At 42.7% G+C, this 144,179-nt stretch overlaps 4 protein-coding genes across 8 annotated transcripts; 2 read left to right on the plus strand and 2 right to left on the minus strand.

Moving 5' to 3' along the window:
* Positions 1-5,975: 5,975 nt before the first annotated feature.
* cep76 (centrosomal protein 76) lies at positions 5,976-32,549 on the minus strand. Of its 3 annotated transcripts, none has more exons than XM_080471840.1 (13): positions 32,507-32,549; positions 24,696-24,851; positions 24,503-24,584; positions 24,202-24,420; positions 23,933-24,118; positions 21,176-21,273; positions 20,965-21,093; positions 17,358-17,546; positions 12,320-12,486; positions 8,607-8,766; positions 8,168-8,341; positions 6,886-7,103; positions 5,976-6,236 (listed from the first exon to the last, which is right to left on the minus strand). In XM_080471840.1, the coding sequence occupies exons 2-13, from the start codon at positions 24,849-24,851 to the stop codon at positions 6,098-6,100; spliced, it is 1,917 nt and encodes a 638-aa protein (XP_080327966.1). In that variant the 5' UTR covers positions 32,507-32,549; the 3' UTR covers positions 5,976-6,097. The 3 variants fall into 3 exon arrangements, with proteins under 3 accessions (XP_080327966.1, XP_080327965.1, XP_080327964.1); XM_080471839.1 differs by lacking the exon at positions 32,507-32,549 and adding an exon at positions 26,507-26,742; XM_080471838.1 differs by lacking the exon at positions 32,507-32,549 and adding an exon at positions 26,507-26,736 and having other exon boundaries at positions 24,196-24,420.
* ptpn2a (protein tyrosine phosphatase non-receptor type 2a) lies at positions 29,175-49,007 on the minus strand. Of its 2 annotated transcripts, none has more exons than XM_080471842.1 (9): positions 48,735-49,007; positions 43,986-44,076; positions 43,789-43,889; positions 43,593-43,691; positions 41,402-41,539; positions 38,857-39,066; positions 37,475-37,639; positions 35,429-35,613; positions 29,175-32,759 (listed from the first exon to the last, which is right to left on the minus strand). In XM_080471842.1, the coding sequence occupies exons 1-9, from the start codon at positions 48,789-48,791 to the stop codon at positions 32,567-32,569; spliced, it is 1,239 nt and encodes a 412-aa protein (XP_080327968.1). In that variant the 5' UTR covers positions 48,792-49,007; the 3' UTR covers positions 29,175-32,566. The 2 variants fall into 2 exon arrangements, with proteins under 2 accessions (XP_080327968.1, XP_080327967.1); XM_080471841.1 differs by having other exon boundaries at positions 35,429-35,616; positions 48,735-48,989.
* A 6,823-nt stretch (positions 49,008-55,830) lies between these two features.
* Positions 55,831-64,573, plus strand: seh1l (SEH1-like). 2 transcript variants are annotated; one of them, XM_080471669.1, is made up of 9 exons: positions 55,831-56,054; positions 56,413-56,463; positions 57,872-58,018; positions 59,970-60,181; positions 60,253-60,351; positions 60,434-60,574; positions 60,669-60,823; positions 61,705-61,858; positions 64,041-64,573. In XM_080471669.1, the coding sequence occupies exons 1-9, from the start codon at positions 55,944-55,946 to the stop codon at positions 64,123-64,125; spliced, it is 1,155 nt and encodes a 384-aa protein (XP_080327795.1). In that variant the 5' UTR covers positions 55,831-55,943; the 3' UTR covers positions 64,126-64,573. The 2 variants fall into 2 exon arrangements, with proteins under 2 accessions (XP_080327795.1, XP_080327794.1); XM_080471668.1 differs by having other exon boundaries at positions 64,321-64,573.
* A 6,474-nt stretch (positions 64,574-71,047) lies between these two features.
* cep192 (centrosomal protein 192) lies at positions 71,048-116,427 on the plus strand. Its single transcript, XM_080471569.1, has 52 exons — positions 71,048-71,257; positions 71,634-71,853; positions 73,139-73,234; positions 74,129-74,286; positions 74,640-74,701; positions 75,731-75,869; positions 75,974-76,086; positions 76,808-76,891; positions 76,984-77,136; positions 77,219-77,369; positions 77,450-77,667; positions 77,795-77,902; positions 78,239-78,385; positions 78,455-78,728; positions 78,816-78,965; positions 80,204-80,268; positions 81,624-81,872; positions 82,844-82,985; positions 83,127-83,209; positions 83,284-83,553; positions 84,965-85,649; positions 86,291-86,408; positions 86,576-86,729; positions 87,371-87,974; positions 88,143-88,262; positions 88,336-88,484; positions 90,120-90,350; positions 91,073-91,198; positions 91,419-91,553; positions 91,636-91,699; positions 91,783-91,922; positions 92,633-92,725; positions 92,968-93,086; positions 94,714-94,911; positions 95,362-95,452; positions 96,770-96,949; positions 97,027-97,287; positions 99,360-99,481; positions 99,888-99,997; positions 102,403-102,547; positions 103,388-103,478; positions 103,591-103,669; positions 105,292-105,415; positions 106,808-106,913; positions 107,464-107,683; positions 107,789-107,865; positions 108,211-108,306; positions 109,986-110,105; positions 110,941-111,053; positions 112,406-112,532; positions 112,887-112,945; positions 115,480-116,427. Exons 2-52 carry the CDS (start codon positions 71,681-71,683, stop codon positions 115,610-115,612), a joined length of 8,025 nt encoding a protein of 2,674 aa, XP_080327695.1. The 5' UTR covers positions 71,048-71,257; positions 71,634-71,680; the 3' UTR covers positions 115,613-116,427.
* The last annotated feature ends 27,752 nt before the right edge of the window (positions 116,428-144,179 follow it).

Below are 144,179 nucleotides of genomic sequence, written 5' to 3' on the forward strand. Positions count from 1 at the left end.
AAACAAAAAATTGAATAGAAAGAAATTATTGGTTTTATGTAGAAAAGCACCGATGCCACTATTTTGAAAGGGCGAGTACGCCTAATAATCTTTAGCTACCTGCTGATACTGAAAACTAAAATGCTTCTTAAAAGCCATTCATCTTAATTCATACTCTGTCGTCATGAAAACGGGGCCTAAAGCCCAGAAACAAAAATAAAAAACAGAAGTATTCTGGGTGAGGAAACAGTTTAAACCACTGCACCACTGCATGTCCCGCACTGCACCGAATCATTTCCCATCGCAGTCGTGAGCGAAGAGCGAATAATGAAGTTGAAAATATGGATGAAAAACAACTTCATGATTAAAAGCAAAAAGAAAAGTTTGCCTGTAAACATTTTTACTTGTCAAACTTAATTTTTGATGCAACCTAGCCGGGAACTCAGACGACTACCAGGGATTCACATTTCACAAGAGTGAGAGCTTTCACATGACCACATAATACAACTCGTCAATGTTGAGGTAACTCGTATAAAAATCATATATTATACACACTAATACCCAGTTATATAAGCAAACACATGTTTGGAATGAAAATAGTAGTCAGAATTATTCATGCATTTCTTGAAAACACATTTAGAATTGTTTTTGTTGTGGGGTTGTTTTTTTATATAGCTGACCATCTTATAAAGTTACTCCAATGAAGTATAAATGCAAGAAAACAACATTCTTCATTCCGCAATAAAAGGAAATGAGCAAAATGAAAGCAGCAAGTCAAAACTGTCCCTCATGTTTGAGAATGACAAAAAAAACTCTTCTTTTTAAATTTTACGGTAATTTTAATGTCTTTTATGATCCTTTAACGATCACACTTACTTTGCACTGTAGCAACCAATAATGAATTAACTTTACCCGTTATAAATGTATTACAGCAATAATGTGATCATTTACACTATTTGAGCCAATATACCATAACAACATTTTGTCAATAATTTAATAAATTATTACATTATCGAGGAAGCATTAAAATAATTTGAAAATGCAATAACTCACAAATAAACCAGCATTTTCTGAAAATCAAAGTTTTTGTTTTCTTATTACTTATGAAATTATTGCTTAGTTAAAATAGATATTGTGGATTACATTTTCCTCATATTGATTTATTCAGTGGTAAATAGATTTCACTCATAAAGCACTTTTCAACTGCTTGATCAGCCCCAAAGCGATTTACATTGTTAATCACATTCACACGTTCTCACACACACACACATGCAGGCGGCCGCCATGTGAGGCGCTCAGCCCTTTGGGGCAGTTTGGGGTTCAGCGTTCTGCCCAGGGACATTTTGACATGTGGACAGGTGGAGATGTGGAATTGAACCTGCAACATTCCAAGTGGGAGACGATCGCTCTACTAAATTACATGTTTTTAGACATTTTTACACAAGTTATTAGATTATTGGATTCGTCACAGTGAAGATGGTCTGAGTGGCGTTTTAACTTCAGGGGCCACATTCAGCCCAGGTTTTTATTTGTTGAGGCGCAGAGTACACGTAGTGACAACGTCTATATTTTCACAAAATCGATTACTACAGAAAATGACGAAGCTCAACTTAAAGGGCAATTTTACAGAAACATACAGTGAAATGCCCCCATAAACTTCTCCCAGAACTGTTGCATTATGGGTGTTTTTAAAAACTCCCGCTGAGGCTAATGCTAGTTTTCTAGCTTTCATGGCAACAGAACCAATATCTCAGCTTTCTTAAGAAATTTGTTTAAAAAGAAATCAATGTTTTCTTTGATATTTTTACAATTTACTCGGTGGTTTGGGCGGATTGGAGCCTCTTTCGGCCCGGTTTTGACCCACAAGCCTGATGTTTGAACGTCCATTACTACACTCTTGGCTGCTATATTCCCAATAATTTGTTTTGAAGTTTGAATTTGTCTAAATGTCATTGTCGTTACATTAATTTAAAATAAATGGGTATTTTAGGTGAGATCTGCTAGTTTCATTCCGAGTTTACTCATATCTTCCCAGGTGTAGTGGAGCCGTGATGGAGGTTTGATGGAGGTTTGATGGAGGTTTGATGGAGGTTTGCGTGGTGAAGTGCAGCAGTGGATGAACGTTGAAACGAACCGACTCAGTCGCACCGCACGTTTCTTCCACAGCGCGCTGCTGCCGCGGCTGCCAGGCATAATAAACAGTAATGTGCTAAAAATGGCTGCAAGCCACAATATATTTCTCCCAATCAACACCATTACAACGCCTGATGATGCAGTTATTGACAATACTTGTGGAGTGCAGGTGAATTTTCTCATTATCGGCTGCGGTGCCTCCTCGGAAGAGGAAGATGACTGGAAGGAGACGTGTGAAAAAACAAAGTGTGTGCGGCGACTCGGGGGGGGGGGGGGGGGGGGGGGGGGGGGTGGGGGGTGGAGGGGGTCTGCGCCCTGCTGCAACTTTCTTCAACTCAAAGCGTTTGTTTGTTTTACAACTATTAATTACCAACAACACACTTTTATTAATTTCTCATATTGAATTTGTGGTTTTGTTTATTATGAGAAAGTTCAATTGCACTTGAGTGTGAAGTGAAGCGGGTTTTGGAGCGGCGGCGGCGGATTGGAGGGTCTCGCCGGCTCGTCAGCAGGCTGGAGGTGTGACTGATGACTTAGGCTCGGTTTTAGAAAGCAGCTTCCCCTTCTCTTTGCTTCCTGTCTCTCTCCCGTCCCACAGGACCCATTAGTCAATTACACCTGAGTGCTGCTGTTTAATATGGACTGAAGACATACCTGAGCTCACTTCCTGTGGACCGCGAGTGGAGAGGAGGTGTTTGCGTGTGCGACATTCACAGTGGAAAGGAAAAGGAGGGAGGAATTATTCATTAGCTCTCCGTTTCGCTCTTTCTGCCTCCCTCCTGATCCTCCTTGTTCAACAACTCTGGGCCACAAGCAGAATTGCAAATTAGCTCTCGGGGAAAATGGAATTAATTGGCTCGTCCTCGCAGGCTTCCCGTCAAAGTTTGGGGCCTCTGACGTGTCGGCGGTCCCCCTCCGAAGCGAGCCCGTGCTCCACAACAACACGTCTACTTTCAAATCAGCGGCTCGCTGCAATCCGGGAGAAACTTCTGGAGTTCCACTTACCAAACAGTAACTCTCAACACACATCACACCTCACCTCACTGTGATTTCAGATCACAAGTCAAGCCTGTGGGTTTAATGCACGCTGAAGATCCTGAACAACCGTATTTAACAGTCCTTTTTTTATGCTTATTTTCTTTAATGCTTCACTGCATTGACTAGATTAGATCAATTTGATGTGAATAATAAAGAATAATATGATAAAGCAGATTAAACAGAGATAAAGGACTGTAAATGATGTACAGCATGGCTTCATGTGGGTGGAAACCAGATATTCTCATACTGCAAAACACTGACAGCCACGTAAAAGAAAACACTAGATCTTCTGCAGCCGAGTCGATTCTGATCAAAATACAAGTATAAAATTAACCTTATAAAGATATTTCTTCTAAAACCAGAATAACTCTGTGTTATTAGAGTTCGTAGAGTCAAACATCAGGCCCGTGGGCCAAAACCGGCCTGCAAGAGGCTCCAATCCGGCCGCCAAAGCACCCAGCAAAATTTCAAAGAAAACATTGATTGTTATTTTAACAACTTTCTTAAGAGTGGTGGACACAACACAACACTGAGACCCGAGCAGAGATATCTGTGACGCTGCCATGACAGACAGCTGCCTCGTCGTTATCGAACTCTCCTCAAAGCCAGGCTGTCGGGGGGGGGTTTGTAAAAACACCCATAATGCAACAGCCGTAGGAGATGTTTTTTGATTTCACTGTATTTCGCACCACAAGGTTTCATTAAATTTGGCTTCATGTTGAGATTATAGGTATTTTCTGTGTTAAGAGTTTGTTCAAATATAGACATTGTCATCATGTATACTCTGTGCCACAACAAATAAAAAAATGTTAAGTTTAAATTTAAAGGTTATTATGGCACTAGATTACCGGTCCGGCACACCCCAGATGAAATGAATGTGCTCCTGATCTAAAATATGTTTGACAGCCTTCTACAGTTCATCACAGCTGGATATTATTTATAAAGTTATACAACCCATCAAGTATATAACTTATTGTTGAGGTCTGTTTCCTCCTCTCACACAAGCTGTAGTTTAAGGTCACTGGTTGGAGGCTCGAAGCTGCAGCCATCTGAAGTGTCAATGATTGTCTTACTACCCCATCTAGTGGTGAAACTATATAGTGCAGATAATTCGATGTCACGTTTACTGCAAACAGTTAAGTTGAAAAAGCAAAGCTGAGCTGTAAAACCTCTTTCTTTGTAACTCTGAGAAGGTTCTCCAGCTACAGGAAGCTGCTCTTCATCATCGTACAATCCAGGATGACAACTCATTAAAATGTGGATGAATGCATTGACTTCAATCACACACACACACACACACACACACACACACACACACACACACACACACACACACACACACACACAAACACACGAACACGTACGCACACATTACGATTTGGATCACAATCTATTGTTGAGGAAAATATATTAAAATCATCTAAAAGTGTTTCACTGCAGGATTCTCAGAAGTCTTTGGCATTACTCTGACGAGCAAATCACAGAACAAGTTTCTCTCCACCGGTCCAACAGTCAGGTTAGCCTGACTGGGAGGGGGTTCTGGGTTGGATGAGGGGGAGGGGGTTCTGAGGGGGAGGGAGTTCTGGGTTGGATGAGGGGGAGGGGGTTCTGAGGGGGAGGGAGTTCTGGGTTGGATGAGGGGGAGGAGGTTCTGGGTTGGATGAGGGGGAGGGAGTTCTGGGTTGGATGAGGGGGAGGAGGTTCTGGGTTGGATGAGGGGGAGGGAGTTCTGGGTTGGATGAGGGGGAGGAGGTTCTGGGTTGGATGAGGGGGAGGAAGTTCTGGGTTGGATGAGGGGGAGGAGGTTCTGAGGGGGAGGGAGTTCTGGGTTGGATGAGGGGGAGGAGGTTATGGGTTGGATGAGGGGGAGGGTGCTCTGGGTTGGATGAGGGGGAGGGAGTTCTGGGTTGGATGAGGGGGAGGAGGTTATGGGTTGGATGAGGGGGGCGACTCCAGAGTCGCTGCTCCGTTGGTCAGAGAGGAGAACCGGTTCAGTGTGTCTGGATGGATGCTGTGGATGGATGCTGTGGATGGATGCTGTGGATGGATGCTGTAACTGTGGCGGTGCCTTCGTAGCCTGTCAGAGTCACATTCCTCTGCAGTTGTTGCAGGTAAAGTGCTCCTGGATTCGCTGTTGGTTTTTTGCACTTGGTCTTACTGATGCCTCCTCTGCTGGTCCTGATCTGAGGAGACCCTCAGTTCACCAGTGAACCATGACGTCAAAACACTGATTTCCACTGGTCGAATATCCACTCCTTGTGTTTCTTGGCCTAAACAAATAGTAGTGGTTTCCTACTATTGCTATTGGAACACAAAGTCTCCTCTGAACAGTTGATGTAGAAATGTTTTCTGCTACTAGAACTCTGTGTGGCAGTACTCTGGGCTCCCATCTGAGCTGCTGTCGACTTGAGATTTCTTTTGTGTACGTTCAGGGTGATCGTTGAAAATAGAAAGGCAGCAAGCCCCAAAACCTATGTTGCTAGTTTCCCCAATGACTTCATGTAACATTGTCATATTTATATGACAATCTGTGCAGTTGCACTACCTTAATATTTGCATTTACATAATTCCACCAGAGACTTTTCTCAAAAAAGTGAGTTTTCTGGCTCGTGAAACCAAACGGCGCCGACTTGGCAGTGATCGGTATCAGCCTGTGATGGCCTAAGGTTTCGGCTCGCTGGAAATATTAGTGAAAAAAGCGTAGTGAAAAACATTCTATCTACACACGGTTACACTTAGAAATAATTAGACTTCATACAGCTCAAAATAAATAAAAAATATCACAAATGTAATTTAAATGATTTCTGCTTTTTTTTTATTTTGTTCATTGTTTGTGTCTAAAACAATAAAGAAAAAAAACGATAAAGTGAACAAAAGTTGTTTTATTAGTAAAAAAAGAATAAATATTGTCAAAGTGAACCGGCAAAGAGTTGAATGTGTGTGAGGATCAAAGCACGGAGCGGTATTTACACGCAAACATCAGCCACACCGCACACACGTCTTCAGGACACACACACACCCGAACACGCACCGCCAGCCTCACGTGGTCGCCACGGCAACAGATGATCTCCTCACAGAACGGAGACCTGAGGAGAAAAATCAAGAGTCACTTTATTTTAAACATTTAAACGTCAAGATTCACTTTTCTGTTAAATAAAACATCCGACCACATCAAAAATCTATGGAAATCATTGAAAATCTGATCAAATCAAATTAGCATTGTAATTATTTTAAATATGGTCTTTGTTGAAAAACATTTAAAAAATAAAAAGGAAATAAATGATCCGTGTATTTCATTAAATCAACTATGAACAAAAATGAAGATTGACATATTTCAGTTTATACGCGACAAAATTACAACGTTTCCATTTTTTTTAGATGTAGTTTGATTACAATGATAACTTGAAAGTGTAAAAATACATTATAGAACAAAGTAGTACAGATTGTAGTCATTTTCTGTAGTAAACCAAAGAAAAACTTAAAGATTTAAAGGTTATTATGGCACTATTTTACCTGTGCGGCCCACCCTGTCATAAGCTGCCCACTCCCTCCCCTAAGAGACATTTACTCTGATAAAGTAAAAGAGCTGAAAGGAGATAAACTCTAAACCCTCTTGAAACTTAACACACCTCCACCCACTGTTCAATCACACCCACACATCCCATCAAGTCATTCACCATACGGGTCAGCACATGCTGTGGAACCAGAGTTTGACCTCTGACCCCCTGTGGTTACCTTAAGCAGGCGGAGAAGGCTCTGCGGGCGTGGCGGTGCAGGAAGTGGATGGGGAAGCCTTTGAAAGTGTGTCCGTCCGGCACGGCTCTCCTCACCGCGTCCTGGAACTCCTCGTTCCCGCAGGAGACGCCGGTGCTGCGCTCCAGCTCGTAGGACGACAGGGCCGAGGACAGCAGGTAGGACAGGTGGTCGTCCCACATCGTGAACAGGTCCAGGTCCTGGGGGGTGGGGGGGGGGATCAGTCCACAGGACAACATGTCAAGGTTTAGTCACCGTTTTGAAAATAAAAGTTTGTCACATTTTTGATTTTTGATATTTTTGATGACATAGTACGGTGACTGTATTTATTTTTTTGCTATATACCCATTTATTTTCCTTTTCTCTCGACTGCAAATGTTTCAAAAACAATTAATTCACCCTTAGTTTTTTATTTCATTTAATTTTTTTTCTCCTTTCTCTTTTCTTGCAAATGTGCAATGTGGTACACATTTTTGGGGATTATTTGTGAAATTTTTTAAAAAGAAATAAAAACTGCTGCTATTTTATTCTGTGGTGATCACACAGTTTTAACAGAAGTAGTGGAAACAACAATGAGAAGCACCAGAGTCTCCAAATGACATACAAACTGTTCTGTGGGTGGATTTGTGAATGAAATGAGCATTTAGGATTGCAGATATTGTGCAGCCAGTGAAGAGAAACACTGAGGCAAACAGGATTTTACATTTGTCAAATAAAGCACAAATGTAAATAGAGAACTTTCTTTTTTCTACATTTAATTGTATTTTCACCAAAATCAACTGTTAATAACAACATAATGTTAAAAATGTGTATTTTTCTGTAAAGATTTCTAATTGTTCATCTTTCTATTCAAATATATTAATACATTTGTGTCTCTCTTTGCAGTAAATCAAAACAGAACATCTGGAATTATGTTTGTTTACAGAGGAATTATGATCAAATTGAACTGGTCCTGCCACTCAACATCACAATGATCCCTGAACTAAAATGACTTTGGGAGATAATAAGTCATTATTCAAAGACGAAAGCAGAGAAACACATCAGCTCCTGTTCAAATGAGTGAGTAAATACAAAAGTCTGAATTACTGGATATGATCAGTGTGCAACAGATCAAGTTTTACGTGAGAGTTTCTCTCAGTTTTTCCCTCTTTTTCTCCATTATTGGTTCTATCCTTTCTCTTCTTTGAGATGATTCCACAGCGTGTGGAGCTGTTTCAGTGTAACCAGTGACAGGAGCTTGGCCAGTTGAGCTCAGCTGCTTTACCTTCCGGTGCTCGGACACCAGGTAGCGCAGCTCCAGCTCCAGCTGGTTGCTGGCTGCGGCAGCATCCAGGGAGGGGGCGCAGAGCGGGGGCACCGGGGGCAGCGAGGTGGTGGAGCCGGGGGCGCACACCGACTTCAGGGCCTCTTCGCTCATGGCTTTCCATCGGGACGGATTCTGGAGGGAGAAGAAAGCTCCTGGCTCAAGCTCTCATTTCAGACTTCTTCCTTTTCCACTGCAGTGGTGGGGTCGTCACAGCAAGAAGACCCCCGATCAGACCTGAGTCTCCTCCACAGTCCCAAAACATTCATCTGAGGTGGACTGATTAGTTTGGATGGATAGTACGGATGCATTCACTCTTAAGTGGAACAAAGGGCTCCCATTAAAACGGGCCAGACTGGATCAGGTGCCGCCGGGAGCCGTGGGGAGCGTCAGCTTGTACCTGGAAGTCAAAGACGCTCAGCTCCACGGCGTCGGAGGGCTGACAGTTGGCCAGGAAGCTCCGGTGGTTGAAGACGCAGCCCACGGTGCGGTAGGGGGACGAGGGTCTGGGCTGGGGGGCCAGGGGCGGAGCGTCGGGGTCTATGGCCCGGTGCAGGTACCTGAGCACCCAGCGTGGACGGAAAGAGTCATTAAACTACTGCGTACATATCAGTTGAATACATTCAAATAAAAAGATGAGCTGTTTAAATATAAAGGGTTTTATTTATGTTAGAGAAAAAAGATTTTATTCATAATAAACTTTTGGGTGAAATTTTAGGGACGACAGCGGAAATCTGTTGGGTGGGAGTGTGTGTGTGTGTGTGTGTGTGTGCGTGCGTGCGTGCGTGCATGAGTAATTATACACCAATACCTCGGAGGCGAGTAACAAAGTATTAGTACATGGATACTGTACTCAGGATGTATTTCTATTCTAGAAGAATCTTTCCTGTTCTCTCCACGTGAAGACAAACATCTAAACTTCCTCACCTGCCGACTCCTGGATCTTCATGAAGGAAACTGTGTAGCTGCCTGCCAAGCTACAGATCAGATCAACCTCAGAGTGAGGGTTTAAAGAAATCAGCATTATGTTTGTTTCTACCTCGTCAAAATAGTGTCAAAGTAGTATGGATCTCAAGTTCTTGTTTTTATTTTGTGGTTGATGGTTGTTTATTCACGGCACATTTTGCTGACTCACAAAGCAAATTCTAATATTTATATATATATACACACACACACACACACACACGCAGTGCAATGGCTGCTGTTGTATTTTGTTGCTTTTCTTGAACAAGTGGCCCCCTAGAGGTTTGGGCCAGCACTGCGTCAGTGACAACTGGACAACCAAGAGTCCAGACTCTTGGTTGTGAAGGAAAAAAAATCTCTCCTGGAAAATGAAAGGCAGTCTATGGGAGGGAAATAGCAGTTGTTCCATACACGTGTGTCGGAGCCATTTTATGTTTTATTGTTTGTTTATTCATGTTTCCGTGTTCACCTGTAAACTGTGTTTATGAGAAGGTTTTATGTTTGTCCACTAGGTGGAGCTGGGGCAAGGTGCAGGTTATAAAGCCTCCAGGTAATTGATGTCGATGTGCAGGAGGTGGAGAGCAAAGAGTTTCTAGAAAGTGTCAGGGAGGCAGGTCAGGGTGAGTGGCAGAGTCTGAGGAAAAGGTAATTTGGTTGTTGGTTATATGGAATTCAGTATTGGGCTGAATAGTTAATGTGTTGAAAACTGACTATCAATAAATGGATTGGTATATCCAACGACTAAACTGCGCCTTGGATTTATCGGTTCACCTGAACGCGTTGAAGCCAGTGACCCGTCGTCACCAGAGCGGCTCTTTAAATAGGTTAAGGTGGCGCTATAAAGGGCATTTGTAGAGAGAACGGCTCATGTTACAGACAACAGTGGCTCCTTACCTGAAGCAGAAGACCTGGAGTTATGATTTGATGTAATATGTTATAAGACTGAGTGACAATTGTGGCCGTACCATTTTTGCACCTTTAATGTACATAAACAGTCATATTCCTTTTAGTGTTTCAGTAATTTTCAAAGCACTTTGAGTTGAACTTTACTTGAAAGTTGCTAAATAACAAAAAATCAAGACAATTCCTTTTTTAAATATACATTTACAAACACTTGTTTAAACTTGTGATACATAGAGTATTTTATTCTTATTGTTCAGGTCAATGTGAAAATATATTTTTTTAAAGAACTAAATCTGACTTTTGCATTTAACGTAGTTTTGAAAAGATTTTTCCTAAGGATGGACCGAAACCGATACCAGTATTGAGTAAATTAAGTTCTGCCAAAATATCAAGAAGAGACGAAAGACAGTTGGTACAACACCAGCAACTTAGTCAGCAGAGACGTTTGGACCAGCAGAGTTAGAACGATGTCGCTTATTAGTTTAACAGTTAAACTGTAACTGCTCAGTGGATCCAGTAGCGCTGAGCCGTGCGACATGCTACATGCTACATGCTAAAGCGTTTCGGGGCTCATACTCCAGAGATGCTACATGCTACATGGTAAAGCGTTTCGGGGCTCATACACCAGAGATGCTACATGCTACATGCTAAAGCGTTTCGGGACTCATATACTAGAGATGCTACATGCTAGATGCTAAAGCGTTTCAGGGCTCATACACCAGAGATGCTACATGGTAAAGCGTTTCGGGGCTCACACACCAGAGATGCTACATGCTACATGCTAAAGCGTTTCGGGGCTCACACACCAGAGATGCTACATGCTAAACGTGATTACATTATGACGGACACATTGATTCACAGCGATCGGTCCCTCAGTCTACAGTGCACACATCTCAGTGTGTAGATAGACGCTACACACTGCAACACATGCAGCAGTATACTGGAGCCCTCAAGGTGGGTCACGACAATGCCTTTGCGTATTGTTTATGTATGTAGTACTATGAATTAGGCTGCATGGCATTTAATAAGTACTCATATAGGTGCTTCGTATTGGCAGATAGCTAAATGTTGGTACTTGTTCTCGACCTTTACAAAAAAAATTAAAAATAAAGAGTTTTTACACTCCACCATTCATCACTGAAACATGAAACAAATCTTTGGCTTCAGCTGATGTGGAGCATTTAACAGATCTTCAAAAAACAGTGATCCTTTCACAGTCATACCCATGTTAACTTTAGATAAATAAAAAAGTACTTGCTTATCTTTTCAGTATTCTGTGGAAACATCGTGTCTCTTCCAAATCGGCCTTCGGCTTCATGGTGAGGATGGTTGTTAAAAAAAAACAACATAATGGAATCAATTTGTTCTTGGCTGTGAGCCCGGCCTTCAAATTTCATGGAAATCCATTTATGGGATTCTGGGATATTCACAAAAACTGTGGAACTATGAAAACACAAAAGGTCAGAGCTTCAGTCAGAGAGGGTTCGACTGTGTTACAAGAAGATTCACGGTTCATAGAAGGCTCTGAGACAACACTTCTTCTGAAATACATCTACAATAACCAGATTAGTGATGCACAACAACCACTTTTTTTAAGGGTGAGTACAAGTACAAGTACTAACCTTTAACTACTTGCCGATACAGACCACTGATACTATGCTATAGTACTTATTAAATGTCATAACGCCTAATTCATACTTCATACGCAAACAATATGGAAAGGCTATGCTTTGCTATGAAGCACTTTCGTACTGTCTCTGCGTTGAGGCTCCATTATAGTACTGCGTCTACAATGTGTGTGTAGCGCCTACCTACGCTCGCTGTTAATGAGCGTATCAGTTATACTTCATGTCTGGCATGTAGCATCTCTGGTGTGTGAGCCTCGAAACTCTTTAGCATGTAGCATCAAACTACATGCTATTTCATCGCACCAGAACTGTCTTTCTCCTCCTCTTGATATTTCAACATAGTTTATAGTCATTCTCATTAACATTAAGAATCTCCGTGTGTACCCTCTCTTATTACCGACGAATGACATCACGTAATACTCGCCGGGTGGTATTGTCGATCTATATGAGCACGAGTACTCGTAACCAGTATCGGTACCGATACTTGTCACTAGTATCGGTACCGATACCTGATACTATCGGTGCATCGCTAAATGAAATTCAGACAAATCGATATGTTCACACGTTGTGGACTGAGAAGCGACAGAAGGTTTGACCTTTAGAGAAGACGGTTTCTGACCTGTGTGCCGTCAGGCTCTCCCAGAACGTGATGCTGCCGTCGGTCCCGCGGGTCAGGACCCAGGCGTGCGGCGCCCCTTTGGCTTTGGTGCCCACGCACACGTACGCGTCGAGGCCGAAGCCCAGCAGGAGGCTGCACAGCAGGGTGGCGTGGTCCTCACAGTCCCCCTGAGGAAGACACACACATTTCATGCCTCTTCAGACTTACAGGGTCACAAGCAAGACTTTAAAAAAATTAAAAAAAAACAGCAGTGCAGCCTGTAGTGAGTTCAGGATCATGAGCTGAAGTTTCTGATGACTACAGCCCAGATTCATGTCTTTATTCTCCAAGATGAACAATTTATCTGCAGTTTTTAATTTTTGTTGGAGGCTCAGTACAACAAACCACCACATGACAGGAAATCAAAACGTTCTGTTTTAACTCAAAACTACAAAAAGATTACAACTTTATTCCAGCTTTATTCCACTGCATCAAAACTTTTGATGATCATTTACTCATTCTTAAATTTTTGTCCTTCAACTATTTGATTAAAGCAAAAAAGGATTTTACATTTATTTTCTTTTGAAAGGGGGGGGGGGTTTACAAATCAAAAACAATATTTAGATCGGATTTAAGACAATTGACCACTTTAAATACATTTTCAACAATTCACCAGCTCTTTCTCCAAATATTATATATTCAATCTTGTATAGTAACTTTAATGAGTTAGACGATCTCATAAAAACTCAAAAAGTCTTTTCCCAAACTATTTGGTTATTCAAAGATAAAATAGTACTTTGAAGCTATACTCTCCAAAATACCTATTTTTAGTCATCTCCATTTGAATTCAACAACAATTTGCACTAATCCTAAATTCATACACATCTTTTGGTGCAACAACTTTATTTTCATTTTAAGTATTTCAACATTTACATTTATTGTCTTCTCTACTCAACCTAATCTTTTGAAAAGATCAATTTAACCTAAATAAACTACAAATTGTTTCTTCTTTTTCCTTATAATTAATCTCTGCAATCTTGAAATGATTCAACTTTATTAACATCGGACATCATGACTGTATATTTATATTCTGTAGAGTTGATGATTTGTACAACTGCATAATCCATCAACAAGCGTTATGCTCTAAAATGCTCAACATGAAGGAGATCACGGATGTGGCAACGAAGATCGCCTGTTCTATTCTCGCCAGATCTCTTCAAAGACGGTTATTCCGTGTGCATCTGGAGACGGCTGACTGCGACCACTCTGAGTTGTTGCTGCACACTGACGTGAGGTGGCCTAGTCCAGGGAAATTCCTGCAACGATTTTGAGAGCTCTGTCCGGAGATTGAGGAGTTTATTTCGTGTAGTTGGACATGCGAAATACAAGCAACTTAATGATGGTCAGTGGCTGTTAGACTTGACATTTTTAATCGATCTGACTAACATGTTGAATGACCTTAATCTAGAGCGGCAAGGAAAAGACAACAAGGTGATCAATAAGATCAGCTCAGTCAATGCTTTCAAACATCTCTCCTCAATGCTGCAGCGCCATTTGGCAAAGTTCCAGAACCTGGCGTCAGAGCTGGAGATGCACGAGAAGGCCTGTGTGCAACTTGACAGTGCACGCTACACAGAGCAGATTGACAATCGTCTGTCAGACTTTGACAAACGCTTTCAAGACTTTTCTTTGCCGGAGCGAGTCGCTACATTCAGGTGCTTTCTTTTTCAGGAAGATGCTGAGGCTGATTCACTCGCATCACAAATTGTAAAACTGTTTCACCTGAACTCTTCTGGAGTGGAAGATGAGATTCTGACACTACAAGCCGACATTGAGCTGAAGTCCAGCGCTCATGGACAGTTCTGGAATTTACTCACAGAGGAAAAGTACCCCAACGTGAGGAAATGTGCCGCATTATTCGGCTCCACTTATTTATGTGAGTCAGCCTTTTCCCACACGAAGATCATTAAGTCAAAGTGCCGTTCCACCACGACTGATGATCACTTGGAAGTGTGCTTGACGCTGGATGTCAGCAGCTACTGTCCGGTCTATGCATCCCTGGCTGATTCCAATAAAATTGTCTTTATGTTGAGACTGTAGTCCTTTTCTATACTAATTGTTTGGTTTTCTGAAAATATAGACAATTTCATCAGGTATACTCTGAAGCACAACAAAGAAAGACTTCAATGTTTAAATGTTATTATGGCACTATTTGACTAGTCAGGCCCAAGCTGAACCTGAATGTGGCCCCTGAACTGAAATGTGTTTGACATCTCTGTTTTAGGTTTTATTTATAGTGTAATGTGGCCCAACCCTGATATTCTGCTCTCATGTTGATCGGATCTGCTTTTATACAATGTAATTTAGGTATTTTGAAATGGGATACAGCATGGAAACAAATCAGATATGTGACAATGCAACATCCATGTAACTGGGCTGATTTATTGCGTCTCTAAAGTCATCAAATCTGCAACCATCCAGCTTATTTTGTCTGATAGTGAACATGCAGTAAAGAAATGAGAAGCATGGAGGCGATCCAACGGAAGAAGAATCAGCACGGTGAGTTGAAGAGGTCACGTGAATTCTGGAGGAAAGCATTGCAGCATGCGTAAGACACAATTATGGTTTGGTGAACTTCTCATGCATCGAACATCTGTCATCATCCATTTTCTGGCTTTGCAATTAGCACTGAGCATCAAGACTTCCAGGGTAAATGCTGCCGTAGTTTTATGTGTCTGACGTATGTTTCTTCACAATCAGACAGATCTGAACAGAGGATGTTCACGGCAATCCTCACACCAGCTTGGTCCAATTCATTCTGTCACTGGGACTTGAAAAGACCCCAATATCCTGTCCTGGCTGCACCCATAGCCTTTAAACACACGCACACGCACACACACACACACACACACACACAAGTAAAGGAAATGGGCTGCACAGTCATCAGATTGTATGTGAAAGTGAGCAACTGTCATTCCTCCCGTACGGCTGTTCCTGTAAAGAAGCCTGTGCTGATCTGAGTCAGAATGATAGATGTTCCCCAGAAGTGCTAATCTGGACGGAACAGGCTGGGGACTGATGAGGCTAAATTAATTTTCCCCGGAATGAAAGTAATAAATCACAGCTGACAAGGGCCACTTTGTGAGAGTTTGTGTTGTGTCTGTCTTGCCAGAAGACGCAGGGGAACATTCATCCTGTGGTGGTCTGGGAATTTCCCCACCGTCGAGCAGAGAGGTGGGGGGGGGGGGGGGTGGAACACATCAGTCAGTCAAGTTCTCAGAAATCCCAGCGTCAGGCTTTACTCGGGAGGGGAGTCTCTGAGCACGCGGACCAACGGTGAGGCGGCTGAACTCATAGGGGAAAAGACATTTTCTTGAAATTCAGCACAAAAAAACCTCCTTCATTACCACTTAAACCAGTGGGTGCCAACCTTTTTTTTTATATTGCTATGGTAACTGGTGAACTCCTAACTTCTGGACCCGGTTAAATTAATTATATCGGCTGAGTGAGTAGAAAATACCAGGGACTCACCAATCAGCTGTCATGAAAAAAGCCCAGTCAGTTACTGGAGGACTGAGCAGATAAAGAGTTATAAATAAGATCAATAAATCTGTCTGACTTTTATAAGGACATCCGTCGGAAGGAGTGAAATATATCGGAAATCTGCTCGAGCGTCTTGTTTCCATATAACATACAATAAACACATTTACTAGTATCTTAAGTTAAGTCAGACCAGGGGCCTCACACACATTTCAGTTCAGGGGCCACATACAGTCTAATTACACCTTCAGTGGGTCGTACCGGTAACATAGTGCCACAATAACTTTAAATCTAAACCTTTTCTTTGTTGTGTTGCACAGTATAATGAAATAAAATGTCTATATTTTCACAAAATCAAACAATTCCTACTGAGAATGACTACAATCTCAACAAAAAAAAACAATTCTAATGAAACCTTCAGGTGCAAAACACAGTGAAACATCCAAACAAACCCTCTCCTACAGCTGTTGCATTATGGGTGTTTTTACAAACCCACCTTGACAGCACGGCTTGGGGGCTAGTTTGACAGCAACAAGGAAGCTGCTTTCATGGCAGCGTCTCTGATATTTCTGCCCGGGTTTCAGTGTTGTTGTGTAGCTACTCTTAGGAAACGTATTTTTCAAATAATGTTTTCTTTGAAATTTTCACAATTTGCTTGGTGGTTTGGTGGGCCGGACTGGAGCTTCTTGTGGGTTGGTTTTGGCCCATGGGCCTTATGTGGGTGCTGTTATTACCTCCGTCAAGGTCATAAAATCATCTGAGTTTATTTGTCTGTCTAATGAGCGGATCGTCATAAAAATTGGTACATGGGTGCATTTTGATCAAAGGAAGAGTTTTGGTGGTGATCCGGATCAAAATTATTGTTCCAATAGAAAATGTAAATTTTGCAGTATATTCTCTTATCTTGTGTCCTTTCAAATTCTGAAATCAATTTATGGCATCACCAAACTAAACAAATGAATAAAGGCAGTTGGATGTGGAATATGCATCATTTCCCTGTGTCCATGTCTACATTTGGTGAAGGTCAGGAATCTCTGATTGCTCTTGTTTGTTTACATGCACACTGAGAACAATAAGCTATAAACATTAACAATGTGAGAACACGGACATTCTCATGGACAGACGACCAAGTTGGACAGTTATTCCAAGTGAGTCAACTATAAAACTACAAAGTGCCAGGAGATTGTGGACTGGGAGTCATGACGCTCGGGAGGAAAACGTGCATCAACTTGCACATGTGCAGAAGATCTATTTACTACGACAGTGGCGTATGCACAGTAGTAGTATTTTTAGTAAAGTTGTGTTTTTAGTTGTCGTGTAAACAAACACCGAATGTAACGAAAACGTTGCATTTTCACTTCAAAACTCAAAACGAGGCCTTACTCTTCATACATGTCCACGTCTTACAATCTCAGGTTTTGGGTTTAGTTTGTACATTCAGAGAGTTACAGACTCAGACAACAAACTAAAAAAAGACAGTATGGTGACTCCCCTGTCTCCAGATGAAATGTCTCCTTACCTTCCCTCTGCACAGGAAAGCGAGTAAGGTGCACCACTGCTCCTGCTTGGCTCCTCCTCCCACCACCGGGGCCTTCTGGTGGACCAGCAGGCTGACGAAGCGGGCCGCCTGTCGGGGGCTCTCCAGGAGGCGTCCGGCTCGGAGGACCCGCACGTAGGAACACACCGGTCTGTTCACGCCGTTCTCATCCTGCAGAGTGCAAAGATACAACCTCACATGAATGATCTGCTGAGATGGCAGTGTAAATAAATGTGCGGGCGCAATATCAGGTCCACGTATGTGACAATGTTGTTGAGTATTCTGAAAAAAGGAGATGATTTTAATGTCTTTGTAAGAGAAAAAAGCTCTTCCTTTTACAAATAATTTACACCAGCTGTTGCTGAGTCCTGCATCATTTTCTTTGGTGGTTTATATTTCATCACACGTGTGTCTGCAGGTCAAATCAGCATTTCTGTGCTTCTATTTCAGAGGCGTCAAACATTGTTAAAGTTTATAGTGCGTGTGTGTGTGTGGTTTCATTCCAAAAACAAACAGCAGTAGCCACTACATAGTTTTCAGTGGTTCAAAATGTAAACGCGAATTATTTCTGAAATGAAAATGCAAAAACGCTGATTTCTGATGTGAGCATTGTATAAACGGGGCCTAAAGCACCTAAATATCTTATAATGACTGTTTAAAAGTCTTTTTGTTCTACATGGCCTCATATTGTAAGTGTGAGAAAAAGACACAGATGGGAAAGTTGTTTTGACGTCATCTTCACACTGAACCCAGTCCACAGGTCTGTTGGGACTAAAACTCAATAAAGGTGAAAAAGGAAGCCGAGTTTCTCGTCACAGGAAAAATGTTGTGCCCACGAATCTTAATCTGACCCCAACAAAAAGCTTCTCTCTGGATCTTCACATCACTTCTATCAAGTCAGAAGATTCCTGCAGATGTTCCAGCTCGAGATTTGAATCTTGATCTCGCCTGAAGCGCTGCACTCGATCGTGAACATTGAGAAGCTGTAAAGCCGGAGGTCGTCACTCAAACATCGCCGCTGCAGCACGGCTGTCCTGCGGATCTCCAGGCAGGGATCCACTCGGCTCGTCAACGTGACCGTTCATCCATCCAGTCACGTTGACAAACCAGCTCCGATGAAGACGGAACGAAGATTATTTCCGGTTTGGTCACAAGAAAGGACCGATGACTTGAGGACTGCAGCTGCACAGACTGTGGGATATGTTCACAAATACATCTGAGCTCTCAGAAACTGTCTGCACACATTACTTCCTGTGAAAACTTGGTCTTTCCCCGAAAGTCAGTTTCCATTACAGCTGCACCACATCAGGTGAATATTCGATATGCAGTAATTATATGACTTGCATCTGATAAATCACTTATGTACAGTCGTGTGAAACCATTAGGATACTCTACGAAAGCCTACGTGTTTTTTTGTTGTTGTTTTATTACATATTTGGACATATGGATATTCACTATCAATTTCAACAATACTGAAAATGTTGAATAATATAAATAAATAATTCAAACGGAACAAAATACTTTTTCAAACTTTCTGTAAAAGGCAAATAAAAAAAATGTATTTCATGAGGTATAAATTGGGACACCCCCACATTTATTCCCACATAAAACGGTGTGTTCCTGACTGTTGAATGGAGAGTGAACACCACGGTGAGATCCCAGAGTTGCCTGAAGTCATCAGAGAGAAGCTTGTATGAGTCTGCATTTAAAAAGCTCTTAAAACGATTTGAAAACATCCATTCCACTGTCTGGAAAATAGCCTACAAGGGGAGGACATTTAAAACAAATAGGCCGAGGTCTGGATGTCCAAGCAAGTTCACCTCGTTCAACACATGATGCTAACAGAATTCTCCAGAACTCTAAAATGTCACCAGGGACTTAGTTATTTCAGCCACAGGGGGAAACACCAGCTATTGGTGCTATGGGTAGCTATGGGTGTCCTAACGTTTTCCTCCGTTAGAATCCGCATTTCTCTTGACATCGTTTGTTTAATGAGTAAAACAGGGTGAATGTTTGTTGCTTACCTGCAATTAAACCACTTTCTTTTCCAGAGATGAGTAAAAGCAAGATTAGACATCAATATGTGAAGCTTACCTGCTAAAGAACTTTTTCACATAACTGTAGGTGAATAATTACACCAGCCAGGTTTGGTGTATTTTTTCCATCAGACAGGAAACTCTCAGAAGAAAAGCAAGTTTGTTGACTTTGCTGTTAAAAAACATAAATCCTTTTGTGATTCTGATTCCTGAGCTGCGATGTCCACGTATGGAACAATAAGGGCTTAAATTAAATAAAATCTTTTAATTATTTAATCGTGAAATCTTGTGAATCTAAGTCAATTATTTACGTCTTCACTCCATATTAAAAAAATTGTTGAACTTTCAGAGCCTGAACGAACAGTGCATGGAAACATAGTTCATCAGTTATATTCGATATGCATTTTGTGCAGGTTGATCGCCCGATAAAGGAAAATTTGGCCGCACGGTGGAGCAGTGGTTAGCGCTCTCGCCTCACAGCAAGAAGGTCGTGGGTTCAAGACCAACGCGGGGCCTTTCTGTGTGGAGTTTGCATGTTCTCCCTGTGTGTGCGTGGGTTTCCTCCGGGTACTCAGGTCTCCTCCCACATTCCCAAAAACATGCACTGGGGGTCTGGGGGTCCCGGAGTAAGACCCCCAGCTCCCTTCGAGGGCTGCTCTGTGTGGCTGCTACCGATGGGTGAATCGGTATGAATTGCCCCTCAGGGATTAATACAGTTCTATAAAATGAAATAAATATTTATCCTATATGTCCACATCACAAACCAAATGGGTCAAAATGTGTTCAAAGAAAATAGTTTAGTTCAGGTGGAAGTGATCCAATGTGGCAAACCTGACAAACGAGCTCAGTGACAAGTTGTTGCTATAAAAAGCAGGTGAAGACGATGGTGAACACAAGTATGTCGTACTGTTACTTTCAACAAACCAAACCTCCGCAACCGTCGTAATCTTTATAAAAAACATTTCTGTATCTTGTTTCATGAATGTCACCCCTGAACAGAGGAGCATCAAAATGGATGCAGACAAACGCCCCGTTTACACAACGTGTATTGTCGTTGAAGCAAAGTTTCATGAATTTTAATGTTGATTAGATTTTTATGTGACTGTTTCACTGAATCCCCTCTGACATTTTCCGTTTGCCTTCTGTTCAGCTCGGTCACCCGTAAACTTGGAGTGAGCGACACAGGAATCCTGTCTGACTGCAGCCATCCTCTCATTCCAGAGTTGAACCTGTTTCTGTCAAGTCATCAGTTCAGTTTAACGGCGTGAAGATCCAACAGGCATAAAACTCTTTCATTGGTCTACTTAATTATCTTATCAGTAAGTTTTTACATGGCAGTGATGTATGTATGTATGTATGTATGTATGTATGTATGTATGTATGTATGTATGTATGTATGTATGTATGTATGTATGTATGTATGTATGTATGTATGTATGTATGTATGTATGTATGTATGTATGTATGTATGTTTGTTCTCTCTGTTCTTCATGTTTTACTGCCGGCTGCACCGGATTCCCACTCGGGGAAAGTTAAGTTTTCCCTTCTCAAACCTGAGCAAAGATCTTGACCAGTTTGGACTGGTGTGACGGCCGGATCTCCAGGAACTCCCTCCACCACTGTTTGGCATACACCAGGAAGAGCCGCTCCTTCTCGGCCGTCCTCTGCCTCTCCAGCGATTGCTGAGTGACAAACAGACACAGCCGCATCACTTCAGCGGCTGAATGCCGCAAGGAAAGCGGTGAGATGAAGAGCTGAGCTGACCTGCGTGCGGAGGACGTCCGAGCTCAGAGTTTCTGAGAGAGGTGGGTACAGCTCCAGGCTGACGGTCAAAACTCCGGCTGGAAGTTTGCATTCGCTTCCTGCGGACACACAAACTGGTTACTGAGAGCCGCGGACAGACAAGGACCAAGAACACTACGTATTGGTTTTACAAATTGTATTTTGAAAAGATTTAATGCACTGTGAATTGTCTATTCCATCACTACCTGGAGGAAGCAACTCCATCTTTACTCTTATATAAACTCAAAGACTCATAACCAAAGTTATTATTGCTCCTCTTTTTTAATACAGCAATTATAGTAACTATACAACTATATCCTAAGTTATTTGTCCTCCAGCTCATGGTGCACCATCAAATGTGTAGTTTTCATTTCCTTGTTTTGTTTTGTGTTTTTGGTGTGTATGTTTTGTTAGTTGTTATTTCTGTTTGTTTGCTTTAACTAGGCTCAATCTCACAATGATATAAAATTTGTTCTCTGTATTGTGTGGTATTCCAATTATGAAAATGGTAATAAAAATTACAAATCAAAAAAATAAATACAGCGATTATTGGATCACTATTGTGAAAATGTCACACAATGTCCAGAGAGCAAAACAACCACAAGGGGTTCCCTATTAGTGAAGACATTCCAAATAGATAAATTAACCTTCACCAATATTGACGTGCAGAATCTTTAACAGCATTGTTAGGCGACAGCGGTGTCAAACTTGTTGTTCAGCGCAGTATAATGACTTTTAAACAGCGACAAATACCCCTAAGTGAAATAGGAAGAAGGGTACAAGTAGATTATGACCCCAAAAAAAGGTACTGTTTTATAAAAAGCTTGAACAAGTTGAACATTTTAAATAAAAATAAGTCTAATTTCATCATGAGGTCTTATATGACAATGCCTTTGGGTGCGAAATTCAGAGAAAAGTTTAATCACTTTTTTGCTTCTATTTTCTCTTTTGATTTGGGTCCAATCCAATTAAGAGACAAATGGCTGCAAAGATGATGGTTTCACTTCAGGTTAATGTCAGTTAATGTTCTCTTTTCTCAGGGAAAAAAGCTTTATGAAGCCTTTAGCAGTGTGGCTTTGATGCTAATGTCACTAACCAGCAATTAGGCTCTTATCTTATTTCAAAATAAAAGTTAAAGCCAGAGCGACTCCTGACACGGCTCTGAGGGTCTGTCTTTTTTATGTTGTGGTTTTGAGTGTGTTTCTGTGAAAATGGACTGCTTCACCGAGCAACTTGCAACCGGTCCTTTCCCTTCCCCATAATGTTGTTGTAATATTGTCTTTTATTATGAGCATTGTTGTTTTTAATACCTTCTACGTGTGTGCATGTTATGCAATTTTTGAGCCCTGTCAAAGACACATTTCTGACACCCTTGGGTCAGACAATAGAATTCTATCTATCTAATGCCGTTTTGTAATTTTTCCACTTACCTGCGGACCTTTTCTTGGTCCACTTCCGGTTTGCAGGCTGCATGATGAGGTCCGTTCAGACGTGGCGTTAACGTGTTTGAAATGATCCAATCACAAGTGGTGAGCCCTGAAGACAAGTGTGAACAGGCACCAAAGTGCTTCCATCTGAACACACGGGCTTTGTAGTGTGAACATCATGCGTCCCGGGACTGTGGCGTTGCAGGAAGCTTTGTCATATGTAGGCCTGGCTGATATATCCGATTTTTTATATTAATTCGAGTTTTTTGATTCGGGCAATTTCAAAAATAAGAAATTCGATTTTTCTATTGCGACGTGGCACTTTTTGCCCCCGGCGAGCTTCCGGAGCTGCCCTTTACTTCTCTCACAGAAATGCACACACAGCAACAAGGTGGCTACAGCTAACGTGAGCGAGACGTTTTGCTCCCAAAAAAGGAATAGTATCGTCAGTTGTCTGGAATTGGTGAGGGTTTGTGGCAACAGACGTGCAACAAAGTGAGTCGCACGCTGTCTGAAGCCCGTTGCTACAAAAAGCAGCAGCACAAGGAACTTATTCCAACATCTAAAACAGGCATCCAGCCTCAATACGTCTTCAGGTTAAGACGCATTGAGAGAATTCCTTGTTGATGTTTTTGAAAATGATGCAGTTAATAATATGAATGTTAACAATTCAGTCTCCTTTCAAACTGCAGAACTTTTCTTTTTTAAATAACAGCTGGCACTTTGATCCCAGGAGGTAAACGGGGGTTCGTTTTGTTAAGTTTAATGAAATACAATCAAAACTTGTTTTGAGACATGTGTGTCGTTTGTACTTTTGGTTTTCTTTTAAAAGTAGAGGGGACAAAATCCAAAGAAAATCCTAAATCAAATAGTTGGTGAGAAAATCTGAGATTTTATTTTTAGGCCATATTGACCAGCCCTCGTCAAACCTAAATACAATCAGTGCGTGCCATGTTTTCGTTTAAGATAATGCACCGGTCTGAGTTAAACAGTCTTTCCAACTTTCCGAAGAAACTATAGAAAAGAACATGGACGTCCTCGCCTGGAGGTCTGCAGAGACACGGTGCCTTATAGCGGCCTGGGCGGAGGATCCGTCCAGCACAAGCTGGATGACTCACAACTGCTCGCCGTGACTTACAGGTAGAAACACAATCCGAAACGCACATTGACGCCAGGTCTGAACGGGCTCTGAGACATCCTTCATCTAGATCAAAGGGTAAAACATCAGGCCTGTGGGCTAAAGCCGGCCCACAAGAGGCTCCAATCTGGACCGCCAAATCACACAGCAAATGGCTTCCAAAACGTTGCTCACCAACTCCCATCAGCTCCACGGCGATGCAGGTCTTCCCACTGGGCGAGCTGAGGACCGACCTCCAGTCCAGGAAGTAGGACGAGACCAGCGTGGTCTCGCTGGAAGTGTCTGTCTTGATCAGTACGAAGTGAACCGGGTCACACATGGGCAGCATGCTGGTTGCATCCACCATCTTGTTGCCCTCTCCTGCAATGACAAGAGTGACTTCACCAGAATAAAGAAAATGCTCAGCTGCACTGTCACAGTGCTCAGTAACAGCGGACCTGTACCGTCTCTGTGGATCTCCAAGAGGAAGCCCTCCTTCAGGTCGGGCTCGCAGGCGCAGGGGACGGGTTTGGAGCGAAATCTCTGGTTGCGAAAGTGCAGGTAGAGCGTGAAGGTGGAGCACGCCTGGCCGGGTAAAGGCTCGGGCTCCTGGAGGTGCTCCAGAAAGGCTTTGCCTCCGAGCACGTGGAGGTACAGACACCGCCTGGAGGGGTCGATGCTGGCTGAGAGGACCAACAGACAGACAAATGCTTTAAAATGCGAGGAGATGTCAGGATGTGCTGATCTGTATAAGTTGACTCTCACGTTTCTTCAAATGAATGACGTCGTCAACAAAGTGAGCTGCAGGCTTCAGATGAGATGTCTTCTCAGAATGTGTGGCTGCCTCCTATCCAAACAGTCACAAGAAGCAGCTTTCGGTCAAGAAACCACAGACAGCTAAAGATCTGCTCATTGAGTATTATCAAGTGCAGACATCTGACACGCAGTGATGAGCAACCTGAGTAGAGTGGAGGTCTTTCATAATGTCGTCTATGATGCCTCTGCGCTGCAGAGCGTGCAGGAAATCTGTCTCAGACAAAGAGCGATGGGACGGACCGGGATCGTTCCTCACGGTCTCTGCCAACACCTCTCGGATCTTCCCCTGAATATCCATCTGAAAAGGAGGGGAAAGGCAAGAAGAGCATCACATTGTAATCCCTCTCCCTAAAACAAATCTCCTCAGAGTCTGTGATCTTGTTCTTGTCTGCTTTCTTCAGTAGAAATTTCTTCCACAAGTGTGTTGTGAGGTAAAAAAGTGTGGAAAACAAACAACAACAACAACCCTTTTTGAGGTGCTGTAAAAAGAAGCCCCCTCTCAGTGGCTGATTTGCACGAAAGTACATGAGTCAAGACACGGAGAAACTGTCTGGCCTGTGATTCGATACAGTGAGCTGACCCCGGACAATATAGACATCTTCAAGGCATCACATGCAACTCATCAGCAGGGCCGTGTGAATGTGACACACACACACACACACACACACACACACACACACACACACACACACACACACACACACACACACACACACACACACACACACACACACACACACACACACACACACACACACACACACACACACACACAGCGAGACTGGAAGCAAATGGACATTCCATGCATGGACAATTACAGCTTACTCTGAGGCTACCCTGTCTTGTCTTTACACATTTCTGGGTATATTGCACATTTCAGGATGAAATTGGGCTTTTTGTGGCCCCGGATTTAACTATTTGACACCCCTGGCCTAGAAAATGTGCAATAGGCTGTTTTCGCTGCCCTCGTGTAGGTTTCATCGAAGTTACACACAAAAGCCTGATATTCTAGCCACTTGATAACTTCCCTAAAGGTAGTGTACTCTCGCCTCACAGCAGGAAGATCTCCGGGCAGATTATAGTTGGGGCGTTTGCATGGGTTCAGAGTGTGTGTGAAAATCTGGCTCACTGTGTGTGTCGTGTGATGGACTGGTAACCTGTCCAGGGAGCAGGAGGGACTCTTCCCTACAAGGCAGGGGGGGGGCACGGGCCGCATCGTGGTGCATTGGTTAGCCCTTTTGCCTCAGAGCATGAAGGACCAGGTTCAAATACCATCCAGGCTTTCTGTGTGATGTTTGCATGTTCTGCTCATGTGTACGTATGTGGGTTTCCTCCAGGTACACCGGTTTCTTCCCAGTCCCAAAAACATGCATGTGAGGTTAACTGGTGACCCTAAATTGCCCCAAGTGTGACTCTGAGAGTGTGTGGTTGTTTGTCTCTCTTTCTGTCCTGTGATGGACTGGTGACCTGTCCAGGGTGGTTCCTGGATGGATGGATGGACGGATGGACGGATGGACGGACGGACGGATGGGAGAAGCAGGCTATGAATGGCAGTTAATTGGTTTTATTGAAAAGACAACTGACAAATGCATTGATACACAAAGAATGAGTGCAGTGTAGAAACATAAAGTTCATATATGCGTGTTTACAGCTTACAGACATTACATATTGACATGTAAGGAGTGACCGAGTGTGATTTTTTTTTCACCTTGAACACGTGAATATTGAAGAAGTGTTTGTTTTGCTCACCCGGAGCAGACGGTTGTGATCACAACTGACCGATGTTAGGTACTGACATGTAAAGAGTGACCATGTGTGTAGTTTGCTCACCTGGAACAGGTAAAGAGTGACTATCTGTGTGTTTTGCTTTCCATGAGCAGGTAAAGAGTGAATATCTGTGTATTTCGCTCACCTGGAGCGTGTAAAGAGTGAAGATGTGTTTGTTTTGCTCACCTGGAGCAGATGGTTGTGAATAATCTGCTTCAGCTCGGGAGCTTTCCCTGGAAGTACAGACATCTCAGCTCCGCTCAGTTTTCAGCCAGGCGACCAGAAACGGTGCCCTTAGCAACTACAAACGACTGTATTCTTTCTTGTATAAGCTATATTTGATATCTAAATACATTTGCGCTGTAAAAGTACAACTAAACTCCGAGTTTGACAGCTAGCAGTTTGAACTGTGGCGCAAAAGCAAGCGGGAATGTGTCCCTGCTGATGCCTGACGGGACAAATTTAAAACACAAGTATTTTACCTTAAACCTTACTGTTTTGTGTCCAATTCTAAAATTTCCAAATAGCATTAATTTTATGCAACATGTGTTTTTGTTGGTTTTAGCTTTTGTTAACATGATAGTTGTTTTATCATCAGGAGATTGTAGTATGTGCCGTCACAATCACAATATGCGACTGCTCCTAAAAAGGACCCTTTTGTAGTCCAATTTGTAGTTTTATTGCTGTTTGTAGTTTCTGGATCATTTAAAACGTAAATAAAATACTTCGCAATTAGGTGTTTTAGTTTTTTGTTTTTTTTATTAACACATGTAATTTAAATTTTCAAGTTTATATATATTATTTCAAACTCAGAGACAAATGTTTCACCGTGTTTTATACTTTAACAACACAAGCTTATCAGAGAATTCACTATATTTTATTTAAAACTTGTTAAATAATTTACACGATCAAAATTAACTTCTAAATTTGTGTATTTGTTTTCCAGAGATGTTATTGGTTGCCTGAAGCAGACGTAGGTAAAATGGTGGGTGCTCATGGGCCACATGTGACTTCCAGCCCCATTTGGTGTGGCCTTCAAGCCATTCCTTAAGAAACACTGAGATATTGGTTTCATGGAGGAAAAGGATATTTGAACCAGGAATCCCTTGTGATTACTTCACCAGCCTTGAATAATTATAAATGCATTTTATGTGTGAAGCACATTACACCTGAGCTTCAGTCTCTGCACTGGCTGCCCGAGTGTCAAAGGATCCACTTCAAAATCTGACTTCTGGTCTATAAAGCTTTGAATGATCTCATGTGTACATACATCTCAGATTTACTTGTAGAATGTGAAACATCCAGACCCCTGAGATTCTCAGGAAGAGGTTTACTCAGTGTTCCCAGAGTCAGAAGGTGAAGCAGCTTTTAGTTCTTACCCTCCTCCCCTGTGGAACAAACTTTTGAACACCTGGAGACAACTAACTCGCTTCTTCTAAATCAGAATGTAAAACATTATTATCTACTCAGGCTTTCCAATAAACAATAGATTCTACTTATTTTATACCGGTTTCTTCAAAAAGCTTTTACTTCATTTATTCTTTTTATGTTTGTTAATCCATAATCTTCATTTAGAATATTATAAATTTCTTAATGTATTACCTTCATTTCTTTGTAAAGCACTGTGAATTGCCTTGTGTCTGAATGATGGTGGAGAAATGGTTTCACCTTGTCTTACTATTACAACTACTACTATTACGACTAATCATAATAACATCACTTGCTATTAATAGTACTGTGTGGCATTTGTGGGCGCCAACCTCAGGTTCTTCATGTTTTATTCAATTAAATGAAAACATCCCACTTCAGACGCAGTGCTGCCTCTTTCAGGCTCGTCTATGTGTGTCTGTGTGCCCCGCTTGTCACTCGTCTCTCGACAGCGCCTCCTTTTTAGGCAGAGATGTGAATCAGGTGCTTAATCACCTTAATAATTCATGCACAAGTCCAAATCTTTAGTTGCATTTGTAAAATTGTGGAAAATAAATGAAAGGAAAAATAAATAGATATAGATCACTACTACTACTTCCAGTGTCATTGCTACAACTCCCACTACCAATCCTACTATTACAGTACCTATTTGTGCTATTCCTCTTACCACTACTATCCATACTACTACTCCTACCACTATTATTACTACTACAACAACTACCATTACTGGTTTGTTTCCATGTGTTTCTTGATTCTCTTGTAAAGCACTGTGAATTGTATGGTGTCTGAATGGTGCTCTCTAAATGTGTCTGGAAAACTATGAATTTCAAGCATTCTGATTAAATAAACTCATTTTCCACACATTCAGTTCATGCTCTTCATATCCTTGTTGAAACTATGCAGGTAGTGAAGATGATCTTTCTATGAAACCCGCCCCTGCCCTGCAGCCTATTGCTCAAATAGATTATTAAATTCTATGTGCCCGTTTGTAATGTAGCAAAGTGAATTGAACCAGTCTTGCCTTGTAGTTACTCAAACCTTAAGTCAATCTATATTGTCCTCTAACTAAATCTGTCCTAAAATATCCACATCATCTCCGTTTCTGGCTTTGAAACGGGAGGGAGGAGGATCGGACTGGTTTCTGGAAGTGTTCCTTCCACACCAGCTCCCCTGAGAAGTGAAAATGAAATTAGCAGAGCAGTCGATGGGAGTGATGCCTCTTCTTGAAACCCCGAGTCGGTTCCTGGAATCGGCAGAGCGAGGCCTCCAGTCTGGATGCATCGATTCAGCTCAACAATCAGAATGAAATCATGGGTGGAGCGGCGCTGCGGCGAGGAGAGCTGCGGATGGACGCAACCTGCTGAAAAGCTGCTTCATACTAAACTAAAGAAAACACAACAAGCGTTGTTGGTTTGTTTGTTTTTTTAAAAAAGGAACATTTTATTTGTCAGAAGAATTTCATGTTTTGTTTGCTTTCTCGCTGCAGCCGGACAGTGTAGAAAACTTCAAGAGTGGAATGTTCTGGTCAAACGTCTGGGTTGGATGAGAGGAGAATCAAACATTTCATTTCTGCATCGGTTCGTCGCCAAAGACATTTGGTGTTGCGTTCGACTCAGACACGATGGAGGCAACACCACCTCCGTTAGGTGGGGACTCAGCCGCTGATGGTTTTTCCCCGGGAAACCTCGGAGCGCACCGTTTTCTCTACTTTAGCTCATTTCAAGGCACATTAAAGCTCCAGCGACCGGGGAAACTGACGAGTCGTGGTTTGAACTCGGTGCTCCGGTGAGCTGTGGTCACACCGTGCAGGTTCACCACATACAAACTGGACAAGTGTGAGTGACCTGGTGAGCACCGCATGAGAACAAATCCGACGTGAAAAAAATGAGTTCATCTCCTTAATCCGGCCTTTTTGGAAGTAAGAAGCATTAAAAGAACCAAGAAGTCACTCCGAGTTGAATGAGACTGAATAAAGTGAAGTTCTGGCGTCAACTCGCCACTCGTCAGAAGAAGTGAACTGAAAACCTGAAGGAGCATTTCATGGTCACTTTTAGGGGCCTTTCACGTTCAGATAATCCGGGACTCGGTTCACTAGTGAGGGAGAGGAGCTGAGATTTTTCACACCTTCACGTGGTTCAGGTGGCGTTCAGTCACTTTAGAGACCAAATCAAACCGCCTGGAAAACCTCACGTTGTTACAACAGCTGCTGGTTTTGGGGGGCGCTGTCGCCCGAAACAAACACTGACGAGAGAGGAAGTAAAGAAGAAACACGGCTCATTGATTGGTCCGGACCGAAACCGGAAGCCCCGCCGCTTTAGCCCGTGGCGGCTAGGCTAGTTAGCTCGTGTCTAATGGGTAGCTACAAACAACCACAATGTTTACCCTTCAGACCAGATATCAATGAGTCTTCCTCACTACTCCATGTCTGGCCACGAGATATTTACCAACTTTTTCTTTCTGCATCTAATTCTTCTGATTTGTGTGGTTAGCTTCGTTTGTTTACTCCCCAGAATGCATTGCGCACTACGTCATGTCCTCTCACCCCGCCCGCGAGAAAGATCGTTTGCAAAGGGACCAGAGATCTTGTTTGCTCTGGTTCAGAGTTCGTGGGAGTGCTCACGTCACCCAAACGAATCGTTTTTTCCCCCTGAAGAGACTCTGGTCTGGATCAAACGGGGGGAATGTGAACGTGCTCCGAGAGACCAACTCTTTAAGTACGCAGACCGAGGATGAGTTAAAGGGACCAAGAAGGCATCAGAGAGAATTTATTCAAGCTCAAGCTCTAGAGATGCTGTAAAAATGCCCCTTCCCACAAAGTTTCTTTGTTCTGTGGATCATTAAAGGGAAAAGCACCATGAGAGTGAACAGCTCAGATCAGTGGAAGCAGACCAAGACTTATTTACTACATCTTCTGATAGACAGAGTCGCATTTTAAAAGCTGCTGTGAGCGTTCAGCCTGTAAAAATGTTTCAAAATCCCAGCGTGAACCCAAAATGCACCACGAGTGTGAACACAGCCACCGTCGCGCCGTCGGAGCTTCAGGTCGGACCCACCCAAACTCATTTTGGTGACGCTGAGGTTCAAGTGACGGGAGGAAGGAGTCCTATTGCGAGGAGAATCATCAGAGTGTCCGTGAAGTCAGAGGTCGAACAGAAAATACATTCCACATCGTGGGAGTACAAAGGTTTTCGTCACTGAACAGCTCGCCTGGCTGAAGACACGCGGGCAGCTCTGCTTTGGTTTTTCCACAAAATAACAAAGAAAAGAAAAGGAGAACTGGAACTTTACACCAACGCACCCATCCAGTGGGTCGATACATGTCGAGTGGCCACAACCAAAATCTGAGAGGTAATACAAATCTCGCACTAAAAAAAAAAGAACGAAGGATTAAAGGTTAAACATTCACACAAGAATAGAATTCTATCCGAAGCAGGGGTGGGGGTGCCCTGCGAAGACGTGAGTGGAAGAACGAGTGTGTGTGTGTGGGGGGGGGGGCTTCAAACAAGAACTAGACACTTAACACTCCACATGGCGGCGAGAGGACCTGCGGAGCCGCATTCAGACAACAGGTGGAATGAAACCCTGAGAGGTGGTTCGGTCAAGCTTCACTCGCTCACAAATATCAATACAGCCAAGTCACCACGATATACCGGGAAAAATAAAGACCAAGGTAGTCAGCTCTTAAGTTCATTACAAGCGTTTTTAACTGGAATAAAAACAACTGAGGGGGGAAGCAGTGCGTCCTCCGTTCAACTAGGTTTTAAATAAGCATGTGGGGATTCACGGAGAACGGTTGCATGAGCCGTTTCCTTCACCAGCAGGTTGAAACGGGCTTCAGGTTTAATATGACGACCGACTCTTTCTTCTCGCTTTGGTTTTCTTCCTTATAGTCACATGAAGGAACTTTTTGCAATATTTGTAAAAGTTTACAAAGTAATGTCATTAAATTATTATATATCGACACTGTGATAACGTGATAACACTTTCCTCACCACGGTGTAATGTTTTATATTCTAATGTTAAAAGTGTAAGATAATAACGTGAGAATAATAATTTATGAGCATGTCTAAATAATATTTGATGTTTTACACGTTACATCACAAACTGTCTTATTATTTAAAGTAAAGTGAGTTCCAAGACATTAAGGTAACATAAAATGTGTCATGTGACGTGACATTATAATGTGGTTAACACTCGTAATGTGATCAACCATCATCACACAGCGAACCGCTGACGGTCCACGTTGAGGGAGGAAAGCTCAGCTGATGAGTTTGGATTGACGTTGCCATGGTTACTGATCCAGAGGCCAGATTAACTGTTTGTGGGTTTCATGGCTGAATCCCCGGGTTGTCTGAAAGCGGCTCCTGGAGCCTCCCTCTGCTCCTGTGGGAGGAGGACGACGACGGCCGTGAGGATGACGTCAACACAAACAACACGCGTCGCCTTCACAAAGACCGAATGTAAAAACAAGCCCGTCGGGATTATTGGCTCTGGCCCTGCATACTGCACCAGTCCAGGCCTCTCTGCTGGGAAACGGTACATTCATGACCAGTGACGAGAAGGGAAAGGAAACAAAACCACCGTGCTGGCACCGAGATCCTGAGATGTTACGATTTTTTTTGTCTGTTAAGATCTTACATGAAAAATATATGCACACTCATTTGATCTAGCGCTCCCGCATCTTTTGACCTTAAGAAATAAATACCCTCAGTTATGCACGTTACCGCCTAAACCTACTCAGAGAAGAGAAGTACCTACTCCCAGGTACCAGGTGCAAAATACGAGTCAGTCTTTCTCCCGCCTGGCGTCGGCGCGCTCTCACTGCGAGAACATCCAGCACAGCAGGCCGATGGCCAAGACGGCCCCGGCGCCGGCGCCCACGTTCAGCAGGATGGGCCTCCAGAACTGCCACTGCTCCCGCTTCTTCTCAGAGTCCGTCAGTCTCTGTCTCATCTGCTGCACCTTCTGCGCCGTGCTGGCGATCCTCTCCTCGCGGTGCCGTTTCCGCACTCTGAAAACACACCGTTTGAGATCGGTAAGCCAAATAATCCCAGAATGCATCACTGTGAGAAACACAAAACAACCACCGGCAACAACAAGAGAGCAGAGTCGAACCGAGTTCTGTGCAAAGATGTGAGCGTTCCAACCCTAGTTCTTTTCAAGAGAAAAATCCAGACCCTCCAGGTACAGAAGAGTATTTAGGGCCTCTGAAGAAAAAATGAATTGGAGGTTAAATAATCCCGAACTTTGTTTTCTCCGTGGGGAAAAAATAAATAAATCGTGACTTTGATTTCCAGCTATTTTTTTGATGTGCATAAGGTTGTTATTTTTTTTAACTCAGAATTTGATTTCTTCTGCGAAGTGGCCCCAATACTCTCCCGTACTCCAGGTTCTCACAGGGGAAAAACCTACGTTTTGTGGCCAAAAACTAATTTGGGGGGGGGGGGGGGGTTCGACATCTTGTGAGCAAATAAATACCAAAAAATGTAATTGATTTTCTGGACAAAAACTACATTGTGCAACCAAACATTCTACATTTTGCAGGCAAAGAAACCCTCTACACCATTATTAACAATCTGCAAACAAACAAAAATTATTTACAAAGAAAAAAAAGATTTTGAGGGGAAAAAAAAAGATCTCGTGTGCAAAACTCTACGTTGTGCGAGCAATATATATTTGTAGCCAAAATTCATATCTTGTGGGCAAAAAATCTATAAATCTGTCTTGCAGGCAAAAGAAATAAAAAATATTTTGTGGGCAAAAACTACATCGTGCAAGCAAAAATTGGTTAATGACATTCTGTGGGGTAAAAAAAAAAAATTATATATATATATATATATATATATATATATATATATATATATATATATATATAAATCTTAAATCTCGCAGGCGAAACAAAAAAAAATGATTCCATGGGTAAAATCTACTTTGAGCAAGCAAAAAGTCTACATTTTGTGAACCATTTATTCAAAAATTGCAATAAAACTTGTGATTTTTACATATTTTTTTGCAAATGTTGCAGAAACTGACTGAAAGAAATTGCAAGTCAGGGAAAAAAATTGTTAGTTTCTAAAAGTATTCAGCATAACAAAGAACTAAATGTTTCAGTTCCCTTTGTTAGTTCCATTTGAATTCGTCTTGCATTAAAGTTCATTGACATGTAATTGTTGAACCTTCCTGCATTATTCTGACTGTTTTACAAGTGAGGTCTGAAAAGCTCATAAGCACAAAATGCTGACACAGACACAAAGAATATTCCTTTAAATACACATATTTGTCAAACGAGTAACTGCCGACAACAAAAAACCAAAAGAGCGTCTTCTTTTAAATAAAGAAGTTTATAAAACTCATAATCACAGACTGCAAAACAAAACGACGGCGCACATTTGAGAAACTCTGAACAGTTTGATAAGAAGCCAGAGAGAAGAGTTCATCGATTCAACAAGTTTTTTTAAGAGCAACTCAAAGTAGCTGTAAAAAATCTAAGATCAAACACATTTCACTGTTATATATAAAGCAGCAACTTTCTCTGACAACAGAATTTATATTTCAGTTCCAAAAGGTTGTAATATGTCAAACTGTGTGTGTGTGTGTGTGTGTGTGTGTGTGTGTGTGTGTGTGTGTGTGTGTGTGTGTGTGTGTGTGTGTGTGTGTGTGTGTGTGTGTGTGTGTGTGTGTGTGTGTACGCGCTCTGTAGCAACTTGTGACTTTTGAAGTAGAAAAAGAGATTACATGGTGTGAATTATACTTAACCCTTTATTGGATTTTAGAAGTTGATAAACATATTTTTTTTCTACATTGTTATTTTGTAAAATTTAACCAAAATTTAAAAAAAAATTTAAAAAATCTGTTGGAAATTTTCAGGCTGATTAAAACAATATTGTGTTTCACAAGCTCACAAGAACAAAGCAACGAGCAGGTAATTTGAAGCATATGATGTGATATATATATATATATATATATATATATATATATACAGTATGTAAATGACTGTGAGCATTATGTGAAGTGTGTTCAATAGAATAAACACACTTCAAAAAAGTATAGAATGCATTTTAAGAACATTTATTGAGCAAAACTTGAATCAAAATTCTTCTCAGAATAACTTAAGAACTTATTTAAACTTTATTCAGTCATAACAAAAAAAAAACAATTACACTCTGAAGTCTTGTATCTCTCATTTATGTTAACTTAAACAACTTCACCTGGATTTTTTGGCAAATAAATTTTTTTTTAAATGAAATCCAGTGAATCAGTTTGACCAACATAAAGTGCCGTGTGCTGCGCTGCACCCATACACTCCAGCTCGCTAATGACTGTATCAGTCATATTTGAATCACGGGTAGCTTGTAGCTTCGCCACTGCATGAGCCCTGAAGCCCGTTAGCATGTAGCCTCACTACTGTGTGAGCCCTGAAGCCCGTTAGCATGTAGCTTCGCTACTGTGTGAGCCCTGAAGCCCGTTAGCATGTAGCTTCGCTACTGTGTGAGCCCTGAAGCCCGTTAGCATGTAGCCTCACTACTGTGTGAGCCCTGAAGCCCGCTAGCTTGTAGCCTTATGCTATCACTGTAGGCCAGTATCATCAAAACCTCTACTGTGGGCCAAATTCTTCTGGTTTATGCCGTTGATACCACCCACCCCTAACCTTGGCTCTTTAAGCACCGTCTGGTTACTTACGTCTCAGATTTGTCGGCCATGCTGTGGTCTCCTCCTGGCTGTCCTGCCGGCAGGTCGTCTTCAGAGACGGTCTCCTGCGGCTCCAGGAGGGGCCCGTTGGGCCTGTTGTCGTTGAAGTGAGGTCTGGGTGGAGGAGGAGGAGGAGGAAGGAAGTCCGGCTCAGAGTCTTCGTCACTTGACGTCCTCTGCTAAAGACAAGAGACATGAGACGCAGAGAATTCGTCAATAGTTTAACAGCTTGTGACAGAGAACAAGACAAAACTGATCTCGCACAGAACTAAATCACTCACGTCTTAACCCCTACAGATTCTATTCTACATCTTTGTTGTGTTTTGGGTGTCTGTTTACACGACAATCACTGAAAATGGCAACTTTTGGAAAACGGCCCCACTCCATCTCCGTGGAAACGGGGGGAAATGCAGCTTTTCTGAAATGCTATGCGCACCACCGTAGCAAATAGTTTTTCTGCACATACTCAGCAGATAAACTGCTGGGGTGGGGGGGTCGGTATCACTCCGTGCACAACGATTCGTCATCTCAGTAAAGTATGTCCGATCTTTCCGGGATAAATATCTGTAGTTTACTTTAGTATTGGCAAGCAGGCCAGCCGACAGTTTTGCTGGAGCCCCGGACAAGGACACCCCTAAATGAATGTAGAGGAAACACTGAATGTTGTCCTCCAGAGTCCTTATTCTCCTGGACTTGGTAGTTTTTGGTAGTTGACGGTCACTGTAATGACAATCCAACTTGGTCGTCTGTCCACTAGAATGTCAGTGTTCTCCCACCGTTAATGTTTATAGTGTGTTGTTCTCTGCGCACATGTATGTGTGGTTTTATTACAAAAACAACCGACAGTGCCAACTCGTGGCCTAACATGCCAACTACATCCTTTTCAGTGTTTCTCTTGTTTCATGTTAAACAAACATCGTTTTCAAAACGTGTTTTTACTTGAAACCTCATGTAAACGGGGCCTCATATACTCTTTTTGTTGCACTATTTACATTTTCTGATGCATTTAAACATGTTTTATTTAAATTCTGCTGTGTAGCTGGTGTTTTCGTCATACAGTGATGTCTACTGGTCACAGATAGGACGTACCGGTATATAAGAGGCTTCTTATTATATGTAACATGACAAGACTAACACCTTTTAGAAAATCTGACCTACAGTATGGGAAACTACGGTAATCTAATTTGGGTAAAACAAGTAGAGGTAGATCATTGCTGGTTTGACTTCATCTCATCCTGTCCATGTGTTGACGTGTCTTTAAGAGAGTCCGAACCTCACCCAATAGTGGACGACCACTTTTCCACTAATTAAAATGTTTGTATGTTACTTTCCAGGATACAGAAGCTGTTGTGAGTCAAACTTGACCCCATATTGGTAAAGTAAACGGGTGATTCAATACAACTTACCGGTAGATTTAACGGTCGGCTGTTATGTCTTCATGAGATATAAACAATATGTTAGTGTCGAGGACCTGGAGTTGAAAAAATACGTTGCCTTCATGACCAGCTTGATTTAAGTCAGATTGAAATGTCAAAGTAGTACAAGCACAGCAAGTCGACCATAAACAGGAAGTCCTGTGTCCCTGCAGATGATCCGACCCAAACGAGAAAAGTTGCATTGCCTGTTTTAAACATTTTAGAAGTTGTTGATGAGTTCAAAGCTCCTAAAAATCCCACTGCAACACCCAAACATACAGATGTTTCCATATTTTGATCCAATACTGAAAATACCGGGGTAACAGTGAAGCCACCAAACCTCTGTGCAAACTTTTTAGTCTATTTCAAATTTGTTCTGGATGAAGGAACCACAACATGATTTTGAACATAATCAAGTCTCCATCGTGTCCCATGACCACAGTCTGAATCGCTCATTAAAGTATATACCCTGTGAAAGTCTGGCAGCTGTCTGGTGGTTCATTTTGTCGTCACATGAGAGAATTTCTCTTTTCCTGCAACACCATATGTGAGGATATTTAAAATGTTCCAGCATGTGTGAGGACTTGACGTTGCAGCAGTGACACAGTAATGACAGATCTACCTGTGCTGCCGAGTTGCTGGTCGGGATGAGCTTGGCTCCCTCGATGACTGCCATGTAGGAGAAGCGGAGCTGGTCGGGGGTCTGGATCAGACCCATGCGGTACTCCCTCATGCTCAGCAGCACCTTCTGGATGTCCACCGAGGAAGGATCCATCCTCCTGTCCATCTGTACAACACATATTAAGAGAATCAGCTGGAGTGAAGTGACTGTTCCTTCGGTCATAGTCACCACATTCCAAACAGTTCGGAAACATTTCAGGGGAACTTGGCTTCAGCTTTGATGCTGCAGCGAAATTGAGCTTCCTAATTTGACACTCTGAATGTAGAACAGAAACTTCATTTTTGAATTGTGCAGCTGCAGCATTTAAATAGCTGTAGCTGAAAGTGACCTGATCGAGTTATTCTTTCTACCTCCAAATCCATTCGCTCCCTTTATTATAGATAGTTAAGTACTTTCCAAAGGAAATTCAAGTTTTCAGCAGCCACAAATAACAAAAGGACAAAGAAATGCCAGATTGACATTGGCACCAACAGTTGATACACAGAACTCTTCTAATTTGAAAATCTACAGAAACACTAAATATATTAAAAGTTGATATTTACAGTGTTTACACATTTCGAGGCAGTAAACGTAGGAGACTTATTTTCAATACTACAAACTCACTCAAACTTAACTGCTCCTGAACTCTGCAGAAATACTGTGAACACCTAACGTAGCCCAGGTGGATTTACTTCTAAGGCCCCGTTCCCATGACAACGTTTTGAAGAGAAAAACCACCGTTTTGGAAAAGTCTTGCCTTTACACAGCAACATTTTGAAAATTATGTCCACTTCTACCAAAATGGCAGAAACTCTGAAAACAATGTTGTTTTCCTGGAGGGCCACTAGCTGGTGCTGTCGTTTGATTTCACATAAATGCACGCTGACAACAATACGGACATTGGTATGAGCAGACGACCACGGCCCTGAACACCGTTATGTGAACAGTTTCACATTTTCAATTGAAAAAGTTTTTTTAAACCAGCTTAATATTCAAGATAACATTGTTGCTTTCCGTTCTACTCCTTAGTGGATAAAATATCAAAAGGTTGTAGAGTTTGCTGCATTTCTACATCTTGAGCTTCATGTCATCAAAGTTCAGATTTATGTCATATTAACTACAACAAGTCTCAACAGCTTCACACATGAAGTTCTGATGTGAGAACATTGCCATCATGGAAGAAAGAAAAAAAAAAAAAAAGAAAGACAATCACTGCCTTCATTCCTGCCTCGGAAATCCAACATGCCACAACTCATCTCAACGATAACAGAATCTCCTCTTGCTCTCATGCCGTGTAACATTTTAACCCTCTCCTCTCCACGTACTGAGAATGAATCCCTCACCAGGACGAGGCAGGAGTCCACCAGGGCGAAGGTGCCAGAGCGTCCGATCCCGGCGCTGCAGTGCACCACTGAGGGCCCGTGCTCGGGGCCCAGCGAGCCCGACTCCCGCACCTTGAAGAGGAAGCTGAGGAAAGAGGCGGGAGACTCGGGAACGCCGAAGTCAGGCCACGTGGTGTAGTGAAAGTGGTAGATCTCTCTGGACTCTCCCGTCTGCAACAGAGAAGATTAGTGATGATGACTCAAGCAGCTCTGGATGAAGTTGCGTGTCTGCACAAGTCGGCTGAGTCAAAAAACACATTTATTCACTTTAATCCTAAAAAAAAGAAGACTAAAAAGTGCTGTTAAAAAGACTGGAGAGGAGTTGATATTTGTCGATCTACTCATGGTGACCTGATTTCACTTATATCAAACTTTTCCAATAATGACTCACAATGTTTGTCACGTTCACCAATTCACACTCAGACACCAAAGGAGGCGGCTGCCATACAAGACGCTCAGTCCAGTGGACGATGTTTTTCGTTTAGTGTGTTGCTCAAGGACATTTCAACATGAAGGGACCCAACCTGCAACCTTTTCTAATAGATCAGCTGAGCTAGAAAGGCCCCAATACCACTTTTTTAAAAGATGATGCACAAGTATGATACTTTAGCTACTTGCCGAGACAGAGTACCGATACAAGTATTTATTAAATGTCATAAAGGCTAATTCATACTGTATACGCAAATTGTGTCCAAAGTCTAATCATTGCTGCGACCCCACTGCTGCGTCAACGCTACGCTCACCTCCAACAGCCTTGAAGGCTCCGGTTTACTGCTGCGTCTACAGTACACACAGCGCAGTGTGTAGAATCTATCTCCACACAGCGCAGTGTGTAGAATCTATCTCCACACAGCGCAGTGTGTAGAATCTATCTACACACTGTGGACTGTAGACGGAGCTCGCTGTGTCCCGGCACACGCTCCAGCTCGCTGTCATCAAGTGTATGAGTCACACTTTAATCATGTTTAGCATGTAGCATTGCTGGTGTGTGAGCCCTGGAAATATTCAGCTTGTAGCACGTAGCATGGCACAGAGTTAAATCCTCCTGCTCCACTGAGCAGTTAAACTAGCAGACCAACGCTGCTGGTCCAAATGTCTCTGGCGATTAAGTTGCTTGTGTTGTACGAATTATCCTTCACCTCCTCTCTATATGTTGGCAGAACATACTTTACAGTCCGTCTAGGCCTGTAGCGATAATCAATAAATCAATTAATTGTACGATAATTAAAAATGAGCTCGATAAGTTTGCCAGGCTCGATAATTTTTCATTTCCCAAAGACGTCACTGTGAGCGGCGCTCATTCTGGTGTTAGTTAACGGCGCTCTCACAGTTTAATGTCGTCAGAGAGTTGCCAGATTCCTGAGCCTTTCAGTGGAAAACCCGGGTAAGGCTCACTGTAAACGGGCCTTAACATGTAGGGGGAAAACAGCCAATCTGGCAACAGCAGCCACCAGAGTAGCATCGCCGCATACGTCATCAAAATGCAAAGCATCACAACAAAAACAAATAGAACACAGCAGCACTACCTCAGACTCTGCCTCCACAATAAATACTTCATCTTTGTTAGGTTACCGTACTTTCCGGACGACAAGCCGCTACTTTTTTTTTTTACATGCTTTGAACACTGCGGAGGACGACTCGGCTTTTTAACTGTTAACAAGCTTCATGCTGCTGATACGTTGGTGATGCGTTCAGAGCATCACGTAACTCCAGAGCTGGCAGCAACATATTGAAAGAAAAGAATTATGAACTAGTTCATTTTTGGAACTATGAATGTAGAACTATGAACTGAACTAGTTCATATTAAAATTTGTGAACTGAACTTTGAACTCGTTCATGTAGAAACTGAACTTTCCCAACACTGCCTGTCAATCACTCTTGTGTGTGTGTGTGTGTGTGTGTGTGTGTGTGTGTGTGTGTGTGTGTGTGTGTGTGTGTGTGGGGGGGGGGGGGGGGGGCACCTGGCACACCTGAGTGCAGGATGAGAGCCCCGTGAGGAGGAGATGGAGAGATGAGGGGGTAGAGAGAGAGGTTGGTTTGAATATTTATTTGGGATATTTTCAATGTCTTTTTTCATAATACAATTCCAATTTTAAATATTCTTAAGAAATACAAGTTTATTTATCTTTAAAAGGGTATACTTGCATTATTATACCATTATTAATATAATAGTGGAAAAATGGTACCAAAACGGCAATATTATCGTTTATTGCAATAATTTCTGGGACAATTTATCGTCCAGCAAAATTAGTTATCGTGACAAGCCTACCTGGGCAGCATCGGAGCCGATACCCGACACTGGTATTGGTAATGGTGCATCCCTACACTGGGCCATAGTTACCCTTACATATACAGAAAAGCTGCTGACTGAGATGTTGGTGTGTGGTGCACGTTTCCATGGAGAAAGAGACTACAATGGCACCATAGACCACCGCTTCCACAAGATGTCTAACTTTAAACGCCGTAATATTTGAAACGGTTCCATCCGGGTTGCTTCTCGGCTCACCTTTGCGTTCTGCAGCTCCAGCACTCGGATGGTGTAATGCGATTGGTCTTCCTCCGACAGCAGCCTGACAACAAAACCCGTGTCTGTGAAGGACATCTGCTCCCCCTCCGTGGTCGGCCAGTACTGCGCACACTTCTCCTGTGAACGGCGAAACAAGTAAACAAGGAGTTAACTTAAAACGGACAAGACGCACATGGCCCGTGTGTGTGTGTGTGTGTGTGTGTGTGTGTGTGTGTGTGTGTGTGTGTGTGTGTGTGTGTGTGTGTGGTGGGTATGGGTGTGTGTGTGTACCATTTATTCAGAAGTGATTCTAGGAATTCATCTTACTCAACAAATACCACAGCTAATGTGACGGGATGTGGCGTGCAGCAGAACACTTATGATTATGTAACTCGCCCTCGGGGTCATTGCAGTTACTAACAACTTTGGATTATTAACGTGGCAGCTCGTTTCCACAACTCATAAAGAGTCAATCAACCGATCCAAGACGTTGGCAGACACATGAAGCCTGTGGATTTGTGTATTTAAATCTGTGACTTCACTGTGCACGGGGGTGTCGGCTCATGTTGGTGCTTGCAGAGTTATTTTAATCTTTTAAGATAACACAGTTACTTTACAGAATATTTCACATTTCACTGAAGAAGAAACAACACACCAAAAACTCATGAAATCCTTTCAGTTTACATAGATAGAGCTCCCCCCCAACAAAGAAATATGTTTGATTATCAAGCAGGATAAACCAACTTTTATGGCTATACTCATTACATATGAGCACAGGAGAACAATAAAGAAGATGCTTTTTTCCGTAAATGTTCTCAGTTTATCTTGATATTCATCCCACAAGTTCATGTTCTCTGAAATGAATTATTCTGGCTTGTGTTGAAGAGCCACTAATAAAGAAAAGAACATCTTGCAAACCCTCAATGCAGAAAAACTAGCATTAAATTCTTAAAAATCTATTTTTTATTTGGCCTTTTTCATGAATAACTTCAAAAACCATTTCCAGGATTTTAACCCCCAAAATGCCATATTTTGGAAGTTTGTATACCTTCATATAAACTTATCCATATTATTATTTAATACTGTATAACTTATTTAATTTTCATCCTGTCTCATTCAATATTCAATCTTTATTTTCCATGTATTGTGTGGAGCAACACTTCCCTTTCGGATTAATAAAGTACTCCTCTTCTCTTCCGCTTAATGATTAAAAAAAAAAGCTAATAATTATCTAAAACACTTTTAACTGTATTCCAAACTGTCAAACTGTTTTCCAATTGTAGGACGATACATAGAAAATTTTCTTTACAGTCTTATATTGGAGCCTTGTAACAACCAAGAGACCCCAAATGTGAGTGAGTGAGCGGGTGAGCGAGTGAGCGAGTGAGCGAGTGTTAATTTTTCTTATGGTTCAAGTACTCAATTCACCTATTTGCCCTACATGCAGCATTGGTTATTTGTAATTTAGCACCAGCCTCCTGATCTTGCTGAAGACTATTTGAGGAAAAGTTTGTTTAGTCAATGTCGGCTTGCAAACTGAGCACTCCTGTCGAATAAAAATGTTTTTTTTTAACCGTCACGCCGCGTCTTCATCTGACTGAAATAACACAGTAAGTTGTGAAACGATTATTAGAGTTTTCACTCCCGTTCACAACATCTCTGCACAGAGCTGAAACAATCAGCACACCAACACAGAAAGACCAATTTGTCATAGATTATGATTATCAAGTACTCTTTCATGTGAAAATTATAAAACGGGGCCAAAATGTATTATTCCAGCAAATTAATTGGGAAACTGAATTTCCTTTTTTTGCGTTTTCGCTTGAGAAAAGTTCGACCTTTACATGAAAACGGCAGAAACACCTCAAACGATGTAGTTTTCATGTAGGGCCACTAGTGGGTGCTGTTTGTTTTTGAAGTGAAACCCCACACACATGTTCACAGAGAACCATATGACTGGGAGTCCCCCGTTTCCACCGAGTCAGAGCGTTTTTTTTTTGTTTTTTTTTTGAAAAGCTAAACCTTGGAAGCCATTTTCAAAACTTTGCATTTTTAGTGGCACCGACTACCGTTGCCATATAAACAAACACCTAAAATGCAACTAGAGTTGAAAACGTAGTGGTGTATACATGTAAAGGAGAAGGATGGAGGATGGAGAGCAGGTATCGGGGGGGGGGGGGGGTGTACTCACAGATCCTTTCTCAATCACTCTGTTGAGCATGATAACGGCCTTGGAGCACTGCTCCCAGATCATCAGCCAGAAGTGACCGCAGGTGTTCCTCAGAGGCCCCTGAATCCGTGGAGAAGGAACGAGAAGAAACGTGAAAAAAAGAAGTAATATATGAAAGAAAAACATGCGTCGGCTTCTGACTGTCCAGCGCGCCTACCTGAGAGAGAATGTACGCTCTCTGGGCTTCCTCCACCGACACCAGGCTCGCGTTGATGTAGTCGTTTTCACAGTTCTCCAGTTTGACCCGGCTGTGGTCGTCTGGAAAAGCCAAAGCACACATCAGAGAGCGGCTTGCAGCTGCAGAGGTTTCCTTCTCCACATCGCAACGCGTCTCTAAACAGACACGGCACTCACATGGACTGACGTCTCTGTAGCGGTTCAGATTGCGGTTGGCTGGAAGCTTCGCCACTTTGTACGGATACTCGGCGGCTTGGTTGCGAATCTCCTGTTAAGAGAGAGAAAAACTGAGATTTTACAGTTTTCAACCTGCGGAATGCGAGATAATGGCGAGCACTGCCAACCCAGATCCACTTTACACGGCGCCGTTTCAAGTGAAAACTTTTTCTTACTTGTGGAACTAATAAAGTTTGTTTCCCATCAAAAGAGCCGTTTTAGTCACTTTGCGCCAAATTAAGTTCTTCTGGAGACACAAAACAAGTTGAACCATAAAAGATCCCGCTGCGTATAAAGTTATTCATGTAGTTTCACTAAACCAATTAATACATTCACGATATTTCATGACTACAATTTAGAATAAATTTTCCTGTTTTAGCAGCTTTGATCATTTATGAGATTTTAACTGATTCAGCTCGTTTGGATGTTTTAGCCACTTCAACTTTTGATGATAATTTTTCCAATCATGTTAACCAGTTCACCTGTTTTTTCACCATGTTTCTTGAGAATTCCAAACATCATTTTTTTGGGGGGCAATTCTCCTCCCAACACTTTTTGTTTTCTCCAATTTAAACAGTTTGCTTTGTTTAATATAGCAATTTCTGCAATATTAACCTTTTTAATCATTTTAGCCATGAGTCTTTTTGAGAATAAGTCAGGTATGCAAGTAAAATTCAAAAGAAAAAGATAATGGGATGAAAACTGTCCTCCATAATTTTCAGGGACCAATACAGAGGAGCTACAGAGCCACTCGTGGCTCTAAAGCAGCAGGTTGTACGCCCCTGATCTGATCTGATCTAATCTTCCATGGAGAAGGAGCGTTTTCAAAAAAGTTCCACGTTTGGAGCCGTTCTCAAAAAGTTGCATTTCCAGTGGCTCCGAGCGCCGTTATCATGTAAACAGACTCCAGAATGCAGTGAAAATGTTTGTGTTTCCGTTTGAAAACCGGGCCTTAGTCAAACAGCAGCACACTGACATTACAAAAAGCTGGATTCCAGAAAGTCCATTGTCTCTCCTTCTGGCACTGAGCTGCTTTGTTCAACTGACATTTGTCAAAGTGGTGTGTTCAAATAGTATTTTTACTGTACTGCTATTGTGTGTGAGGGTGCGGTTGAAATTTCCTGTAATGACAGTGAATCACACGCTGCGTTAAGTGATGATGGTACCCCACCCATCCTGGACATCACCTGTTCTCACTGCTGCCCCGCACTCCCAGAAAAAAACTGTATGGAGAGGAATAACAACCAGCCTAACGCAGTACACGTACAAGAAGGTGTTCAGTGTTTGGGGTCAGACTGTCTCTTAAAAAGATCAATAACTAGTAAATTGAATGAAATCAAGATATTTTAAATGTTGCATTGCATAATATAATAATCAAATTTATTCATTATATTATAAACGAGATAAAAAAATCTGCTGTGCTACATAATGTGAAAAACCAGTAGGATGAATTCAACTGGAGCCGAATGACAGTTGGTTTTACAGAAGGGCTGCACCGATACCGATACCAATACCAGTGTCTGGGATCAGGTCCGATACTGCAAGATGCACTCGCACTTGAGTATTGCATGACGAGGTCCGTCAGCAACATTGGCGGCACGTAGATAGGAGAGGACAAGAGATGTCTGTGGTTTACAGATTCTTTAATATCAATGAGAACGACAAAAGTGAGACCGATGTTCTGCTACAATATCAAGAGGAGGTGTAAGATACTTCATACAACAGCAGCAACATAATCACCACAGACATTTGACCAGGCTTTATGGCATTGTATAAGTACTCCGTATCATTCAACATGGATCTTTTTTCTTTTTTTTATTACCTGGAAGACAAAAGGACTGGAAACTTCTAATTTAATGTGTCTGTTGGTGTGTAAAAAGGTCATCATGACACCAATATTTAAATTTTTTATAGCATGTGGTCCATTATTAGATAATTAAAAACCATCAGCTGAGCTCGCTGGTTCATGTGGTTCCATGAAACGGATCAGGATGACTGTGTCCTCCTATCTGTGGTTACAAAGATAGAAAACCTCTTTCTAACATTACTGCTTCATTCATAGACTATTTTCAACCTGCAGCACAGTCTCAATGTGATCTCCTTCAACAACCAGCTAACAGGAGAAAGTTTGCAGCAACCTTACTCTTTCTATCCATTTAAGTGGATTGTCACGCTTGTGGTTTTAAGTGATTTATAGTTAATCATCATTATTTGTTATTTGACGTGCGCAAGTTGAAGTGATTGCATAAGAATGAATCGTCATAAGCGTGAGCCATCCATTCACAAAAGAGATTCTAGTGAAGCATGAACACGACCATCGCCCATGTGGCATTTATGAGCTTGGAAAGAAATCCCCCAAAACTTTTCGTTTCCATCCCACGTACTTTTTTTCTACGTGCAAAGCATCTATTTAGATTTCAGTCCAGTGTCGCACTAATCGGGACGTCATCTTCATTCTGCATTTCTATTGCTTAGTTAGTTGACGAAGGTCGAAGCAGCAGCCACACTGTGAGACGATCGCCCCAAATTTCTGACATTGGCAGAATTTTGTCGCAGGTTGTCTTTGGTCGCGAGACCATGAGAACGGCTGTGCTTGAACCAGTCTCATAGCGCGACGCAGGACCTCTGATTTAGAGCAAAGACCAAAGATACAACCCTGATTCTCTCAGGATCGCAGTCCTTCGTCTGGGAGGGCTGAAAACTACACAGTGTATCGGCCATTACAGAATATATATAAATATATTTGATAATCCAAAACTGTAGGAAGTTATTTGTGTTGTTTATCTAATGTCTCAAAACATTGTATGTGTTGGAAGGCGTATTAATCATTACAGAGTTATAGAATCCGTCCTCATATTATTAAAAACCAGGGTAAGCTTTATAGAAAAGTTTCCACATACAGCTGCACGATATTCATTAAACATGCAATATTATGGTCGAATATTGTGATCGCGATAAATAAGCCCTTAATGATGTAGATGTCTTCAGATTTAGGATCTGTACATTCTCTTCTTGGTACCAGTTAATGGTGTTCATTTTCATTTATTTTAATTACATGTGCATCTGCAGATTTCAGCAGCGTTTCTGAAAGACAGCTTTTGTTCTTTGTTTCAGGGTGGGCATGGCCCAGTTCGCAGTCGTTCAATCCCTACTCTCACACAGTGCATTTCGGGCTGACGATATTAGATCAATGTGAATTAATTCGGCAATCTGTAACACTTAAGCAGATGACGTTTTTAGATTTTTCTTTGAAATAACTATGCCCTTTCTTTCGCTCTCAACTCAACATTCGGTTTGCAATATGCATATTGCACATGTTAACATCACGGTAAATTTCGTGCAGAACTACTGTGCGTGTGTCAAAGTGTCCTTGAGAAAGACACACAGATTCAATTGGTTTTATGTTGAGCATGTAGTCATTTTCAGTAGTAGTTGTTTGGTTTTGTGAAAATATAGACATCGTCATCACGTGTACTCTGCACCACAACAAAGACAAACTTTAAGTTTGAGTTTGAAGGCTATTATGGCACTATTTTACTGGTCCACTCACGATGAAACTGGGCTGAATGTGGCCCCTGAACGCAAATGACTTGACACCCCTGCTGTGGATCAATGAACGTGTGTAACAGTGTAAAAGTGAAATCCATTACATTTGCTCCAGGAGGATTTACAGAGATTAAATGCTTTCTTCCCTCTTCATCAGCAACACATCTTACTATAATTAAACTACTTATGTAACTGCTGCATCATTGATGCTGTTTACAGAGTAACACAGGTGTTTGGGGGTCAGATTATCCCTTTATTTATCTCTTTACCACAGGTAACAAACACCTGCAGCTCCATGCTATCCTGCGGCTACGCTGCAAGGGTCACGGCCTCAGTTAAGCAGAAATTCAACTGGAGTTGTCTGTATGCGAGAGAGAAAGAGGGAGACAGCTGGTGGTAAAACACTTTTCTCTGGAAGTCCCGATGAGTTCTCAGAAACTGCAGCTGACGTCTGTGAGCGTCAGCCGGCGTTCGCTGCCCGCCGCTGCACGTTTCCCGGCTACGGAAGTCACTGGCTGCTAGCTCCAGCAATGCTACTTTCCAATGCCTCCTCGCAGCTAAATGTAACCCGTGGGAAGCGCTACAAAGCGTACAACTTCATAGAACTCAACGTGTCTCTCTTTGAGGATAAAGGCCGCTAAAACAAAAGCAGAAGTGATTTACAGGATGGCTAACAAATTAGCTTAGCTCTGTTCGATCGCAGCCGATCGTCATAGAAACACGCGAGGCCCGGAGCCCGGTGTTTCGGATTAACTGGTTTCCCTGTTAACTGGTGACAGACCTCCTTTAGCGTCCGTTGTTGCTGCGACTGGTAAAAGCAGATGTTGAAATAAGACTCACAAAAAGGTAGGACACTTCAAAACTATATTGTAGAAGCTGTTAAACAGCGTACGCCAGGAAAGCTTCGGGTTTCGGTCGAGGTTATTAAGGTCTGATTCAACCATCAGCAGCGACGAACGCTCAAGGAAGTCAGTCACCAGTTTAACGGGAAAGCCAGTTAATCCGAAACACCGGGGGTCACAGGCCCGGGGTTCGAGGCCGGAGGCCCGGAGCCTGGGGTACAGGGTCTCTGGTCCCGAGTCTGGACTTCCCAGGCCCCAAGTCCGGGCTGACGAGGCCCTGGTACTGGGCTTACGAAGCCCGAGTTCTGGGATATGGACTTACATTGTACAGGTTCTGCCATCCCCCAGACGAATCGATGTCCTCATATTCCCGCTCCATGGTGTCCGTGAAAAGAGACACTCTGCCGCGTAACGTCGGAGTGTCTGCGGCACTGTCCACCAACTCACTCCAGTGTGTCAGCCATCTGAACCACGGTGTGTGTGAGAGAGAGAGTGTGTCTGTATCTGTCGGTGTGTGTGTGTCGGATCCCTGCGGGGACTCTGCCGCTCCGCACTACACACACACACACCACAGTGCAGACACGCTGCGGTTGCCAGTTCTGTGTTCAGCACAACGCTTCTTAATTGAATGTGTTTGTACGCAAACCTGGCAACACCGAGGGGAACAAGAAGGATTCTAATGTTTTTTCAATTGAAATTAAATATCAATAATATGTGTAATAGGACATTGTGACATAATTACATTAAGATTTAAAAAAGGGAAATATAACTCACATCAAGATATTTGTTAAAGTATAATAAAATATACATTAATAATAATAATGATTTTTATTTTTTTTCCAGAGGACAATTCTTAACAGCTTTACTCCGCATAGAATAGAGTAGAACTAGAAAATCCCAGCATCTCCCTGGCAACAGTCGTTGATCTCCTCTGATCAGCTTGGATCTCCTCCACGAGGTGCCTCTCCCATCAACTTTGTACTGGACATTTTTTTAAATAGTTTTTGGGGGATTTATTCCGAAATGGTTGGTCGAAACATTAACAAAGGTCACAGCAACAGATTCCTGAACATTCTGTACATTTTGTGTGCTTTTTGTGTCCGTGCTCCCAGCGGTGCGGGACGAGTTACTTGCTGAATAAATGACATACACACAATAACATTAAATATCTGCCTAGGATAGTAATCTATGCGCCTTGCCACATAAGGCAGGCCCAAGAATTAAAATGATGTCAAACTATCAAAGGAGTCAGCTTCAAAATTCAATGTGTCAATGAGTTCATTATTTACTATGCGGGGGGGACAGTCTGAGCACCGTCACCCAGATCACCCGGCGTGGGACACGAACCCACTATCCTGAGATTGTGAGTCTCATGCTCTACCAACTGAGCTAGCCGGGGGACCTCATACAGAATTCAACTAAATTCAATTATGAGAGAGACTGAATAATTTATTTTACAAAGAAAATTAGCTTATTAAAAGTTGAAAAATATATATCAAATAAGATTAAATGACTTCTTTGAAGTCTATTTTATGGGAAAGTTTTCATAATATCATTTAATGTTATATTATTATTTAATATTAAACCAAATGAGACGATGCGACACGAGAGTATTTAGTGAGAATAAGAACTAGAAAATTCCAGAAGAGGTTTTGTGTGCCCGCCTCTCTCTTTTGATCTCAGCATCTCCATAGCAACAGGTGCTGATCTCCGTTGAACTCCTCCATTAGGTACCTCTCCCATCCATTTTGTATGAGAAATTTGTTGCTATTTTTGTGACTGATTCGGGAATCGTTTGCCAAATCGTTAATAAAAGTCATTGCAATCTATTCCTGTACTTTCTGCATGTTTTGATGTGCTTTTTGTGTCCATTATCCCAACGGTGCGGGACTGGTCACGTGCTAAAAATAAAATGACAGAAAAACAATAAGATTAAACGGCCACCTACAATAGTAACCTTTGCACCTTTCAACTGAGGAAAACACAAAGAATAAATCATTTTTGGAACAATGATTCAATAATGTCCACTCAGACTGGGAAAAACGTTGAATTATCAAGAATTAATCAACAATATTAACCACTGAAGATTCAAGACAATTTATAATGATCCTGGTGTAATTTTAAAGTTTTGTCAATGTCGTCAAATGATATTTTAATTATTATAGATCCAAGTGTATTTATAGTATTTACCGAGCTTTCCAAGTATGTTTTTTTCTAAAGCTCATAATGAAAACTTAACATAATGCTGTTATCCAAATTGAATCTGCAGGTTCTTCCTTCAGTTTAAAGTGTAATCTCTGGTTGATCAGACTACATCGACACATTTCACAACCACAACTTAATATAATGCTGTGATACACGTTTAATCTGCAATGAATACATGTTCCACTCACCACGTCCTGAATCCACAGAGTCCACAGCCTCTGGCATCACCGCAAGAAGGTCCCAGTTAAATTAAAAAAAAGGCTCGGTTCAATTCCCGGCAGGAGCCTTTCTGTGTGGAGTTTTCATGTTCCCTCTCTCTCTGTGTGCTGGTTCTCCTCCGGTACTCCGGTTTACTCTGATAGTCAAAACAACCTGCACCATGACTCCCTGACCTCCACCCTTGGCCTCCATCACCTCCTCCAGAGCGCTGAGTTGTGTGGCTGCTGAAGATGGTCCATTTGGTGAAGAAATGTCCTGTCGGAGGACTAATGAGGGACTTTTAATAAATTAACTCTGCTGTCAATCTGTCCCGTGTAGTGAATGTCTGCTCCAACCAGCCGACAGCGTAGACATATGCTAGTAGATCTTCAATATATGTGTGGGCCTCTAGTTTTCACACCATATACCGTAATAAACGATCTACATACACAATCAAGTAGAGGTTAACTACTGTATGTCTATGTTTTAGATCATTCTGTGTTGAATATCCCCTCAAAAAAAGCACCAACACAATATGAAAACACAGCATTCCCTGCAGACCGAAACAATGAGTTCCTCCTCCTACGTCACGTCCACATTCCTCTCCAGTCTCCGACCTCCCAGAGAGGGTTAACTTGTCAACAGCTCAAAATCTGAAAAAGTGTAAATTCCAGGGGGCAATGAAGGCAAATACACATTCTTTTTTAAGGGAAAAATTATAATTCAAGTTTCATGTTTGAAAAAAATTTAGTTGTTCCTTTTGGTGCAGAAGACTGTAAAACTACTTTATTCCCCTCAAATAATACTCAAGAATCGTTAGAATAATTGATAAAATCTTATCAATTCCCACCCCTCGTAATCTACCTGTTAATTCTCCTTTTTGGAAAACATAATAAAAAAAAATTGATAAGAGAATTGATAAAGAATTGAATCGTTAAACAGAATTGAAAATGGAATCGAAATCGGAAAAATCTTATCAGTTCCCATCCCTCGTTAACACACTTCAGCCACATGAGGTCTAGCATTGTCCCGCATCAGAAGGAACCCAGGAACCACTGCAGCAGCATCTGGTCTCACAATGGGTCTGAGGATCTCATCCTGGTACCTCATGGCAGTCAGGGAACCTCTGGCGACCACATGGAGGGTTGTGGGCCATCCAAAGACATGCCTCCCCACACCTCTACTGACCCACCACCAAACCGCTCTTGCTGGAGGATGTTGATTCAGCAGAACGTTCTCCATTGCGTCTCCAGACTCTGTCACATCTGTCTCATGTTCTCAGTGTGAAGCTGCTCTCCTCTATGAAGATCACAGGCTTTAAGAACAGCCCCCCCTTGTGGACGTGAGCCCTCATAGCACCCTGGTGAAGTCTGTTTCTCACAGTTTGAGCAGAAATATGCACATTAGCGGCCTGTTGGAGGTCATCTTGCACAGCTCCTCCTGTTCCTTCTTGCCCTCCTACGTCCCCCTCCACCTCTCCTGGTGTCTCCTCCATGCTCTGGACACTGTGCTGGGAGACACAGCAAACCTTCGAGATGAGAACAGCGTAATGGTTTGTGGTCACCACCTGCAGAACCATTCCTTTATAGGAGTTTTCTTGCTAATTGCCTCTCATTTCCACATTGATTCACAAGTAGTGTTGCTTCCTAACTGGACAGGATGATTTCACAGCGGTGTGATATACTTGGAGTCACATTGTGTTGTTTAGGTGTTCCCTTTAGTTTTTTGAACAGTGTATAAAGCATAGTTAAAAAGCAAACCCAGACCACATTGCACCGATTAAGAACCTTCCCTGCAGGTGGTGAGCCCACGGGAATATGCTGTGTATTATGACTCTAAAAAGCTTGTCTTGTAATACCACTTTGCACCACTAGATGGTGCAGTGTGTCACAAAACATTTGACTGTTCACCCTGATGAGCATGTGCAGATTCTGATGGAAGACATTTCACAATGAGGAATAGTGACCACTCCTCCACCCAGTTCACTAAAGTGTCCGGACAAATCTTAACGAGCTGTTCCTCAAGTAGCTCATAAGTAGTTTGAGGGTTACCAGTTGGTAAATTTACATTTCAAAGTTGGAACCACTCTTATCTAAAGAATTCTGACGTAACTCTACACATGAATGAACAATGTTGTCATGCATACAAAGTAGACTGCAACCTTCCTCACCACATTAGTTAAGTTTCTCATTTTAAATATAACTTTTTCTTTTTATAGTTTCAGCCATTTTGCTTCATTTATCTCATTTTAAGTTTCTTATTTTTTAATATGTGGATTGAATTTGATTTCAGTCTGGAAAAAATAACCTGCACAGTCTGTTTAGTTTTTCATCCATTCATCTTCTATCCTTCTTATCCAGTTCAGGGTCGTGGGATGCTGGAGCCGATCCCAGCCTGCTGTGGGCGGGGGCAGGGTGCACCCTGGACAGGTCGCCAGGCTGTGGAGCAAATAGTAGTAACTAAGTACTAAGATCTATTTTCCTAATAGTTCTTTTGTGTTCTAAAGTTCACATTTGTCTTTTCTGTTAGATATTTCAACACTGAACAGGCTTTTTAAATCTGCATGTCGTCTCCTTTAACTCATTTAGACTTGAAAGACTCTCGGCATCAGCATGAATTCTGTAGGGTTCAGGAGCATTCTTATCATGTGTCGTCCAAAGAACGTAATGCTTTTCTGTCTGCCTCTATCTAAGGTTCACTTACAGGTGAAGACGACTGACGACACACCACTTTCCTGTGAGTTACACAATGTGAAATGTTATTATCACACATACATACTATCCTGTAATAGTGGCAGTACTTAGGGGGTATCGGTCGGCAGCAAGAGGCAGGGCACACAAAATTTCCTCTGGAATTTTCTAGTTTTTATTTATTGTTCATGTAAGTAAGAATCCAAAGCAAGACAGAAACTAAATCGTTTGAATATGAGCTGACATTTTGTGTAGTAACACACACTCACACAGACACACAAAACATTTCCAATAAGTTACAGCGTCAAGTGAAAGATGAGTCTTTGAAAATGTTTATATTTTGGAGTGTGGTCTGGGCGGCTGTGTCTCCAGCGCCTTGAAGGCTTCCAGTCTTCTCTTGGAGATGTCCTTGATGGTAACTGAAACGGGATAGGACGAGTCAGTCATGATTTCAGCACTTGATGATGAACGTCTTCCACAGGATCTCACCTTTATATGTACTTTAATTATGACTTTTGTTTAGTATAAATCAATGGAACTCAAAATAATCCATCGGAACAGGATGAGAAACAGCTGTACTGGTGTCATCTCAGAGGCAGCTTTGTAAAGTGCTGTTATATAGAGCAAAGTTATTCGCAGCTCTTTTAACCGAGCAGTGCAGGTTTGCACCACAAGGTGGTGCATTGCGTTATAAGTAGCAGCAGGGAGAAAAGCCACAGTGGCTGAAACTCTTGGGTATGAAACTGGCTCAGGTTTACTGTTTAACCTTAAAAATAGAAATTGAGTTTGAGTTCCAACGTTATCAAAAACTCATTCACTCCTGTCATCTCCATCTGTGTGTTTGTGCTTCTGCAGGAAGCCCAGCAGCCAGATCCTGGAGATCCTGGAGGTCCTGATGGCGCGCTCTGTCCCCAGCCATGAGGAGCGTCCCGACCCCGCACACTCACAGGAAGTTGTCCTCTTCTTTTTCTGTGGTGACGGGTTTGGGAAGTTCCTCACATGAAGCAAGAGGATAGACTTCACAGCAGTTCAGATCTGAATTTCAGCATAGGACTGAAGATCTGTTGAACTCATGAAATCTTAACAATCTTTATAATAAAATAATAAAAATAAGTCAACCAGTAAATAGTGTGTCATTATGTTTGTTTTCCACACAGGTATAGCAGTTTAATATAGTAAGAAATTGTTTTAAAAGTAATATAACTCTGCAAACTCTGCACAGGATAAAAACTTAGGCGATTTGGAGCAGCAAGTCATTTCAATCATGTGTGCCCCCCCCCCCCCCCCCAATATGTTCAACCGCATTTAGTATTAATATTGAAGACTAAATTTCATCCTATGACCACTTAGTGTGTGCGTGTATACCCTGGTAATTAAGACAATTATTACATGACATTCATGGTGTCCTGTGTAAATATTACTGACTTAATGGAAGAAATGATAACCTTTGGCACTGTGGACACCCGGCCCTGGTTGCCTATTGTGGGTGGACTTCCTGTCCCCTTTTAGACGACAATCTGGAGAAAGACACGAGTACTCCTCTGCTTCTTGCTCTAAGATTTTACCTTTATTTTGCTCAAATTGGCAATTTAATACTGAAAAAACAAGCCAAAGATTCAGATAAAGCAAAGTAAAGATGAAGTAAATTTAATAATGCATTCTGGGTAGACCTGCAAAGATGCTTGGAAATGTGACATTCTGACCTTAAAAACAGAAAATATTTTATGTTGTTCAGCTTCTTGGGGTGCGATGTCTTAGGGCGGGAACCCCACAGGAAGTCTTCCACGGAACTCAGTCTCTCTCCAGGCTGAGGCTCAGGTTGAAAGATGTACAGGACGACTTCACAGAGTTGGTCTGCACAGTCTCTCAGCAGTCCGGAGCTGAAGCCATCTGGACCCCTCGCCTTCCTCCCCTGACTCCCCTCAGACTGTTTTGATTGTGTGTTGTGGTTTTTCAGAGTTTGTGTTGTGGTATTTTTTAGTGGGCTCTTGTAAATGTTGGAATTTGTAAAGCTGAGTTTTAATAATAACAACAACAACAACAATAATAAACTCACAAAAATGTGATATTCATTCATACTTCAAGGAGGCAAGTTCATTCCGCATTAAATAGTGTCATTCTGTCCCAAACCTGGCAACCCAAATGTTCGGAGGAGTCTTCAATTTTTTTTTAATGCATGTACTTTTAAAAAATATATATTTTTGTCTTTAAATATAGATATCATAAGACGTTTTAATGAAAAATTTTAATCACTTAAGAATTAAAAACGAAGTTTATCACGGATTCTATATCAATGCGATGGCGCCTCCGTGTGGTCAGAGGTATGAAACACACTGACGAAGACCCGCCAATACACACACACACACACACACAGATACACATGAGAGGTCTGCGAGGAGCAGTGTAGCCTGAAGTGCCGGTGTTTCACAGCCGTGAGCATGTTTGTCGCTCGGAGCATCGCAGCGGACCACAAAGACCTAATCCACGATGTATCGTATGACTTCCACGGCCGGAGGATGGCGACCTGCTCCAGCGACCAGAGTGTCAAGGTGGGCCTCGCCGCTCCGTGCTACCGTTAGCTCCGGTGGCTAACTCCGCTCCGTGCTACCGTTAGCTCCGGTGGCTAACTCCGCTCCGTGCTAACATTAGCTCCGAAGGTTAACTAATTTACTCACGTTGTCCATGTGTTTGTGAATATACTTTTTTCAATCATCGAGCTGAAACGTGACGTTAAAACTTTTGCTTTCACTTTGTAGACTTTGGGTACATATAGCACACATGCTAGGATGCTTGAGGAGAAGGTTTGCTTCAGAGAGCTGAGGACTGTTGTTGAGTGTGCTGAGCTTCTTGTTGACATGACGTGTGTCTGATCCTTGTTGACTGCTGTATTGTGTGTGTTTCCTTCAGGTTTGGGATAAAAGCGAGAATGGAGAGTGGCAGTGCACAGCCAGCTGGAAGGTAAAACACCTGTTCCATCTTCCAACTGATGCTGGGAAACTTTACCTTCTTCAGTTCGTGCTACACCACATCAGATTAAAATGTAAATAATGTAGTTGAGAATCACCACAGTGTTTAGAAACCTGCTGTAGCGTTCTCAGCTCTTCTTTAAAATGTCATCTGCTTTCATGCGAGGATGTAAACGGCTATGTAAAATGTATGTATAAAGTGTAATTGTCCAAATACAGATATTTTAAGTCTGTGACATCGAGTATTATAAACCCTCAAGATGTTCTGCTCTTGTTCTGACTGTGACTGTGTTCAAGATGAGCAATATTGTTTTTAAACATTCTTTTTATTTAACATTAACAAAACTAGAACTGTCCTGCACAGTTCATATGCAGATTATATGAAATAAGTTGCAAATTCAAAATACATGGACAGCAGTTAACTCAAAAGTCCTTATTCGGTCGAACATTTCAGGCCGTTATTCTCTGAATTCCCAGGGACTCCCAACACTTTGACAAACTTTGCTGTAAAGAGGTCCTTCTGACCTTCTTAGTCTTTCCAGAGAAATATGGTCTGAAATCAAAGACCTTCACCGATGTGTTGAAGGAGGTTCATATCCTACCAATTTGGTCAGAACAGCCTTTCGGCCAAACATAACCCAACAAATATTTTAAATAAATTCTCTCCCAAAAAGAAATTTCACAAGCATTTTTAATTCGGTAACAACTGAATATAGATTTGTAAGACATCATGCAGCCTTAATGTAGAAACTGTTTTAGACCCTGTTTAAAGGTTTTGAAGTAACAGTGCAAAACATTCCTACCGTTATGTGCGTCTGCTTACACAACCAGCATCGTTATATAAACTCTCAATGGAAACTGGGTGGAAAATGCGACTTTTCTAAACACACCGCCACTGCACAACCTCGCCACAGCCGCAGTTGATAGTTCTTCTGCACATGCTCAGTAGATGGACAATAACAACAAAGTTTCCTCCAGCGTGTCCTGACTCCCAGTACAATCCATATTCTCTTGGGACTTGGTAGTTTAATAGTTGTCAGTCACTGGAATAACAATCCAACTTGGTCGTCTCTATTCAAATGTCCATGTACTCCCATTATTAATGTTTATAGCGTTTTATTCTCTACGCGCTTGTGTGTGTGGTTTCATTACCAGAAAAACCCAACAGAGCCAACTTGTGGCCTGGCATGCTCACTACATCGCTTTCAAAGTGTCATGTCAATTGTAGAAACTCTTTTGTTCAAACATTGTGGAAACGGGGCCAAAATCAGTTTTTTTCTGTTTCCTGTTTGCTCCTTTCAGCTGTTTGCTTTCTTCTGAAGACGCTGTGTGTCCCGTCAGATTGATAAATCTCTCCCTGTGGCAGTTCCCTGCTCTAACCGTTTCTCTTTGCCCTGCAGACACACAGCGGCTCGGTGTGGAGAGTGACGTGGGCTCACCCCGAGTTCGGACAGGTTCTGGCTTCCTGCTCCTTCGACCGGACGGCCGCCGTGTGGGAGGAGATCGTAGGAGAGTCCAACGACAAGCAGCGAGGCCTCAGTCACTGGGTTGGTACTGCTGCAGCTCCAGATATCAGCAACACCTCATCACTGCTCTTTTATTCAATCACAACATTATTTTGACCCTTTTCACTCTTTTACCTCATGTAATTGGGATAATTTTCAGTCAGGAAGATATTTAGGTGTTCGGCGTATTTTACCAGACACATGGAGCAGAAAAGATGGAAGTACTAGTGTGTGACTATGGGCCTGTAGCTATGGCTGTGCTAGCTGTTCTTACTCACATTCTGAGTACAAATTCTTATTCATGAATCTAAAAGCTGAGGAACCAATTACACAACGTTTCAAAAGAAAACGCAACTTTTTTTGCATTTTCTTTTCAGAACAGTTTAGTACTTACACAGAACGATGTCTGTTTACACCAGGGGGGCCCAAACTCGGTCCTGGTGTCCTGCATGTTTTAGCTCTCTCCCAGCTGCAGCACACCTGATTACAATGACGGGCTCCTTATTGAGCTTTTTCACAACCTTGGTGATGACGACATCATTAGATTCAGGTGAGTTGAAACAGGGAGAGAGCTAAAACATGCAGGACACCGGCCCTCCAGGACCGAACTCGGGCACCCCTGGTTTACACAGAGACGGCAGAAATGCTGAAATCAATGTAGTTAGCATGTTGGGCCACTAGTGGGTGCTGTTGGTTTTTGTAATGAAACCACACACACATGCACAGAAAAAATCTGCTCTAAACGTGAAAAATGGCAAGTGCTCAGATATTTGTATGAACAGACGACCAAGTTGGATTGGGATTACAGTCACTGTCAACTATAAAACTATTAAATCCAGGGAGAAGATGGACTGGGAGTCATGACACTCTGGAGGAAAATGTTGTTGTTATTGTCCATCTTGTGAGCGGGTGCAGAACAGCTATTTACTACGACCTTGGTGCGCATGCACAGTAGTTAATTAAAAGTTAATTACCAGCAACTTGAATCACCAGAGACGTGTAGACCAGCAGGGTTTGCTGGTGTTTCGGATTAACTGGATTCCCTGTTGACGGGTTTTTCAACTTTTGCAGTTACCAGCAGCAAGGGGCGCTAAAAGGAAGCTTGTCTCCAGTTAACAGAGAAACCAAGTGTTCTGAAACACCGGATGCCACTCAGTGGTTTAATTGCTCAGTGGAACCAGGACGATTTTACTCTAAGCCATGCTATATGCTACATGCTACTGAGTTTCAGCAATGATTTGATTAACAAGAGGAGGATTGGTGAAATGGCCCATGTTTACGTTTAGCTCCACTTTCTTCATGATGAGACGGTCTCCATCTCCACATGGTCTCAGGTCAGATGTGCAGTGACAGCTTTGAAGTTTCTGGGATGCACTGAAAAGATCTTCCTGCTTTAACAATGTAGGAAATACCTTTTTATCAGTGGTTTATCAATATGAAAGATTCAGTGAAATATATTTGCTTGAATGTCTTTGTATGTAAGGTACAAATTCCACCTTCAGGTCTGCTTCACAAACATGTTCGTGTATTAACGATGTGCTTCCGTGATGTGTTCCATCTGCTTTTGAAAATCTTTCAAGAAATTCTATTTATTCCTGCAATCAATGTAAAAACAGAGTTTTAGTTCGATTCCGCTGCTTCGAGCAGCCGCTTGTACACGTCCGGCTCGCTTCTGAGAAACATTCCGAGAAAGATGGCTCGCTACTCGAGTATTTGGGGACTTGCTACGAACTCAACTGTCTTCACTGTCTTCTGAAGCAGAACAGAAACAGCACTGCCTGCCTCTTCATATCTCTTTTCCGCTCCTTATATCTGGAGGAAAGCCAAAATAGATTTGACAAGAAAAGTGCTGCTCAGTGGAACTTTGTCGCTCCATAGAAACTAAAGTAAGGTGACGTTTCCACAGCTGTGATGTCACCAGCTGAAGCGTTACCCTACAGAATTGACCTTTAAATTGTCAATTTAGCTGAGCTCGATGCTGCTGTCGTCTCAGATCAAGAGAACCACGTTGGTGGACAGCCGGACCTCGGTGACGGACGTGAAGTTCGCCCCGAAGCACATGGGCCTCATGCTGACCACGTGCTCGGCGGACGGCGTGGTGAGGATCTACGAGGCACCTGACGTCATGAACCTGAGCCAGTGGTCGCTGCAGCACGAGATCTCCTGCAAGCTGAGCTGCAGCTGCATCTCATGGAACCCCTCCAGGTCCGACACACACACACACACACACACACACACACACACACACACGTACTTTATTCTCGCTGTGTCCCCAGCTCTCGAGCCCACCCTCCCATGTTCGCCGTGGGCAGTGACGACAGCAACGTGACGTATGGAGGGAAGGTTCAGATCTACGAGTACAATGAAAACACACGGTGAGTCTTCATCTGTCTGTGCACACAGGGATTATTATGTGAAACTCCTGTTTAACTTTTTTTGATAATTTTTTTCTTTAAGTAAATATGCTAAAGCCGAGACGCTGATGACGGTCACTGACGCCGTGCACGACATCGCCTTTGCTCCCAACCTGGGACGCTCCTTTCACGTGCTCGCCATCGCCACAAAAGACGTCCGGATATTCAAGCTGGTTCCCATGAGGTGACGATGACGGCGTTTCCTCGATTGGCTCAGATCCCTCAGACTCTCTGAACCCCCCCCCTTCCTCTGCTCCTCCTCCTCCTCGTCTTCACAGGAAGGAGAGCTCCTCCACCGGACCCACCAAGTTCGAGGTGCAGATCGTGGCTCAGTTCGACAACCACAACTCGCAGGTGTGGCGCGTGAGCTGGAACATCACCAGCACGCTGCTGGCCTCCTCCGGGGACGACGGCTGCGTGCGCCTCTGGAAAGGTGAGGAAGCTGCTCAGACGTCTAATAGCTTTTTATAAGTCAACGTCATCAGTCAGGAAATCCATTCCACAGTTTGCAGCCAGCCAGCAGGCTAGGGAAGTAGCACTGTGGCTATCCAACGTTTCATGACATCATGTCGCTGTCTGGACGTGTTTTACGCACAAAACACCGCAAAGCAACAGAAAGGTGGACGTTTGCAAAGCCGTAGTACAGCCAGGCGGTCGCTCTGCAGCCAGATGTCACCATTTTAAAACGCCAGCTCGCCGAGGAGAACGACTCCTCCGCCGTAGCAGGCGATTTACACCTTTGTGAAGCTGCGTCCTACTCCACGCTAAACTCTGTGAAAATAGTCCCAATCGTTTGTGCTGCGTTAGAGCTGGACACATTCTGTTTGTGCTGCGCTGCTAAATAATTTACCCAGGGATTAATAAAGTGATTCTAATTTATTTTTTAAGATATAACAAATGATGATGATGTCACACAGGCCCCCACATTGTCCAAATTGAACAAAAATAGTTTGTACTGCTTCCTTTTCTGACCTTATACTAACCTCAAGTTGCCTTTTGAGAGAATACATTCCTACATTTCATACTTTCCTGTAGACAGGAGTTTATTACAGCCTCATAGAAAATCAACAATAATAATAATAATAATAATAATAATATTAAAGCCAACATAGCTCCGGTATCGGAATAGTATCTGTATCAGCAGATATCCAAATTCAGGTATGGGGATCAGATCAGAAGTGAAAAACGTGGATGGGTGCTTCCCTAATTCCAGCACGTTAATGAAACAGACTCCTCACAACAGAGCTGCTCCATTCCAAGTTCAGACCAGCAGAATGAGAAACGTTTTGTTCTCGACCCTCCGTCTCTCTGCAGCGAACTACATGGACAACTGGAAGTGCACGGGCATCCTGAAGGGGGACGGCAGCCCCCTGACGGGCTCCTCGGGTCAGCCCACGGCCATGAGCACGGTGGTGGGCTCCTCCGTTCAGACCTCCCAGAACGTGCTGAACGGGATGTCCGCAGGAAGGTAGGTGGCGTGCTGCGAGCGGACGCCACTCACCTGGCCTCGCCGGGCCGCTCAGAACTGACCCGCGTCGTGTGTGTGTTCTAACGCCTCACACTGACCGGACGTGCGGCCGCTGCACTCGCAAAGAGCTTGGCTTCCGGTTTCCCAGCGTTCAGGTGGTTCGCCGTGCTGCGGAGCGCCGCCTCCTCCGATGTTTCCGTGCATGTTGATGAAGAGCAGTCCACTCTGTCAGCGTCAGGGCCAAATGATTTCTTTATTCAAAAAGTCCAATAAATCTTGTTTGTATAAATTTGCTATGTGGCTGTTATTTCACTTTGTAGGATTACTTTAGGCGAATCACGTTTCCACCATTTAAAGACGGCGGGACAATCCAAGCTGATCTTTCTCCTGTGTTTTGATGTACCGTTGATAAAGTGTTGCCAAACTCTTTGCTGAGCAGAAGGATGGCGTCGATGAAGCCGAAAGAGGACCTGTTACGCTCATTTGGACCCTTTTAGTTTCATACCCTGGATCTTTATTGCAGCAGCATTTCATTAATTCGTCCTGTCTGATATTTGTTTACCAGTTAACGTTTAGGAAACGCCTCAATAGCAACACATCTACTGATGTGCGGCATGAAACGCTTGTAATTTGACACCAGCCTCATTTGGCCATGAACAGAAGTGTTCTGATTAAACCTGTACAACGGTAACGTCTAGTCTGAGAAACGGTGTGAAACTGCTGAACCAGGCAATAAAAACACGTGTTTAATCAGAAGGACGGAACGTCACCTGATGTCTCAGAAAAGCGAAACGGGTCCTCGTCATAAGAACTAACTGCAGACACAGTGTGACATTTCTAAAAGCAACGCCATGTAACCCGAATGAAGGTGTGTCCAAACTAATGAAATACTGATTTTATAACCAATAAAACTCATCTGGGTTTTTTTTTTTTTTTTTTGCAGCCTTGTTTGGTCTGAGTGACCTTTACTGCATAACATGCGTTTGGGCCTCATGTGCTTCTCAATGTCTCATAAATGTGACAAAAGGTTGTGAACAGCTGCTCTGAATGAGTTCTGCCACAATGCCGAGCGGAAAACATGTTGGGCCGTCACTGGTCCTCCTGTGAGGGAATAAATAAACTAGGAAGGGGGCGGGGCTTCCAGAGTCCGCCATGTCCTGTGATTGGTTCATGTCGCGTTGACGTGTTCATCAGACTTTAATCGCAGCAGATTTAGTTTGCAGCTGTGCAGAAAATGATCCACTTGTTTGGTGCCCGGCAGCACGTTGACGTCAGTGTTCACACTTTGGTCTGATTGTAATTTCAATGCAGATTCTCAGTTTGTTTGATTAGTGAGGATTTACTTCAAAATGAGCTGTGTTCTGGATGTTTAATTGTTTTTGGCACAGAAATCAAAAGTGTTTTTTTGTTTTTGTTTCTTTTACAACATCTGGTTTTGTTACTGCAGGTAATGTGTTTATTTGTAATCACATTATTAACCTAAACCAGGGGTTTGCAGCTCCTCTACCGCCTCCAAGAATATTCAGAATTCTATTTCGATAAACAATTTGTTTTTTTATTTTTGTTTAATTTACATTTCACATGGAGTTTCAAAACTGATCTCATCTCCAGGACAAAAAAAGCCAGAAAAGATGGATTTACTAAAACGTGGAAAACATACATAGAACTACAAAAGATATATATACACACACACAGAAAGAACGGTCAAACTAACATTTGTAGAATTGTGCGACTTTTGATTTTTTTCCAGAAACAGAAAAACAAGAAGAAATGGGGAAATAATAAAATTATGGAAAAATTAAAAAGAAGTGGCTGCATGGAGAAAATCTACATATGGCCAGTAAAGCTAAAAATTCAATATCTAAATTATACTCATTACACTTCATGAATGCAACCTCAGTTTTCATATATATGGCTTCTTTCTCTTTAATTTTTTTTTGTCTTAATTTGAGATAATTAGAAGATTTTGCAGCTCCAGACGCTCATTTGGTCATGAAGGTTGCAGACCCCTGAGCTATGACGTAACAAAAGCTGCCTTTCAGACCATCCCTGTGGATTCACTCCTAACCTGAGTAACATCAACTCAGAATAAGGACTTTGAATGTGTTTATGGGCTTTCTGAACTCCAGTGTTCATGTTGTGTGCGGTGTGATGAAGTGACTGTCCTGCTTGTTGCATGCAGGATTGGAAAGCGAGCTCCCTTTGCTCCCCCCGTGCGGCAGCTGACTTCTCCAAAGATATACCAGCACCCTGCGTATTACTACTAACGCCTCTCGCCATGTGGCCGCGCATCTCCTGAGTGTCACGTTTGGCATGAAAGCGGCACCCTGATTGAAACACACACTCTCAATAATGAAACACTCACCGCATACATTCATTTCTTCTCTTTAATTTCTGTGTTTTCCTATGCTCCTTCCTCCTCCTCCTCCTCCTCCTCCTCCTACCTCTCCCTGTGGCTTCAGGTATTTCTTTCCTCCTCTGGACCCTCCCCGAGCGGGGACCAGGTACGGTCACCTGCTGCCCCCCTCCTCCCTCATAGAGCACTGTGACGCTGAGCCCATCCAGCCTCAGGCTCAGGCTCTCCCCCACAGACACTCCTCCAGAGCTCTGCTGCCGTTACCTGAGGCTGAAGGACAGTGATTCGTGTGTTCATGTATGTGTGTGTGTGTGAGGAGGCACAACTTCTTCTTTTCTAATAAAAAACACCAGATTTCCAATTTGTCCTGTTTTGTTCTTTTGGGAATAAATTGGGAAATTTCAAAGATGCTATTTTTTGATCATGTGCATATTCTTAAAGGATTCCTTTAGGTCACTTCTATGAAAATCCAGACTATAGAGCATCTTCCTCCCACTCACATCCTAATTATAGAGCACCTTCCTCCCACTAACATCCTGATTATAGAGCATCTTCCTCCCACTAACATTCAGATTATAGACCACCTTCCTCCCACTAACATCCTGATTATAGAGCATCTTCCTCCCACTAACATTCAGATTATAGAGCACCTTCCCCCACTAACATCCAGATTATAGAGCACCCTCCTCCCACTAACATCCTGATTATAGAGCATCTTCCTCCCACTAACATCCAGATTATAGAGCACCTTCCTCCCACTAACATCCAGATTATAGAGCACCTTCCTCCCACTAACATCCTGATTATAGAGCATTGTCCTCCACTAACACCTGATTATAGAGCATCATTCTCCACTAACATCCAGGTTATAGAGCATCTTCCTCCTCTAACAGCCAGATTACAGAGCATCTCCCTCCAACTAACACCTAGATTGTAGAGCGTCTTCCTCCAGTAACATCTAGATTATAGAGCGTCTTCCTCCGGTGAATTCTAGATTTTAGAGCATCTTCCTCCAGTAACATCCAGAATATAGAGCACCTTCTTCCAGTAACATCCAGATTATAGAGCATCTTCTTCCCACTAGCTGATGTAACTCTGCTGTCAGAGTAACCTGAGCTTCATAACATCTCACTACGGCTCCTCTCCTCCATGCTTACAGGGGAAACGATAAGAACAATAGATTTGAACAGAAAATTCAACTATCAAGTTTTATCCCATTTTCATGGTGAAGGAAGCAGAATTACATACAAGAAAACATTGATGTGTTGTCTTTTGCAGGCACATCAGACAACATCAGTGTGTGCTTATGACACATAGGAAGAACTCATTATTTCCAGACAGACAATGGGACCTTCTGAGGTTTTATATATAAAACTGTGCAGGTTTGAGGAAGTTGTATGATTCACTGTGCTGTTTTAAGAAAACTATTTTCGACTTGTACCCCTTCACACACATTTCAGAGAAAGACCAGCGGCATTAATTTACAAGGGGCCATTTAACAAACAACTTCCTTTAAGACATTTGATTCATTGTCATGCAGGTAGAGTATTCCAGTTTTTATACATTTGGGGTGTAAAGATTTAGTTTGCATGTCTTTTGAGAGAATCAGCTAATTCTGTGGTTCAAACTTTAGGACAGAGACAATGTGAAAAGTAAATCTGTTTGTAAATTGTTTTAATAAAAACAGAGATTTCAAACTCTTTGTGTCTGAGGATAGACAGCCCAGTTTGATTTAGGCATTCCGTACATTGACAGTGCCCGTCAAGAGAAAACGCATTGTGTTTGCGTTTTCGTTCCAGAAAAGTTTCAAGAGTTTACAGCAACGTTGTGAAAACGATGTCTGTTAACATGGAAACAACAGAAACACTGAAAATAACACAGCACCCCGGGCAGTATCGGCTTTTCTGCCATGTACACTGAAAAAAATAATTCTCAGTCATTTCCACAAACGCAAAACTAATTTGTTGAGTTAATGTAATTTAATCATGTCACATATTTCCATCTATTCATATTAAGTAGACTGAATCCCATTTATTCATATTATCTGAACAACATGTATTAGAATGAACCATTTAACAACAAGAAACTCAATATGCTCATGTTAGTCAAACATATTTCTGATATGTCAACTGAAAAACTGCATAGTTGATTTTTTTGAGTGTATGCTGGATGGAGCCCGAGCGTTTCCAGAAAGGTGCGTTTTCACCCGTTTACATGGCAACGGACTCGGCGCGTTGTCAAGAAGTTCCACCTTGGGAGCTGTTGCCAAAAAGTTGTGTCTTCAGTCACTCTGAGCACCGTTCTCATGTAAACTGACTGACTCCTAAATGCAACAAAAGTTTTGCCTTTTCATTTGAAAACATTGCGTAAACGGGCCCTTGAACTTTAAATATAGAAAACACTAAAACTTTTCTCTGTGTACAAAGAGGTACTGTTTATTTTTATTGTTTCTTTCCTGGTACAAAAAATAAGGCGACGTTTCAAAAAATCTCCCCATGCTGTAAACAAATTAACAACATATAATTTTGCACTTATACCTTATTCAGCTCTCGAATCTGCAGCAAAATGTAAAGTCCTTTGTAACAGTCTGTCTCTTCAGGATCTTTCTGCAGCCTTCAGCACGTTTAAAATGCTGCATTATAGATACTGCCCCGGATACACACAGAATATTATCTATGAGCAAATCATACTCAACTAACCTGGAACATGTTTTCTGCTGAAGTAATTGGGAGTAGCTGGAGGAAACCCATATATGCAACCAGACAAAAGACGCCTGGACTCACACCGGGATGTTCTTGATGTGACGTGGTCGTGTTAACCGCTACAGAACCACCGTCTGCTGAATGTTTTCACAAGTTCACACTCAAAGCCCTGACCAAGCCCAATAAAGGCCACGTCCACGTGAGCCAAAGTGATCTTTTTTTCTCCCCAGCGTTCTCCAAAAACATTCCGCTTCACTATGAACACGGCTCAACACGAGGCTTAAGGGCGTGTAGTACATATGCCAGGCCTTTAGGGGCGCTGTGACTCACCAAATACACCAAAAACGCAGATGAAGACAAGGAGCACATATAAATTTAAAAGTAGACTCCTGCTCTTAGACTTCTATCTCACTCCGAGTTCTATAGGTCCATGGCCCTGCTCCTCCTGCTGCTAGAGTCAGTAGCTTCTGCAGCTTGACCGGAGCTTGTCGTCCACCATTGAACGGCTCGTTTACGTGAACCTTCATTGTTAAAACATGCAGGCGTAAGAAGCTTCAAGACACGGGTTCCACTATTTAACTAATCCTCCACTTTACCTTGTTGATTCCCAAGTAATCACACATGATGGAGCTACCTCAACCTCAGACTGGGAGGGTGTGGTCCTGGAACCAGGTAATCACCTGAGTCGGCAGAACGTTGGACAAAACTCAGTCGTCACTGAGAACTGCCTCAATGTTTTCTCAGTTCACAGTGCTAAACGTACTCCATGTCCAGCGTGTCCAGTCAGCGAATCATAAGCTGGTACACGAACAACACTCAAACCCATGCATCACATCAAGAGAATCCAGCAATGTTTGTGTCTGTACAGAAAGGAAGAACTGAAACTGAAATTGCAAATACAGTGACGTTAAACATGGTTGCTCTCAGGCCCTTCTGGCACACTGCACCCCAAGCCTTTTGTCACAGACATGCTGCGTCTGTAAGGATCAGAGCACAGGGACATTCGTCTCCGGTTGGTGTTTCACAGTGGAAAAGGAAACATCCCCCTTTGTGTTCTAACTTTCCACAGGTAGAAAAGTGTCCAACATTGCTTCTTCCTCCTCTCTAAGACCCCATACTTCCTTCGCAACATAACTAGACTCAAGTCAGAAAAGCAATCTCTGAAGAAAACCACGGAGTTGCTGGACATTAAGGACCGGATGATTTTCTTGAAGATTCATTTTGAACTTAGTCGTATGAATAAGTGAGTTTAAATGAACTGGGCGCTGATGAATTCAGACCCACATTGATGTCAATAAGGTACAGGACAAAATGTCCCCACTGGTCTTTTGTTTCCACAGTAAGACATCTATGCGACAATGTTTCAGGTGAAAATTGAATCTGTTTCATGTTTACACAGCAACGCTTTGAAAACGATGTCAGTTTTGACGTACACGGCAGAAACGCTGAAAATGATGTCGTTTTCAGGTTTGGCCACAAGTGGGTGCTGTTGGTTGTCTTTGTATTGAAGCCACACACACACGTGTGCCGACAACAAAACACTATAAACATTAATAATGGCGAGTACGCAGACGCTCATATAGACAGACGGCCAAGTTAGATTGTTATTAGTAGAATATGGACTGGGAGTCATGACACTCTGGAGGAAGTATTGTTATTGTCCATCGACTCGTGTGCAGAGGAACTATTTACTGTGGCCGTGATGCGTAGGTGCAGTAGCAGAGTTTCCGCGGCCGACACAGAAACAGAGCACGAGCGTTTTTAAATAGTTCCAACTTGGCAGCCATTTTCAAAAAGTTGTGTTTTCTGTATTTTTCAAGCGCCGTTGTCTAGGAAAGTTTTGAGGTTTTCACTTGAAAGCCCTACATGAGTCCAGAAGCCTGAACTGAAGAGTTCTCACTTTGTCCTCAGGCATGAATTCCGACCCAAACAAGCTCCACACAGTTTAGTAGGATAAAATAATACAAAGAAATGAAACCTGTCAGTGGATCAACGTGAAGGAAGAACAATCACGTCTGTAACGTCTCCTAACAGAGCTCAGTCTGGGTCTGAGGGATCGTCACAACTCTAAGAACCCATCAATTCATTAGAAGCAGCACATTTAGAACATTACGTTTTCTATGGATCCTCTTTGAACTCAGTTTTGTCCACTCGGATGTTTGACGTCTGTGTTTGGCCAACGGAGATCAGAGAGCAGGTCCAAAGACTTTCTGAGAAACAATCTGGGGGAGCCCCCGGGGTGGGGGGGGGGGGGGGGGGGGGGGGGGGGGAGGGTTGGGAACCGGCGAGGAGGATGACATGACCCGCAGCTCGTTCGGTATGAACATTTGTCCCGCTCATGTGTCACAGAGCAGATCTCTGAATCCCTGCTTATTCTGGCCTGCTCATGTTCGGGAATATAAAAGCCTTTGTGCGAGAGATCAGCTCAGAATCATGTGAGAATATGAAGCAGGGACCTGGACAGTTTGTCTCCTTGCGCTTTCTTTTTTTTTTTTTTTTTGAGTTAATAAACACATTTGTTTTGACTGTGAGGATGAGATTTCATGTCGGGGCTGACTCAGAAGCAGGAATGTGGGTGATGGCAGCTGTCGGCTCAGAGAGACGCTCCTGCAGCTGCTCTGGATGAACACATGATACAATTAGTGGACCGTTTGGCCTCTAACTCTCATGCTGCAGCCCGCAGGCTCCTCACGGGCACAAACAATGTGAAATCAACATTCAGGGTAATGGAGTACAAACAAAATGGAACTAAGCTGCTTTTTAGTTCATAATATGTTTATTGTCATTTTCTCTGAACCCCCTCCCCCCAACAAATGAACAGCATATACAATACAATAAGACCTTTTTACAGGCCTTCACCTTTAACCAAGCATAATTCCACTTTGACCAGGTCATTCAGCAACGAGTAATAACTTCACGTGAGAGTAAACAAATAAAGATTAGTACGTCTCCTTGGACATAGGTTTGTGACAGAGATTAATTAAATCCTGACTCTTCTTTTTTTTCTTCTCATCAACCATTTTTATTGTAACAAATGAACCTTTGTGTTTATTGTTTGTTTTTGTGCCTTTACGTTTTTGGTACTTTTAGAATATGTGATTTTACTCATTCATTCCACGTTGCTACCCATAAAATGTTACATCACTTCAGACTACAGTTTGATGTTTATTCTTTTCATCTGGATTTTTTTTTTTATAAGTAAATGAGGTTTTAACAGAGAAAATGAATTTTACATTTTTACAAAAATAAATGGCGAATTTTAACATAATGTTTGTCTGTGCTCTGAGAACTGAGTTTTTACTAAACCAGATATAAGTCAGAATGACTTTTCCCTACAAATCATGACCTCAATGTCAGACACAGTTCTTACAGACCTCTGACTTCTTTCTGAAACACATTAAAGTCAAATTTCAGATCCTTTCCCTCTGAATTCTGACCATTTTCTAATCACATTAAATCTATAGTTCAGGTTTCCCCCCTCAAGATTCTGACTTCTTTCTAATCATATCAAAGTGAGAATTTCACTTTTTCTTCTCAACTGTTTGGACCTTTTCATCTAATCGTAGGATATTCGGGTCAGAATATCCTATCGAGTGAGACTTTTCCTCCCTCACATTCTGACTTTTTCCTAAATGTTCCTCAATTCTGGAGTTCAGACTTTTTCCCGAAGATTAAAGTTAGATTTGTGATCCTTTTACCTCTGAGTTATAAAATCAATCTCACAATTAAATTTTTTGGACGTCAGAAATCTGGGTGTTTTCCTAATCAGATCAAATTAATAATTCTGATTTCTCTCCTCAGGATTATGACTTTTTTTTTTTTTCTGAATCAGATTAATGTCAGAACTCTCTGAGTTTTTGATGACATTTTTTGAGCTGCCCTAAACCTCTTCTGAAGTGTCGGAGACTCAAAACCATGCTGTTAATCTCTGGGGTCTAAAAATAATCCTTCTCTGCGTTTCATTCATGACAAGAAGCCTTATCTCGAAACTGACCCAAACTTTAATTGAATGGCAACAATTCTAGCCAATCACATCCTAGCATTTCTCCTCTCGAGGTTTAGTCGACCAATCAGAGTGTCGCAATCTGAATAATTCCCGCCCCCGTGATATGACGCTGAGGCGGGCTTCCTGTGGCGTCTGGGCGCTCGCGGCATTCGCTCAACTGTTTCACGTTTAGTTCAATATAACTGATTTAAGTCACTATGGAAAGCACAAGTCTTCCAGGTGGTAATTTTACAACTTAACTCCATCGGAGGACGTGTTCCCACCAGTTTTGGACTGACAGAAGTTGCTGCTGGAGAAGAAAAAGTCGCCTCTTCAGCCCGTTTGTAGAGTTGAACGTGAGTTGAATCCGTGTAACGTTTTTTTCCTCGTTATCACGTTAATCTGGTCAAAAAAACGACACCTTAAAACCCGATTTATCGAGGGCACACGACTCTTCAACTTTTATAATCTTTTGGACTGTTTATTTGGGTCACTCCCATCTAAATTCATTCATAAAAGACAGAGAAGCATCTTATATGGAGACAAACCCACTTGTTTTTAGCACGTAGCTAGTTAGCTTCTCCAAGTTAGCAAAGTTTGAAGTTTCAATGTTTTGTTGAGGAGATCAGCCAAAGTACACACTTGGATCTCTTGTCTGTTTTACAGCTGCAGATTAAATGAAGTACTGAGTTCTCACAGTGCTAATCCTTTCTTTTCCCCTAAACATTGCAGATGCTCTTCACCTGATCTGAAGCCACTGGCACCCCCTCCTCTCCACAATGGCAGAGAGCTTCTACAGGCTGGAGGATGAACCCTTCCCCAGTTTCCTGTGCAGGTCTCTGGACAGCACCGGCGGCCGGGCCACCCTGGGGAATGTGAGCCTGGGTTCAGGCCCCGGGCTGCCAGTGGCTGCTTCCACTGTGGCTAAAATTAAACACCAGAGCGACAACAGGTGGGAGCTCGCTGCTGCTGTGTACAGCTGTTTGCACCTTTGGGACAGATGTGGATGCTTGTGGAAAGAAATCTCCATGCATCACTCTCTGATGCAAAGCGCGACCCAATTTCTGTCCCTTTTCTGCAAACAAGTGACCCATGTCCAAGCCGTTTTGTGACGGTGGGAATGTCACAATTCCGATTTTGCACACCAGACCAAGGCCTGGATCATTGTGGTACCAAATCGTATATATGTATCTGATGTCTTGCAATGCAACCGCTGTCTGAACGGTCAAGTGGCATGTATGTGACTTCACGAATCTGCACCAGAGGAAGCGGTGCTGTATCTTCTTTTTTTCTCAGTCTCCTTCTTTCCCTCGACATTTTGTTCGGCTCCTTTTGCCCATCCACTTGAAAATGGATATACACGCGCAGAACACTGTCGCATCCATATTTACTTCCGTGAACAGCGCAGTCGGGGTGACGGCATGACATCTTCTGCGCACGCGGGTCACTCTGGGGTCGGATAACGTTCACACTGCAGTCTGATGGAGGTCGTGTTTAAATGTGAGCTCAGCAAGTAATCTGAATTGAGCATCAAGTCCTGCAGTGTGAGCGGAGCCTCACATGTATTTGAGTTGTTGGAGTAAACCAGATGCCTTGAATGAAACTCACTCCTCCTCTAGATGTCTCCAAATATTAAAATAAGCAGGCCACAGCTGCATTTTTAAAATTGCTCACATTATGTTAGATTCTTTGGAATACTCCATCTCACTGAGCCTCGTTCGTTCATGCGAACATGATGTCATCTCTTCATGCATAGCTCCTTATTATCAATGGGATGTGTAAATTAAATGGATCTTAGATTAAAGAATCCATTTCAAATGTTTTGTAAGTGAAGTTTGCGCATGTGGAAAAACAGCAGCAGTTTGGAACTGACTCTTCAGACTAAATATTCCTTAGATCATCAAATTGACACAAATTTTTGTTTTCTGTATTTTAGATTTCCACACAACTTAATTATATTAGGAAAAATATAGTTTTCTATGAATTTTAAAGCAATGTGATGAACTGTGGTTCAGATTTAATTCATGAGTTGATGATTTGTTTGCCATTGCATTGAAATCCAGCACCTTTGCAGTGTTAGTTGAAAAGAAGCGGCTCTTTCTTTTCTGATTTTTGCTCGAGGATGTTTACATCGAGTCAGCAGGCAACTGCTGAGTCTAATTTTGGAGCATTGATAACAGTTTAGAGCGTCTGCAATCGGTTACAGTGCGTGTGAACGGCCCTGTGTGCTTCTGCAGAGATCCTGTCGAGGCTTCGTATCTGGAGGCTGACGCCACGCCGCAGCCGCCTGCCGGAGAACCGCCCAGGTTCGCCCTCAGCTTCAAAGACGACTTGTGAGTGTAAAAACTTGTTCAGCTTTACACACTCGTGTGAAACCAAGTCTTTATCATGCGGAAAAACAGCTTCATCTTTTAAATTTTATATCGTTGATTTTGCTCTGTGATGGTGGCCCTGTGATTTTCTTTTTCTATTTGGACTTCCACTTGGCTGTATTGGACAGGTACTAAAACCTTTACATTTGTTAAACTGGACTGTCAAAGGCTGATGAGTTTTCCACCAGTATTTTCTATATTTTAATCAATGCATGCACTGTAAGACTTTAAATATTTAGAAAATATAGTTTTTTTGCTATTGGGTTAAACACTTTGACACCCAGCACTCGTTTCATCACTATTTCAGAAAACTAGAACATTTCAATGTTTACACATACTCTTCCTTGCCCGTGTACCCGTGTACAATCATTACATACTGCACACATTACATACTAGTTGTAGTTGAACACTGCTCCAAACTTGAAAATGTCAGACTCACTGGTGATATGATCTTTGAAAATGGTTTAATTGGGAACTTTTGGCTTCAGCCAGACTTTTCTAAAAGGATTCCAACCACATTCAAACCAATTTGAATGAAGTTGCTGCTTTAGCATACCTGCACCTGAAAGTTATTAAAATTTGATTCATTTTGAGATTTTCGCCCTTTTTAATCGTAATTGTTTATTTTTTAACGGTTATTGTTACACTATCTGACCTATCCGACCCACTGGAGATGAAACTGGACTGTACGTGGCTCCTCCTCCCTCTGTGGGATCGACAAAACATTTTTGTTCTAGGTTTTTTTTTTGGGGGAACATTTCCAGCTTCTCTTTGTTGGAGTGTCGGAGCATCATGTGACGTATAGGTGATCGACCTTTGACATGGGATGACATGTCGTGGTTGTTTGCGTTACAGGGACAATGCAGACGACTTCATCGCGGCCCACCGCCTCTCAGACATGCTGCTGAAGATTAATCTGGAGGAGAGCGCCTCCAGAAACAGCAGCTCCATGCTGGGTCTCCCTCCCACACAGACGGGCTCGGTCTGCGGCCGGCCCTCTGAGCTGGCGACAGGTGAATATGTTCATTTGAGGACTCGGGGGGCAGCTTCTCTTTGGTTTAACTTAGTGAACCTAATGTTTTGTCAAATGTTGTAAAACGCTTAATGACAGAGTGAAACTTAACCTGCTTATTAGAAATGTCAACCATATAGAAATAAATCTGAACCCACCTCTACACACAATATATCCCTTTTTAGCGTGCGGATTAATTTGTACTGATGGTGCGAATGAGCCTTAATCTCATGAGTGCCTGTTTTGGGTGAGTGTGTATAATTGATATTAATGAAGAGAAATATGAAATAGTTTGAATGTGGACACGTTGATTTGACAGCGATGCTGATGGAGTAATTTTTTCTTTCTTTTTAGATCTGTCAACGGGACTGCTGACATTTGCACAGTTTGGACATAAAGATGTCACGGACACGAAGGTACCGCATTTTCTCTATAGACTGATTATTAATATATATATATATATATATATATATATATTAATCGTGCTAAACAGTCAGTCAGATTCTCTGTCATCCATGTCGTGGCATATGTAATTTCCCTAATTTTATTCTTGTGTTTATATATCTTCTCGATTGCCACCAGTAATTGTCACTTTCAACCAGAATTAGCCTTTCATCACCTCCTGCTCATTTTAATCAATATTCTGATAATGAAACATAAAAAAGAAAAACAAAGCTGCTTTCTCTGTCATCCATGTCGTGGCATATATAATTTCCCTAATTATACAACAAACTGGGGGATTTATTTTCTCCTGGCCCTGTTAATGGTTTTACAAAGCAGCTTCAACCGTTTTTTTTATTGTGAATAATAGAGATTCATTCAGTGTTCTGAATGTTTTGTTTTAGTCAAATTTTAATTATCCTTCTCATTTTATTAGTTTTTAAGCAACGTCCAACCTAATATTTCTCACCTTTTTATAAGATTGAATCCACTTCTTGTCTTTGAGCTGAGTTTTTTGCATAAACGCTGCAATATAAATGTATTATTCAGCTTTTCATTGATTGTAATTCAAAGTGAGTCTAAGATATTTGAAAATATGAAATTCTGTGTTCACATTTTGGCCTCCAGGCACAAACACACAGTATCACAGTTAGATTCAACTCTGGCAACAGGAGTCTGAGTTTAGACAGAAATGTTCCAGTTTTAAAGACAAAAAAAAAAAGTAATTCCTTTTAGTTCTCTGTGAATTTTAATACTGTATTTGATCAAAGTATTTACCTTGGTCACCATTGCAACCTTTGTTCATTTGGGTAGTTTAAAGCTTCTTCGGTGCTTGACTGATATTTTATTCATGCGTTCTTTTATAAACAAAAGCTAATGTTAAATTGCTTTTCACAAGTAAAAAAATGTAAATGCTGCAAATAAATCCTTTTCCTTGCTTGTTTTTATTGCCCGCACACGTTCCGTGTCGGCCTTGACGTTCTCGTCTGTCTCGCTGTGTCCAGGCTCCGGCTCTGCCTCTGGCTGAGTATGACCACATGCAGAGCGAAGGGCTCGACAGCGACCACTTCAGTGGCAGCAACTCCAGCTTCCTGGCCAACGAGAAGCTCGTGTGCATGGACAGCATGAGCAGCGACGTCACCGGTATGACGCTGCCAAACATCAACCGCAACCTTGGTGTTTGTTGAGATGGCAGCTAAGGTGTTGCTTGACGGAGTCGTGCTAATATATTTGTGTTTGTTTGCCAGATGACGAGATCGACTTGAACAACCTGCCGGATGACGAACTGGAGCTGTACTTCAATAAGCTGGTGCCTCCCGCCATGCAGAGGGGCCGAGTGGAGGGCCAGGAGATTCCTACTGTAAGACTCTTTAACTTTAAATGTTAATGCTGCTTTCGACTGCCTCAGGTCTCTGATTTTCAAACCTCTATGTTAACATGTTTGAACTGTGATCAGGGTTTTGTTGTTTTTTTTAACACCGCTTACATTTAAAAAAAAAAAAAAAAAAACGACCAATAAAATAGTGCTATAATATCCATTAAATTTAAACTTTGAAGTTTTTCTTTCTTGTGGTGCAGAATATACGTGTGAAAAATGTCTATTATCCACAATTATGACAGCAAATGACTGCAATCTTAACATAAAGCCAATTTTAATGAAATCTTCTGGTACAAATGTAGTGAAATGTCCAAACAACTTCTCTTATAGTTGTTGCATTATGCAAGTTTTTACAAGCTCACCCTGACGGCGAGGCTTTGAGGCCAGTTTGATTAAAAACCAGGCCGCTCGCTTTAATGGCAGCATCACCGATATCTCAGCTCAGGTTTCAGTGTTGTGTTCTGTCCACTACTCCTAACAAATCTGTCCCAAAAAAAAATCCCTTTTCTTTGGAATGTCTTACCATTGGTGGTTTAACTGGATTGGAGCCTCTCGCTGGTCAATTTTGGCCCATGGGCCTTATGTTTGACACCCATGATTTTGAGAGAGTTGTTCATACAGTTGTTCACATTTGACTAATTTGAGGAAGACCTGATTTGAACCACTTTACTGTTGAGTCCTCATTAATGTGCATCTTGTATAGGGAGTGTCTGCTGCTGATCTGTCCAGCCCGAGTTCAACAGAACCTGAGCAGTACAGACACCAGTTCCTGGATCAGTATGACCAGGTGAGCACATGACTGCAGCCAAACGATGATGACTCCTTTTGTTTCTACAATTCTTTTCATGGTGTTGTTTTGTGTGCGCGTCGTGCCTTCAGGAGGACTTCCAGATGCCCGACGTGCGCCTGGCAGCCACCGGGATGGACTCGTGTCCTGCCAGCGACGAGGACACGGAGGACGAGCTGGAGTCCGTCAGGAGGAGCAGCAGCTCCACCAGAGCTCGGCTGCTGCCGAGCACGTCCAGACAGCTGGTCAGACTCCCAACATCACTTCAGGCCTCAGACGTCCAGCTCCAGGCTCCTTCACCACATTTCTCCTCGTGAACGTCCACAGGTGGGAGAAAGTAACAGACCCAGCTTCCGTCCGGGCCTGGAAGGAGGCAGCTCCGATGACGAGGACCCGGGTGGCCGCGCCGGTCCGTCCCGCTCCGGGATCGAACACCGGCGATCTGCTGAAGGACAAGTCATCAGCTCTCCTGTTTCAGGTGGAGTTTTCATCCATCTTGTTGCCGTTATTGTACCTTCCCCACTTGGTCGCTGACCTCCTGTTTGGTGCGACTTCCAGGAGACGGAGGAGGAGGAGACGGAAGCAGCGGCAGTGAGGAAAGTGGAAATGATGGAGGAGTTTCAACCATCCCTCTTCCACCTACTAACGTCCAGACTACATATGACGCCCTGCGCGGGCTGGGGATTGTGGGTAGTAGTGCTGTTGGAGAAGAAGAGGACGGCGATGAGAACAGTTTGTTGGGACCAGGAAGGAGCAGCTTCTCTCGACATACAGAGGTCAGAGTGGATCTACAGCAAAATCTATCTGCCTGGACTGAAAGTGATCCCTGCTACAATACAGTGCAAAATCTTCACTAATTAAACCCAGAACTCACAGTAACTTGTTTCTCTGTTGGTTTTCCAGATGGGGGACCGAGTTGGTCCTGTCGGAACGGGTGAAGCCGCACCGGGCGGCTCTCAGAGACTCTCTCCAGTCAACTGGAGCATGGTGTTAGACCGACAGGAGGCTCTGGTGAGTGATCCAACTGAAAGCTGACCAGTGAAGCAGCGTCTTCATCAGACTGTACTCTATAATCTCCTGTTAATCTGCAGGGTAACGAACATGAATTTAAAGATGTGCCTTGTTGCGCTGTCTCTTTTTGTTAATTGTGAGGAAGCTCTCTAGGTATCCTCATGGAGTTTGATCAATGGTCTATTCAACACTATTGGATGTCTGTTGAAAAAAGAATTCATTAGGATGTAAAAAATTGTTTGTTTCACAAATTCGATCTGTGTCAAACACATTTTAGTTCAGTGAGTCCTGTTGAGCTCTTCAGTGGTTTCTTTGTGTCGTTGATGTTAATGGCAGGATGCCATGGAGGGCACAGACTCCGCTACTGCAGCCGACCAGTTATTGGACTCGATCTACCTGAGGAACGGGACGGGACTGAGGAAGCCTCTGGATGCAACAAACCTGACTGCGTCTCACCTTCAAGGCAGCTTCCACCTGTCCCAGGTACACAGCTCAACAGTTTGATCAATCTTTAACAAGTGCTACAAGAGCTTCACCAGCTGCTCTCCTCAGTTGCTCCCTCACTGCGACGACAACGCGGCGGAGGAGAGTGATGACGGAGTGGATGAACCTGACGGGTCCAGGCCCTCCCTGGCCCTGAGAGGGGGACCCTGCGGTAACGTGACGGCCGCCGAGGCCTCGGACGCCGCCAGCGAGGAGGAAAACAACGTCCTGTCCACTTCTCTGGACGCAAAGTATTTCTCTCAGAGCTTCAACCAGGAGCCGGGCGACTCGGACGACGAGTGGAATCACTGTCCAGACAACATGGAGCTGGAGTTTGAACAAGGTTCGCCGCCTGTCTGAGGCTTTCATCACTGAAGTAATGGAATGTTTCTCCGATTGAAGCAACATTGGGTGTGTTTGGTTTCTCCAGGTGCCAAGGCCTCTCACGGCGTGGTGTACCAGAATGAAGAAGGCCAATGGGTGACAGACCTGGCGTATTACTCCTCCTTTGAGAAGGAGGTGGACGGGAAGACAGCAGAGACTGCTGGACAGTTTCAGACAGAAGACTTTGTTCCTGCCAGTAAGTCTGGAATTTAAAATGGATTTTGACAAAAAAAATAATTATTTATACATTTTTTGAAAAACTTACAATGTCCAGTGCTTCCGAACTTATTCTACAGATACAAAGCAAACTTCCATGTTTTGCTCCAACATCCCTGCAACAGCATTTCTGTACCAGTCATTGATCGAACATTTTAAGAAAATTACATATACATACAAATAAACTTCATGTGGCAAAAACAAACTTAGGGTATTTGTATAAGAGGAAAGAAATGGAAGAAAATATGACAAATGATAGGATGTGAAATTAAACAACTAAAGGCAAAGGAGTTGTAATGACTATATATGCAGGCAGTAACATGGGCTCATTATCACAGAACGACAATGACAATGGCGTTAATTTTTTCTATAAAAGTTAAAAAGATTAAATCAAGGTTTCCATGAAACATGACATTTCCGAGCAGTTTGGAGGGAAGTTTTCTCCAAGTCATGTCAGATGATCCATCAGATCTTTGGTCCATTGTTGAAAGGTTGGTGGAAGTTTTTCCTTCCATTTAAGCAGCCGTCTGGCTAAAAGAGATGCAACAGCTCTCATATCTCTTGCTTGGTGATTGATGTTCCTGTCCTGTGCAGCTTCTCTGAATACCATGATAAGAGCACAAGGTTTTATGTGTAATGCTACAGTGTCTGAAACTGTTTAAAATACTGATCGTCAGAAACAGTTCAGTTTTGGACAAGACCAAAATGTACGTGAGCGGTTGGCGGCTGTTTCTGTCGATTGAGGGGAAAACTGTTCCTGTCAAGTCAGTCAAAGGCTGAAAATAAGCCAGACTTGGCCTAAAACTAGTGAATTTTTTCTTTAAACAAGAGAATGTAGTCTTACACAAATGATAAACTTGAAAGAATGGAACCTAATTTACTGTGAAGCAGCTTTTCTGATTGTTCATGTTTGACTGTTCTTAAACCAAGACTTCAGCTGGCTGGTAGAACTATGTTAAGAACCCATCGGTCACGTTCATGTGAAGTAAATTCTGATTTCAGAAGCTCTCTCACAAGCATTGAAAGCATACATTCTGATGGGAATGATTCCCCTTCTTAATGTGACCTGATGGTTATTTATTTGTTAAAATCTTAACAATGCCCAACCTCTCATTTTTAAGTTGGTCTGTTTGAAATGCCACAATATGTTGATGCTGTTTATATACAACAGGTCAATATTTCCTGTTGGAGTTTTGACTGTTGACGTGTTATTTGCAGGTGATGCTATGGTAAGAATAGTGAAGGATCAGGAGGAGTTTGAGAAGGAGCATCAGTTCATGCAGGTATGTTCTCCCTGTCAGAGGTTTCTCTCTAAATCTGACACGTTTCTATGTTGTTGACTCCGAAGTGTAAGGTTCGACTAAATGAACTGCATGACTGAATATGTGGCTGTATTGTGAAGAAGTTCCTGGATCAGGATCATAAACCTGGTGTTAACGTGTGTTTTGTGTGATGAAGCCAAACCACGCCATGTCGGTGGACGGAATAACTAGGCACTGGGCCCTTTGACCTTTTAGCAGAAGTGACGTAGAAGTGGTGATGCAATCTGATCTCGATTGGTTGGCTCGAAACGCATGATACAGACGAGTGTAAACAGTCTGCATCAGGGCTGGCCACATGTGATCTGATCATCTGAAGCTAGTGCTGTCAATCGATTTTAAAAAAAAAAAAAAAAAAAAAAAAGTACTAATTAACTGCACAATTTTCTGTAATTGATTGCAATTAATCATATTTTTTCTACTTAAGACTGAAGCTTGTAACCTATATTGATTTATGGAAAAATCTTGGAATTAATGTAGACTCAACACATGTATAAGTATTTTTAGTATATTTATAGAATACACGTATATTCAAATACAGTACTTGCTTTTTTGCTGTGGATGAACTGTTTCTCCCCTATTTAGGCAAATACAAAAATATCCACAAACAGAAATAACATAACAGAACCCAGACTTAATTGTTGAAGTGCAGGTCCAACACTTTGAGAATTTAAATATTTATGGAAAAAAGTTGTAAACTTATTACATTAACTAAGTTGCAATAATATACTGTGAAATCCACTAATACAAAAAGAAATGACACCCACACACACATACATAGGAGAGGAAGGAAGGAGAAATTAATAATTTACCCGCAAGATCCCAGTCTCTCCTCCAGCTTTAGGAGTTAGTGAGCTACTGGTCAGCCAACATGGCAACCTGCTGTTCAGCTGCGCAGAATTATTTCTGTGGTCGTTTCATTACTAAGTTACTTACGACTTTCACTTTCTCCAACAAGCCATCAGGCAACTTTTTAAAAGTGAAACTTTCTCTCTAATAATCTGTCCCTCATCATTACGAGGTATGTTGCAGCTGTGTGGCTCAATGTGGCTGCACCGGCTGCTCATGTGACAAAAGTTAGAGTAAAAAAAAACAACCCGGAAGTAAACAAAACTGCGTAAATTTTTTTTAAACGTTTTAAATTAATCGCCACAATTAACGCGTTAATTTTGACAGCACTACCTGAAACGTGGGCTAATGCCAGATGTCAAAGGGCCCTTTGTGTTCTGCAACTAACCACCAGAGGGCGATCATGATCTCTGTGCTTGACTTGTGGGCAGTAGTCCTGTCGTTAATGCGAAGATTCTGTTTGTTTGCAGGAGGAGCAGATCCAGCCACCGTCACCACCAGCAGCAGCAGCAGCAGCAGAGAGCAGCAGCTGTCAGGTGGACACCTCCTGGAAGGTCCCCGCTGTCGGCCACGTCCTCATGCGGACCTCCCAGGTCTCCTCAGAGTTCCAGCAAGGAGACGAGAGCTACCTGCGGCTTTCCCTCGGAGAGTTTTTCAGTCAGCGCTCTGAAGCTTTGGGCTGTTTGGGCAGAATGGATGATGTGGATGCAGTTAAACGGGTCAGTAAGGACTTCCTGCCAAGTTGATTTCCTCATAAGTCCAGATATGATGAACCAACACTGGTGATTTTGTGAAAGATGCTGAAAGAGTCCACATAATGACAGGATAGTTTAGGTTAGGACAAGGCAAATGTCATTAACGTGGACTGTATATTTTAGAGTTGCATAAATTGAGAACGAATATACGACTCAGATGTGTTCCTGTTCTGGGAGTTGATCTCTGTATTGAACTTGAATATAATAGCCTTCTGTTAACTTCCGAAAAAGCTGTAAAATTCAAAATAATCAAGAGAAACTGTTCAGACTGATGATGAGAGAAAAGGAATATCATTAATTATGTTTTCTAATGTTACGTTCCTTAGTTTTTTCTTTTATTGTTTTGGGTTTTTGTTTGCAAGTTGAAGAGATTCTAGGTTCGTCGCAGAATTTTTAGGATAAACATAAATAATCGATTGGCTTCAGCCAAATGCTTTTCCTCGTCCGTTAAAGCCAGCAGTATTGGCTGATGTTTGTATGTTGTTTTTTTCTTTTCCTTATTTGGAACCACTTCACAACAAATTCGAAGCTTTCATCTTAAAATACCGACATAGACGTAATCGTTCTTGCTTTTTTTCTTTTAAAGAGTAAAACAAATGCACAACATACCCCACAGAGCACAGGGTGCGTTACATTATATGAGAGAAAATATGAGACTTTTACAATGCATACTTGACAAATAAAGCAATTTTTAAAAAAAATATCGAAATAGGAAATACAACCACAACAAAAAAGAAAAGAATGCTGGTTGTTTTGGTAAAATATGACTTTTCCAGTTCTCCCAGATGTTTTCAAATATCACTTTCTGAAGAGAAAGTGATTCTCACAAAGCTTCTGTAGGCGATATCATGCCATTCGCCAACAGACATGTTGGTGTTTGTATTTTCTATCCGTTGAAGTAAACTATTTGATTTGGATTATTTTTGTTTTTCTAGCCGTCATTTGGTTATCTCATCACTTCTCCGGAGAAGAGGGAACCGTTCGCCCTGATTCACCCCTCGGAGTTCTCCAGTCGAGACGGGCTTCCTCTCAATGTGACGGTGGACGTCAGTGAAGGAGACAAAACTCTGAACCCAGGTGTGTTGATGCTGGAGATGTGATTTCACAGCAGTGACTCCCAAAACCTTTTCTTGATGGACACAAATCTTTACCATCGTAAACCTGGACGGTGTCGTCACTCTCACTTATTCCTGACTGCTCATGATCACACCCTTGCAGAGGACCTGGACAAAACACTGGAAGCTCCAGGTGAGAGGATGCCACCAAAAGGAGACGCTCATCCTGGATCGTGTGATCAAGAGGTAAACTCGGAATCTAGCAGACGTATGAATCTCTCCACATGATCCTCTCCATCTAAGTCCCCTTTCCTCTGCAGGAGCACGCCGGCGGCGCCGTGGCGTCTGAAAACAGCTCGGAGTCGAGTGTGAGCAATCAAAGCTGCGCATCTCCCGACACCAACAGCAGCCACCTGATGCTCAGCATCAGCACCATCGCTTCAGCAATCGCCGACGCGTCCATCAGCACCGACCCGTCACAGCTGGCCGCCATGATCGTGGAGCTGTCCAAAAGGAGCCAGGCGAAGAATCGAACGCACTCCAGCAGTGCCGCTGTGAGCAGCACAGAGGAAGCCGCACCAGCTCAACGTGTAAGACTTTAGTCTGGAGCTTGATGGTGTCTTTAACAACTTGGAGTGAGGCACATTTGTTTGACTATTTGAAAATGCGTATCGTATGGGGGACACGTGAAGACATGGACAAAGTGGATGGGAAGTGGAGGATGACCTACGAGATTAACTGAGTCACACCTCCTCCAGCAACATTCAGGGCTTGTTTAAATGAGTTTTCTAGAACAGAAGGATGAAACTCATTTTACATCACATTCAGCACAATTTGATCTCACGTTGGCTCAACCAGTAAATATTGGCAGTACACTGTTTAAATGACTCAAACTCTAAAACTCTCTTTGGTTTTAGTCCAGAAAAGTGTCAATATATCATCAACAAGTCTTACAAAACCTGAAATTTTGATAAAAGAACTGTAATTTCGGCAATATGATGCCCAAGTTCCCCTCATGTGCTTTGCAACTTACAGATCAACGATTTACTTCTTCAAAGGTGTAAAACGTTTTGCCACATGAAGCTGGAACTCAAAAATACAGCAGACTAGTTCATATTATGATCAGAATAACATGAAATGAGATTTAATGTGACACATTTCGACATCTGTGTAGTAATCCTGAACAGACTCACCACTCGACACAAAAAGGGTGGTCAAATCAATATTTTGTGGTTAAGGTCACAATTAGTCACTATTGGCAAATTTCATCTTGTGGGCCGGATTGAGCTCTGTCCGGCCGGTTCTGGTCTGCAGGCTGACCGTACATACGTACATTGGTGACCTAGAGGTTAGAGAAGTGGACTTGGGATCGGAAGTTTGCAAGTTGAATTCCCTCAGCGGACCGGTCACCACTGAGCTAGAGCCTTGACCTCATCAGCTCCCCGGAGTGCCCTGATGTCTCCGCAGGCCTGCATTCTAGAAATGGGATTGCTCAATGAACAATTAGGATTTTCCCCAGGAGGATAAAGTATGATTAGTTTGGTTTAAGTTTACACTGTAACTATCTAAACTACATTATGAAATCAAAATATTTTCTTACAGCCATTATCCCTAAAGTAATATGATGTAATTTTTGTGGCACTGACAATTAGTTAGACTTCCCCATCACTAGTTTGGCGATTTCATTTTAACATCAAAAGCATAAACTATATTTTTCACGGCTATTTCTCCACGTCTTACTTCTTGTATTAAATTGCTAAATTTGTTATCCATAATTTCCTTCTTGTTGGCCAATAATTCTGTATCCTGCAGTGTCTACTTCACACCAACAGCAGCTCTGACTTTGTATCACAACCATCACTTCAATCTGTTACCCACACGTCTAAGAAACTCTACTTAGTTTATTTCATAGGGTGTTGAAGAAGCTTTTCGCGAGTGGAAATGGGTTCTGTTTCAAAATGAGGGGTTGAGAATAAAAAGCATGATTTGTTCTCCACACAGATCCTCCTTGACGCGGATCAGAGTGCAGCTCTGCAGAAAACCGCCTGTATTGGCGAGCTGAGTGCCGTCGACATCGAGAAATACTTGAGGAAGGCCGACATGTCGGGCAGCAGCGACGCCTCCGTTGCTCACACGACGTTCGACCTGACAGGCTGGGCTGAGAGTCTGAGCAGCTCCAAGAGGAACTTTCAGGCATCAGATCCTGAGAATCAGAGCAGCTCCGCTCAGCCAGCGGAGAGTCGGCATCAGCGGGTTGCCGCAGGGGCAAAAACTGAATGGAAAAGTGGAACCACAGAGATGAAAAGTTCATCTGAAGGAGCAAATTCCGAACTGCTGTCACCACCTAATGGGACCGACTCTAAAAGGAGCTCGATTCCTCGTCCTCAGACGTCTTTCAGAAGATCCGTGGGCTCATCTACAGCTTCTGATCCCACTGCTTCCAGTTCTATGGGTGGAACTCGCGTGGAGAACGGGCTCAAACCACAAAGGACTCAAGAAACTCAAAACGTGACCAAAACCTCTGCATCTTCGCATCGAGTGTCTGCGGAATCCGGGACATCTGTTAAAGGGTTTTCTCCGTCTCGGCATCAGGACAGCGCCGTCCAGTCTCCAAAGAGGAAACCACCAATAACACACACGACTCAAAGCTTAGAGAATCGCGACTCAACATCAGATCCTGCATCCGGTGAGTGAGGACCAGACACATGCAGCTTTAAGAGAGGGGTGTCAAACATAAGGCCCGTCGGCAAAGAGGCTCCAGTCCAACCAAACCAAACCACCAAGAACATTGTAAAGATTTTTAAAGAAAACATAGATTTGACAGTATTTTGCACCAGGTTTTATTAAAAGTGACTTTATATTGATATTATAGTAATTTTCTGTAGTAGTTGCAAAAATAGACATTTTCTTCCAGTATACTCTGCACCACAGCAAAGAAAATCTGTAAAGTTCAAATTCACGGTAGAGGTTATTACTTCTGTCAAGGACGTAATACACTCATCGGTGTACATTTGTTTTTCTCTCTGTATGTCTGTTCGCAAGATTACACGCAAACTACTGCACGGATTCTGTCAAAATCTTCACCAAAGATAGATATTAGACAATAGAAGATTCCATTAAATTCTGGAGGTGATCTGGAGCCGGATTTAATTTCATAAGCCTTTTAGGACTACAAGACCCATTTTCACCAAATCTTTACCACTGATGGATGTGGTAACCTTCGGCGGACGTCAGAAATCTGTGATTGCTCTTGTTCTGGCACTGTTGTAGCAGTAAGTGAGATAATCGACAAAGATCATGACCCTGGGTCCTAACTTTGTCTTGTAGAGTTGCCCAGAGCTGCTTCTGCGCCGTGTGTGGAGGAGACGCAGTGTAACTTCCGACCGTCCACCTCTCCTCTCACCCACTCCTCTCCCAGTCAGATCTCCATTCCCAGTGCAGACGGGTACTGTATGTTTTTATACATCAGATCTGTGTAATTCTGATAGATATTGATGTCATCAGGAGGTTGAAAACTGTGTTCTTGTTAAAAAGCCTGATCCTCTTCTGTCGTCACTGATTTGAGTTGTAGCCACAGCTCTGCCGTTCATCCCTGTTCTCTTGTCCTCGCAGCCTGTGCTCTCCTCCGTCCACTGGCGGTGTGGCGGACAGGCGTCCGGGTCTGGACTTTTCCCCAGAGTCTCACTGCTCCAGCCCCAGCCTCAGCCGGCTCACATTCATCTCCATGAACGATGGCAGGGCCGCGCCGACGGCGGAGACACAGAAGGTGCTTTTGCTATTGTTGCATGGAATTAACCATCTTGAAGTCGGTCTGTGTGGCGCAAAATAAACCAACTGGCTCACGGCTAGTGACAGCTTAGAGATACTTATGTTTGTAAATGGAATTTACTGTTCCTCACAGCTTGATAATTTGAAGGTGAAGTGCACCTCTGTCAATGTTTTCAAAGCACTCCAGTTGAGGATTTGAAATATGATGAGTGTTTTTTTTTTTTTTTTTTTAAAAGGCTTGAACACACACGATTTTGATTTGTTGGATGTCGTGAAAAATCCAAATCATGTCCAACTTTGAGGAATGCACAAATCCAACGTGTTTCTGAACAGATCAGTCAAGACCAGATTGTCTCTCACACTTTAGTTCAGTCGGGTTACAACTCGTTAACTGACTCTTCCTTCAATGTTTTGATGACTTTGGCTTATTTTACATCGCTCTGTTTTACCTGTAGTGATCTTCTCAACTTTATTAAGTAGTTTTTTTGTGCATAGAAATGAATCATTAGTGTCAATTCAATGCAAACCTTCAGTACTATTTTAAAGTTCTTCAAATGCAGTGAGATGAAACTGAATTGAAAAAGAAATGTTTCAATCACAATCATGGAATCATCCTAAAGTTTGTCTCTGCATCCATAGAATGACTGCACCATGGCTCTGAGCACAACCATCATCAGATTCAGTCCGACCCCGCCTGCAGATTCGGATGCTCCTCCGAACCTGGATGCTCTCGACTCGCCTAAAAACCTGGATCAGGCTCAGCCGCAGCACTCCAAGAGTCTGGACCCTCTCCCTGGCCAGACGGGCAAAAGCCCCGAGCCGCCCCGGAGCGGCTCTGCTCTGAGCGAGTGTAACTGCCACTGCCCCGGCGAGCTCTCTGCAGGCTGCAGGAGCCACAAGCATCTCTCCCAGCCCGGCGCCAGGCAGCTCACTAAAGTGGACTCGGGCTACAGCAGCAACCTGAACATCCAGCAGACCTTGCTGCCCTCAGGGGCGTACGCCGGCGGCCTCAGCGTGCCTCCATCTTTCTCCTCAGAGGGACTCCACTATGTTCCCATCCCCAGCTTCAAGGCCCCGTGTCCCGGAGTCCTGGACCTACCTCAGGGAAACATGCAGTCCCTCCTCATTGGACGGTCGCTCTACAACCCTCAGCTGGCCCGGCAGTATCTGGCACCGGAAGCTTCTTTACATCCTGGTCCTTATCATGTGGGAGGAAACGGCCTGTACTCTGTGTCGTCCACAGGCAAGTCTTCTCTTCCTACTTCTCTATAGATATAGTAGAGAAAACACTTCCTTAAAATCTTCATCTTGCTCTCCGTCTTCCCTTTCTTCTTCTTGATTTTGTTCATGTTCTTCTCATTCTTCTTGTTTTTGTTGTCCTCCCCCTCCTCCTCGTCCTCTCGCTCTACAGTGGATCCACTGAGGATTGGTGGTCACCTCTCGATGCCTCACCAGAGCCAACAGGACTTGGGTCTGCTGGGGAAACCCTTCAGTCAGTACAGTGCAGAGGCACTGGTGGAAGAAATGAGAAGTAAAGACCTACCTGTCATTACAGTGCAGTGGCTCTCTCCCTCCGCTGACCCTTCTTCTGCTCCCACCCTCAGACCAGGTGGTGGTCCCAGAGGAGCTGCGCTTCCCTCACGCCTGCTGTGTGGGCATCGCCTCGCAGACCACCCTCAGCCTCTTCAACCCCTCAGACAGATGGCAGCAGGTGTCCATCACTGTCAGCAGTCTGGCTGTTGATGGGGAGAAGGTGAGGGGACGGGGATGATTTCACAGAACACTTTGAGGTTATGTCAAGAAACGTATTGACGTGTGGAGAGCAGAAGTTCAGTTTTTATTCATGTCACTGTAGCATAAAACATTAAGAATGCACATACAACATTCAGAAATCCCAGAGGGAAGGATAACAGTGTGCTGAACAGTAGCAGAATAGAATCCTGAAATAAACTGAAATAGTTTGGCTCCATCAGCCGAAGTTCCTGCCTCCCAGTGAGAAGCAACATCATCAAATTAGATTGGACTCCTCCTCCAGCCCTGTCCTGAATTCAGAAGGGAAATGGTAAAATCAATTATCCCGATAGGTTGAGTTCTCGTGTTCAGGAAAGTCAGATTGTGACACAAGTTCCTCTGTTACAGAACAATTTAGAAATTTGACTCTTCTTGAAGGTAAAAAAGCAGGATTGAGAGTCTGCCTTCTTTTCTCCAGCCGAGTTGAATGAAACACACACACTCGCACACACACACCTGATGTGAGCAGCATCAGCTGGTTTCACTGTTACTCACTGGGGATGGAAGTAAGTGTTGCTGTAACCTTCACTGGGTCACGATGAGCTTGTTTCACAAAGAACTTTCATGATCGCAGGTGTCAAAGTCATTTTCCTTCCCATACAATGCAGTTTGCTCTCAAGTTGGCTGGACCAGTGAATAATAGCATTATAATATAGAAATGACTGGATTTCAAAATCTGTTTGTTTTAGTGCAACAAAGTATTATACATTAACAATTTAATATTTATTGAGCTATCTTTTTTATAATACACATTATATTGTAATAATATAATATTTGAAGAAAGTAATTTCTCGAGTGCTTTACAAATGATAGATCACAGTGCATTTTTATTACATTTACATCTTCAAAGGTGTAAAACATTTGGCCACATGAAGCTGGAATTCACAAATATAGCAGGCTAGTTCACATTATGATCAGAATAACTTGTCAAATTCTCGAAATAATCATTAATGTTGAGGCATTTCTACGTCTGTGCATCAATTCTGATTGCCTGAACTGACTCACCCTGGTGGTCAAATAGACATATTGCAGTTAATGTCATCATTTCTCACAGCTCGACACCCCTGCACTGAAGTGCAGTATCTTTAAATATTAAAAATGTTGCTGTTGGATTTGTTCCAAGTGCTTTGATTTTTGAGTCCTAGTCGGATTCACCTTCAAGTTTTCTGGTTTTCACCTTTGCTGCATATTGGCCCAATGTGGTAATACTGGGAGCATTTCTTCACTTTCTCACTGCTTGACTGCTTCTTCAGAGGAAATGGAAAGTTAATGTTCTCACCTAGTGACAAAAACAGGAAGCTCTGATATCTTTAACAGCGGCTGATTTAATTTCAGCTCCACAAAGCTGTTAGATGTTGATTACACATAAAAACCTCTAATCAATGTTTTGGTTCCAATCAGAACAGTAAGATTTATTTTGCTAATGGTTTGATGAAATCATGGAGAAATTGGTACCTCAAATCTATTTCAAACAATTCTTTGGGAGATTAAAAGGCTGCTGCTGTCAGGTGAGCTACAATGTTCAATGAACTTTCTCTTCACTGGTAGCAATCTGTCTGCATGGTTTTAATTTAAAGTTTCATGTTGACCTCTCCAGGTGGACAACCTGCATTACCAGTGGCTGATGGTGAAGAACAAGACCATCATCGGTCCCAGAAGTACAGAGGAGCAGAAGGTGCTGCTGGTCCCTCCACGGGCGGGGGCCTACCACTGCGTCCTCAGTGTTTCCTCCTGGCCTGCGTCTGCAGAGACGGAGATGGCAGCCAGATCCAACATGTTTGCTAAAAGGGTGGTGCTTGTCGCCATCGCGGAGAATCCAGCTGTCGAGGTGAGCGACTTCTTATCAAACTGAATCAACAACGATCGACACACTGAGGCCCTTTTGACACAACAGTGTTTTCAAGTGAAAACGTTTTGGGGTTATAGGCGTCTATTTACATGATAACGATGCTCGGAGCCACTGAAAACACAACCTTTTGAAAATGCTCCGACTATCTCCGTGGAAACAGAGAAAACAATACTTTCTCTAAATACTCGGGCTCCGTCTGTGTCGATGTTGGAAACGCTGATACTGTGCATGCACATAATGGCTATACTAAATAGTTCTTCGGCACATGTTCGACAATAGATGGACAATAACAACAATGTTTGTCTCCAGAGTGTCATGACTCCCATATTCTCCTGGGACTTGGTAGGTTTATTGTTGAATCACCTGTAATAACAACGCAAACTTCATCTTCTGACCATACGAATGTCTGTGTACTCCAGTTGTTAATGTTAATAGTGGATCGTTCTCTCTGTGTGGTTTCATAAAAAAAAAAAAAAACAGCACCCACTAGTGGCCCTACATGAAAACTACATCTGTTTCAGTGTTTCTGCCATTTCAGTGGGAACGGACAGACATGATATTGCCATGTAAACAAAAACGATGCGTTTTCACTCGGAAATGTTTTCGTGTCACAGGACCTTGGTTTAGGAGCAGATCTAGTTGTGAAGTTGTGTATTAGTCATCACACGGTATGTAAGGTTTGATCTCATTTCCATCGTCAGGTCGAAGCAAGTGAATCCGGTTGTTTGGATTTCGGGGACCTGCCAGGAGGCGGGGCCAAATCTCTCCCTCTGAAACTGCTCAACAGGACTCACGCCACAGTGCCGATCCGTCTGGTCATCAGTGCGGTGAGTCGCCATCCTGACACGACTACATCAATGTAGATCAGTCCTGGGCAACATAAGGCTCAGGGGCCAGATGTGGCCCTTTGGCTCTGCGCAGAGTCTGCCAGTCAAAGTGGAAGGGATTTGGGTGAAAGTGACACTTTTAAACTTTTACTGGTACTTTTTGGAAATTTTATCTGAAATGTTGTCGTTTTAATTGTTCCCCTTCTGCTTTTCCCTCCAGACGGTCTCAGCATGGCGATGTTTCTCCTTCTCCACGCAGCCAGTGAGCTCCGCGGCGCCGCAGCAGGCTGCACACCTCAACATGGTGTCCTCGCCGTCGGTGATGAATCACGTTCTGCATGCCAGCTACGGAGAGGTGAGAAACGGTGTTAATCCTGACAGCCAGTCTTCTTTACAAGGCAGCTAAAGAGGCTGATGTGATCGCCTTGTTTTCCCAGAGTCCCGATAGCTTCATGGTCTGGGTGCATTTCAAGGCTCCTCAGAAGTACACGGCTTCTTCAGGTGATCATTGTTCACGAAGTGAATGCCCGTCAGTTCTGACCCAAGCTAAGCTGCTTGAAGTGACGCTGACGTTGTCTTTACAGAGGAGCTCGGCCTGGCTGATGAGTTCAGTGCCCGAGTGGACATTGAAGTGGACAGTCCCGGTCCGAGTCATGTGATCAGGAGCATTCCCATCAGAGCCCGGTCGGGGACTGCAAGAGTCCACGCTCCCAAAGATCTGCAGGTAACAAAGACACAACCAGGATCTTCTTTTAGGTAGGGATGCACCGATACCGATACTAGTATCAGGTCCGATAATGCACGGCATACTTGTACCTTGTGAAAGATCCCCGATACAACTCTACGAATTATACCTTCATTAACAAGCTGGAGCGTGTGGTGACACACTGGGAGTTCAGTTCCCTCGGTCTACAGTCCAAATATCTTTTGGCGGCCGTCCACATGTAGATCAGGCAACCAAACCAGCAGTCCAAAACAATGGTGGATTATCAGCTCGAACACTGAGCAGATAAATTGTGGATTTACACAAGAACTACTTCACTTGTACAGTGTGAGCTGGAACTTAAAAGCTTTGAGGAACACAAATGAATTGCTGCTGTAAAAAAAAAAAAAAATCCAATACCCAGTTGACCTTTAATGTTTTGAAAGTTAATAAAGAAAAATGGTGCATGAAACCAGTAGGTGTATATAAATGCAGAATACTTTGATTAGTTGATATTATGTTGGCTTCATAAACGTTTAGCCGGAGACTTTCAACAGGAAGGATTCAGAGACGTGAAGGGTGAGTGAAACGGTTACTTTAAAACGTTCCTCAGCCGGCAGCTCCAGTCGATGAAACTTTTAATTAGTGTGTGTAATTTGGCTGGTGTCCAGCCTCCTGTGGCCTCTTGTGGAGCTGACAGTGAACACGATCCTGTGCTTCTTTTTGTCTAGACTGTCAGCCTGTCTGCTCCGCTGGGTAAATCCTGTCAACAGACGCTGCCATTAAAGAACGCAGGAAACATCGACGTGCAGTTGAAACTGAAGGTAATTCTGACCTTTACTTTTCTTATTAGATTTGGGGTTTGGGTAAGCCTCCGTGACATTTCGGGCCCTCGGCGCAGCTCGTACAGCAGGGATCCATTGATCTTTTGCTTACCTTATTTGTGCTTTTTCCCTCCTCATTTTGACTGTTGTTCCTCACTCCTTTGCCCTGATTTACCCCTGAATTGTATCCACTGCTCTTTGTCTTCTACCTACATATTAAAACTTCTTCTTTCTGTTTCCAGATCAGTGATACCGGGGACGTTTTCTCTGTCACCCCACAAGAGCTGCCCCTCAGAGTGGGAGAGGAGCAAAGCATTGTGGTTTCTTTCAAAGCACAGGGGAACCAGAAGCGCAAAGAAAGGTTCAAACAGGATATGTTCATATTTGAAAGGATCCCTTGATTTCTATATGATAAAACGAGCCTCTCATATTAACACTTTTGTCCATTTTAGGCCGTTTACACAATGTTTTCAAGTAAAAACGCAAAAGTTATGTTGTGTTTTGGGAGACCGTTTACACAACGGTGCTTGTAATCATGCAAAATGCAGCTCACACATGTGCACAACTATTAAGCGAGCGTTTTGAAAATGTAGTGGAGTGTTTTCAAAAAGTTCCACCTTGGGAGCCGTTTTCAAAAAGTTGCATTTTTGTTGGCTCCCTGCACCAACAAAATGTTTTCTTCCTGATTTGAATATCTGCAGCATTTATTTAACTTCAACTGCAGATGCAACTGTAGTTTAGTCTGCCCCGATGCCCTCCGAGACACTGAAAAAGACTTTGAGAATGCTCTTGACTCCGTCTCTGTAGAAATGGGGGGGAAAACACAACTTTTCTGAAACGCTGCTGCTGCGCATGCGCAATGTGGCCATATCAATAGTTCTTCCGCACAAGAGCAAGTGGCTGGACCATAAGAACAATGGTGACCTCCGGAGTGTCATGACTCCCCGTCCATATTCTCCTGACCATGGGTAGTTTAGGAGTTGACGGTCACTGTGAGAGCCAAAATGGTTATAAAGCTCAAATGTTAAAATTGTCTAAAAAATGCTGGAAAACGAGGATGAAACTGCTAAAATCAGGTCTGAAAAACAATGCTGACAATGTAATAAAATGTTTCCCCATCTTAACGCCTAAATTGAAACTTCAGGAAAGCAAATTTTCGTAGGTATATTAAAACTATGCACGAAACTTTTTAAGCTGCGTTAGCCTCATTAAAAATGTAAATGTGTTTTGCAGCTCCAGCTAAAGTTGATTTGGTAGAAAGTGACAAAAAAAACGTCTCCTTTGGTCATAAAGGTTGCAGATCTCTGGTCCATACAAATGTCCGTGTACTCGCCATTGTTACCGCTTATAGCGCATCGTTCTCTGTGCACGTGTGTGTAATTTCATTCCAAAATCAACCAACAGCACCCACTAGTGTCCCAACATGAAAACTGTATTGTTTTCAGCATTTATGCCGTTTCCTTTGGGGGGAAAAAAAAAAAGTTTCCAAAACGTTGCCGTGCAAACATGAAACTTTTCTGAGACAAAAACGCAAAATGACACGTTTTAACTTGAAACGGGTTTGTCGTGTAAACGGGGCCTCAAGCTGCAAGCATGACAACGGTTGCTATTGATCATCGGCTCAGTTGTGGTAACGGTGCTGCTTTAATGTGTTTTAGTGGAAGAGAACAATGATCACATTTTAAAACCAACAAACCTCTATAGGCAGCGTTCTGACTGAATGTATTTTGGTAACTGGGTTAAAGGATTAAACCAACACGTGAAACATGTTTCCACCAGGATTCTTATCCATCTGCATGTCTAACAGGGTTACTACATTAGATCCGGAGACATATTGCTGTAGCAGCAGTGTGGAAAGATGAAAAGAAACCTCATTACTCATAACCTTGATTCCGACTGAAAATAAACTGAAAGGACAAAATGAATGCATCATCGCGGAAAAGCTTCTATTCCAAATGGCTCGGCCGTGCTCTGTCATCCTCTTGCAGCCTGCTCACCATCCTGGTGTTCCCGTGCGGTCCTCAGTATGAGGTGACCCTGAGAGGCGAGGTGACCCCCGAGGCCGGTGGAAGTCCCGCAGCTCCCTCTTCTGCCGGCTCCGGCTCCGTCCCGTCCGGCAGCGTCCCCCCGATCCTCTCCAACAAGCAGTTCGTAGCCTGGGGAGGGGTCACCCTGGGACGAGCTGTGTAAGCAACTTTTCACTTTCATTCATTTCTCCTCGGCTATAAGAAAGAAAAACACTTTCTAGGTATCAATTATTCATTGGTAAGTAATCAATAAAAAAAGTGCGAGCCCACTGGTCCATCTTATTCTATTAAGGCTGCTGTAATGTTATTCATGAGACGGGACAGAGGGCGTCTACAGGGAGTGTTATTTCTCACAAGCTATTCCAACATAATTCACTATTTATTTGTACTCGTTGAAGGGAGGTGAAGAACAGACAGCAGCGAGGAGGATAAATCCCTCAGGGATCAACAGATTCTTCAAGTTTTACCTAGATCACTCTGCACAATGAGAGGTGTAACGCTAAAACCCTCATTTATGAAAGGAGGGAAAGTTTGGTAACTCCTGTTTTTTTCCTTTTTTTTTTTTTTAATGTTTTTTTAATATATTTTTTTTTCTTTTTTACATTAAAGCCAACAGAAGCTGGTTCTCAGAAACAACTCCGCCAACGCCACCCAGCAGCTGCGCCTGCTGATCCGAGGACAAGACCAGGACTGCTTTCAGGTGGCGTCAGAGTCTGTCTCATTGTTTCTCATTTAATAACCGTATCCATGCATCCTGGAGACATACACACACACACACACACACACACACACACACACACACACACACACACACACACACACACACACACACACACACACACACACACACACACACACACTTTCTGTCATCTTTGGAGATCTTATCACAGATATTTAGTCAGAGTATAAGTACACAACTCTTCAAGCTCGACAACAAGGTCCAGAACTCAGACTGAGGCGAGTGCTGATGAATAAATCTCTAAATATTTACAATTAATCCAGATAGTAAACCACCCTTATCAAACTGGATCATCCGTAAAATTAAATTCTGTTTGTTCAGTATAGATTGTACACTACTCATGCAATTATTACTCCTATTTTACATTTCTATACCTATATTTACAATGCTTATTATTTACGCGTGTATAATCTTTTTCACCAATCGTCTGTTTTTCACATGCTCTTTTTTGTGCTATTTTACTGTTGGCATTTTCTGCAGATAGTTGATAAAGAACTTCATTGCACAGGGAAACATATTTCTGATATGCATATGACAATAAACAACGTTTAAATATATCCAATGAGAAACCGAAAATTGAGAACACTGCAGGTAAACATTTCTAATTTGTAATCACTTGTGCATGTGCACATTAGACACGCTCATCAGTGCAGTGCATGTATATTTAATGATATGACAATTTGTAAGAAAGTAAGAATGGGAAGTAACATTATAAATGTTAGAAAGCAAATCTTTAAAAAAAAAAAAAAAAAAAAAAGAGAGATTACATGTGAGGGGATTAATCCGGTCTAACCAGGTTTTGAGTGACAGATTCAATAATTAAATTGATTTTAGTTCAGGTTCCACATTCGGCCCAGTTTCACCTGGAGTGGACCGGACCGCTCAAATAGTGTCAAAATAACCTTTAAATTTTCACTTTGCTCTTTGTTGTGTCACAGCGTATACATGATGAAAATGTTTATAATATCACAAAAAACAATCACTACCAAAAATGGCTACAATCTCAAAATAAATCCGATTTTAATGAAACCTTCTGGTGTGAAATGCAGTGAAATGTCTTAAAACTTCTCCTGTAGTTGTTTCATTATGCATGTTTTCACAAACTCACCCTGACGTCACACAGACCTTTGTGTTTTTACACCGCTGGTTTATATCATTTATTGGAGAAACGACCCGATCCGTCATTAAAAAAATCTAATTAGTGTTCACTTTTTCTCATCACAGTTTGAAGAGATTAAAAAGGTGCCGCTGTGAAAGTGTGTATTTGTGTGACTGCAGCTCCAGAGCATGTTCAGCCCCGAGGAGCGTCTGACCCGACACGGCGAGTTGTCCCTCCGTCCCCGAGAGGACGTCACCGTCCACCTGCTCTTCGCTCCAACCAGGGTGGCCTGCATGTTGGCCAAGCTGGAGATCAAGCAGGCCGGCGTGCGGCCGTCGCAGCCGGGAGTCAAATTCACTGTGAGCACCTCGCGGTCACGGCCCGGTCCTCTCCTTCAACGCGTACAGAGTGACTTCACTCCTCCTCACATCCGCAGATCCCCCTGTCCGGCTACGGTGGCACCAGCAACATCATCCTGGAGGAACAGAGGAAGCAGGCGGACGGTTACGTGGCCTCGCTGACCGACATCGCCGTCAGCCACGTCAGCAAAGTGTGTCTGTGTGTGAGGAACACCGGCTCCAGGGCGGCGTTCATTAAAGCCGTGGCCTTCTCCGACGTGCCGAGCCGAGCGGTGATGGAGGCCTCCGTCATCAGCCTCGCGCCGTCACAGTTTGTACTGAAGGAGAGGACTCAAGAGGTGAGATCACGCTCAGGAAAGACGGCTTTAGGACGTTGAATGCTAATGTCTCGGTATCTGTCTTGACCGTAAACTCACAGAAATGTTTGGCTCACGAAGGTCAAATACTGTATTGCTTCTCTGTGCAGAAACTAATCCTCCTTTACACATTCTGCCAAGGAACTTCTGGTTAGAATGAGCGTTCTTCCAATCTTAGATTAAGACGATGTACTCTACAGATCCGCCTCAAAAACTCTCCTTCACAAGCTGGATGTTATTTGCCCTTCTGCGATCTGCTTCATCACTGCTGCATGCTCACTGCTTTCATTTCATTTCATGGGAAAACTCCAGCATATTTACAGTCCCATCTCAGTATTTACAACACGAATCAGTCTACGTTCTATAGCACGAGTCTATAGCCGGTGGCTCTGGAGACGCATCTTTTGTCCATTCATAATGGCTCCATGAATTTAGGTTTAAATAAAGTTTTTTTTAATCTGCACATCAAAAGACGTCTTATCTCGCCAAAAAAATAAAAAAAAAAATAAAAAAACTAAAACGGTTAAAATAGCTAGAAACCGAGGAAAAAAAGGTGGAAAAACTTGAACCTCTAAAATGGTTAAAAAGAGAAAATCTGTCAACCAAAGAGTCAAAACAACTTGAACAGCTAAATTAGAAACCTAAGAAATTTCTCAAAACTGCTGAAATAGCCTTTTTAAAAATGTTCTTTCAGTTTAGAATTTTTTGGCTAAGATAACTAAAAGCAGCTCAAAAGCATAAAACTGAGGAAATGTGAAAAGGAAAAACTGCAAAAATGTTTGTCAAAATGTCTTCAACAGCAGAAATAAAATCGCTGATATTGCTAAAAGAGCCAAACTGAACCAGTGTAAACGGCAAAGGCCCAACCAAAGAAATGGCAAACACATAAAATTATTATTATAGCTGAAAGATTGAATTCACTAAAACATTGTAATATAATAACGTGTTTCAGATCGTAGTTTAATCTCCTTATCACCTTCAAACTTTCTGCATTTATTCCACAAATCCACAACGAGCAATACTGTAGGATCACTGCAGGGGCTTTTAGCTTGTGTTCATTCGTTTCTTCACTGTAAATATGACTTTCGCTCTTTTCAGATTGTGTGACAGTTATATTGGATGTATATATGCGTTTCTTTGTTTTTCTTTGTGCCTCCTCGCTCCCTCTTGGCCAACGAGTCATTGTGAATTAAAGCTGGTTCTCAGTTGACCTACCTGATAAAAACAAACACGCCAACTGGCAGTGAAAGTCAACCTGATCGCATCTCGGTGCTTGAAGGTCAAGTTGAATCTGACCTTATATTTTCTTGGTATGAAACATTTGTGGCCCCGTGTGCTGCTGCAGATTAAGATTTAAGATGTGAAATGTCAAACTGACTCTGAGAGCACCCCTGTTGAACGAATAAATTGCATTGATTGCAATATTTCACTTGATTTTTATTAGTATATACTTATTCGATGTGACTATCGGATTGTAAAAAGTGGATACTACAAATATAATCTAATTTACTGTTGATTAAACACCCTGTAAGGAAATGTTTGATACAACTGATTTTAAACTGAAGCCCAGTGTCATATCCCGCTTTCTGCCACATGATGGAGCAGCGAGTCACTGGGTCGTTTGTTCTCAGTCCAACATGATAAAAAACAAACAGCAGATTCAGATCCTGTGAGACCGAAAGCTCGTAGACACCCACAGCTTCTGTCGCTGTCTGCAGGAGCGCGAGTTGAGCTTTTTGGATTAGAAACGGGTTTAATAATGCTAAAGTAGTCCTCTCTATGGTTGTCCTTCATCTGTTCTCCAATCTACTTAATTTGAAAGTGGAGAAGCTGAAGTGTGAGGTCACACATGAGGATTGAAGGACATCAGGAAGGGTTTAATCAACTTTTATCAGGGATATTATGAGCTGTAAGGTCCAAACTGTGGCCTTCAGCCACTCTGCACAAAAGTGGCTTGTTTGATCTTCTAATTCTAACGAACGCACTGACATTCTGCTAGATCGCATCACTGGTCCATCAGCATGTGTTGTGAGGGATCTGTGTGTGTTTTCCAGGTGATCACTGTGTTGATGAAGTCCACGCTGAGGGAGCAGAGCCTGTGTCAGTCGTCCAACCCCCTGCTGGCTACAGTCTGTCTCTTCTGTGGAGATGAAGTCTCCAGGCAGCAGTACAGGAGGTGAGAGCCTCCAGCTTTCACTGAAGACTGGGAGTTTTTACATGTTTGTTTGTTTGGTTTTTTTATCTGCATGTCACAGGTGACCTGATGTTGGTGTCCAACTGAATCGTCTTGCCAACTGCATTTAGAAACCTGTAAAGACCCGTTCAGTGGCGCTGAAGCTGCTGACATTCATCACACCTTTAGTTTTCGCTTGTAAATTAAAAAAAAAAAAAAAAAAAAAAAAAGTATTTTTGGCTTTGACTTGAATTTAAAGGTGCACATGAAACGGTCAAAGCTCTCCAGCTCACCTCATACACATGAGTTAAATGTTTTAGTTGTTCTGTACTTGTTTTTCTGAAGTTGAGGGTTTCGGTTCGTTGCATGACATTAAAGTGGATTTTTGGCTTTGTTTGAAATGTTTCAGGCTGCTTCAGAACAAACCAGATGTGGCGCAGAAGGCCCTGTCCGAGAACAGCCTGCTGAGGAACGTGGACTTCAACGAGACGTTCCTGGGAGAAGAAAACCTCTCAGAAAGTACGATAACCGCCCCGACAAGTTTTAATACTGAAGTCATCTGCTGCTCACGTGCGGCTCTGCTGCCAGATTGCCCATTAATTGAGGAACGCTTGTGACGCTTCTCCAGCTGTGCTGCATTCGGTTCACAGTGTTAAACTGTCTCTGGCAGCCACTGACTTCTAATAAGTAAAGAGCACTTTAATGTGTCAGGTGTGGGACGAGCTGCTGACTAAGCAGCGTCTGTGCGTTGTGGGGCCTTCTGCTTTAAAGTCTTTAACCTTTCGGTGCAGCGGCGTGGCCGGCGCGAGCTCCAGAGGGCTCTGCAGCATTGCGACTAACGGGACACGCTACACTTTCTCATTATCTGTAGTCTGCACTATATCGCAACCTATTCGTTTTTAGATCAACGTGTTTTTATTTTCAAATCTACGAAACATTAACAACAATTTAAACACAGAAAGTTTATATCAAGTTCCTAAGAGTTACTGGACCGTCTGTAAACTTACACAAAGCACATTTTAAACACATGGAGAAGGATGGTACATATTCACTTGTGTTACATCCAGAGAAATGGAGATAAATGGCTTCCAGGTGACATAGAATCTTCTTATGCGCCCCCTTATGGTGTTTATATATATATATATATATATATATTTTTTTTTTTTTTAAATGAATATGAATCATAACCTCTAATCTATTGGCCATATGTTGGAAGATTTGAATGAAATAGGTCTCCTGGATCGCAGGGAGCAAAAGGCCGTCATATTTATATCGCTCAAGGAGAAGAATTCCAGTTTTCATAATTAATCTGCAGAAAAATGTGACCAAGCTGAGCTGCCGGCTCTGAGACGCAGAAACAGCCCAGAAAACACCAGAACTCAAAATATGACTTTACAAAACTACTAAATAATTATTCAGTTTGCCTCCCTTAATTCTAACCCAGAAAAAAACAATCCCCCCCCCCCCCCCCCCTCTCTGTATTTACATCTTCATTAACATGAATTTCCTTTGAGCTGCTCAGGGAGACGCTGATGTCCACATAAACCAGCTTTATTCAGAGCGACAGTTTGTGTAACTTATATATTAAATGTCGGACACTTTCAAAAGATCCCAGTTCTGCAGGAAACCTCAGGTCTGTTAACCCTGGAGCGACGGCACAGACCAAATAGCAAATATTCCTCCCGATAGAAACTTTTGCCACAGGTTTTCAGTCCTGCAGAGTCTCAGAACTCATCAAACACACACTGCAGTGGTTGTCACACAAATAACTTCTGACTGCAGGTTTTATTTAGTTCTGAGAGGTGGAGCATTTTTCTTATGAAGGTGATCCAGTGGTTTGTTTTTTTCTTACCTGGTCTGGACCAAAGTTTTGTGGGGGAAAAAAAGCTCCACTCGGGTATCGTTTGTTTTTAGATTGACAAAAAAAATGAAAAACTTTCTGCGAAGTTTATTCTTGGACATAAAACTTCCACAACATGGTTGAGCTCAACGCAACGCGGGTCAGTGTGGGAGTTTTACCAGTTTAGACTAACCGCCGCTGTACAAGCCCAATATTCAGGTAATCGGCCTGAATTGGGTCCGAATTTGCGGAGCACTGAAATTCCTATTTAGACCTGGAAAAAAACAACAACTTCCTTTTAACTGGAAGAAACCTGCAGAACCAGAATCAGAGACTTCCTCGGATTGTCCCATGTTACAAGCGTCATCTTCTATGACGCTTTGCAGCTAAACGGTTGAATACAGTTACAGCGAGATCAAGTAATGTCACAAACACTGAAGACATGGCCGTCTCCCTTTTCTTTTCTTTTTTCCCCCAAGCCCCCGAGACTGTCAGCGGTGTGAAAGACTTCACTTGATCGCTGTCAGTGCCGGGAATGTCTGACTGCTGTATGTCATCCTGACACTTCACATCATCGTCAAAAATGTGTGGAAGCAGCACTTTGTGACGAGCCCGACGCGTCCTCTCCGCTGTACAGACATTTAAACCACTCCGGATCCAGATGAGGAGTTTTCGCACGTTTCAGACGCACAGATGAATCTGATGATTATATCAGGAATCAATTTCAAAGTATTAAAAAGGAGTGAACATGCCTGGGCGAAAAGTCGTCCACTCTTCTCTCCATGTCCTTCCCTAAAATGTATTTTTACTTAATGTGGGTGTAAAGTCAGAAGTGTTATTCATAGAAAAGTACAACCAGACACAATTCTACACTAAAAATCCATAAAAACCAAACCTCCTCCCACTCGTTCATTGGGAGGAAAGAGCCTTGGCGTCGTGTTGCCTCTTGTCCCGTCTGCAGATATTTGTTTATAGATTTGGTCTGAATGACACAAGGCTGAAGATATTTTGGAATTTCTGTGTAAAGTGTGGATCTCTAACTTGTTTTATTTTTAAATTTTTTTTTTTATTTTTCTGTCGGCAGCCTACGACCTTCCCCAGCGGCCCAACGAGGCGCACATCTTCTACGGCAACATGAGCAAGGTGATGGTGTCGCTGCTGGGCAGCAGGACGAGTGCAGACGGCGAGGGCAGCGAGTCCTCCGGCAGACGCAGCTCGGAGACCGACAGGTGACACCTCGCACATCAAACCGTCACTCATGTCGCAGACGAGGAGCCGCTGGAGCCACGACCGCTCCTCCGACAACAGAAACACGGCAAAGTGTCTGTTACGTCTCACTCAGACGCTCGTGTTGCGGTGCGATACGTCGCATCCTCGGTCAACATGTTGTCCAGAGAGAATGAGGCCATCTGAATGAATCAAGAAATGACAGGCTTCCTGCCCTAGGTGGCAGTGTTGTAAGCATATTCAGGCATTTCGTCTCGAGAAGTTATTGACACAATAAGGCCTTAAAGTTTTCCGGTTTCACTTGAAAATGTTCTGAAATTGTGTTTTTACGAGAAAACGGTGCTCAGAGCCGCTGAAACCGCCCAGAATGATGCGTTTTTACTGGAAACATCGCTTAAACGGGGTCTAAGTTGCTCCCAGGTCTGTGCTAGAAGCCAGGTCGACTGAACTGCGATAGATTGCTTACATATACTCAACAATATTGTAACTTATTACATATTCAAAATGGTGCATTTTACTCCGAAATGTAACGTATCCACTTTCCAAGTATGTCTGCCTCGCACTAATGACCTATTGGTCAGTGATAATTATCCATGTTTGGTTATGGTCATGGTGGAACTGCGGTTTAGCAAGATGTTTATAAAAACAACCTGTGAGGTCTCACCACAGTCTTGCTCATACGACAACACTGAGGTGTAAGTAGGAGTTAATGGTTCTGGAGTTTTCCATTTTTCTTCACTAAAAACATTTAAAAAGTTGTGGGATGTGAAGTCCTCTGCTATATCCCAGCTCTTTGATGATATAGAGCCTGGATGTATAGCTTAATGTTGTGTAATTCCCAGCGGCTCGTCAAACGGTAACGTGTCTCTGGATGTGCTGCCAGTGAAGGGTCCCCAGGGTCCGGCGCTCCGAGTGGCAGAGCCTTCCCTCAAGGTACTAAACACTCCGCTGAAGAAAGTTTCAATGCTTTCATGTTGATTATTTTGGTGCTTTTCCAGCTGGATGGGTGCAAGTTCTTTGCGTGAGTGTGTTTTATGGATCTCAGCCCTCAGAGCCCCTGAACAGAGAGTCCGAGTCCTGGATCGTCCACCCAGAACAGCTCGTCCTCGCAGCCCCCACCATCAGTGAGTCCAGGCGCCGTTTGAAATCGCATTGCAGCTTTTCTCAATCACTCACGCTGCACTCTTCAAAGTGGTTGAGCCCTACATGTCAACTCCATGCTTTTCAGCGTTTCTGCTGTTTTGGACGTATTAAAACAGTCTATATGAGCAGTGTCCTTCTGAAACTGAGAAATTAACCCCCGAAATACAGCAAGCCTTAACAAGATGATGTATGCGTAAATATAGAAATTCACCGACCTACTGAACAATTACTGCCACCTACAGTTTAGTTCTGAGTCTGTAACCTCTGACCAAAACAGATGTTGTTTTTTTTTTTCTCCACCAAATGAAATTTATCTTGAGCCGTAAAACCTATTGTTTGTCTGAAACTGAGAAAAAATATCAAAGAAAAAATATTTTAACACTAAAAACTGAGATCACATTCATGAAGTGTCATAACTACCATCTAGGTATAGTCTTCTCTATTTCTTTGGTTTTGTATCCAGTTTTAGCAGTTTTTCTTTTTGTTTTCTTGGATTTTTCCAGCTTCAACCATTTTAGCTCGCTGATGGTTTTAATGGTTTTAAAACAGTTTTGGTCATATTAGCAATTTTAACCTTTTTGGAATTTTTTTTTTTGGGAGCAATTCTGGCAGTTTTTAGTTGAGCCATTTTTTAAAAATAGTGTATGCTCATGTAATTTTATTTAGTTATTTTTTTTACAATATTTATACATTTTGAACTTTTACAAAAAACATGAAAACAAGACAAACATGACAAGTCCTCGGATACAGATGAGGTAAAGTGGGGGAAGAGATTAGATGAGTGTTTCATGACAAAAAGCATCGCAAGCCACAAGGTTTATTCTAGTCAGATTTGAAACAGCCATTACTTTTATATGGAAAATGTATTTTTGTCACTCCCCTTATAAATATTCAAATTAATCATATTAACATACACCTATATCTTTGTATTCAGACAGTCGTCCTGAGGCGTTGGATTTACATACGTATAAAACAAACGCAGAAACAATAATGTTACCGTTAACGGCCTGTAATGTAACCAAGACAGAAACTGAACTGGACCATTATGAGTCTGTTTTATGGTTCTCCTTCATCAATTAAACATGTGAGAGAAATGACTGTCGTTTAATGGATCGCTTTGGTTCTGATGGCTCGAACAATGACAGAATATCGAGCAGTGTCACAGCCAATGGGAGGCGTTAGATTCTACCATCAAACGCTTCCTGTGCAAACTATTTACTGCCTGGCTATTTGCATATTAACAGTTTGTTAATGACCTGAGCTTTTCAGACCTCTATCACTCATATTGATCTGTGGCTTCAGGTAAAACTGGTTGAAGAATTCGTTTTGATCAAAAAGGCCTCTTATAACTTTCTGTTTTTTTTATGTCTCCCTCCTTTGGAATTCAGTGTGTGGTGAACCCTGTTCTCTCCGACTATTATACTTTCAGATTTTAAGCCGTGCTGCTGTTTTTTGTTCGTCTTAAAATGGGCTCAAGAATGAATAACGGTTGCGAAGTCATTAAATCCGAGCAGGAACCGTTCTGAATTATGTAAATGTGGCTCTTGGTCAGTTGGTGTTCGCTTCACTTCATTTATTTATTCATTTATTTTTTGGTCTTCAGATGGTGCGTCCATCACGAGTCGGGTTCAGATCCGGAACAACACTTCCAGACCGCTGCGGTTCGATCTGTCGTGGCCCGCTCACTGTCTGACCATCACACCGCAGCACGGCGTCATCGAGCCTCAGTAAGACGTCACTTGTTTAGAGTCACAGGTTTTAGTGCTGCTGTACGATCTTTTCATTTTCTGTGCCTCTTCTGACATTTTCACCATCACATCAAGGAGTTGTGAACGGTGATGGCAATAGTCCGTGGATCTGCAGATTTCTGCCGATTTGAAATTCAAAATGGTAATTTTTTGTTAAGCATCTAAATTTGGTATAAACGTTTTGGGGGGGATGAGGGGTGTACATTTTCTTGCTATGTACGATTAGCGTATCAGAAACAAATGATAAAAATAATTGGTAAATGGATCATCGATCGGCTGAGAATGAAAAATTTCGACCAATGAGAATGCTCATTTAATTTCTCTCTTATTCAGACATGTTGCACGTGGCTTGTTTCCACGGAAATATGTTTTTATGGGCTTTGAACACAAGACCAAGTCGCATGACAAAGATGTCAAGAACACGTTTCAGTGGGAATGGCTACAACGAAAAGTCACAGTGAGGGTTAAAATTAGGGGGAAAAGATTGTCGAGATCAGCGAGACACTTGGAATAAGTCTTGGATATTTATTAAAAATCAACTCGTACAGTCTTTCTTGATAAACTGTCCAAGTCTTCTTATGCTATTCTTGTACGAACTATAGCTAAAATGGCTTTGAAGGGATAGAAATAGTTTAGAAACCTTCAGCTTCAGGGGGGATTACGGCCCCTGAGACCCCCAGACCTTTCAGTTAAAATCATTTTGTCCTTGAAAACTTGAAACTTGATTCAGGACTGAGGTATTTATTAAAATGATGATGGATTCAGTTTCACACCTCTAATCGCACAAACACTGAGTTGAAGTGGAACAATGGAACCATAACTTTCAGTAATAATACAAAATATTTGATCGAAAGACGAGACAAATGTTTCACAAAGAATTAAAGGAAAAACACAGAAACACAGAGCAGGAAGAGGAGACGAGTGTTCAGTTCGAGTTGCATGGGATCTATAAGTAAGTCAGTTTCATTTTCTCACAGCTGATGGACTGAGTGGATGTTCATGTATAATGAAAAGTTTGTGTATGGAAATTCTCAAATGATGGTATTTTGGGCCTTTTACTGATCCTGTACTGCATAATTTCTCATACTACTGGATAAATGCAATATTTCTGTTGGACTGGGAGAAAGTGGCGAAGAGAGACGTGTGTGTGTGTGCTGTGAATCATGCTTATAAAACTCCATGCACACCAATATTCTCACATGTACATCTCACAGACAGATCGGTGATTTCATTTCCACCCGTATGTCATCACACAAAAAATCCTGCACATTAGAATAAACCTGTTGACACGCCGGGTGTGGGTGGATGAAGATGTCAGATGAAACTGTGAATAAGTTTGAGTTGATCCTGAGTCAAACTGTTCCCTTCGAGGTGCCAGCTGCAGATCCTGATCAGTCCCAACCTGTCGCTGGCAACCAGGTCTGCCCCGCTGCCGTGGAGCGGCCAGATTTATGTCCAGTGTGACGGCCAGCAGAAGGTACGACGTGCAGCACACACACACATTACGTAATAGGAGTCATTTTATAAAGCTTTTCAACACTTCCACATGGTCTCATTGATCCAAAAACATTGTATTCAAAGTTTATTGCCCTAAATCCAGCTTTTCCTTGATTTTTCCTCCATTTGAATATTGGATCATAGGAGCTGCATTCAGAATCTGCTGTGTCTGTGTGAGCTGGACTGGCTCCGCCCACACATGCCCATCTTGGGAAGAGGAGGAAGCACTTCCTCTCGTGGTGCCATGTGCCAGAGCAGAGCTGCCTAATTGTGGGCGGGCCTCCCTTGATTGTAATTGGCTAAACCCCCAATGACTCTAAATAGGCTTTGATTCCTGATTGGCTGGTTGAAGCGACACACTTTTTAACAACTGAAACAAGTCAGGGTGAGAGTTGACAGACTTTCTTCACTTCTGGCGCATCGTTCCAGTTATGGGGATGGATTTTACTGTTGGAAAACCATTAGAAAGTGAATTTTGCATAATATGCAGACATGCAGTGTGTGAGTTTGACCCAGACATGTTGTCTCAGTTCATTAAGGTCCAGATCCGTCAGGACCTGGCTCTGGATGTTTCCGCCGCCCCGGCAGACCTGCTGTCGGCCCTGCCCGCTCAGGCAGCCACCCCGGTGGTGCTGCCCGTGTCCAGACTGGCCACCGGACCCCCGCTGAGCCCCCAGACCTCTCAGCCTCTGATGGAGATCAGCAACAGGACCGTGGTCTTCCCCGCCACCCGCTCCGGGGAAACATCAGGTAGGAGGAAGGTTAAAGAGCGCCTCAGCTCGGGAAGGAGCCGTGAAGCGATGAAGTGTTTGCGTCGCCGCGGGAGGCTAAAACTGTGTCGCTCCTGTTCTTCAGAGGCTCAGCTGGAGGTGCAGAGCGGGGAGGTGGAGGTGAGGTGGTACCTGTCATCTTTCGCTCCTCCGTATGTCAAGGTGGGTTTGTCCCTCTTCATTGCCCAATTTCTTTTTTTTTTATTGAGAAACTTTTCCAAAATAAGACCATGAAGGCAGGGAGACACGATACTGCAGTCGTGGTTCGTAACCTCTCCAGCATGGAGGACGTGGAAAACACAGTTTCACACATCTTGTCTTCATCGCCTCTTTATTCAGGCCAGCGATCCAGGCCCCTCTCCTTTGATGAAACTCACTCTGTCGCTGAATTTCAGTTCCCTTTGAAACTATAAAGTGTCTTGAGTTTGTTGGCTGTTGAGCGGCAGCCGTCCCTCCGGTGAGTCTGTCTCTCCTCCCCCCCCCGGCTTCATCCTCCTCTCTCCTCAGGGGGTTGACAACAGCGGAGATGTTTACCGGGCCACCTACACCGCCTTCAGATGCTCGCGGATGTCCGGGACCCTCGGGGAGCACCAGAAGCTGCAGGTAGGCGGTCACAGCCGGCCGAGCACGTCTTTCATGTCTCCAGCAGGTCACTGCACACGAGAAGACTCCTGTGAGGACACCGAGACGCACATGAGATTTTCTTTTTCCTCCCAGTAAAATATCAGCGGACAGAGGAGTTGTTTCATTGAGTCATTGGAAATTTTCAAATTCATTTTGACGTTTATGACATGAAGTGAGGAAATTTGCAAAATCTTGACAAAAAATAGTTTTTGTTTAAAGGAAAAATGGCAGATTTCTGTAATGAATCATCAAAAACAGTGACATTTTACTCAGAGGAAAATGACATAATTATATATTGCAATAGCTATGAGACACTAAAATGTGGTTTTACTGAAATGTTTTTTGTCCTCGATGACTTAAGAATGACGTGAATTTTAAATTTGATGCGTCACAAAAAGTATTAATGCATCAGATTTAAGGTCTTGGTTCGGCATATCCAAAGCTGAGTTGGAAAAAAAATACAAAAAAAAAGAAGACTCCCAAATCAGCATTCATTATGTTGGTAAACTGTCATTTTGTATTTTTTTTCTCCAATAAATATTAGCATCTTGTAATCAAATCATATTATTTGGTTAGAATCCTAATAATTTTACTAAAGTTGAAAATCTGTTCAAATTCTTTTGATAATCAGTCTTTATTTTGTTAAGTTGTTTTGGAAGTGAGCTTTTTTAAACACTTTGTTTATTGTTTTTTCCTCCAGACACATAAGTATATTGTAACAAAAGTAGATGGAGTCAAACCAAAGTGAAAAACAATCAAACGAAGCGCACACATTAAAAAAAACCCTCATCCGTCATTAAAAAAATGGAAAAAGGGGGACATGTTAAGCCGCCCTGGTCACACGTCCTTCACGTTCAAATGTCCAGTTGAGGCTTTATCTGCTCTATTTAGTATGGAAGTGAACCGTATCTCAGTATTTCTGAAATACCCCAAACTTCATTTTGCCACGAATAACGAAGTCAACAAATCATACGGGCATTAAAGGGTTAAAATTCTCTAAATGATTGAATGTTTATTAGTTGTGAGGGAAACTGAAATTGTTTTAAGATATTAATGCAGGAAAATCTCAACAAGGTTTGACTTGAATCTTAAGTATTGAATTAACAGAATGAAGTAATTAGATTTTCATCTTAAAAGCTGAGCAGTGATGCAGGTTAAAGAAGAATTTAACTGGTGTGAATTTCACTACTGACCTCCGTGTCCCCGACCGAGGATCTGTGTTCTCCGCTTAAAATAAAACAACCATGTGCTTTATTAAACCTGCTGAAACTCTTAGATTTAGTGATTTGTTCCCAGCCCTCTTATCCATTTTTATTCAAGACAACCTCGTACACTCGCAAATAAAGCTACTATTGCGTTAAAAATAATAAATAGAAAAGAGACATGCTTTACATCTCTGCATGTTTGTTTGTTTTTTACAGTTTCTTTAGTGCAGTTGCAGAATTGTCAGAAATATCAGGATTTTTTTTAAAAACGGTTTGATCACCATGGTAACCTGAACTGGAGCTGAAGTGATACTTTTTGTTCCTGTGCAGAATGAGGCAGGTCTTCACCCAGGAAACGTAGTAACTTAAACAAATGATGTTGCAGTGGCAGTTTACGTCTGTAATCGCACGTAAGTGAGCAATGAGGCTCACCCCCGATGTTTTGGTTCCCAGGTGCCCATCACCTTCCTGCCCCGGGACAGAGGAGACTACGCCCAGTTCTGGGACCTGGAGGGCCACCCGGTGACCGAGCCCCAGCAGAAGAGCAGGATCCGCTTCCAGCTCTGTGGCACTGTGAGCAGGACTCGTGTTTTTGTTGGATTGAACTCGGCCTGAGGTTTCAGCATTTCTGCTTGTTGCCATGTAAACGGACGTCATTTTCAAAACGTTGCCGTGCAAACGGGAAACTTTTCTGAAACGAAAATGCAAAAATGATGTTTTTCCACTTGAAATGTAGTCGTGTAAGTGTGGACTGGATTTTCTTTTGGCTGATAACTTCATTTTTCTTGTCTGGACTCCAGTCCTAAACTCTTGCGTCACAGGCAGCAATGTTTAACACATCACAGAGCTTTACGTACAACAAAGTCGCCTTAAGATGCACTTTTATCTGCTCACACGTTGTTCACACCAAATAACAACACTTGGTACAAAACACGCGTGACTAAAGCTCACCGGGGGAAAACATTCCTCTTACAGCATCATTTCATTTATCTCTCACGTGTACGTTAATGCTTGAGCATCGCTGGCAGAATTAACAAATGAGAGGAGTGGGTTCTGGGACGGGGAGGAGAAGCCCCCCCGCTGAGAGGCGCCGGCGGGCTCGGCGTGTGCGCCGCTTTAATGTGAAGTGTTGTGACAGACCCAGTTAACTTAAGAGCACACATACGCAGCGAGCGGGATGTCACAGAGATGGCTCCACATAAGTAGGTTAAGTGGCTCTGATGGGAGCGTCTTTGTTGTCGCTGCTTTATCTCTCAGACGTGGCGCTAAAGTGGAGTGGTAAATTCTTCTGCGGTGTTAAACACTCGTCTGTGAGTGGAGTTCAGCGTGAAGCCAGGTACCAGTCGGATCCGTTTGTAGTGTTCAATGGAAAGTGACGGTACTTTTGTGAACGTGTTTGTGTGTGAAGGGAGTGAAGTGTGGACCAGTGGAAGGGCCTCAGGAAGGCGACTGCTCTCTGGTGAAGACGGAGGCCTCGGTGAAGAGCCGCAGGAGAGCCGACGCCTCAGCAGGCAAATCCAGGTCAGTCTGAACACATCCAAGCAGCATCCAGATAACTCAGTCTGTCCACTTAATAATGCAGCGGGGATGATGTCCTTCATAAATTTCCACATGAAAGCAGGATTTTTATAAAGCAAGTTGAGGTGAAAATGTGTCAAAAATGGCCAGCGACGGTTAACTGATCCTTCTATTAGAGCAGGAATGCCAAACATAAGACCCGTGGGCCAAAACCGTCCAGCAGGAGGCGCCAAACCAAGAAAATTGTAAACATTTTAAAGGAAACATATTTACATATATATATATATATATGTATATATATGTATATTTATTTTTTAAGCAAATTTGTTGAGCGTCACAACACTTGAGACCCGAGTTGACATATCAGTGATGCTGCCATGAAAGAACTTCCTTGTTATCAAACTATCCTCACAGCCATGCTGTCAGGGGGAGTTTGTTCAAACACCCAGAATGCAACAGCTTATAATGGAAGATTTAATTCACTTTTCACTGTAGTTTGCAGCAGAAGCTTCATTAAAATTGGCTTCATGTTGAGATTGGACTCATTTAGTGGTGATGGCTTTGTGGTTGGTTTGTTGTTTGTTTTTTAGTGTATAAATCAGCCAAGTATTGTAGAACATCATTGTTTTTCATAATTCTTATTTTATTTGTTTGTGCAAATGCTGATGTTTATAAAAACAAAAGTCACTTTGCCATGTATTTTTTGGGGAGAAACTCCTCTGGTAGTGATGATTTTTCACTCATGAGTGGATATATTGAGGAAAATGTTGGCATGAGCATAATTAGCAACCCTATAATCCACATTTTGAATGAATGGACCAACAAGATATAACGCAACACATTACAGTGAAAGATTCCTCTGCATTATTGTAGGAATAATGTCCTTTTAGCTCACTGCCCTGAACTAGATTCTGTCATGAACACAAAGACTGTCATTGGTTTTATTTTAGTGGTTTTCAGTCCTCCACAGGAGAAGTGGAGCAAATAACTTGTGAGGAAAAACACACACAGAACCTAAGTGTTTTATTATTCCCATCCTTTCTCGCTTGACGGGATGTGGCATATAATTCTCATGAATTTAACTCATAAACTGTTTCTGATGGCGGTAAAATTCCCAAACTACCAGAAAGCAGAGAAATGAGCTTTACGTCCATGTTTGAGTCTTTTCTAGTTGCCCCGAGCGGTTCAGCATCGCACAGTGAACAACGCAGCAAAGGGTGAAAGAGAATGAATGGAATTTATGGCAACTACTTGCATTCTTCATAAGGGGGAAGTCTTCCCCCTTATCTGGGGATTTGACAGTCTCCATGTTCAACCTCTTCATTGTTCTCACGGCGATAACTTTGTGTTCTCAGCCAGGAGGAGGCGCTGGGGAGGGGCGTGTACTCGGCCCAGGACGTCTACACCTTCCCGACCACGCGGGTGGGCGAGTCCAGCTCCCTGAAGGTCAACATCCGCAACAACTCAGCCGACACGCACGAGGTACGCCGCACCGTCACCCTGCTGGAGACGCAGGAAGAAAAGATGCGCTCTGCTTTGCTGACTGCAGCACAAAGGAAAATACAAAATATACATGTGGAGAAAATGTCTTGTTCAGGAAGCAGAGGACAGCTAATCGAACCAGGAACCAAGTCGAAATAAATCTCCCCTGTAAACATACGAACATGTCCGATTATAAAGAGGCACAGATGTATTTAGGACGAGATTGCAGCGTTCATTGCATGGAGGACTTGAAGTATTTGTGCTGAGTGAGATTTGTAATAACCGCCGCTAACGTGTGTCTCTGCTCTGCATGGATTGTATTTTTCATGTGTGGCTTCTCTAATTGACTTGCAGCTGAACTTTGTAAACCCTAGAGAGCCCTTCCACATCAAGCATTCCAAATATTCCCTCAGGTGAGTCCGACAGTCCTCCTCCCGAACACAAACTCTCCGAATCAACCACGTTTCTCACTCGCTCCCACCTCTCCGCTTTTCACTGCACTGGAGTTTAGTGAGTCAAAGACTTTATCACTGATGGATCTAATGAACGGACAAAATGTGAATCTTGGGAACAGTCTACAAGTATTCAAGTGAAAACGCTAAACTTTCATAGCATTGCGGGGGTCCGTTTCCATGACAACAGTGGTCGAAAACGCTCCAACCACTCCAGCGTTTCAGAAAACTCAACTTTTCTGAAATGTTGCTTCTGCACACGCGTTCCTCAGCCGTGGAAAGTATTTCTTCTGTACATGCGAGAGTCGATGGACATTCTGCCGCTTTACTCTACAACACACTTGTTTCTGCTCCTGAAGTCTCTCAAACAGCTTAAACTTTATTCACGTTCTCGATTCTTCATTTTTCTCCTTTTAAGGTTTTGATTTCAAAGATTTAGTGTCTCAGAATGCAGTGATCTCACCTCAGTAGTACTGAATGTACAGGATCTACTCATTAAAAATATTCCATGTGGTTGGAACATCGTGAATCAGTGTTTAGTTCTGAATGTTAGACCGAATCCCCGTTTACGTGGAAATCTTTTCAAGTGAAATCGCGAAACCTTTGTTGTGTCGTGGATCTCTCAGAGCCACTGAAAACACAACTTTTGAACATGCTAACTACGTCGTTTTCAGCATTTCTTCAATTTCTGTGTAAGCAAACATCATTTCAACACGTGGCCTCGTAGAAACGTGACACTTGTCTGAAACCAAAATGCAAAAACGATGCGTGGTGTAGCTGGGTCCTAAAGCAGGTTGTTTACTTGAGTTGATGATGAGCTGTGACGACTCTGAGGGTGTGATGTTATTTTCCCCTGGCGCCTGCTCACTGCGGGACTCTGGGACCTGGAGGAGGATGCTGCTAAATATAAAAGCCACCAGAGGCTCGGAGCCCCGGGTCGGGCCTCTGGGGGGCGCCGCCTGGTCACGGGTACCAGCTGTGAGACGTGTGTGCAGTCAGAACTCCATCAGGAGACGGATCTCTACCGTTTGAGCTTTTAAATGAGGCAAAGTGAGCTGCAGGTTGCAGCACCTCATCACACCTATTAGCCTGGTAGCATTAGCGTCAGTAGCATTAGCATCAGGTCGGTGAATGTTCAGATTGTTCGATCACAGTCGGTTTTACTAAAAGCTGCATCAGGAGGTTTATAAAAAGATATGAAGCTAAATCAAACGCAGGGATCCCATGATCTAATGTGACGACCCCCAGACAGCCATAACACGCTGACCACTTCTTTCCTCCAGTGAGAACCCGACTGTCCTGGGTTAAGCGTCGCCGCCGCGCCATCGCCGTGTGTCGCGATCCGTGTGCAGCGGCCCCATCCGGGTTCTGTACAAGTTGCCAAGTCCTCCCACGGCTCGTAAATATTTAAAGTGCAGGATATCCAGTGCAGCTGTGCCGCTCCTCTGACTTCATGTAAAATTTATACCTGGACATTCAATTAATTGGTGGGACTTTAATTGGGTAATCGCTCCATCTGAATGAATAATTGATCCTGTTATTAGGAGTTATTACTGAACGGGCCGCAGCTCGGGACGCTGCTGACGCCGGCAGGATGAGCGAAGGTTTCCGCTGGAGTCTCACTGACCTGTTTGACTTTCTGTCTCGGGCCATCAGATTATATCCACCAATCTTCTAAACACACTTCAGAATCCAAATCATCTTTGCCATTGTTGTAAACAGTCATATTTTAAGTGCCGTCAGTGTCTGTGCCACATATGAATATATAAAGAGCAATAAAATGCATAAAAAACCAGTCATACCACAGTCAGTTATTGTACTTTTCTTTTCCGCTGTATTGAGTTGTTTATAACCAAAATGAGTGAAGTCACCTACGGCCAAACACCTCCAACACAAACGACCTTCTAATCGAGACCTCGTTTCCATCACAACCTTTCAAAATGAAAACAGTGTTTTTGTGTTTTCGTTTCAGTGAAGTGACGGCTCCCAGATTTTTCCAAAATTCTCTGACTCGGTTTCCACGTAAACGGGGGGGGAAAGTCAAGTTTTCTGAACTGCTGCTCCTGCACAACACACCCGGAGTAAATAGTTCTGAACTCACCATTGTTGTTGTTTACAGCGTGTTGTTCTCTGCACACATGGTGTGGTTTCATTACAAAAACAACCAACAGCGCCCACTAGTGGCCCGACATGGATTTTGAGCTTTTATGCAGTTTCCAAAACGTTGCTGCGTAAATGTGAAACTTTTTCTGGGACGAAAACGCAAAGACGATTAGTTTTCACTTGAAACGTTGTCGTGCGAACGACAGGCCTAAAATTGTTCTCAGTTTGCACCATCGGGCTGTGAGAAACACGTGAGCGTATCCCCGGTGAAACTGTGTGCTTGGCGGTTTACTGTGCGTGTGCATCAGAGTCACAGCAGCTTCTGATTGGAGTGAAATGGATTTGTGCTTCCTCCACTGCTGCGTCTAATGCCTCCTCCGTGTCCCCCTCAGGTCCCAGCACTATCTGAAGCTGCCCGTCCAGTTCAGGCCCGGCTCGGCGGGCAGCCACGCCGGCTCGCTGCTCATCCAGTCAGAAACGAGTGGAAGTCTTGTTATTCAGCTGAGCGGTGAGGCGATGCCTTGAACCCGCCGTGGCGGCGTCCCGCTCCGCCTGGCTCTGACAGGAGGAGGAAACCAATAGAAGCAACCCCGGACTTAAACGCTCTCCTGGCCGCGTTCGCAGGTGTGGAGCCGCCTGGGCGCGGGCGGGCGGGCGGGTGGGCGGGCTGACGTCCTCAGCCCAGCCGCCGCAGTCTCATTTCTTGTTACTCCTGTCGGAGTCGATCTCAAGGGAACGGTGCGCCGACTTTCCTTTTCAAGTAGCAGAGAAGAACTTTAAAGTCTGAAAGATTTGTGTCATGAATTCTTGCGTCTTCCTACATTTCACGACTTCCCTGGCGCCTCCTGGTGGCGTGTGCACCGCCCAGCAGCCTCCGACCCGTCCAGATGTGGTTAATTTGGTGGCGGCTCGCAGCAGCGTCTCCGTGGTTAATGACTGTTATTCCGGGGCGAAAAGAGTTTCCTCCTGCGGGGCTTTTTGTCGGGCGGCTCGCCAGCGCCTGCTTATGATGGTTACCATGGCAAAACGGCGTTAATCACTGAAGATTAGCTCCCCGGTTCCTCTTTCAGCTGTGGGGCGAGCCGCTAGAACTGGGGGGGTGGGGGCGGGATTATGAACCAAACCCGTTGTTAACCTGTTCCACACGACGCAGTGCGACGACACTCTGGAAAACACTAGTGTGGAGTTTTTTTTTCTCCTGTTTTAAAATGAAGGTGGTCACGGGTCGCTCCCCGCTTCGGCCCGAGACGACTCCCGGTGACATTTGCACATGCTTCAAATTGTTTATGTAATATATTGTTCGTGCACACATTTAAATAAAGTTTTGTCATTAAAAACTCAGCCTGTTGTTCTTTTTCAACTTTTTAGAAATGTGTCACGTATGTTTTGTTCTGTGCTTTTTAACTTTTAAGTAAATGTACTCAAGACTAAAATTATCCATCAGAGCAACTTTAAAAGGATGATGCTGGATACTGTCCATTTCACATGTTTGGGAGTTGCGTGCTGAAATCAAGTAACTACAGATTAATTTAGCTTTAAAGTGGCTGTTGAACAATATGTTGTCGACCTGAAAGCTGCTATTAAAATGCCATCCGGTTTTCTTGTTTTAATTTTCTTCATGTTTATGGAGAAACGACTATTTAAAAATATGTAAATAAGCTGGGGATTAGCAGCTACAGCAGCCTCTGCAGTGATGTCTTTACACTGTCAAATTACATGTGTGCGCACGCTTAATGGGTATCTGATATGAAATATCCAGAGGAATATTTAAAGAAAAATAAGTAATTTAGAGTGGCAGCTGTGGGATGCCTGTGGTGCTGTCAGGTGGGAAGATTTATGAGATGCCATTTCCCTGGACTTTTTCTCAGGATTATTTGTTGTTAAATCTGTCGATTTTGTGTTTGTGTTCTCTATGGTCACCCTGCTATGCGTTATCGTTACGACACCACGAGTGACTCGAGAGTGGCAGCTGACGACTCCTCTCTCTGAGGTATGGTGTGTGTTCAATGACTTGATAAAGTCTAGAGTTCTGAGTGTTTTAAAATAAAAGCTGTAAATAAATTTAACATTAAGCATATTGATTCAGCAGTCACTCAATGTTTAAATATTTCTTTCCATTAAAATAATGAAACATTGAGCTTTAGAGGCCTGACATGCTCAATGTGAAGCCGCTTCCTTGTGAAGGCTTTTTTTGCTCACAGTAACTTTTTATCACTGTTACTCCATCCATCATAAAGGATATCGCCTAAATATATGTTGTCAAGTTTCATCCAGCTGTACAGGTGTTCATAAATCTTCCAAACGTGGGCGTACAAAAAAAAACAACAACCTTTGTCCAAAATCACAGTGTGTTGTGTCGGTGTGTGTTTTTACTGCCCCTGTGAAACACTTGAAATTCGCTGCAGGGGAAGAACAAAAAGAAGAAAAACAAACTTGTAAAACTCTTTTTAAAAGTGCCTTTGAACAGGCTGGGGGAGAGAGCGCATCCTGGAAAGTCCTTGAGGGATCCTGAAGTGTGGCTGTGTGCTCCTGACCTCTTGACCCTTCTGGAGGAGGACGCGGCGGCGCCGCGCCGCTGCAGTACCCGGAGCGGCCTGCAGGTGTCACCAGATCGTTCCCGGCTGTCCTCCCGGCTGCTCGGCGTGCTGAGGCGGACAGCTGCGCTTCATGTTGCCTCGCAGCCTGGAAACCTCTGGACTGCACTTGGACTTGACGTGCAGAGCGACACCGCAGCTTCCAACAGGCACGCAGCGGCTCTAGCACGCACAGGTAGGACAGCCCGCACAGTTATTTCATGTTTTACATGCATGTCGCTGTGGCCGTGCTGGAGGGAGGCTGTGGCGGCTGCCTGCCGCGGCTGGGCGCCGGGCGGCGGGGCTGCCGGGCGGGCGGGCGGTCCCCCGGGGAGCGGGGGGCGGGGGGCGCTGACTTTGCTCCAGACGGGGGAAGTTGATGTTCGGAGTTGGAGCCGCTTTCTAAAGCTGCGACAGACGGCAGAGCTAAGCTAACCGGGCTAAGTTAGCAGGCAGGCGGTGGAGGCTAGCTGCTGGCAGCCGTCCATCCACCGGGACCGGCTCCGTCCACCGGGGTGACGGCACCAGCCCGCCCCGGCTCAGGCGCTCCCTGCTGGGGGAGAGCAGGCTGCCGCTCCCGCTGCCTCTGACCTCCGCTTACACACACACACACACACACACACACACACACACACACACACACACGCACACATTCACACACAGAGATATTTGCATCCACCCCTCAGCTGTATGTTCTACATGCCCACTAAAGTACAAAATAACAGATAAACCAGGACAAAACTAACTCCATTCACAATATTTCACCCGTATTTAAAGTGAGTGAGGATGACTTCATCACCTCCTCCAATAAACCACATTGTTTCCAGCCAAATAGAAGCCAGGACGACCACACAAAGTACAATATAAGATTAATATTACCAGCTCTTATAAGGAACAAATATCTATAATCTGATCTTGTCGCCACTTTTTTTTCTTTTTCTAAGTAATACAACCAGTTCAGTAATAAAATATCTATACATCCATCCCGGACAGGATACACCAGTGAATATAATGTGATTTATTAAATGGTCATAGTTTTACCCTAAAATTGTTTGTACACACACACACACACACACACACACACACACACACACACACACACACACACACACACACACACACACACACACAGATTTCTTCTGCTGTAACGGGTCCACTCAGAGGCTCCGGCTTTCAAGTGAAGACGCATCGTTTTTGCATTTTCGTTTCGGAAAAGTTTCACAACACTGAAAACTATGTGGCTGGCCTGCCAGGCCACAAGTTGGTGCCGTTGATTGTTTTTGTAATGAAATCACACACATATGCAGCAGAAAACAATACGCTGTAAACATTAACAATGGGAGAACACGGATATTCTTGTGGACAAAGTTAGATTGTTATTACAGTGACTGTCGACTATAAAACCACCAAGTCCCAGGAGAAGATGGAGTCGTGACACTCTGGAGGAAAACATTGTTGTTATTGTCTTATCTACTGAGCGTGTGCAGGAGAACTATTTACTAAGGCATTGGAGCGCAGTAGCAGTGTTTTACCATGTTTATATGGAGACGGCGTTGGAGGGTTTTCAGTGGCTCCGAGCGCCGTTGTCCCGTTAGCTGAAAAACTAAAACACTAGTTTTCCATTTTCACTCCAAATCGCTGTTGCATAAACGGGACTTGAGTTTCCTCCAGGCGATTGTGTTTGTCTATTATTCCAAGAGTTGACTGAAGTTTTTCTCCTTGAAGTGACACTTTTTATAGATAGTCCTCGTGCGGTTTGTTAATGTGGCCCACAAACACCTACTAATGAGTCGGGGCTGTTATCGGTGTTTCTCTCCAGACGGATAAAAACAAAAATCCGTTCTTTCTCACTGTATTTCTGCAGATTTTAGCATCCATGTGTTTATGTTCATTTCTTGGTCTCAGTGTTTAGTCCCTCCCTTTAGTGAACCAGTCGTGAATAGTGGGTCCCTTTTATTAAAAACAACACAAAACAATTTATTACTTGTCACGTATACTCTTTTCTTTTAGACTCTTCTGCAGTGGGTTAGTTTTTGGCCAAATGTTTGAAAAGTGCATGTACATTTCTAGAAAATGTACCAAGTTATAACAAAAAGACAAAATGTGAGCTGGAATAAGTTTAGAGATTTTCCACATTTTAATGCAAAAATAATAAAGGTTTTAAAAGATATGATTGTACTTAGACAAACTAAGTTTCATTGCTAATGATGCTGATTTATGTGAATGTTTGATTTGTGGAGAGAATTTCAAAACAGTAATGTTATAACTTCATGTTATAATGTTAACGTCTCTAATCACTGCCAAGATGGCTGCGACAACCAGACATTCTGCTTTTAAGTTTACAAGATTGATATTTTCTTCATTTGTGAAGTTACATGTGTTTTGTGGCTCCATGGAAAAGTTATTCTTAAAATAACTTCTTGTTGTGAAGGTAGCAGACGTCTCATCTCGTCTGTCTTCAGTCCATTTGTCCTTAAATAAATTTCAAATTTCATTCAAGATAAAAAGGGCAGTTCAGGGGGTTAAATATTCAATACAGGATGGAGTGCGTGGTGAATACTAGATAGGTAGTATTTGAGCAGTTTATAAGATGTTTGGTCATAAACTGGACGCTTATACATGAAATGACAGTAAAGTCACCGTTAATTCAGTCGCTCATAGAGTGTCCTGACAACATTCTTCCAGAGCTGCTGTGGTGGTAGAAACGGGTTGATCTGTAGGTGGCGCTGTGCTGAAGCGGATCCGCCTTCACTGACCAGGTTCACACTTCTCTGATTAGTGAGTTCACTTCTCTGATGATCAACATGGAGGACAGGGGGGTCATTTACGTCGAGTCCCAAAATACTGGTCACTCAGTGTTTTTGGTTTTTTTAAGCTCATATTTTGGAAGGAACATTCCAACTCGATGCAAAAGAACATTTAATGTCAAAAGTTACTCAATAACTTTAAAATCTTTGGCACAATATTTGCAGAAGCAGCAGAAGCCTTGGCAGCAATGACAGCTTCTATACCAGGGGTGTCCAAACTACAGTCCGAGGGCCAACTGCAGCGCCCATTCCTCTTCAAGTGGCCGCCAGCATTTCTGAAGCATATTTTACCTACATTGGCTTGATAATGCTAACTTTAATATACTCAAGGGAAAACATATACTCCACTTCTGAGTGGCCCACTACTTTTATGTTTCTGTAAAGTAAAAAACAAAACAAAAAAACAACAACAATATATATATATCTATATATATATAGATATATATATAGTTAAAAAGCATAACTTTTCTTGCACTAATGAGACACTTTCAATTTGAAGTATCCGGTCTGTCTTTCTATATAGCCTGTAACTGGTGGCTTTCTATCAAACTAATAATAAATTTAGTTCTCAAATACAATTTTTTTTAAATTAAAATTGCATTGTGGTCCTTTCTTTAATCATGACCCCCCCCCCCCCCCCCCCCCCCCCAAACATGGTTTTTACCTGCGACCCCTTGAAGCTCTCTAGTTCCCTCTAGTGGAGACCCACCTCTCGTCCAGGCACTTCTTCCTCCTGCTTCTAGTTTTTTGACATTTTCCTCCTGCGATTCGTTCAGGATCTTGAAATTTTACAAGATTATTATTCTTTTTTTAAACGGGCAGATTTCAGCTCTACCAAGGTTTACAGGCGAGTTTTAAAGAAACAAAATGTCTCGGTAACCGTCAGATTTCATCATCCTTTTCATTACCAGAGGAAGCCACAGCAGCATGATGAAAATGATGGTACCTCCGTCATGCTTCATAGTAAATAGGCCAGACATTTCTTTCTGAGCTTCGTTTTGTTCCCAAAGAGTTCTATAAAACGTTTTTAACACTTGATTTATTGTTCCTTTCTGTCTTCCTTGGTCTTGGTTCATGGACTCCTGTTTGGTTTATTGTTTGTTTGGTCCAGACTGAAAGAAACACTACATGTTGTTGCAGCTCAAGTCCAAAAACTGATTCCACTGCATCTAAATATTGTCTTTATTTGTTAAATGCACAAGTTGGTCTGACCCCCACTGTTGAAGAAGAAAAGTCTTCAGCACTTTGAATGTTTGCTGTTAAATATTCATTTTGGTTTTCTAGCTCCAAGATGTTTTGAACATTTAACCTGGGACACTTTCCAAAACTCAGCCTGTTGGCGTTTTATTTTCACTTTCCGATTTTAGATTCCACAATTCCGCCAAACTTTACCTCAAGATCTTCTGCTAGTGATTGCACCAGTGTGACCTGGACAGGAAGGTGAACAGGAACACATCAGGCCAACAAAAGAAGATCCAGCTGTGATAAAGCAGCAGACGTTCAAGATTGGGTGTGAATTATTAAAATCCTGGTTGGGTAATAAAAGGCGGTGTCTATTTTAACACTCCGAAGCGGCTTTTAATACTCCAACCTGATGTCCAGAACCAGAGTAGAATGCTGGAATTACCCCAGACGAGTCATTTGTCTGGACCAATGATGAAGTAACTGGAGTATAAAACCAACAAATTACACCCCACTCCTCTGTAGGAGCAGGTTTGAAAAGAATTGTGGCTTTACACCGTGAAGATGCAAATGAACCCATCCAACGCTTCTCAGTCAGTATGTTGGTGTGAATTCTTGTTTCACGGTCATGTTTTTGGATTGTTTGGGATCCACTGCTTTAACACACATTTTCTACAAATTCAGGTGCTTGGTTCAAAAGGTTGTTATTATCTTAATTTATTTAGTTTTCGGCATTTAATAGATGTAACCTAAAATCAACCAATTACCGTCTCTCTTCAGTGTTTAGTGTCGGGACTAGGGAGTTGATCTTGTTGTTGATGACACTGAATAGAAAACTGAAAATTGACATTATAACAGATAAACTCTTCCTGAGGTCCTGCTGCTCCTGTTTGATAAACTCAGAATATATATATATATATATTCTGCACATTCTCAAAATTAATATCCGGATACCTCCACGACGACCACATCTTCAGATATTGGGGTCCAGGCCTGCAGATATCGGCCTTCAGTGATGTTGAACAACACTCCTCACCTACTGACCAGATCTCACCAGGTCTCTGGCTGGTCACGCCAGACTACACAGCTTTAAACTGCAGGCTGCATTACATACGGCAGAAAATACACATTCATTTATTGATTATTTTTATTTTATGATATGATATCAGGCCATTCAAAGGAAAGTCCTTATTTTTTTTTTAAACTGAATAGAACCTCTTAAATAAATCATTTGTTTACAGTGATTGTACAACTTCTGATTTGATGAGTTGAAATATGATATATTTATCTTTCAGCTAAACCAGTTCCAGTAAGGATCAAATGCTTCTTTCTGAAACTATTTCCTTTAGAGTTTTTCTGACGTGTATTCTGCTTTCATCTTTTCTCGTAGGGTTTCAAAACGTACCTTTGACTTGTTTTGTCAGACACGTCATCTGTTTTTCTGCCGGGTTTTTAGCAGTGTTCTGTCAATCCTTCTCACCGCGGAACGGTGCTCAAGTGTCCCTCATCTTCACGAGCTTTTAGAGCAAATTCACATGTATAATTTCTTGGAATGGAACACAGGGAATCATTTCTAATTAATTCACGGCGCTCCAGTCAAGGGCATTCATTTACTGTCAGCGTGCACCTCCAGACGGCTTTCAGGAACACATAATTGTGAGAAGTCTTTGGCTGAATTGGTGAAATCGTTTGGCTTGACTTAGTGTGAACAGATTGTTGATGAGGGTTTTTAACCAGCTGCGGGTATTCATGGCGACGTCCTGCTCGTCGTCCTTCAAAGACTGAAAATGGGTTTTTTATTTTCCTAATTCATTCCGTCTCCAAGTAAATTATAGAAAGTCAAATATTTCTAGCTTGTGATTGGTGTGGATAGGTGAAGCTCCGCCCACTTGAAAAACGAGACGATCAAACTACAACTACTGCGGAACGTAAACGACCTTCTTAAGCCACGTTTACACAACATTTTCAAGTAAAAAACGGAAAACTTTTCAAAACGGTTCCCAAGGTTGAATTTTTGTGATACGCTGCTGCTGCTGCACAGTTGCACCGTGGCTGTAGTAACCAGTTCTTCTGCACATGCTCAGTAGGTGAACAATAACAACAAGGTTTCCTCCAGTGTCATGACTCCCAGTACATGTCCTCCTGGACTTGGTGGTTTTATAGTTGAGTCACTGTAATAACAATCCAACTTGGTCGTCTGTCCACTAGAATGTCTTCTAGTCTTCTCCCATTGTTAATGTTGATAGCATGTTGTTCTCTGCGTGTGTGTGTGTGGTTTCAGTATAAAAACAGCCAACAGCACCACCATGTGGCCCGGCATGCAAACTACTTCATTGTCAGTGTTTCAGCGGTTTCCGTGTAAACGGACATCGTTTTCTAAACGTTGCTGTGTAAACTAAATGTTTCTGAAACACAAGGCGTTTTCTCTTGAAACGTTGCATAAATGGGGCCTTGCTTTCCTCTTACCTGTTCTTTGTAAACCACGTTTCCCCCTTTAATGTTTAAAATTACTTCTAATAAATACATCTTAACATAAAAATAGCAAATACTTGAAGGATGACTTCCTTAACATACTTAACAGATGCAGTTTATTGAACCAGTTGTCATATTTCTCATCAATTCTCAGTATTTGGTCACATTTTGGAGCTTTCTCCTGTACCTCAGTGCCTGAAAGAGACCGAGGGGGACCACGCTTGCATGGTCGACCTAAAGACACACTGATTCACGCAATCAAGCTTTTTTTCCTTCTGAGAATCTACCAAAGTGCTATTATTTATGAGAACCTCGTAGCAGAGTGGATTCAGTCCGCTGTTTAATTCAGCCGTTATTTAAAGGTGAGAACGAGCGCTGTCCTTCTGTAAGGTCGGCCCTAAACTGTAAAGGTAGAGTCCATTAATACAGGAGTGAATAAAAACCATCAAGTCATGAAATAATAAGTAAGTGGGTAAAGTTGAGGAGAAAGTCGGCGGGCAGACAGCGTGTATTATTAGCTACAATAATGTGTTCTTGTCTCGCGGAGCTGAGCTGTAGACTCCCCTGTCCATCTGTCTGTTTGTATTTCTGTCTGTCTCTTTGTTCTACCAGCATGTGTGTGTGAGAGAGACTGGAACTGACCGTCACTCCCTGTGACTGTGTGTGTGTTTGTGTGTGTGTGCGTGTGTGCGTGTGTGTGTGTGTGTGTGTTTCACCCTTTGCCAATTAGCGGCTTCTCACTTCCCGAGGCGAGAGGGTGAGTGTGTGTTAGACGGCAGAGGGAGGCTTGACGGGGCCTGTCTCCTGCTGACGGCTCAGCCTTAACCTGAACGCACACGCACACGCACACGCACACGCACACGCACACACACACACACACACACACACACACACACACACACACACACACACACACACACACACACACACACACACACACACACACACACACACACACAGACACACACACACACACACGCACACACAGACACACACACACAGGAAGTGAGCCCCAGCCAGTTGTTGATAATACAGCCTTGTCTGTCTCCGTGTCCATGCGACACCCCAAAATGTGACAGGATCGTGTTGGTGGAAGGCGTGAGACGGACGATGACGAGTGCCAGACTGTGCCAGAGTGTGTGTTTCTGTGTGTGTGTGACTTTGTCTGCACGTCACAAATGCAATCTGTGTGATTGTGGAGCCTGCAGCAGGTGGTGAACGGGTGAAATTCATGTAGGTGGAAGCAGAGGCGAGTGAAGAAGTGCAGCGTTGCGCACACAATACTCACAAATCAGTTCCTTCAACTTCTGGACTGTTTTCTTTATGTAATCGTCTCGAATTGATGTTTCATGCTGCTGTGTAATTAATCAGGAGAAGTTCATTATATTTATGCTACGAGCTCAGTTGTTCCCCCCAGTCTAATCTCCTCTACAACAGCTTGAAAAGGTTTGTGAGAAACAGCTTGATACTGCAATTTCTTTAATTCTGCAACCCTTTGAAAAAACAAAAAAAACCTGTTTGTGATGCAGCACATCCTCTTAAAAAAACACAGGCACACACACACACACACACACACGCACACACACACACACAACAAGGAAGATTTTTCACTTTCTCGCCAAAGAAAAGAAAAACATTTCTTATTTCTTAACATCTCTATCCCAGTTTTCAGCGGAGTCCTTCTCGGTTTGAAGCGATCGTCTCGCCAAGTTCCGGCTGAACGCATCCAGAATCGTGGCGCTAGTCAAACGGAAGATCAAAGTGTTGCGTGGAACCCTCTGAGAACAGCCGCCGTTTTTATTTTTAACCCCGGGTTGGCACGCCGTGATAAGTTGATCAAAGAACTTATTTGCCCAAACACGGCGCATTCTGCCGCGCCGAGGTGCGCGTCCTGTGGGAGAGTGAAGCTCAGTCGCTCACCCAGCACAACGCAGCTGCTCCGATCTTTCTGCTCAACCCGGTCGACGCTTCAAATCCGGCTCGTCTCAGACGGGGATTTCACGGCTGGTCTGGACATTGTGCGATGCCTCAGCAGATTTCCATGGTTTAGGAGTCTGTAACACATCAAGTACTCCTGCATTTCTATTGGATTCAGGGCAGATGTTTTCCGTTCATTCATCTTACATTATTCATCCAATCTGAAGCCACAAGGGTCGATCAAGCACCTCGGGGACCCACCACATGTCAAAGGTGCAAGAGATCTGTTGCGATCTTGGCTACCCAACCGAACAGCCTTGTAGCGGAGTCATTTTAGAGACACAAATCAACCGAACAAGCATCTTTGGAGTAAACAAGATTATGCAGAGTACAATCACAAACCCTCACCTTCAATCACATTTTGTGATAAATTGAAACGCTCGACCGTCTGAGAAAGTCTTGAAGCACAAATACTCTCGGGACTAAATACACAGACCGAGCCTTCAGTCAGTCTTTACCTTCATTACTTGTAGAATTTTGTACGTTACCAGGGAGCTTACAAAGTAATACCGTTAATGACCCGTGGGGGCAGCGTTGTGCGGTTTAGCTCATGTGCCACCAGTGAGATAAATGAAGAAGACAACAAAAATGATGCTTCTCTTCAAGGAAAGTCTGCGTGAAAGTTTGCGTGTATACCAACAAACCTACAACAGGACAAAGACAGTTTAGAAATGTCTCCACGAGCACAGTTGCTCAAAGCGGTTCAGAATCAGACCTTTAGATACTGAACACGTCCAACTGGAGAATCAGAGCACTTCATGCAACGATTGTATCCATCACTTTACTTGGGCGCAGCTTAGTGTCTCATTAGAAATGATAAATAGTAATAGTTTCAGTTTCAAGACACTCAACTTCCATTAGGAGCATTCTGGAGACGGACGGGGCGAGACGGGCCTCCGAACCGGCGACCTTGTGATTGGAAGACGACCTGCTCTACGAACTGAGCCACGCTCGACTAAAAGAGCAGGAAGAAGTTGCAGGGTCCAAGGTTGTCTCCATCGCCACCGCCAGCGCATGAAGAATAACCAAGAAATAAAATGAAATGTGTAGAATATCGGCACGGTGTGGAACTGTCAAAACCACTTGGATGTTGTCTGGCACCTTCTCTCGTGACCTCGGTCTTTTTTTAAACTTCCTGCACTGCTGCAGGCTCTCGGTAACTCTCTGCGTGCTTGTCACACTCGATGTCTGTGTTACTGCAGGTCCTATTTGGATAAAATCTAGGTGAGATGAATTCGCCTCAGCTTTATGTTTTATCTGTTCAGTAACAGATTAGCCGGCCTCATGTTCCAGGCCACATTATTTCTTCTGACACGCAGCATCTCGATACCAATAATTGGATTTTGACAAAAGCTGGGCAAATGAAACATTTCATCTCATTGTGGCACTTTTCAAATTACTCAGAGAGGAGGTGGCGCATTTGGTTAATGTTTTTCACTGAGGAGGAATGCATCATCCACAGTGAAAGGCATGTTTCTCCGTTGTGTTGCCATTATTACGATGGTTATCGTGAATAAACACACTTCTCTTCTCCGCCCGGAGTCGTTCGCCTCTCCTCATTTATCTTGCCTTTCGCTTCTTTGGGAGCCCCACTTGCCAGATCTGGCGGCCCCTCAAGCTTTAGAGAGGAGAAACTCGCTGGCATTTGGCTAATGGCTCCACAGTTTCCACACTGATTAGAAGCAGCCCAGAAATGGCGGCATTAAGCTGTTGATGAAGTAGTTAAGAAGCCCTGGAAACAAGCGCAAAGTGCTGCAGACAGCGATTTGATATTGTTTTTCGCCTTGACACGCTTTCCACACAAGACATTTAAACAGTTTTGTCAAACAGTGCACTCACTTACTGCTGGAGTGCTTTTAATGCAGTTTGTCCTTGTTTGCATAGCTTCATTTAGCCACAAAGCCAGAGTAATGATTTAATAATTCAGTAACGTCCCTGCATGGGAAAAACAACTGGAGATTAACACACACACACACACACACACACACACACACACACACACACACACACACACACACACACACACACACACACACACACACACACACACACACACACACACACACACACACACACACACACACACAGACGTGTAGCTGTTATTGTCAAAAGTAAGAGGCGAGTCCTCTAAAAATTTTAATAAATGTTAATATTCCAAAACTGTTACCTGCTCCAAGGGTAGATTCTATGTCTTTTTTTTATCATTTATCTTAAAATACACTGATGGAAAAAAGCTGAGCTCGGCTTTGTTCGTGCAATTATCTTTACATGTCTCAGTTTGTCATTATTAATTAAAAACTTTTGTTGTATGTTGATATATTAACTAGCAGACTTCGTATGTAAAAAGTATTGATGATTCAACATTAAAAGTCCCACATTATGCAAAATTCACTTTCCAGTGGTTTTAATATGTGTCCCCATATTCAGGCAGATTCCAGTTGAAACTGGCATGGTTGAAAAACAGCGTTTCTATGAGCGAAAGCAATAAGTCCACCTTAAACATTAGCGTATGGTAACAGAAAACCAAGTCTTCTCTAGGGTTGCCAGATCTGACTCACTGTTTCAACATAAAACCCACCAGCCAGCCCAAATCTCAACCTTTGTAGAAACTCATGGTGAAACTATAAAACTATTAGATTTGAGATAAAGGACACATCATAAGCACACAGCTACCATATTGTTGGACCTCTGACAGCTGTTTGAAATTGTTAAAATAAACTATAATATGGGACCTTTAAGCAGGAGAAGAGACTATCAGGACCTCTGCCTCCATTTAGGGGTGCAGTGCTGAGCACACATTGACAAATAAAGGTGGAAAGATGCAGACTGCAGTTTATTCTTGTGTTTTTTGAGTACAGTGTGCTAAAACATAGATTCTTCTTTTTTAAAAACGTTAGGCCCAATTTACACGGCAACTATTGGAAGTGAAAATGAAAAACTTTTGTTGAGTTTTGGGTGTCCGGTCACACGACAACGGTGCTGAGAGCCACTAAAAATGCACCTTTTTGAAAATGGCTCTTATGGTGGAACTTTTTGAAAACATTCAGGCTCCGTCATTATTTTTGTGTGGTCTCATTACAAAAACAAACACTACCAACTTGTGGCCAAACACACTAACTTACACATCATTTTCAGTGTTTCCTCCGTTGCTGTGGAAACAGACATGGTTTTCAAGACATTGCTGCGGAAACGTGAAATGTTTCAGCAACAAAAATGCAAATATGATGCATTTTCACATGGAATATTGTTGTGTAAACAGAGCCTTAAATTCAAGTAAATTGGTTGAATGTATTCCCGTGGGCTCACCACCCGCAGGAAAGGTTCTTAATCGGTGCAGTGTGATCTGGGTGACGGTGCTCAGACTGCCACCCCCGCGACCCGGAAACAGATAAGCGGGAGAAAATGGATGAATGGATGGTTGAATGTAAGATGTAATGAATAATGTAAATAATAACACAAGAATTTTCCCGTCTGATGTTTTTCTGCCATTCAGGTGTGTCTTTTTGGTCTGAATATGTTCTTATTGAAGAAAAACAACCTAAAGCACATGTGCAAGCTGGCGATTTAATCAGAATTTAAGCTCCTCTCTTGGCTTCATATATTTATGAATCTACTTCACCTGCAAGCAACCTGACCGCACACGCGTCACATAATGTTTTCACTTCCTCAGATTTTCTCTTTAATAAAGTTTAGGATTTACCCTCTTTTATGTGAAGCATCACGACGCAGCCAACTATAAATCTCACATGAAAAAAAAAACCCCAAATCTGTTTCCAGCCTAAATGTCTGAACACTTCTGTGTCACTTATTTCATAAGTACTTGAAGACGTTTTCATGAGGCAGCTGGAAACGTTTCTCATTGGCTTGATGAGCAGACGCAGCATGGTGTGCATCCACTGTGTGTTGGGGTAGAGGACGTATCCTGTCTGAGTGCGCCTCCAATCTCACGCCGTAATTCAATAGAGTGCCTGCACACTCCTGATTACACCCATGTGTGTGTGTGGATGCCACGCCATTATCTGTTCATCTCTGTGCAAATGTGTGAAAGCGCGGAGTGCCGACAGCCATCAGGTGCCGCAGGGCTGCTTCCACGTGGATAATTGCAAAGTTTGTGAGGACTTGCGTCAGGACTGTTACCTGCTCTGTCCCCGCGGATCGAGTACATCGGACGCATGAAATCCACCCAAAACTTGTCCGATGTGCAGCTTCACTGTTTAGCACATACTGGAAAACACTCAACACAGCAGCACAGACAGCTGTGAATGCATATTCTGTAGGCTATATGGTCAACTTTCATATTCCTCACAGTTTGTATACAAGCGTTCATCAGGAGAGGATTGTGAAACCAAGAGCCACTAGACTCAGGAGCCACTTCTCTACACAGGCTTTTGAAAGGACCTCATTATACAGACTTGTTGGTCCAATATGCTACAACTGTAATCTCATATCAATATATTATTATTCATATATAAAACATTTCCTATTTTATACTAATGCTGTATATACGATATTGTACATTTTAACTGATGCCATTTTAACACTTTCTATGTCATTGACTCTTTATATAATGGAGTAAAGTAGGGAGGCATCGATTCCACTTTTTTAAAGGACAAGTACAAGTACTAGCGAGTACTAACCTCTAGCTACTTGCCGAGGCTGAGTACCAATATGAGTGCTTATTGATGTCAGTGTTCACAGCTCTTCTGCAGGTATCAATATTTGGCTTCTGGCTCCTCAAGTCTGTTAAATAAGTGAGCAATCAAATGAGGTGGGAGTAAAACACAATTTATATGTTGTCATTTAAATGACTATCTTTTGATCTTTAGCAAATTATGACGAAAATAAGGTGAATTCCCTTTAAAGGCGGCGTTTCACTTCCTGTTTGTGGAGCTAAAGGAATTAGCCTCAAAGCAAAAAGATAAAGTGTTGCCTTCAGATGACGTATCAGAGAATTCTTCAAGACACAGTTGTTATTAATATTATTAGAGGATGTCCTTATCCAGAAGCTGGAGCGCATATCTTCCTAGCCTGTAAAACCAATAGCAGCTTCAAGGCCCACTCGCTTTCTGCTACTTAGCCGTTGGTAGGCGAACCCGAGATGTTGATTTATGACTTGCACTGTAGCATTCAATCCCAGTAACTACGGTTTTTTGTGTTATGATGTAAAATGTGTTCCTGCTTATTTAACGTGTCAACTCTTGGATGAATGGACAGAAGAAAAAGTTTTCATGGAGGGTAGAGGGCAGAGGAGGTTAAGATAGAAAGAAATAGTTTTGGTTTCATGTTCCAGCAGCAACATTTTGATAACAATCGATGTAGTTTACATGTGAGGCCACTAGTGGCCGCTATGTTTTTGTAACACACAAATGCAGACTACTGTGTTAACGTATGAGCTCCTTGATATTGTTGCATAGGTCCACTCAGTATCTGGTGTAAGTCAGATATATGTCTCCATGTATGCAGATGATGGTGTAGTAAAAATGCACTTTGTTAAAGTGCTGTTGTATTAAAAAAATACGCAGCACAAGCATTACGCCGGGATCTGTCATTGCTATTGTTGTTGATCTACTCTTGAATGTGCAGAGAAACTATTGACTGTGACCGTGAAGCTACTGTGCATTTCAATCTTGAAGCACCTTTTAAAGACTCGCAACACTGCTGTCATGTAAAACAACTAAGAAGCAGTCAAAGTGTAATGTTTCCACTTGAAACTCAAAGACAAACGTTAGATATCCGTCAGTGGTGTCGTGAGCTATTTAGATGGCGAATAATCACAATCTGCCAAGACTCACTCCAGTTTTCTTTGTTTCACCACCGACAAATCAGGAATCTTTCAAGGTTACAAGCAGAAGTGTCCCTGATCTGATCTCTCATTCAAATAACATTTAGCTCAGAAGCCATTGTTTAGCAGAGATCTTGATGTAATTTGTTTTGTTTAATGAAGAACATTTGCCAAGAAGATGTCTATAAGTCTTCCTTACACACATCAATGCCACCCCACACTCATGCACCGGCCACAACATTAGGACCGCCTGTTCAGCCAATCACATGGCGGCAAGCCAATGCTTTCAGACATGTTGAAGCTGATGCTGAGATTCTCTTTTTTAATCTTCTGTCAGCATCCAAGAGTGATAAAAGTGGCACAATTAACCAGATTAAAACATCCTTCTGTTTTTAAATAAAGCACACTCCACTCCAGATTTTGAGCTTTTCCTTTTTTGCTGCAACAGAGAAAAAAAGTCATTATTTTGAAATCTCTTTAATGTTGAATGCTATCTGAGATGACTGCATTTTTATCAGCAGCGCAGTGTGTTCACCTCCTCATCCGTACATCTACCTGTGTGTGTGTGTGCGCGCACGTGCGTGTGCACGTGTGTGTGAGTCTGTGTGTGTGTGTGTGTGTGTGTGTGTGTGTGTGTGTACGCGTACCTAAAATAGCCCAGGTTTTAGTGCTCTGGTCCTTGTGGTGTTCGTCTGAGACATCTTCGTCCTGCTTTTGTGTGAGCAGACCTCCTGCTAAAGGCTGAGATGTAAGCAGGCTCTGGTCTCTACATTATTGATGGGGTCTGCGTGGGCCATAGGCTACAACTTAAGAAATCACAAGGTGGAGTGAACTCCAGCTGAACCCGCAGTGAATTTAGCAGGAGACGGCAGAGGCGGGGGCGGTGTTGCTTTTTGGGTTCAGACTATAACAGAGGTGTCTCAATCTGGGAGCTGAGAGACGACCTGATTCCAGTGACACGACGAGTTTACCAGTACTTTTTAATGAGCCCGGGTCCCAGGGCGAGACTCGAGATGATTAAATTTGGCTCCTGGGCCGGAAAAGTTTAAGACAGTCTGCCTTAGATTGGGGCTGAGCCACACTGTGGATACGAGGCTATATAAAGAGCCTTCAAATGGATTGTTCGATAAGACATTTTTCTCATTTCCAGAGGAGCTCTTATAAAGTATGAGTAAAGCCCTTTCGAGATTACATGAAAAAGTCTCTGATTGACAGTATATAACACTAAATTCCAAAGTAATTCCAAAGTATTTTCATTTTAGTATCTGAGGGAAGACGCTGAATAGAGATGAGCACGAATAGTATTTTCCACGTCTCTCCTCTCTCTCGAAAGCTCCGTTTACACAACAATGCTTTCAAATGAAAATGGGAAACTTCCCTTGTGTTACGGTAACGGCGCCTGGAGCCTCTGAAAATGCAACGTGAAAAACGCTGTTTCCATCCAGATGGAGGAAAATGCAACTTTTCTGAAACACTGCTACTGCGCATGCACGCCACGGCGGTAGTAAATAGTTAAATAGTAAATAGCACATGCTCGGTGCATGGACAATAACAATGTTTGCCTCCATTGTGTCATGGCTCTCAGTCCATATTCTCCTGGGACTTGGTAGTTTTATAGTTGAGTCAACGTAATAACGATCCAACTCCGTGTACCCCAATTGTTAATGTATATAGCGAATTGTCTGATCTTGTGTGTGTTGTTTCATTACAAAAACAAGCAACAGCACCCACTGGTATCCCAACATGCTAACTACATCATTATCTGCATTTTTGCCAATTCTGTGTAAAATCATTTCAAAACATTGCCGTGTAAACGCAAAACTTTTGTGAAACAAGATCGCAAAACCATGTTTATACCTGAAACATTGTGGTGTAAGCCGGGTTTTAGTCCGTTTGTGTTTTATCTCTGCACAAAGTGCTGCTAGCCCGTCATACATCTGGCCAGACCCTATTTGGAGCTACAGCACCATCGCAGCCGTCCACTTCCACAAGGCCTCACCTGAGTGAGCAGCAGCTTTAAGCCAGTGCTCATGCAAAAGAAGACGAGTCACCACAACAGTGGCCTTACAAGATCTGCTTCTAAATAACTTAATTAATAAAATAAAGGCTTTCAGGAAGTCAATACGTTGACTCTGAATCCGAGCCTTGACAGTGAATTTTAACATCCAGAGTACTGCAGAGTGCAACAAGACTTTTAAAATCTGATATTGTTGTTAAAGATGGTGATTGTGATTTGCTCTAGAACAAATGGCTTGTGATTCCCACTAAACTACGGACGAAGCTGTGTGAGGAATTCGGTCATCAGGGAAAAACTCAAGGTTGAAGATGGTTTGGGTGTCTTTAAGAGAGTGTTTTCTGGTCTGGATTAGGTCAAACCACAGCGCTGAAACAGCTCTTATTAAAGTTTTGAATTGACATCTACATGAGCAGTGACACTTCCAGAGTCTCAGTTTTAGTCTTACTGGACCTTAGTGCTGCTTTGGACACAGTTGACCACAACATACCGCTGGACCGACTCAAAAAAATGGTTGGGAATTTCTGGCACTGCACTAACTTGGTTTAAATCGTGCTTGCAATGGCGACTATTCTGTGTCAATAGCTGATTATGAATGTGAGCAAATGGAAATCACTTGTGGGGTTCCTCTAGGCTCCATCTTTGGGTCTCTTTTATTTAACGTCTACATGTTCCTGCTGCCTCAGCTCATGGAGCATTACAACATCTCTTATCATAATTACGCAGACGACACACAGCTCTATATATCAGTGTCAGTGAATGACAAAGCCTCCTTATACCGCCTGAGTAAATGCATAAATGAAATTATTGAGTGGATGAGTCAGCACTTTTTACAACTCAACCCAGAGAAAACTGAGGTCACTGTTTTTGGCCCCAAAGAAGAAAGGTTAAAGGTCAGTGCTCATCTTGACTCCAGGTCACTCAGGACATCAAATCAGGCAGAAATCTGGGTGGAGTTCTGGACTCAGACCTGAAATTCAACAGCCACATTAAGACAATAACAAAATCAGCTTCCTGCCATCTGAACAATATTGAAGAATCAAAGGATTTCTGACCAACAAGATTCTTAGAAACTTGTTCATGCATTTATTTTCAGTAGGTTAGATTATTGTACCGGTGTGTTTACAGGCCTCAGTAAAAACCTGTCAGACAACTACAGCTCACCCAGAACGCTGCAGCCAGAGTCCTCACCAACACAAAGACGGTGGAGCACATTACACCAACACAAAGACGGTGGAGCACATTACACCAACACAAAGACGGTGGAGCACAGTACACCAACACAAAGAGGGTGGAGCACATTACACCAACACAAAGAGGGTGGAGCACAGTACACCAACACAAAGAGGGTGGAGCACATTACACCAACACAAAGACGGTGGAGCACATTACACCAACACAAAGAGGGTGGAGCACATTACACCAACACAAAGAGGGTGGAGCACAGTACACCAACACAAAGAGGGTGGAGCACATTACACCCATCCTCCAATCCCTGCACTGGCTGCCTGTGTGCCAAAGGATTGACTTCATAATCCTATTCTGGTCTATGAAGCTTTGAATGGTCTCGGCCTAAATACATCTCAGATTTACTTGTAGAATATAAACCTCCAGACCTCTGAGGTCCTCAGGAAGAGCTTTACTCAGTGTTCCTAGAGTCAGAAGCAAACAAGGTGAAGCAGCTTTTTGTTCCTACGTCCTCACCTGTGGAACAAACTTCCTGAACACCTGAAGACTGCTGACACATTCACTTCTTTTAAATCAGAAATTAAAACATTCCTATATGCACAGGCTTTTGAATAAACAATCGATTTTACTTACTTTATAACATTTATCTTAATAAAGCTCTTGCCTTATTTATTCAGCTTTTTTATGCTGTTTTTAAATCCCCTGGACTTCCCACAACCACTGACTGACTACGGCCAGAGAGTTTATTCAGGACATAGACACTGTCTGCAAACTGCTTGGTGCAGCGGGTGGTTCTGGATACAGGAAGTAGGCTGTGGCTGTTATTACGTTAAGTTGAACATTTTGAACGAGTGTACAGTGACTTTCTGGGGTTCCCTGTCTCTGTTGAGAGGTTGCAAACGTGCCAGATTCCAAAATTGAGATTAAGATTCTGCTAATCAAGATCTGATGGTAAAGACTTTACTGGTGAGCCGTTTGCTGAGGGAGCTTTGAGTTTTGTTCCAAAGTGACCATATGGTCAGTGGTTGTGGGAAACACAAAGATCTGGAGATTACGATTGAGATTTAATGAATTTCTTTCATTTCTTTTATCAATATATTTCTTTTATTTCTTTGTGAAGCTTTTCTGTATTTTTTCATTTTATATACATTTTTTTCTTTGTAAAGCACTGTGAATTGCCCTGAGTGGTGCTCTCTAGATAAATATGCCTTTGCCTTTGCTTTTTTGTCTTCACTCGCTGGAACGAGGGTGTCAAGGCCAAAATATGCTTGATGCTAAACATGCAGGTGGAATCAGATGGAGGCTTCGGTCTCTTCTCATTTCATTCCGTGTGTAATTCGGTGCGTATCAAGGGACCCTGTGTATGCGTAGCAAACAGAGTAAAAACCCAGATATCCTGTGGGGGCAGTGTTGAGCAGTATAGCTCATGTGCAACCAATAAAAGGAAGAAAGAAAATGACAGAAAAGGTGGATTTCTTCAAGGACTGATCTACTACATTAGCTCACCTGGACATAAGACAAAGAAGCTGTATAAAACAGTTGGTTGGACCTTCTACATTGCACTGCCCTCTACTGGATGTATTACTTAGCAACCATGGCTACATGAAGAATGCATGGGGGTGTGAAAGCAAGAAGGCAGTGATGCATAACAACGTTTGAGAGGTACGTACTAATTTATGTGTGCAAATGGGCCATAAATGGCCTTTAAGGTCCGGGACCTGCTGGAGGGATTATCCTCTGTTGGGATCTAGTGTTTCTAGCCTGGACTGAGTTGAATTAATGCTTGTGTTTGGTAGAACAAAATCACAGATGGTTCTGGAACGGCCACCTCTGGCTGGGGATTTTTGGCGGTACAGTTACATCTGGTCGTGGAAAAGTAACGCGTCTTATCCGTCGGTGCAGGACACATTGTAGACAGATGCCAGTGTGCAAGTTTTCGTCCAGACAATAGGGAAATTCAATGCATCATTGATACAGTATTTGCTATGTAAACATCATTAACAATCAACTATCAACAACTAACGCCCCGTGATAATGCATCGTTTTGCGTTTTCATTTCAGAAAGGTTTTGCATTCACATGGAAACGTTTTGATAACAATGTCCGTTTACACAGAAACGGCAAAACACCTGAAAACAATGTAGTTAGCATGCCAGGCCATTAGTCAGCGCTGTTGTTTGTTTTTGTAATGAAACCACACACATGCATGCAGAGAACAATGTTAACGTTAACAATGTCGGTGAAACGGAGGCCTAAGTTTCATACCCGCCATGGTTTTCGACAGCGAGCCGTCCAGCCGTCATTTGGATGGGCATTTTTTGGAAAAGAGCCTAATATGAAATAAGAACAGTGATTTATAAAGATTAGATCATACTAACCTTAACTGTATATGCACACACACACACACACACACACACACACACACACACACACACACACACACACACACACACACACACACACACACACACACACACACACACACACACACACACACACACACACACACACACACATCTGACATATATCAAACTAACTACAATATGTCAAATTAAATTTTTGATTTGGAAGAAACGAGCGTTCAGGTCCACATAAATATAGTTTCTTCAGGTAGTATTGTCTTATTGCAATTCTATTCATTTTAAATCACCATATTAATGCACACAGGCATGAAATGCTTCATAGTATATTTACAATTCGTATATATTTCCTTCTTACAATGTTTGCATTAGTCACTACCTCCATGAATGAATCAAGTCAGAAGAGCCACCAACAACACCGTAAAACTGCCTGGTGGTGTATATCACACAGCGGAGAGCAGACCAGCAGTCATTACCATGCAGAGACTCAACGCGACCCTTTAAAGGAAGGTTTTCACACGGATTGTCCATTTACTGTTTGAAATAAGTCCTTGCATTCCTGCTCACAAAGCCTCAGCCCTGGCTCCGGTCTGCTCTGATGAATGTGTACATTAATAAATGCATTCGTACACCTGAACTGATCCTATTTGCATACTTTTGTGCTCGCTGTGTAGAGCGATGATGGAAAGCTTTGATCACATTACCAGGGCCTGAAAAGAAGCCCAAGTTACATACATACTCTTTCATTTTCTCTGTGCTGGAGAGCAGCGGTCGGGTGAGAGGAGCCTGTGCTCACTCTCTGCTAATGTATGCATGGATGCATAGAAAAATACATATTTAATACACGTGTTTTTACTCTAATAAAGTGGCAGGAAAATTCTTAACATGACCTGGAATGGGAGGGTCAAGGGGGCTGGTGATCTGCAGTATCAACAGGGTCAGTGAAAGTCATTCAATAGGGTCTTCCATAGGGCTGGGCGATTTGGCCTAAAAAAAACTAAACAAAAAAAACAACAATGTTTAGAGAAAAATTTGATTTTCGATTTTTTTTTTCTCAATGCACTTAAAAATGACTGCAGACATCAGCTATATTGTCAAAAGTGTAACTTTGTTGCTGTGATTGTCCTCCGAGTTAAAATGCATATAAACAATCTCCAAAATAAAAAAAAGTAAATGAGGCGCTTTCTTTCAACAAATTCCAGCTTTAACCCAGTTTTAAGCAAAAGCGCAACGGCAACTACGGAAACCAACATGGAATGGTGGGAAGAAAAAAAACTTGAACTTGCTAAATAAAAATCTTTTTTAGCTACAGATTCGATTAATTGATTAAATCAATTTTTTTTCCTGCCCTAGTCTTCCAGTGTTTAGTTGTTAAGTTGTGAACTTTTCTGGATCGAAAATGCAGAAACGATGCGTTTCACTTGAAACGCTGTATAAATGCGGCCACAGCGTCTTGAGACGGCGCCGCGGTCTTTTCACGTAAATCTCACGGTTTCCCGTTTGTCAGACACTTCATCCTCACCTGTATGTGGGATTGGGACCTCTTGCTGTGACAGAAAGGGAAGTGGAGGCACAGCAGGAGGCGTGTCTGAAGTAAATACAGCTGGTTTGGAGGATTTCTTGTTTATGTTTGACACCGTGCACAAAAGAAGAAAAAAAACAACCCACAGTAATTGTGCTACTTCAGTAGCTTAACATCACTTTTTATGGCTAAAAGCTCTCAGCAGTGATGGACGTTAATTTATTCAAGCAGAAAAACAAATTTTCCGGCTAAACGTCACACAGATGGGCCGTAACATTAAAACCACCAATGTGATGTTATGACATCACACCACCCCGTGCTCCCTCACCCTGCTTACCCCCCCTGAGTGTTATCAGCTGCGTCTTCTTCCTCTCAGCATGTGTTGACGTGTCAGTCGCTGCATTTACATGTTCACTTCTTTGTGATTGAAAGTTTTCCCATTGAGAGATCAGGTATGAGCAGTGAATAAAGTGATCCGATTGATGCGCGGGTTTATGTACACCAACAATATCTTCCCATTCGGGCAGTGGATCAATCCCACAATGCTTTGCTCTGTGGCGTTGACTGTTTTACACACGATCCCGCCGTGATTTTTCAACGACACTCATGGAGCCCATTACGTTTCTTTACTAACTGAAGCACCAGAGAGCGTTTTGATTTATCGGCGTCGTCTCCTGTGTTAAATGGATGCGTCTTGCCGCCATCATGTATTGTCTTAAACACCTCACGTAAAGCGTCTCGTGGTGAATGACTTCTAACTATTAATAGTAACAAAGCCCAGACTGTGGGATGCAACCTGACGTGTCGTATATATGGACTGTGATGGGATCGTTTAAAGATCTCAGATTAGATTTGAATCAAATCAGCATTTAATCTTATCACTTTTCTCCTTATAACCACAACTTGGTCCTATGGTGTTTGTTCCTTCACCAAGTTTTTTTTCCTGGGCCTTGTCTTGATGCTCGTCCATCTCCTTGACCATATTTATTAATGTTCTCTTTTCCCATTACTCCATTGTACTGAGCCCTTTGTGATTTTACTATGGCCGTGTCTGAGTCCTGTTCCTTGTCTTGTCGATTTTGTCGTCAAAGTGGAGGCAGAACGAATGGGAGAGTGTGACAATGGGTGATTTTCGCGGAGCTCAGATATTGAGTGATGCTCCCTATTGTGACCAGTTACTATTGATCAAACGTGATCCAAGGAGAGAAATGGCGACCCAGCAACGTGGTCAGGCTCCACCTCCCAACCTGGAGGATCTGCTGCTCACATCTGCTAACACAGCACGTCCTCAGAGCTCTCGTGGAGTCGCTGCTCGGTAGTTTCAATAGACCTACACAATATTAGACAGATGGTCATAACATAATGGCTCATCAGTGTCGAAGCTGCTGCTTTTACACGGCTTCTGTCATTTTCCACCTCGGTTGTCTTTATCTGATCTCATCCATCATGATTTCTTTTGCGTGACCCATTTTCTCCGATGTGTTTTATAGATCAGGACCTCACTGCGTTTCCTCCAGGGCACTATTTTCTGAATTCCTTCAGCAAAAGCGTGTCAGCGAGGTTCAAATTACCGTTAGATTGGAGGCTGACGTTTGACTTGCATCAGGAGTACTTCCACCTTCCCCTGGAGGAAACAAAGCCAACAAAGGTTTAAAAGTGCCTAAATGTTTTCTAGTACCTTTTCAGTGAAATATTTCAAGATATTTACCTGAGATAGCATTTGTACACCAAGCTGGTTGATAGTGTCACCCTGGTCCTTGTTGATTAAAGCAAAGACACAAACGTTTATCGCACATTTCACTGTAACATGTGGAAATCACTGTGATGGTTATTTTAATTGCTTGTTTTCACCGGAATAACAATCCAACTTCATCGTCTGTCCACTAGAATGTGTTCTCCCGATGTTATTGTTTATAGTGTGTTGTTCTCTGCACACACAGGTGTGTGGTTTCATTACAAAAACAAACAGCGCCCACTAGTGGCCCAAAAATGAGAAAATGACATAGTTTTCAGCGTTTCTGTCGTTCGCCTGTTAAAGGACGTAGTTTTCAAAACGTTGCTTGTAAATGCAAAACTTTTGTGAAATGAAAACGATTTGTTTCGGTTTGAAAAGTTAAAATGTTGTAAGTCACAAGTATACACACCTCGAGGCTGTAGCGGGAGATTCATGACAAGATGAGGTTTCTACTTAATGCTTGGCGTGACATTGTTGGTACCTTGGTGACCTTGTGAGCAAACAGCCTCCGTGGATAATCTTTCAGATTTTATAGAATTGAATAAAACGTAAGAATCTATTAAGAATTTTTGTCACCAAACCAACCAACCATTGAAGAAACCGATCGAGTTTTAACTGGAGGAGTAAAAATGTGACTATATATCTTGTTGTTAAGACTTATATATCTGGAAGAGTATTATAAAATGATACCAGATACATGAAGATCTATGAGATCTGATAGTCTGAGCAGCATGTTTGATTTTAATTATTGTGGTTGCATTGATGTTGGTTGCTGAAAGCATCTGGTAAAACAGTAAATAGCTTTTTAAAAAAACGTTTTCTAGTGTCTGATGGAATTTGGATCAAAGGAAACAACAATATGAATGTACAAAGGTAGAGTTCATCCTATTGTACAAATAATAAACATTACTAGGATAAATCTTAAATTTGTAATATTCCTATTTCCTTCCAAAGTCGGAATTGTAAATGAATAGTAAACCGATTTAACTTTTTTGGGAATTATTTATTTCTGGTCATATTTCAACACATAGAAAATACAAACACCAAGAAATAAACGACTGAGAAAAGGAACATGAGGATCTTATGGATTCTATGGAATAACTTACCATATGCGCTTCTTTCAAACAAAAACCCAAACCAACAAAACCAACAACAACAATGTATGTGTGTTAGTCTCACACACACACACACACACACACACACACACACACACACACACACACACACACACACACACACACACACACACACACACACACACACACACACACACACACACACACACACACACACAGCAAAATCCACTCCAATGGGGATGGCTGCCATGAAATGTGCTCAGCCTCCATTTAAAGAAAATTGGGGTTCAGTTTCTTGCTCGAGGACGCTTCAACAAATGAAGAGGCGAGGTGGTTGATCGAACCCACAACTTGGCAGTCATTCCTCAGCTGTGTCTGATTGTTGGAGAACTCCCTGATTGTTTTTAATGAGGACTTTCAGACTTTTCTCTGCCCTCTAATCACAACTTGTGCTGAACTTTTCCTCGGGTTTACTGCAGGATTCCCTCCACGTTTGCACAGCTTGTGCTGACTGTGCCTTGCAGAGAAACTGATATCGTTTCATTATTCAACCTTTTGTTACTAATATATGCGAATTACGGTGTTAATACAAGCGCAGATTCCTCAACCGCGTGTCGATTACTTTCTTGATTCACATCAGATCGGAAGTCAGACGTTCCGTAAAATGTCATCTTTGTCTAATTTAATCTCGGAGAGCGCGTTCACGTAATTCAAACTGCCATCGAGAAGTTCTTGCTTCAAAAAACTTGCAGACCCTCTCAAACTGCGGCTGCTGATGCCGCAGAAATGCTAATCGGCAGCCGACGTCATTTCGCCCTCCGGACAGGAGCAAGACTTTTAAATCAGGAACAAAAATCTGCCAGCTGGCATTTTGTAATGAGTCCCGCACACTTGTTTTAATGAAGTAAAGTTAGAACAATAGACTCCATCTACCGAACCACGTCGGAGAGTTTTTAGCGTCGGGCAGCGCCGGGAAAAGTTTTTTTTAACCGTTTCTGCTCTGTCTGAGTTTTTGAACTAAAAGAACTGAAAAGACGTGTTTTCAGTCTTGTGGACTTTTAACTTTGAATCGTTCATAACGACACCCAGGCATCGTTCAATAATGTTGAGTGCTTTTTAACAGTACTCTCTTTTGCCCTTGATGTATGTGTTTTTTCTTCTTTACGTCTTTTTCTTTTATCCCACCCACAGTGTTTCAAACATCTTTGATAGTTCTTCCTTATTTTTTCGTGTTTCTGAATTTTTGACCTGTGATTCTTGTGTTTTGGAAGAATTTGGCCAGTTGGTTTCATCATTATTCACCACTCATTACACTCTTTGTCCATGTTTAAAATGGCGTCAGTGTGACTTTGCAGAGTGTGCATGCACGGTGCATGGAAACACAACTTATCATAGCTCAGGTTCACGGTTCACTTTCTTGTGTGAAAGTGGGGTCTCGCTCTACCATCCTTCTCGGTTTTGGGGTTTTTAAGCAGGAGGTGTCCGAAAAATGAGCACGGAGATAAACTGGCTTGTGGCGGACAGGTTTTTGTTGCGACGTTGCTTCTTGATGTCGGCTCTTTCCATCACTGTGAAGCAGAATTCACAGAGTGTCGGATTTTTCACCCACTAGTAGGAATGTGAGACAGGTTCTTTTTACTGTACTGATGTTGTTGCAGTAGTAATCCTATAGCGATTATACTGCACTTGTCGATATCTCATCAATGACACCTTTGCGATATATATTATATATATATATAAATATATATATACTGTGCAGCTTTACCACCTGGTCTCTGTGTAGAAACAGATCTGAAATGAATTTTCACATTAAAAGCCTTTCTCTACACTGATTTCTTCAATGGGCCATTTTCACCAACAGTCCCTAAACTTTGCTCCTCTACAGTTTTCCCTAAACTGTGCTTTTGTTCCTCCTCTTGTGTTTTAGCATTTTCTCCTCTACAACTATCTGGAAATGTTCTCATGTGTCCCAAATGTGCCTCCAGGCTGCTCACTAATACTTCAAAATCAATTATACTCCGCTTCGTTTTACTGATTTCTTCTGCTTTGAAGCACTTTCTAACTTCGTTTTGAAAAGTGAGTTATGAAGAAAACGCGTTGTTTAACTGTGTGTGCCTCAATGAATGTATGAAGTTAAGGGACACACCAGGAGGTAGAATGGTAACTTTTAGGAAATAAGTTAGGCCCAATAGTTTGCAGGAAACTTTTCTGCTTGTATTTCTGCTGCAGGGCAGCAACTAACAGTACAAACTATCCTGCAGTGGGAAAATCAGCCTGAAACTATGTAAGTTGTGCGAGCTGCAGAAATAATGTGTTTGTTTATTGGGGCTGTAGTAACTCTCCTAGGAGGAATGGGGCAACGCAATCTAGTCTCTGGAGGGTGTGGGGTGGATGGATGGATCATA

This window comes from Lipophrys pholis (assembly GCF_963383615.2).
Source record: "Lipophrys pholis genome assembly, chromosome: 9".
NCBI classification, from domain to species: Eukaryota; Metazoa; Chordata; class Actinopteri; order Blenniiformes; family Blenniidae; genus Lipophrys; species Lipophrys pholis.

What these genes read in the sequence shown, in the direction of transcription:
- cep76 (XM_080471838.1), bottom strand. Translation starts at nt 26,569, where the DNA reads ATGTCTGTACTTCCAGGGAAAGCTCCCGAGCTGAAGCAGATTATTCAC. An exon ending in TGGTCAAGATCTTTGCTCAG is followed by an intron (nt 17,547 to 20,964) that starts GTTTGAGAAGGG and finishes TGCACTCTGCAG; the next exon opens with GATGAGAACGGCGTGAACAG. An exon ending in TGGTGTCCGAGCACCGGAAG is followed by an intron (nt 7,104 to 8,167) that starts GTAAAGCAGCTG and finishes CCCACCCCCCAG; the next exon opens with GACCTGGACCTGTTCACGAT.
- ptpn2a (XM_080471841.1), bottom strand. Translation starts at nt 48,791, where the DNA reads ATGGAGCGGGAATATGAGGACATCGATTCGTCTGGGGGATGGCAGAAC. An exon ending in GAGCGTACATTCTCTCTCAG is followed by an intron (nt 43,692 to 43,788) that starts GTAGGCGCGCTG and finishes CCACGGATTCAG; the next exon opens with GGGCCTCTGAGGAACACCTG. An exon ending in GAGTGATTGAGAAAGGATCT is followed by an intron (nt 41,540 to 43,592) that starts GTGAGTACACCC and finishes CGCCGTTCACAG; the next exon opens with GAGAAGTGTGCGCAGTACTG.
- seh1l (XM_080471668.1), top strand. Translation starts at nt 55,944, where the DNA reads ATGTTTGTCGCTCGGAGCATCGCAGCGGACCACAAAGACCTAATCCAC. An exon ending in ATCTCATGGAACCCCTCCAG is followed by an intron (nt 60,182 to 60,252) that starts GTCCGACACACA and finishes CTGTGTCCCCAG; the next exon opens with CTCTCGAGCCCACCCTCCCA. An exon ending in AACGGGATGTCCGCAGGAAG is followed by an intron (nt 61,859 to 64,320) that starts GTAGGTGGCGTG and finishes CTGTGGCTTCAG; the next exon opens with GTATTTCTTTCCTCCTCTGG.
- cep192 (XM_080471569.1), top strand. Translation starts at nt 71,681, where the DNA reads ATGGCAGAGAGCTTCTACAGGCTGGAGGATGAACCCTTCCCCAGTTTC. An exon ending in ACTGGTGGAAGAAATGAGAA is followed by an intron (nt 88,263 to 88,335) that starts GTAAAGACCTAC and finishes TCCCACCCTCAG; the next exon opens with ACCAGGTGGTGGTCCCAGAG. An exon ending in GCCTCAGCAGGCAAATCCAG is followed by an intron (nt 111,054 to 112,405) that starts GTCAGTCTGAAC and finishes TTGTGTTCTCAG; the next exon opens with CCAGGAGGAGGCGCTGGGGA.